Source organism: Mus musculus, chromosome 11, assembly GCF_000001635.26.
Source record: "Mus musculus strain C57BL/6J chromosome 11, GRCm38.p6 C57BL/6J".
In the NCBI taxonomy this organism is placed as follows: Eukaryota; Metazoa; Chordata; class Mammalia; order Rodentia; family Muridae; genus Mus; species Mus musculus.
The window spans coordinates 53,322,161-53,464,612 of record NC_000077.6 but is presented as its reverse complement, the minus strand read 5'-3'; the positions used below and the strand labels follow the sequence as shown (position 1 = coordinate 53,464,612).

At 43.0% G+C, this 142,452-nt stretch overlaps 6 protein-coding genes, 1 long non-coding RNA gene, 2 other non-coding genes and 1 pseudogene across 18 annotated transcripts in view; 3 read left to right on the top strand and 7 right to left on the bottom strand.

Moving 5' to 3' along the window:
- Positions 1 to 7,520, bottom strand: part of Shroom1 (shroom family member 1) — a 10,674-nt gene extending 3,154 nt beyond the window's left edge. For 2 of the 3 annotated variants that reach the window (NM_027917.3, NM_001290789.1), the window contains exons 1-3: positions 7,272 to 7,408; positions 420 to 1,390; positions 283 to 338 (exon numbers count right to left, since the gene is read on the bottom strand). In NM_027917.3, the coding sequence (NP_082193.2) occupies positions 283 to 338; positions 420 to 1,358 (995 nt within the window). In that variant the 5' untranslated portion in view covers positions 1,359 to 1,390; positions 7,272 to 7,408. Of the gene's footprint in view, positions 1 to 282; positions 339 to 419; positions 1,391 to 7,271 lie in introns of all 3 variants that reach the window. The other variant, XM_006534259.4, reaches the window with a different exon arrangement.
- Positions 7,521 to 9,823: 2,303 nt separating this feature from the next.
- Gm30585 lies at positions 9,824 to 12,248 on the top strand. Its single transcript, XR_879843.1, has 2 exons — positions 9,824 to 10,526; positions 11,906 to 12,248. It is a non-coding gene; the product is annotated as a predicted gene, 30585 (long non-coding RNA).
- A 14,460-nt stretch (positions 12,249 to 26,708) lies between these two features.
- Positions 26,709 to 33,839, bottom strand: Gdf9 (growth differentiation factor 9). 4 transcript variants are annotated; one of them, XM_006532220.4, is made up of 4 exons: positions 33,561 to 33,837; positions 31,564 to 31,675; positions 30,811 to 31,006; positions 26,710 to 27,997 (listed from the first exon to the last, which is right to left on the bottom strand). In XM_006532220.4, the coding sequence occupies exons 3-4, from the start codon at positions 30,941 to 30,943 to the stop codon at positions 27,069 to 27,071; spliced, it is 1,062 nt and encodes a 353-aa protein (XP_006532283.1). In that variant the 5' UTR covers positions 30,944 to 31,006; positions 31,564 to 31,675; positions 33,561 to 33,837; the 3' UTR covers positions 26,710 to 27,068. The 4 variants fall into 4 exon arrangements, with proteins under 4 accessions (XP_030101430.1, XP_006532283.1, XP_006532284.1 ...); XM_030245570.1 differs by having other exon boundaries at positions 26,709 to 27,997; positions 30,811 to 31,675; positions 33,561 to 33,839; XM_006532221.4 differs by lacking the exons at positions 30,811 to 31,006; positions 31,564 to 31,675.
- Uqcrq (ubiquinol-cytochrome c reductase, complex III subunit VII) lies at positions 33,782 to 36,691 on the top strand. Of its 2 annotated transcripts, NM_001326614.1 has the most exons (3): positions 33,782 to 33,825; positions 33,911 to 34,077; positions 35,463 to 36,691. In NM_001326614.1, exons 2-3 carry the CDS (start codon positions 33,924 to 33,926, stop codon positions 35,555 to 35,557), a joined length of 249 nt encoding a protein of 82 aa, NP_001313543.1. In that variant the 5' UTR covers positions 33,782 to 33,825; positions 33,911 to 33,923; the 3' UTR covers positions 35,558 to 36,691. The 2 variants fall into 2 exon arrangements, with proteins under 2 accessions (NP_001313543.1, NP_079628.1); NM_025352.3 differs by having other exon boundaries at positions 33,782 to 34,077.
- A 4,785-nt stretch (positions 36,692 to 41,476) lies between these two features.
- On the top strand, positions 41,477 to 42,432 carry Leap2 (liver-expressed antimicrobial peptide 2). The gene is made up of 3 exons (NM_153069.3): positions 41,477 to 41,567; positions 41,727 to 41,863; positions 42,164 to 42,432. The coding sequence occupies exons 1-3, from the start codon at positions 41,511 to 41,513 to the stop codon at positions 42,198 to 42,200; spliced, it is 231 nt and encodes a 76-aa protein (NP_694709.1). The 5' UTR covers positions 41,477 to 41,510; the 3' UTR covers positions 42,201 to 42,432.
- Positions 42,433 to 42,782: 350 nt separating this feature from the next.
- On the bottom strand, positions 42,783 to 113,973 carry Aff4 (AF4/FMR2 family, member 4). 4 transcript variants are annotated; one of them, XM_011249331.3, is made up of 22 exons: positions 113,484 to 113,912; positions 96,447 to 96,538; positions 95,827 to 95,953; positions 91,556 to 92,335; positions 88,980 to 89,024; positions 83,941 to 84,027; positions 74,822 to 74,858; positions 71,797 to 71,842; positions 68,020 to 68,074; positions 66,744 to 66,781; positions 66,214 to 66,376; positions 64,107 to 65,024; positions 62,047 to 62,135; positions 60,011 to 60,257; positions 57,938 to 58,032; positions 56,670 to 56,733; positions 56,420 to 56,556; positions 56,143 to 56,214; positions 55,252 to 55,345; positions 53,654 to 53,697; positions 52,557 to 52,777; positions 43,377 to 49,225 (listed from the first exon to the last, which is right to left on the bottom strand). In XM_011249331.3, the coding sequence occupies exons 3-22, from the start codon at positions 95,947 to 95,949 to the stop codon at positions 49,098 to 49,100; spliced, it is 3,483 nt and encodes a 1,160-aa protein (XP_011247633.1). In that variant the 5' UTR covers positions 95,950 to 95,953; positions 96,447 to 96,538; positions 113,484 to 113,912; the 3' UTR covers positions 43,377 to 49,097. The 4 variants fall into 4 exon arrangements, with proteins under 4 accessions (NP_291043.1, NP_001350260.1, XP_011247633.1 ...); NM_033565.2 differs by lacking the exon at positions 96,447 to 96,538 and having other exon boundaries at positions 42,783 to 49,225; positions 113,484 to 113,846; XM_030246443.1 differs by lacking the exon at positions 83,941 to 84,027 and having other exon boundaries at positions 113,484 to 113,973.
- On the bottom strand, positions 55,346 to 55,416 carry Mir6920 (microRNA 6920). The gene has a single exon (NR_105885.1). It is a non-coding gene; the product is annotated as a microRNA 6920 (primary transcript).
- Positions 74,105 to 74,211, bottom strand: Gm25930. Its single transcript, XR_003949875.1, has one exon. It is a non-coding gene; the product is annotated as a U6 spliceosomal RNA (small nuclear RNA).
- Gm32048 lies at positions 97,164 to 99,381 on the bottom strand (annotated as a pseudogene).
- A 17,338-nt stretch (positions 113,974 to 131,311) lies between the features above and the next one.
- Zcchc10 (zinc finger, CCHC domain containing 10) lies at positions 131,312 to 139,924 on the bottom strand. The gene is made up of 4 exons (NM_026479.4): positions 139,872 to 139,924; positions 137,186 to 137,344; positions 133,882 to 133,926; positions 131,312 to 132,311 (listed from the first exon to the last, which is right to left on the bottom strand). Exons 1-4 carry the CDS (start codon positions 139,910 to 139,912, stop codon positions 132,020 to 132,022), a joined length of 537 nt encoding a protein of 178 aa, NP_080755.2. The 5' UTR covers positions 139,913 to 139,924; the 3' UTR covers positions 131,312 to 132,019.
- Between the last annotated feature and the right edge of the window lie 2,528 nt (positions 139,925 to 142,452).

The window sequence follows — 142,452 nt, the reverse complement described above, 5'->3', positions numbered from 1 at the left end:
GCTCAGAGGTTTAGAGTACTGACTGCTCTTCCAGAGGTCCTGAGTTCAAATCCCAGCAACCACATAGTGGCTCACAACCATCTGTAATGGGATCCAAGTGCCCTCTTCTGGTGAGTCTGAAGATAGCTATAGTGTATGCATACACATAAAATAAATAAATAAATCTTCAAAAGAAAAAAAATTGTTCTCAACAATAGGAAAAGTAATGGATATGGGACCTGTGATTCCTTTTTAAATCAAGACCCGTGAAAGTTGACTCCAAGAGTGTCCCTTATCTCTCACCTGGAAAGCTTGGTGTGAAGCAGTGGTCTGCGGATGTCTGCTCTTTGAGGAACAGCCTAGAACAGGGAAACAGTGGTCTGAAACAGTCTCCCAGATGCCGCCCTCCCCCACCAGTCGACGTCCTTTATCTTCCATACCTGGACAGTGGCCACAGTCCTTTCTGAACCCTTGCAGGGACCCATGACCTCGCCTGAAACACTCTGACTCCGACCCGCAGGTCTATGGGCATTGCCAAGATCCGCTGGCCCGGAATTCAGCTCCGTTGAGCTTAGGGACTGAGTCTCCAGCAGCCCTTTGGACTTTGCGTGCATCCCACGCTGCAACTCCTGCGTGGAATAATCTTTTCTCAAGTCCTCACCAGTGGGCCCACCGCTCCAACCTACGCGATGTAATTTGCCTGGCTCAGAGAAGCAGCACTGCCGCTGCTGGCTGGAGAGACGCCCCCGGCCAGCAGCAGCTAGCGCTGGGACAGCGGTGCGCGCCGGCTCCTCTTCTCCCAGCTCCTGGCTGCTGGAGGCGGAGCGCACGTGCGCCGTGGGAAGTCGCGTGGGGACTGCGGGACGCAGGCGGCCCGGCAGGCTCATGCGAAACTCCTTTCGCTGGAAGGACGTCTCCCGCAGCACTCGTCGCTGTGCACCCTGCAACCGCTGGCGGTAGGCGTCCCGCGAGGCTGGCGGGCTGGGCGGCTCTGCGGTGTGAGCTGTAGCTTCAGCCTCCGCGGCCAGCGCGTACAGCAGTGGGGTGTCTTGTCTGTTTAGTGGTCCCGGGCTTCCCTGGACCTCTGGGGACCGTGGGTCACTGTGCCCAGCGACTGCCTGCACAGGTCGCTGAGTCGTTGAAAGGACAGCGTCCTTCGAGGTAGGAGATTGGCTGCCCCAAACCACTCGCACGTAGTCCCAGTCTAGGTAAGGGAGGCGCTCGGTGCCAGGGGACGGAGTGCGCGTCTCAGGATCACCAGACGCCGTGGAGAAAGAGCTGTAGGCAGAGTCGGCGCGCGTGGACAACCGTCGCAAGTCCAGGCTTTCAGTGGCTGAGGCCTGGGAGGTGCGGTCTCTCCCAGTACCCAGGGCCTCCATGCTTATACAGTTGGAAATTGGAGTTGGCAGACCTGGTGGTGGGGGCCGAAAAGAACAAAAAAACAAAAAAATCAAAACATAGATGGGTTGGTGAGTGAAGAGTTCAGGTAAGGGCTAGGACAACCTGCTGGCTCCTTTGCCGAGGAGAACTGGGGGCTTACACGTGCCCTCCCCGGTCACAGGGTTCCTAGCTCTGGCATCTTCTTTCTCATCAGAATGGTAGAGAAACTCTTGAGGTTGACACGGTCTGGGCAATAGGATGCGCGCAAGTCTGGGCGTTAGTTAGGAACCTTAGTTCTGACGTAGTAGATCCACTCCCTTGCCAGGGCTTCCCTAGTGGTACCTCTGCTCGGACACTCCTGCCGTGCTGAGACCAGGCACATGCTCAAACTCCAGTCCCACCCAGGCTGCTTCCTGGCCATTCTGTTAGCGTCTATGTTTGATCTTTTCCTGATAAACAATGATCAAGAACATTGAGATCACAGAGGAGCCCAGAAAAGGAATGCCAGAGGCAAGGCAGGAGCAGCGACAGCTTCTCAATTTGTCCACCCCCATTCTGTGCCCTTTATGGTCCAGGTGTGTAGCATAAATACTCATCTTAGTCCTCAACCCCCTAGGTGCCTTTTTTTTTTTTTTCAGATGAGAACCCCGCGGTTCTGAGGAGGAAGTGACCCGGCCCAGAGACACACACAGGTCGTAAGTGGCAGAGCCCTGCCTAGAATCGAGGCATGTCTCCAAGTTCACTGCAGCCAAAATTAATTTCCTAGAGGCAAACCCTGGCCAAAGCCCTTGCCATGGTCCCTCTTTCTCCAAGAAAACCCACAGTCAAAGTGTGAAATAAGTCAACTTCAAGTGCCATAAATTCCATAATAATACATTGGGTGGGCCCGCAACTATGTCTTCTGTCTAGGGAGCTTCATCAGACACCCACCTCTCTCATGCTACACCCACAGGACTCAGCTTGGAGGTCATGGGGTTCTTTGGGGGGGGGGGTCACTCATCACCCCTACTCTGCCATTGTTTTTTATTTCCTCCTCCCATTCCCACCCCCTGAGTGTCCTGGGGACAGGCCCTGCCTTTATATGTCACTCAGTGCCTGGCACCAGCCCTGGCATGTAGTCAATGTTAAATAAATAGTTGGTGACTGGCAAGGGGACAGACGGAGGCATGGGGAGTTGGTAGAGGGGTGGCCTTGGTAGAAAAGAGGAGGTTTACTGTCTTCCCCGCCCCCTTCTCCCCTCCCTATTAGTCTTTTCTGGGGAAAGCAACAGAATGGCTGAGGAGGCCCTGGCCACCACGGGTTTAACCAGGTTACTCATGCGTTATCAGGAAGAAACAGAGCCTGCAGGCAAGCAGGACTGGCTGGAAATTGATCTCTCCCCAGTGCCAGGAGGCAGAGCAAGGGGGAAGGCCTGTGTGGCTGCGCTGGGATTGGCTGAGAGCAGCTCTGAGGTTTGAGGATCTGTGACTCCCAGTGACCTATGTTGGAAGGTTGTCTTCCTTGACCTGCTTGGTTAGGGTGCAGAGAATAGGGTGGCACACACTGGGGGTGTGGTCCCAAAGCAGGCTCATTTGAGCTTCCCAGACACTTTGGAATACAGGTGGGCAAATCTCTCTGGGATGCAGTAGTCAACACATTGCTGGGAGTGGGGCCAGGAGCATAAAGCCTTCCTAAAGTGGAGAGGCAAGTGAGCCTCCACTAGACCTAGGGCCAGACTCTTGATGTGACCACACTGGGTGACTGACTCTTCATGTACAACAAGGCCAGCCCTGTTGGTTAGTCTTTACACTCAGGGCTGGTGATCTTTTCACAAAGGCCACAGGAGGGTAAGAAGCTACCAACTGAGTGACAGCCTCTAAGAAAATAGGCAACTCCTCTAAAAGGCCTACCCTGGCTGCTTAGACACCAGTGCGCTCGCTTTCTCTCTCTTCCTACGTTTTCTTTTCTTTAGAAACTTTTTTTTTTTTTGGCTAGGCAGTAGCGGCACACACCTTTACTTCCAGCACGTGGGAAGCAGAGGCAGGCGGATCTTTCTAAATTAGAGCCCAGCCTGGTCTACAGAGCAAGTTCCAGGACAGCCAGAGCTACACAGAGAAGTCCTGTTTCAAAAAAACAATAAAAATAAACAAATAAATAGGTTATCGGATGTGTGTGGTATATGCACAGGTGTGTACATTGGAAGCCAGAGGTGGATGTCTAATATCTTCCTCTGCCTCTTTTCACTTTTTTTTTTTTTTTTTTTTTGAGAAAGGGTCTCTCAATTATGTAGCCTTGACTGTCCTGGAACTTTTTAAGTAAACCAGGATGGGCTTGAACACTCAGAGATCCACTTTCCTCTACCTCCCAAGTGCCAGGATTAAAGACATACACCACCAAGCTTGGTTTACCCTACTTTTTTGTAACAGGCTCTTTGTTTTGCTTTGTCTTTTTTTCTTTCTCTAAACAGGGTTTCTCTGTGTTGCCCTGGCTGTCCTAGAACTCACTCTGTAGGCCAGGCTGGCCTCGTTAAAGGTGTGTGCCACCACTGCCTGGCTGAGACAGGCTCTTTTACTGAACATCATTTAGCTAGGCTAACTGGCCAATGAGTTTCAAGAATTCCCCTGTCTCTTCTCCTCCCCCCTACCCAGCAACAGCACCCTACTCTTCACTTGGGTGCAGGGGAGTCAAGGTTAGGTCTGCATGTTCATACAGCAGGTGACTTACTAACTCAGCCAGCTCTCCAACTCCTCTCTTCCTAATCTTTGTAAACCCAGATCATGGGCTGGCATATGTCATTCGTGCCTGGCCACGTTGGCATGCCAGAAAAGTAGAGGTGATGAAGTACAAAGATATGTCCTCAAAGGAGGCTTTGAGGCTGGAGACATGACTCAGTGGGTAAAATGGCTGCCAAGACTCAACGTGAGTCTGATCCTGGAGACCATAGGAGAGGAAGAACCAATCCAACATGTTCACTGGCTCTGAGTCATGAGTGTCTTCTCTCTCTCTCTCTCTCTCTCTCTCTCTCTCTCTCTCTCTCTCTCTCTCTTTTCTACACCCACAAATAAATAAGAAAAATATTAAAAAAAATAAATCATGAAAATCTATATTAGTGAGTTTCTGTGTCCAGCATGACCAAGGCATGAATGACCAGATAAAATCTGCTTAAGATGGCTGGAGAGATGTGCCAAGAGCACTTGCTATGATAGATATGATGGTACACACTTTTAATCCCAGCACTTGGAGAACAGGGGCAGGAGGAGTTCTATGAATTTGAGGTCAGCCTGGTCCACATAGCAAGTTCCAGCCAAGGCCTGTCTCAAAAATCAAACAAGCAAACAAACAGAATCCGAACTTGCTGCTTTTGCATGGGACCCAAATCTGGCTCCCCAGCATCCACATCTGTCAATCCCCATCTGACAAATATCTGTAACTTGAGTTCCAGGGGATCCCATGCCTTCTTCTGTCTTCCAAGGGCACTTGACATGCGCGTGGTACACACATACATGAAGGCAAAACACACCCATACACATAAAAATTTTTTTAAAAAACATAAAAATAAACCTTAAAAGCAAAAACAGCTTAAGAGACAGAAAGGTGACTCACTGGGCAGGGCTGTCCACTGCACAGGCCCGACAACTTGAGTATGATCTCCAGGATCCATATACGAAGTCAGATTCAGGGGCTGGACCTACGATGGCCCAGCAGTTAAGAGCACTGACTACTCTTACCATGCACCTAACTTTGGTTCCCAGCATCCACACAGCTCATAACCAACTGCGTGCGACTCTAGTTCCAAATGATCCAACACCCTCCGAAGGCTATTGTATGTGATTGACATAAAATAGAATACATGCTTTTCAAAAGTCAGATGCTGTCGTCACATCAGTAATCTCAGCCTACCTACAGTGAGATGGGAGGTAGAAACAAGAGAGTCAGCTGGAAGCTTGAGGACCAGATACCTCAAATATACTTCCTAGCAGCGGAAACAAGAGAGACCTTGACGCATTGTGAATATGCTTGGCCCAGGGAGTGGCTATCAGAAGAGTAGGCATGGCCCTGCTGGAGTAGGTGTGGCCCTGCTGGTGTAGGTGTGGCCTTGTTGGAGTGGGCGTGTCACTGTGGGTGTGGGCAATAAGACCCTCAGCCTAGCTGCCTGGGAGTCAGTATTCTGCTAGCAGCCTTCAAGTGAAGATGTAGAACTCTCAGCTCCTCCTTCACCATGCCTGCCTGGATGCTGCCATGTTCCTGCCTTGGTGATAATGGACAGAACCTCTGAACCTGTAACCCAGCCCCAATTAAATGTTGTCCTTATAAGAGTTGCCTTGGTCACGGTGTCTGTTCACAGCAGTAAAACCCTAACTAAGACATTCACCATGTGGAAGGTGACAATGGACTCCTGAAAGTTCCCCTCTGATGTCCATAACACGCTGTGACACTCATGCTTATACTAACACACACACACATTAAAGTCATTAATGAAAACGCCAATTTATAATGAGCCATTAAACACGTACATATATCTGTTTTCTTATTGCCCCTAACTTATCTAAGGGGTGCTATTACATGGGGTCTCTGTCCATGCAGGATTCCCATATTGTGCCCTTTGTAGGGCTTGCTGTGCCACCAGGGCCTTGGAGCCTCAGGACAAACAACACAGAATTTTGACATTTGTCCCCGGAGCGGGGATTGCAGTAGAGTCTGCTAGAAAAATAGGCTGGGATCCTGGCTGTGGAGGAAGGTACTTGTTACCTGACAAAGGAATAAGGGGGCTCGGGGCTCAGAACTAGGGCTCTTGAGGGTGGAAACACCAGACCTGAAGGATGAAGCTGGCACTGGGGGCTGAATCTCGAGTGAAGGTGGACCCAGGCAAGCAACCAGACGTGGGACTTCAGGCAAGGTTTGTTGGGAAATTTGATAAAGACAATTTTCAGTGGGCAAAACCAGACCAAGGCAACACATGTAAGTCCAGGTCAGGGAACAGGAGAGGCACTGGAGAAAAGTCAAGCTCCGAGCTAATCGGGAATGAAACAGTCCTCTCAAGGGCCACCTCCCATCTGTCTTCCTGTGAGGACCTGTGCAGGCCTTTCCTTGCCTCCAGCCTTCCCTCAGTACCTGGAGGGCTGTTAACTGCACTCCCTGACTCTCCTTAGAGTCAGAGGTTCAGGGTTCAATGCTCAGATCTTAAATCCTAGCATTCCAGGCTAGGTCTGATGGGTGAGCTTTCAGGCAAACTCCTTGGTTCTCTTTTCTAGTCTCCAAAGCTATGGGTGACATTGCACCCCTGTGAGACATCTATTTTACAACATAGTAGCTGGTTATACAGTCTCTGCTGGTCTTGGGCAGACTCTGTGAGACGCAGGTTCCAGGAGGTGTAGAAAAAGCAGAGGGTGAATGACACCTAGGTAAAGATGGTCACTGCCATGGGTACAGCACATACCCCAGGGCAAAAGCTAAGCCCTGGGGACCACAAGGGGCAGCAGAACCACACAAAGAGGTGAGGAAAGAGGCGCTTGGAACACTAGGAGAGCGGGTGGCCTCTGATCAGTGCATTTCTAGGCCTTTTCAGTGGGGTTCACGGTCCGGGAAGATCGGGGGATTGGGAGGGACCCGGATTCTCCAGCAATCGAAGCTCAAGAACAGAGGGTCCTGAGACGGACGCCACTGTGTACATTGCGTCCCTGCAACAGCTGGGCCACCTGGACAGCTCTGTCCCCTGCCAGGCCTGGCCGAGAGTAAAGGTGCGCAGGGGCCCGATTCCACTGGCGCGGCCGGTCTGGACTCCGGGTCGGAAGGTCCAGACAGAATGACGGTCAGTCAGGCTGCTTCGCGGCCACCGCTGTCGCCGCCCCGACCCTCCCGTCCTTGTCTCCCTTTTGGGAAGCAGATCTGTGGACCACGCGCTGTGTGTCCCCTCACCCGGTCCCGCTGCGTACCTGTGGCTCCAGCCCGAGACGCACTTCAGGGCGCCGGCGATCCCTCAGTGACATCCGAGCCCTGGGCTCCAGCTCCCGACGCCACCTCCAGTCTCCGGCCGCAGCAGGGGAGGCGCCACCTCCGGCCGAGGAGGGGCCGGAGTCTGGAGTGGCGGCAGGGCTGCGGGAGCCGCGCCCCTTCCTCTTGCGATTCTGTACGTGGCCCTAGTCCCCGGCCCTGGACCTCTAACCACCGCAGAGAACTCGAGCCGGAGGGCGATCGAAATCCTCCAAGCACTGCCGGATCCGCAGGCAAGACTTATGGACCAGCAGGCTCCTCAGTGCGGAGGTCAAACCCTCCCGGAGGCAACAAAGGCTCACCTTCCTTTCTTCTTCTTCTTTTAACCTTTAAAAAAATTACATTTATTTATTTACTTAATAATTTGGGAAGTAAGTAATGGGGGAAGCTCCCTTGTGGAGAAGTCGGTACTTTTCTTCCACCCTGTGGAGTACTAGATTCCAACTGTGAAGATCTGGTTTGGTGACATGAACATTTATCCACTGGACCATCTCTCCCGGCCGGTTCTCTTAAACTCCACGATGAAAACAGATGTGCCTGGAGTTCCTGCCTCATGCTCTCTCTCCCTCTGAGTGTGCTTTAGATGGCTGGCTACCTGATCAACTCTGCTCTTCAGACCCACATTTCCAAAACCATGCCACCTACTGGACTCTTTCCACAGGCTCTCCTCTCCTGTCTTTGTCTCCTCGCTTCCCATAGCTCCCTCCACCAGACCCACACCGAACGGAGCCCTGAACTTATGTGCTCGAATCTGCTACTAGGAGTGGGGTCTTCACCTTTTGGTAAAGACTTTGAACTCCTAAACTCCCGTCTGTACATCCTGAGTGCTGGAGTCTTTTTTTCAGCTCAGATGACCGGTGCCACCTGGTCCTCATTCTCTGTGTGTGTGGTGTATGCATGTGTACCTCTCGAGATTGGGTCTTTTCTTTTCTTTTTCTTTTTTTTTTTTTTTTCCGTTTTTGATTTTTCAAGACAGGGTTTCTCTGTATAGCCCTGGCTATCCTGGAACTTACTTTGTAGACCAGGCTGGCCTCAAACTCAGAAATCCGCCTGTCTCTGCCTCCCAAGTGTTGGGATCAAAGGTGTGCGCCAACACTGCCCAGATACTATTGGGTATTTTATTCTATCATTTCTACACCTTATTTTTTGAAACAAGGTCTCACACAGAAGTCATCAATTTGGCTAGACTAGCTGGCCAGCCAACTCCATGAGTCTGCCTACACACACACACACACACACACACACACACACACACACACACACACACACACCACATGTCCCCTGCACTGGGTAACAATGTAAGCTGTGGCACCTAGCTTTTCCCTTAGCTACTGCAGACCCAAGCTCAGCTCCTCATGTTTGAGTGGCAAGCACTTTGCCCACTGCCCCACTGCCCATTCGTCTCATGGTCAGCAAGCTCTGTGACTCCAACTCTGTAAAAGTCTGTCCATTTGAGGACTCTGGAGAACTTGCCCAAGTCTCAGAAAGCACAGAGCCACAGAAGAGGAGAGACATCTAGATTCTCATTTTTATGTAAGTCTCCTTACATAGCCTAGGCTGGCCTGAATCTAGAGTTTCAGACAGCTGCCACATGGAAGCTGGGAACCAAACCTAGATCCTCTATTGGGATAGCAAGTGTTCCTAACCATTCAGTTGTCTCTCCAGTCTACCATATACAAATGAAAGAGACAGAGACAGAGACAGAGACAGAGACAGAGTCAGAGACAGAGACAGAGACAGAGACAGGCAGAGGGAGGGGGTTGGTGAGAGGGAGAGAGAAACTAGTTGCAAAAGCAACGGTTTGAGAAAAGTCACTCAGTATCCCAGATGGAATCATTTGCCCATTCTGTGGACTGTGTTTATGTTTTGTGTGTGTCCGATCTGATGACAGTCCTGGTTGTGTCCTGATCCTCACTGGTACAGAATGTTCCGTGTGTGCCTTGTGCAGTGGTTTGTGAGGCCTCCTGTGAATGTCAGTTCAGCTCCTGGCAGCACCAACATCTAACTGGCATTGGTAGGCCAGCTTCTAGGTCTTGGGGTCGGCTTCTCCTTTTCACAGAAGAAAAGTGGAACGGGGTGGGGTGGGAGGTGTCTCAGGAGTCAGGCTCCTTGGCTGTCTCCTCTATCCCTAGAAGACCTCGGAAAATAGAGACCTCAGGCTCTCTAGGCCCAGGACCTGGCAGCCCAGACTCCCGGATGGAGTTTTGTCTGTCAGTGCCTATGAATGGGTACTCACAGGCTTTGGGAAGAAGGACAACAGAGAGCACAGTGGCAGGTGGAGTCAGAACACTTTCCTCCCCCTGAGACAAGGTTTCTCTGTGTAGCCTTGGCTGTCCTGAAACTTACTTTGTAGACCAGGCTGGCCCCAAACTCACAAAGATCTACCTGCCTCTACCTCGGAGTGTTGAGATTAAAGGTATGTACCACCCCTGCCCAGCAACAGAATATTCTTTTATATTATTAAACTTTTTATTTGTCTTATGTGTAGGAATGTTTTGTGTGTGTGTGTACACCATGACATGCACTGTGTGCCCTCAGAGATCAGAAGAGGGTGTTGGATTCCCCTAGGACTGGAGCTACCATGTTGGTGATGGGAGTCCTACTTAGGTCCTCTGCAAAAGCAACATGTAGTCTAAACCAGCGACTCCAGCAGAGCAGTCTTTGCAGGTGGCCTGCATGAAATCTTGCCTCAAAAAACAAACAACAAAAAAAGCAATTCAGAAATCGTTTAACCAAACCATGTGGTCTGTATGTGCTTTTTAGTTTGTAATTGTGTGTATATGCGTGTGTCTGGTGTGCCCCAAGATGGCATCAGATCTGGAGCTATAGTTTCAAGCAGGTATGAAATGGCAGATGTGGGTGCTGGAAACTGAACTGGGGTCCTCTGGAACAGCAGTACACAATCTTAACTTCTGAGCCATCTCTCCAGTCAAACGTCCATGTTTGAAATTCCAACAAAACGTGAATCATTGCTTATATGCAAATATCTGCTTAAACTGTAGATACCCCTTCAGGGCAAATTTTTAACTTTCTGTTTCATTTGAGACACAGACTCAGGACGAGGCTGGCCTTGATTTCACAGTTCTCATGCTTCAGCTTCCTAAGTGCTGTGAGGGCATCTGACTGTGACAGCTGTCACTCCACTGATTGATTACCAGAGTTGACTCAAGCTGACCTAGCTGGCCAGGTATGACCAGGTAGGAGTTCCTATTCTCCATATATGTCCCTTTCCCACACAGATGGGGACTAGTATTTGACCAAGGATATGAGCAGCTGCACTCACCTGCTAGAGCCTCCAGACAAACTTCCGAGTGCTGAGCCACCACACCCAGCTGTTTACCATACATACACACACATGCATGCATACATACATACACACAAACACAAATATATAGCTTTTGGTTGGTTTCTTTTTCTTTTCTTTTTTTTTTTAAGATTTTATTTATTTTGTGTATATGAGTACACTCTAACTGTCTTCAGATACCCCAGAAGAGGGCATCACATCTCATTATAGATGGTTGAGCCAACATGTGGTTGCTGGGATATGAACACGGGACCTTTGAAAGAGCAGTCAGTGCTCTTAACCACTGAGCCATCTCTCCAGCCCCAGTTGGTTGGTTTTCAAGACATGGTTTTTTTGTGTAGCCCTGGATGTCTTAGAACTTACTATGTAGACCAGGCTGGCCTTGAATTAACAGAGCTTTGCAAGTGCTGGGATCAAAGGTACATGGCACCACACCTGGCTCTGCTCTTTATAAATTATTATCTATTTTAAAATGCATGTGTGTGTGTGTGTGTGTGTGTGTGTGTGTGTGTGTGTGTGTGTGTATGTGTGTGTAGGTCAATCTTGGATGTTGTTCCTCAGTAGCCATTTATTTTACTTTCTGAGATAAGGCCTCTGAGTCCTGGGGCTCAGTGGTCAGGCCAGGCTGGTTAGCTAACAAACCCCAGGAACCTGCTGATCCCTGCATCTCCACGGCTGGGATTGCCCGTGTGAGCCACCCTGGCAAGGTTCCTATGTGGATGCTGTGGATCAAGCCCAGGTCTTCATGCTTGCACGGCAAACACTTTACCCAATAAGCCATCTGTTTGCTTTCGAATCACACACTCAATTTACTAAACTCGTCCAAAGATATGGCTCTGGCCACAAGAAGGAAGCAAAGGGAGACTGGAACTTGTCATCCAGAAGTTCACCAGTCATTCATAGAACATTTGAGGCCAGCCTAGGATACATGAGACACTGCTTCAAGACAAGAAACAAAGCCAGACGGTGGTGGCACCTTTAATCCTAGCACCCAGGAGGCAGAGGCAGGGGGATCTCTGTGAGTTCAAGCTCACCCTGGTCTACAGAGTGAGTTCTAGGCCTCTCAGTTTATCTGATGTGAGACCTTGTCTCGATGCCACTCCCTCCCCCCAAAAGGAAAGAAACTAGGTCAAATCTGAATTGGTCTGCAGCTGTATCCCGGGATCTCAGCCTCCCAGCCTCGATGGTCAAACTGTTCATTTGCGGTTAGACTTTACAGAGATGAAGTCATGTCCTCAAAGCCCCTCTGTTAAAAGCACTCTTCTGTTCCAGCCAAAGCTCCCAGTCCTGTACCTGCTGAGGACTCAGCTGATCTGGAGTCTAAAGGGAGCAACAGTCCAGTTCTGGAGCTCTGGCTCAAGGCTGCGCGTGAGAACTGCATGCTGGACTTGGCATAGAACTGGGTGACAGCATGCCCTGTGCGCGTGGCGTGAACTGTGACTGTTGGCTCTGGAAACAGAATAAAGGCTCCTGGGTTCACCAAGAAAACCTTTCGGCTTCTAACCGAGAGTCTGTGGCTAGTCAGACTTCGCTGTGAAACATAGGTGTGAAGACATTGATTTCCAAACATCCTGGTCCATGTGGATTTTTTTTTTTAATAAGGTCGCTAACATTAGTTGGCCTTGAACTTTTTTATTGTGTGTTTGTGTTTGTGTGTGTGTGTTTGATTTTTGCATTTTAAAGACAGGATTTCTTTATGTAGCCTTGGCTGTTCTGGAACTTGCTCTATAGACCAGGCTGGCCTTGGAACTCAGGGAGATCCTCCTGCCTCTGCCTCTTGAGTGCTGGGATTAAAGTCATGAGCCAACACCACCTGGCTGGCCATACATCCTTTCTTCATAGCCAAGGATAACTTTGAACTTCTGATCCTTCTGCCTCTACCTCCCAAGTGCCAGAACTATGGGAGTAAGACAACATGCCCAGTTTACATTATGTTGGAAATAAAATCTAGGGCTTCATGCATACTAGTAAGAACTCTACAACAGACCTGCATCCCAGGGACGATTTTTAAGATTCTGCTATTCCAGGTGGTTGTGAACACACACACACACACACACACACACACACACACACACACACACATCAGAAAGAGAAAGAGTGGACTTCAAGAAAAGCAAATAAAATAAAATAAAATAAAACAAAATAAAATAAAAACAAGCACACACTTTTAATCACAGAGATTGGGAGGCAGAGGCAGGCAGATCCCTGTAAGTTTGAGGCCAGCCTGGTCTACACAGTATGTTCCAGGACAATCAGGGCTATAGAGAGAGACTCAGTCTCAAAAGTCTGAAAAAAACAAAAAACAAAACAAAACAAAAGATAAAACAAGGTCACAAGTCACTGTTGACTCTCCTGGCAGATCACCTAGCAAGACAAAGGGGGAATGTGTCTATGAACCAGGAAACACTGAAGGAATTCTGGTGCAAAGAGCAACTGACTCCAGCTTCCCAGACACAGCAGTGGGGGAGCCCCTGAAAAGTTCATTGCTCGGCTTGGATTTCCCATGATAGAGTAGGGCAAACAGGTGTTTTGTCTACAACTCAGTGTCCCAGGGCCAGGAAAGCCAGAGCCACAGGAAAGTGCACGTAAACTGGATGCCAGTAGCTGTTTGACCCAGAGCTCCCAGCATTCCTGAGCACCACTTCCTCATTCATAAAACAGAGAGCCCACTCCATACCTGCCGGGCAAAGATGGACTGGGATATGGGCCCAGGTCTCCAGCTCTACATTTATAGAAACATCAGTTAATGCTGTGTTATTTTTACTCCCTACACAGACTGACATCAGACCCAGTGCAGTGTCCTGTCCAAGTGTCTGTTTACACAAGAGGGTCATCTGTGAACATTGTTCATATTTTTGGAGCTCCTCACCCAGCTTTGTCCCCACCATAGTTCCCAGTGGGGCTGAGCACCTCATTTTTTAGGGGGGGTTGTACATTGTATAAGTATTGGAGAGAAAGAGCCTCTCCTCCCACACTGAGAGCTAGGTCTAGCCAATATGATGCTCCTGCCAGAATCAGGACCTCTTGGGTGCCATGGAGATCCAGGGACAGGTAAGACACTCTCCTGAGTGGGTCTCCTGCTGTTGTTGCTCAGTTGTCCTCGGTCATTGGCGGTCTTCATGGTCTTGCTCTCCAGTCTTCTGGTTAATTCTGTGAGCCACCAGAACCAGATCTCCTGGAAACATCTTCCTTGTGGAGACGAGGCTGGCAGAGCTGGCTGCTTCCGACTGTGACAGTTCTTCTGTGAAGTTAAGATAACCTCTCATCATGCTGGGATGCCTGTGTCGGGAAGAGGAGCGAGAGCCAAGCAAGACGCGATGTGGAGAGCTACAAGTTCTCTAGGGGAAATCAGCACCACGCATGGGGGGGGGGGGGGATCTGCCACGGGTTCTCCGGGGTTCAAGGAGGTTTCCCTGCCCTTTGATGTGGCAGCAAACCCTCTAACAAGTCTTACACAACCTCAAACGGAGCAACTCGGGAAACAGGATAAAGCAGGAGGCCAGGAGGGCAAGTTCCTGGTTCAAAGTCATAAACACATGCTATAAAACTGGAAACAAGATTTCCCTTGATAAACACAAAATCAAAGGTAAGAAAATGTGGACAGTGCTTGCTTTTTCCTATCCATCACTGCACCGTGGAGGGTTACTTAGACTCTGCTTTTTCTTCTTACACAAACATGAGCCAAGAGAATAGGCGAGGTGGGTCAGGTAGTGTCACCCGGAGTGACAAGCTTCCGTCCCAGAGCTGCCTGGCATGGCTGTGAGCCAAACTTCCTTCTTCCTTCCCTCTTCCACTGGCAAACGATGCTGGTAATGACCAATCCTGATGCTGAGTTGCATGACCCCAGCCAAGCTTCGCCTCCTCTTTGCTGTCTGCTTCACCTGACACTTCTATGGTTTAACTGTTTACTGCTCCCTTCAGGTCTGGGTATTTGAACACTCGCTCCAGTGTAGGGAACGTTGGGGAACTTAGGAGTGGAGTCAGCTCTCTGGAGGAAGTGTGTCACCAGGAGGACACCTCAGGAGGTTTTATACCCCACTCTTGACTTTCTGTTCTCTCTCTGATTCCTGGCTGGGAATGAATTGAGACCCACCACTTCCTGCTCCTGCCATCAGGCCTTCTGGCCAGCACAGGATGTACCTCTGTGAACTTTATGGAGAGCAAAGTCTTCCTCTCTGACCTTGCTTTCGGCAGGCATTTTTAACACAGCAATAAGAAAGAAGCCACACCAGGGACCAGGGGGGCATTCAGGTCTCTATCCTGTTAGAAAGCACTCTGAAGGACAACAGACATTCCTGGTAGTACCAGGCTTAGAAACGGTACCAGTGCTTGTCGAGTGAGTGTCTGAGGAACATACCCCCATAAAAAGAGCATCATTCTCTGAGTTCACAGTCGGTAACAACATCGCTTTGACCTCGAAGATGCTAAGATTAGTGTATGGGCACCCCCTAGCATGTATCACAGGAAATATGGCGGGATTGGGGTTGGGGGAGTGTGGAAGACCATGCAGACAGAGTTTCAGGCACCAAGGAGAAGTGAATGAATTGAATAATTGAACTATTTAACCAGCAAGCAGCTCTCAAGGGCCATGCGTGATAGTGAATGGGAGAGGCAGAAGTCATAGGTCACAACAGAAAACGTCAGCAACAGCATTGCTAGCAAGCTCTCTGCCCTGGCAGCAGCTGCTCTGAAGAGACCAGTGGCTCTCCTCATCCCTCAAGGGGGAACATACTTTTGAGGGAAAAAATTATAAATATATTTATATATAATAAATTTATTATTATTATTATTATTATTACTGAGCCTGGCTTGGAGGAACTCAACATGTAGACCAGAATAGCTCTGAAGTTAGAGATTCATCAGCTGCTACCTCCCAAGTACTGGGATTGAAGGTGCACAACCATCATGCCTAGCTGGGAGCACATTTTTTATTATTTTATCATTATTATTTTTTTGAGACAGGGTCTCATTATATAGGTCTGGTTGTCCTAGAATTCACTATGTAGACCAGGCTGTCTTAAACTGACAAGAGAGCCGCCCATGTCTGCTTCTCGTGTGCTGGGATTAAAGGTGTGCTCCAGCACACTCTGCTAAGACATTTTTTTTAAAAAAATTATTGTATGTGTCTGAGTGTTTTGCCTGCATGAATGTTTGTGCCACCTGTATGTGCCTGGAGCTCATGAAGGCCAGAAAAGGACATCAAATCCCTAGAACTCTGAGGTACCCCATGGGTGCATGGCACTGAGCCCAGGTCCTCTGGGAAAGCAGCCAGTGCTCTGAATTGCTGAGCCATCCTTCCAGCCCTTGGAACAAACTTTCAACACAACATTTGACAATGGATTGGCTATTTACCTCAGGTCTCCACAATTGGTTTTTCACTTGGAGTTTTGTTTGTTTGGATTCTTTTTCTTGGAACATACATATATGGTGTGCATGTGTGAGTGTGCACATACATGTGCACATACATGTGGGGGCAGAGCCCAGAGGTCCTCAAGCATTCTCCACAGTACTTTTTAAAGGTGCATTGACTTCATCATATGTGCATGGGTCCTTTGCCTACATGAACGTATGAGCACTATATGCACGGCTAGGGCCTACCAGAGTCAGAAGAGAGAACTGGATCCCCGGGCACTGGAGTTTCAGGTTCCCGAGAGCACCACGTGTGTGGTGGGAACCAAACCCGAAAGCTCTGGAAGAGCAGCATGGGCTCTAAGCACGGAGCCATCTCCAGAGTTCACTTTCCGTTTCAAAACAGAATGAACCTGGAGCTACTGATTTGCACTGCTGAGCTGGCTAGCAAATCAGAGAGATCCTCCTGTCTCCACCTCTCCAGCACTAGGATTATAAACTCTCAGGTCACTTTACAGGCCAAGCTATCTCCCAGTCCACTGTTAGGTTTTATTTTATTTTATTTATTTATTTATTTTGGTTTTTTCGTTTCTCTGTGTAACCCTGGCTGTTCTGGAACTCACTCTGTAGACCAGGCTGGCCTCAAACTCAGAAATCCGCCTGCTTCTGCCTCCCAAGTGCTGGGATTAAAGGCGTGCGCCACCACCACCTGGCTCCAGGTTTTATTTTTTTAAATACTTTATTTATTTTTATTTTATGTACATTAGTGTCTCGTCTGCATGTATGTCTGTGTAAGGATGTTGGATCTCCTGGGGACATGTGTTACAGACAGTAGTGAACTGCCACGTGGCGGTTGGGAATTGAATGTGGGTTCTGTGGAAGAACAGCAGGTGCTCTTAACCACTGAGCCATCTCTCCAGCCCTGACCGTTGTTTTTTTGAGACAGGGTTTCACTATGTAGTACTGATTGGCCTGGTTCCATATTTCTTCAATAAAGAAAGTTACTACTCAGGGCTGGAGAGATGGCTCAGAGGTTAAGAACACTGACTGCTCTTCCAGAGGTTCTGAGTTCAATTCCCAGCAACCACATGGTGGCTCACAACCATCTGTAATGGGATCTGGTGCCCTCTTCAGGTAGCTACAGTGTATATATATAATAAAAAAAGGAAAGCTAGTACTTAAGAGGAAGTGAGTGTACTGGGATAAAGCAAAGGTATACATTTTAGAAGGCGCTGTCAGCTCTACCATGGGGCCAGCAGGGTGGAATTTAGAGTGAAGTCATATGAAAAGGGGCGTGGTGGCACACGCCTTTGAGCCCAGCACTCGGGAGGCAGAGGCAGGCGGATTTCTGAGTTCGAGGCCAGCCTGGTCTACAGAGTGAATTCCAGGACATCCAGGGGCTACACAGAGAACCACTGTCTTGAACCCCCCCCCAAAAGAAAAAGAAAAAGAAAAAGGGATAGTGTGTAGTTTAGTGAAATATAACAGAGCTATAAATGTGTATTTAAATTAATAGGCACATTTGGAAAAGTGCAGAGTCTAGTAGTGCAATCTCATGCCTTTAATCCCAGCACTTGAGAGTCAGAGGCAGGCAGATCTCTATGAATTCAAGGCCTACAGAGTGAGTTCCAGGTCAGCCAGGGATTCATAAGGAAAATCTGTCTTAACGCCCGCCCCCCCCCCCAAAAAAAAAAAACAGTAAAGAGCTGGAGATGTAGTTCAATGTTTGTCTATTGTATACAAGATCTTGGGTTTAGTTCATAGCAACAACACACTCGTAAAAGAGGTAAAGTTAATTTTATTATAACAGGATCTAGAGCTATATCTCAGTTGGTAGAGTGTCGGATTAGCGTGTCCTGTGTCCGATCCCCAGCATCACATAAAACTGGACATGATGGTGCATGCTAATAACCCAGCACTTAAGAGACAGAGGCAGGAGCATCTCAAGTTCAAGGCCATCCTCAGCTTTGTAGAGAGTTTGAGGCCATATATGAAATGTATCAACACGGTGTTAGCTTATTCTCACTGTTGCGATCAAATCCATGACAGAGTGCTGGAGAGACGCTCAACAGTTGGAAACAGCGCTTACTCTCCCAGAGAACCCAGACCCATTTCCTAGCATCCACACCTGTCAGCTCACTCACTGCCTGTAATCCCGCTCCATCCCTTCCCACTCTCTCTCCCTGCTTCTGTCCGGGAAGGCCTGCACTTTGACTTTGTAAACCAGCGCAAGGTTGCACAAACTGCCAGCACTGCCATGGGCTGTGTTTGCTCTGTGTTCATGGCCTCTTGACCCAGCACCTGTGAAATACTCATAACGGCGGAAGCGAGGCTGAATACTCACTCGCGTGCACGTAGTATACATACAGGCAAGTGTCTCACCCAGACGTACGTGTAAACAAGAATAAATGATAGTTTTAAATGGACAGGACAAGGAGTTAAAAAGGGAAAAGGAAAAAATAACTGTAAGACAAGGTCTTAATAAGTCAGCCAGGCAAGACATCCTCCTGACTCTGTCCTTGGGATTTAGAGGCCTGAGTGCTCCGAGTACTTTACATGTAAAAGTTCATTTAATCCCCATGACACGGATATTAGCACCATCCCATCTAAGGGAAGGTAAAAGAATTCCAGAGAGGTTAATTCATTTGTTTCAAGTTCCAGCCAGGATGCCCAAAACTGGTGTGTTTAGCTCGACTCCTCCCTGGGACGCGTCCTCCTGCTGAGCTCATCCTGAGACAGAGAGCAAGCCTCACTCTGCTGGAATCCTTTTTTTGCTGATAACGTGGAGTCACGGGCGCTTCAGGCCCAGGAAATGCTCAACGTGCATTCCGTCAAACTGTAAGACACCGTCATCTTTGCCTCATCCAGCCCTTGACACATATTTCCCAGGCACAGGTCAAGGGCAGGGACACAGTGTAAACTCACGGTGCTGATGGGTCATGCAGTCCTGCACAGACTTTGCTGGAGTGTGCGGTCCGGAGGAACCTGGGCAGCATCCTCCCCTCTGACCCACCAGCTGTTAAACCTGCTTCTCGTTTTTGTTTATCTCCCTTTTCCACTTTTCATTTGTGTGTGCTTGTGTTCTTGCGTGTGTGCATGTGTGTGTGGGGGAGGGGGTTGGTTGGTTTTTGCATGTGTGTGGACACATGTGCCGAAGTGTATGAGATCTGGTGCATGTGCAGGCCTTAGGTTGACGTTAAGATCCACTCTCAGTCTCTCTTCACCTTATTCATTAAGGCAGGGTCCGTCCATCAAAACCAGAGCTTAAGTATCTGGCTAGTCTTACTAGCCAGCCAGCTTGCTCTGGGCCTGGTCTCTCTGCCTTCTAAGGCTAGCATGTTATAGCTGAGCTCCTGCTCACTCGGGATTTCATGTAGATTTCTGGGCATCCAAGCTCTGGACTTCAACCTTGTAGGGCAAGTACTTTGACTACAGAGCCATCTCTACAGCCTATTTTATTTTATTTTATTTTATTTTATTTTATTAAGGCAGAGTGTCTTTATTCAGCCCTGGATGTCCAGGTATTCACTATGTAAACCAGACTGGCCTTGAACTCACAGAGATCCACCAGCCACTGCCTCCCTAGTGCTGGAATTAACGCTGTGTGCCTCCACACCAGCAGGAGGACAACTTTTGGGAGTGAGCTCCCTTCTTCCTTTCTGTGCTTTCTAGGAACCCAATGCAGGCAAACACTTTTACCCACTGAGCCATCTTGCTGACCCATAAATATAGTTTTCCCTGTTCTCACAGCATCTGTAAGAACATCATCTCATAGGTACTATTCACACTTTCAAGTCGGTTTTGCTTTTTTTTTTTCCCCATGGGGAGGGGTTTGGTTTTTTTCCCCCAAGATATGGTTTCTCAGTGTGGCTCTGGTTGTCTTGGAACTGGCTCTGTAGACCAGGGTAACCTCAAATTCAGAGATCCACCTGTCTCTGCCTCCCAAGTGCTGGGATTAAAGGCAAGCACTATCATATCTAGCTCAAGTTTTTATTTTTAAATTTTTAATTTTAATGGTTGAAAATCATATATATATTTGTGGGTTAGTATTTTATTGTTTTTACGTTTATGTATTTGTGTGTGTTTGTGTGCCATGGCACATACGTGGCTGTCATAGGGACCCGAGTGTGTCACTTCTGTCCTACTGCATGGGTTCTAGAGATTGAACTTAAGTTTTTGGGTTTGGTGGCAGGCTCTTTGACCCACTGAGCTACTTTGTCAGTCCTGCTAGGTGGTGTTTTAACACATGAATGAACTGAATTGTGTCCAAATCAGGTTAAACTTACATCATCTTTTTATTTTTATTTTTTATTTTATTTTTATTTTTTACATATTTATTTATTTTCATTTTTTACATATTTATTTATCTTATGTATGTGAGTACACTGTAGTTGGACAGATGGTTGTGAGCCTTCCTGTGGTTGTTGGGAACTGAATTTTAGGACCCCTGCTTGCTCCTGTCAGCCCCGCACGCTCAGTCCCTGCTCGATCTGGCCCAAAGATGTATTTATTAGTATACATAAGGACACTGTAGCTGACTTCAGATGCACCAGAAGAGGGCACCAGATCTCATTACGGGTGGTTGTGAGCCACCATGTGGTTGCTCAGGACCTTTGGAAGAGCAGTCAGTGCTCTAAACCACTGAACCGTCTCTCCAGCCCTAGGCTACCCATCTTTTTGAAGGGCCTATCACTGGTCAGGGACTCACCAAGGAGGCTGCCAGAGTCCACGGGTCTCCCAAATGAATACCACTGTACTTGACATTTTTAAAAAAAGTATGAGTTCTGAAGATTAGACTCATGGTTTCTTTTTCTCTTTCTCTTCTTTTTCCTTTCTTTTTCTCTCTTTCTCTCTCTCTCTCTCTTTCTTTCTCTCTCTTTTCCTTTCTTTCTTCCTTTCTCTCTCTCTCTTTCTTTCTCTCTTCCTTCCTTCCTTCCTTTCTTTGTTCTGGAACTCACTCTTTAGACCAGGCTGGCCTGGAACTCATACATATCTTCCTGTCTCTTCCTGAGAGTGCTGGGATTAAAGCTTGTGCCACCATTGCCCAGTTATTGCATCTCATTTGAATTGAATGTTAAATTCAGTTTTACCTGTCTGGAGACATGGCTCAGTCGTTAATGGTGCACACTACTTCAGGAAACCCAATAGCCTCTTCTGGTCTCTCTTGGCACCTGCACCCATGTGCACATGCCCACACATGGGCACACACATACACATAAAAATAAGATAGATTTTAAAATGCATTAACATCACTGAGCCAGCGAGAAGGCTTAGGGGTTAAAGGTGCTCATTACCATAACTGATGGCTTGCGTTCAGTCCACAGAGGCCCCATGGTGGAAGGCGAGAACAGACTCCAGGAAGTCCAGCAAATTTCCTCTAAGGCCTACATGTGCACACATGTGGAGGAGGCGTATCTCTCTTCCACAAATAAATGTTAAGATTACTAAAAAAACAAACAAACCTGAATACCATGAATAGGGGGGAACCACAGGCCACACCGGGTTCAGTGCTACCTGTGGTCTTGAGCATCTACTGTGGACTCGGGACACACGTCCCAGGGCTGAGGGACAGGATCGAACCCTCAGCTGTGGAGGCTGGCCCCCAGGTGAAGAGACCGAGCTTGACTCTTCCACTCTGGTGAATGGTGAGGCAGCTATTGTCCTTGACTTCTTTCCCCTTAGCAACAATAACAACAACAACAAAACCGAAAACCAAAACCAGTTCCTGGGTAAAGCAGAATGTCTTGTTATCAGCTCCATTCAGCCAGTTTATATACCTAAGACACAGCTGAAGGATTGATGCCTTCTAAAACAATATATAATGCTGAGTTTAAAACACAGATTATGGCCAGGCAGTGGTGGTGCACGCCTGTAATCCCAGCACTTGGGAGGCAGAGGCAGGCAGATTTCTGAGTTCGAGGCCAGCCTGGTCTACAGAGTGAGTTCCAGGACAGCCAGGGCTACACAGAGAAACCCTGTCTCAAAAAACAAACAAACAAACAAACAACCCACCACTAACAACAAAAAAACCCAAAACAAACAAACACAGATTATGTATCTGAAATCCTAGCATTTGGAAGGTGGAGGCAAGGGGATTAGAATTATAGGTCATTTTTGGCTATACAGTGACTTCCAGGGCAAGCCTGGGCTACATGAATCCCTGTCTCAAAAAACCCAACTAAATAAAAATATATTAATTTCACTTTGTCACTGCATATATGGCTTTGCCTACAAAGTTAAAATGAAAGTTGCCTACTGAAACATTTTCAGAAGCTAAGCTGCTTTTCCAAGCTGGTTCCCCACTTGGGTTTGTGTAACTAAATACTCTCTCCTTCCCCCCCCCCCCCCCAACAAAGAACAGCTCTGCTTTCCCTACAGGCTGTCTGCACCGAGCCCTAACCGAAGAGAGGCTGCTGGCCTTCCAGCCGACACAAAACCTCCACGCAGAGATAAGAGCAGGAAACCGAAGGCCACAGCAGCTCAGTTCCTGAGCTTTGTTGCTCTGCCTTCCGAGGCCCTCGGCACAGTGTGGCGGCCGCCTATCTCATCTGGACTAAATACCAACGCTCAAGGCGTCTATTTAAGGCAGTTGAGGCTTCCTCCTTGAATTTCAGATTTAAATCTCCACTGTCTGCTCTCATCTGCTTTCTAAAGTCGTGGCTTTTAGAAGAGTAACTGAAGTAGGTTTAGTATAGAGAGGGGAGGTAGGGGGCTGCTGTGCTCTCCCGGAATGCATGAGAGACTTCAAAGTTTAAAGTTAGGAGCTGTAACAGCCCCCAAAGAATCATGCTGCCCTAGGATGTGAACAAAGCTACATTTACAAACGGATTCTAACCCTGTTGTTTTGAGGCAGGGTCTTCATGAGGCAGGGTACTCATATACATAAAATAAATAAATCTTTAGTGATGATGATGATGAAGCTGGTTGGACAACGGTGGACATGTAGTTAATATTGGTGACCCGTAAACACGCACAGTCCTGTGTATTGTATCACAAAAACAGTGAGTGAAGAGGATGTCGAGACAGCTTAGAAGGTCAAGGCAGTACCACTGAACCTGACAACCCCTCTTTTGAACTCTAGGACCCACAAAGTGGAAGGAGAGAATCAATTCTTGAACGTTACCGTTTGACCTTCACACACACTGCGGCATGTACGTGCCCACATGTACATATTTGCACACAATATAGTAAATGTAACTTTTTGAAATGGAATCTCATATCTCTGGCTGAGCTGGAACTCACTGGGTAACAAGGCTAGCCTCAAACACAGAGATTGGTGACTAGGTGCTGGATTGGTGACTAGGGAATTAAGAGCACTAGTTGGTTCAGTTCCTAGCTCTTTTTTTTTTTAAGATTTATGTATATGAGTACACTGTAGCTGTACAGATGGTTGTGAGCCTTCATGTGGTTGTTGGGAATTGAATTTTAGGACCTCTGCACACTCACTCAGTCCCTACTTGCTCTGTAGCTGTCTTCAGATGCCCCAGAAGAGGGCGTCAGATCTCATTAGATGGTTGTGAGCCACCATGTGGTTATGGGATTTGAACTCAAGCCCTTCCAAAGAGCAGTCAGTGCTCTTACCCACTGAGCCGTCTTGCCAGCCCAGTTCCTCGCTTTCAAGTGGTGTTACCGTTAGCCTAGGAAATCCAACACTCTTTTCTCTCTCCGCTCTCTTGCTCAAGTACCCACCCATGTGATACACAGACATACACACAGGCAAAACACCCTTAGAAGTAAAAATAAATCAATTAAAATGCACCTTAAAGTGAAAAGACAGCCCATAGTGTGTGTGTGTGTGTGGGTGGGTGGGTGAGTGTAACCTATACTTTGAATATATAAAGAATTCAACTCACGGGCTGGAGAGATGACTCAGCGGTTAGGAGCACTGACTGCTCTTCCAGAGGTCCTGAGTTCAATTCCCAGCAACCACATGGTGGCTCACAACCATCTGTAATGGGATCTGACGCCCTCTTCAGGTGTGTCTGAAGAAAGACTTCAGCTCATAAGACACAAATGATCCAATTAGAAAGCAGGTAAAGGACCTGAGCAGACATTTCTTTTTAAGAGTTTATTTTTAACCAGAGGTGTCTGTTGGATTCATTGGATTTACAGGCTGTGGACCACCCAACATGGTTGCTGGGAATTGAGCCCAGGTCCTCTAAAAGAGCAGCAAGAGCTCTCAGCTGCTGAGTAGCCTCAGTCCCAGAGAAGATATACAAAGGGCTGATGATGGCACACAGAGACACCCCAACATCGTCTTTAGGAGGGTGCTAACCCAAACCGCACTGAGGCACTGTTTCACATGCTCCAGGATGGCTGAGATTTTTTTTAAAAAACCCTTAAAGTAAGAGGATGCAGGGACAGAGGACCTTCCTGCACTGTGGAGGCTGCTTGGGGGAAAGAGTGCAGTACATCCCCAGATGGCTGAAGAGACGCTGTACAGCGGCGTAGCTGCTTAATCCTAGCACTGGGAATCCGAAGCAGGAAGATTATGAGTTTGAGGCCAGAGTGGTTTACTTGAGGTTTGGTGGTGCACACCTTTAATCCCAGCGCTGAGGAGGCAGAGGCAGGGGTATCTCCGAGTTTGAGGCCGGCCTGAGCTAAATGATGAGACTCAAGAACAAAAGGCAAGAGATGGAAGACATAAGCCAGCACTTCTCCTAGAGAGAGATCCAAGAGAAGTGAAGCAGACTACATTTGATTATTCACTGTGGCAAAAGTTGGGCTGGAACAATGGCCAGGGGTTAAGGACACTGGCTGCTCCTCCAAAGGGCTTTTGGTCTGGGCACTTGCATGGTGGATCATAATCTTCTGGGACTCCAGGTTGATGGAGCCCATGGCCCTCAGTGGGAACCAGGCACTCACATGGTGCATAGACATGCATTCAGACAAAGCACTTGCACACAGAAAATAAAACATAGTTAAAAGAAAAAAAACCTGGGGCTGGAGAGAAAACCCAGAGATTCAGAGCACTTGTGGCTGTTGCAGAGGTTCTCAGCTTCCACCTGGTGGCTCATAACAAAATACGTCTTGTTCTATGAGATTCAACGGCTTCTGAACTCACAATCACCAGGCATGCACGCAGTGCATAGACACGCATGCAGGCAAAGCACTCAGATACAGAAATAAAATGTAATTTTTGTTTAGGAAACCGGTACTTCGAAGTCTCTTTCCTAATGAAAACCCCACAAAAGCCCCTGGGTTCGAATCAGAGCAGTCACTGCCGGCTTCCCTTAGAGCAGGGCTGCACCTACCGGGAAGGAAGTGCTGCACAGACTGGGGAACGTGGCAAAGCGCAAGCCATCAGAGGCAAAAATAAACCAGGAATAACCCAAAAGGTGCTTAGTTTCTATCATCTGTATCAGTTTTAAAGAGATACAGATGAAAGCACTTTACAATTATCACTCCAGGCCGGGTGAAAGGCTCAGAGGGCAAAGCCCTTGCTGTGCAAAGTGGTAGAACCAATTTGAAGCTCCAGGTCCCATGTGAAGTCAGAAAGGAAAAACCGAGTGTAAAGATTGCCCTCTGGGACTGGAGAGATGGCTCAGTGGTTAAGAGCACTGACTGCTCTTCCAAAGGTCCTGAGTTCAAATCCCAGCAACCACATGGTGGCTCACAACCATCCGTAATGGGATCCGATGCCCTCTTCTGGTACACCTGAGGACAGCTACAGTGTACTTAGATATAATAAACAAACAAACAAAAAAAGATTGCCCTCTGACCTCCACATGTATACTGTGGCAGGTGTGCACCCTACACACACACGCACAAACACACAATACATTATTAAAAAAATCTTTACTACACATGCTCTCAACACTGGAGAGATGGAGGCAGAAAGATCAAGAGTTTAAGGCAATCTAGGACTACATAGGGAATTTGAGGCTAGCCTAAACTACATGAGATGCTACCTCAAATAACCAAAAAACAAGCAAAAAAAAAAAAACCCAAAACAAAACAAAAACCCTACTCAAAGTAAAACCAAAGCTTAGGGCAATAAAAGTATACGTTATACCTATGTATAAAATTCTGAAAGAACAAAACTAAGTATTTTTTAAAAATTGAACATTGAGGTCTAGAGAAATGGCTTAGGGGTTAAGAGCACTGGCTGCTCTTTCAGAGGACTGGGGTTCAATTCCCAGTATCCATGTGGCAGCTCACAAGTGCCTGTAACTCCAGTTCCAGGGGCCGACACCCTCACACAGACACACTATTCAGGCAAAACACTAATACACGTTTTAAAAAAAAAACTGAACATTGAAGCCAGGTGTGGTAGAGCATACCTTTGATCTTAGCACTTGGGAGGCAGAGGCAGGCAGATTTCTGTGAGTTTGAAACCAGCCTGGTCTACAGAGCAAGTTCCAGGACATCCAGGGCTACATTGGGAGACCCTCTCTCAAAATTTAACAAAAAACTCTGAACATAGGTTTTCATGGAAAAACCAGCAAGCCAATTTCCCTTAAATGGGTGGGACACAGGTTATACTATTTTATGTGATTCAACTGATTGCTGCGAGCTGGTTATGGGCAGAATGAACACTGGGGTCACCCAAGGCCCACTTAGTGGGCACTGTGCATCCACCCTAACTATAGTCCCACTGGCTCTCTCCCCAGCATTCAGCAACCAAGTTGACCTCCCTCTGGCTAAAGGCAAGCCAAGGCTGGCTATCAAGATGCCCCGTCCTCAGCCCATCCTATAGAAGTGGTCTTTCAATAGAACACACACAATTTATGCCATCAACAGTTTATTCTTCCGTCACATAAAACCACAGCACTCTGACATGTTCACAGCTACATTCTACTCGAGACTTATGCTAACAAATCTGTCCACTGAAAACTACACTCGTGGGGAGAAAGAGCTCTCCAAATGAGTTACATTTCACTTGGTTTATGGCAACGACCAGTGAGTGTGCCCTTTACACCTACGGACACTGCACTCGATGTGCTCATCCACACACACACTTCCCCCGCTCACACAGTGTGCACTGAGCAGCACGGAGAGACTGGTCACAGGAAGCTCTCTGCCCAGGCACTCTAAGGCCCACAGCATTGCTCTGCCAGGCAGGCTTGTTGAAGTGGCCCCCATGCTAACGACAGGTGCACCTCGTAGCTATCATGTCTTCGTACTCTTTGTAAGCGATGGAGCCGTCGGGTTCAATGGTCAACACACTCAGGGGGCTGTACTTGCCCGGCACACACGAAGGCCTTGGCACTGAAGGGTCCAGCTTCTCATAGATTATATTCTGGACCATGGTGTGCACAGGAGAGCCGTACCGATGCCTGACCGCCCTAGGACAGTCCCCTTTACAGTACCTAGGGTTGTACCTGTGCGGGGCCACGATCCAGTTGTCCCATTTGAGCTGACTAAAACTCAGTCTGAAGTCATGGAGTTCACACTCGTTTTGGGGGAAAAGAAACTGTTTGAAGTATTCGCTGAGGTTGAAGGATGCTGTAAGAAGTGGCCCCTTCGCTTCGGAGCGGATGGCTTTCTGCCCTCGACGGCGCCGGGGAGATCTTTCCACCTCAATAGCTTCCTCTTTCACGGGACGGGCAGCCACACCGGCCTGGCCGGGATGCTGTAAAGGCCTCCAGGTGGACTGAAGAGACTGCCAAGAGTGGTAGGCCTGGGTGCTTGTGTCGTTGAGATACAAGATGAGGGAAGGAGGCACTGAGAGAGGCATGCTAAACACTCCGTCCTCTGGCACCTGGTCTTTTGTGCATGTAAAATTGACAGACAGGTGAATGCTCCTCTCGCTGGAGGTCACTAGGGGCTGAAGGAGGGAGGTCACATCAATCTCAATCCATCTGTGTTTCTTCAGGGTGAATGAGTACGGTGCTCTTGGGGGTGCCCTGCCAGAAGACATGGCCTCCTTTACCACAAGGTCACACATACAGGTCACAGTGGAGGAGGAAGAGGCAGAGTTGTTCAGAGTGTATAGCAAGACCGATTTGAGCAAGTGTTCCATGGCAGTCACCCGGTCCAGGTTAAACAGCAGGTCCACCATCGGCAGCGGTCCTGAAAGAGAAGAGAGCAAACAGTAAGTCCCGCTTGCAAACCAACTAGAGAAAGCAGGAAGTGAGACCGAGGAATTAGTACTTGGCCTAGGCAGTTTCCTTTCTCCTCTACTTAAGCCTCAAAAACAAAGGGAAGGAGGAAGCTAATGGAGGATATTTAGAGGCTCTGGGGTATAACTCAGTGGCAGAGCACTGGCCTGTATGCACAAGGGCCTAGAGTCATGCTTTGGGTTGGGCAGGGAGGTCTTGTTTTTGTAATCTCATCACTTTGGAGGCTAAGGTAGACAGAGGCCACCAGCCTCCACTACATAATGAGACTGCCTCAAACACACTGGCGCATGCACACAGCTGGGCCTAGTAACCCAAGCCCAGAAAGCCAGTTCTTGGGAGGAAAAGGCCAGCTTTGGCTATACAGCAAGTTTGAGGTCAGCCTGAGTTGGTTACATGAGATCCACCCATTGACTTCAAATATCACCCCCCCCCCCAACCTACACAGGGTGGGTCAAGTCTTGGAAGGTAGAGGCAAGAGGACCAGGAGTTCAACGGCCCCTTTGGCTATGGATTGAGAGAATGGGCTGTGGGTAGAGCTCAGTGAGTAAGGACAATTGCATCTAAGCTTGAGGACTTGAGTTTGAACCCTAGGGTCCCCACGGTGGAAGACAAGAACCAATTTCTGAAAACTTTTCTCTGACCTCTCCACACATGGCCCTCATCCCCAATTCACACATGCAAATACATTTCATATATTTAAAAAAAAAAAAAAAAAAGGGAGAACAGGTTTGCTGGGGAAGTGAAGCCAGAGACAATTATTAGACCATCCGGTTTCAGACCCAGCAGCTTGCTCCAAACACAGACAGCTGAGGAGAGGCTCTTCCTGTGGCGGCATCCTTACAGACAAAGCCAGGAGACCACAGAAAGCAACACTCCTGCCGGCCGGGCGGGCGTGGTGGCACACGCCTTTAGTCCCAGCATGTGGGAGGCAGAGGCAGGTGGATTTCTGAGTTTGAGGCCAGCCTGGTCTACGGAGTGAGTTCCAGGACAGCCAGGACTACACAGAGAAATCCTGTCTTGAAAGAAACAAAAAAACAAAACAAAACAAAAAAAGCAACAAGCCAACTGAGAACATTTGTCTGCAGTGGTAATCACACGCTCTGAGATTGGGGACACATGGAGGCTATAAGGCCGCTGCAGTAAAGTGGGCTGGGGGCGGGGTAGAGTGGCTTTGAACAGCCACAACTGCCCTAGACAGTTACAATGGCTTGTATGAACTGGTGGCCAGCATATATGTGTGTCTCTGTTGGGGAGTTGGGGGGAGGCTGTTAATGGACACACTCTCTCAATGGAGCACAAATAGAGGTGGAAAGACAGCTTGTAGGAGCTGGCTCTTGTCAGACTTGGTGGAAGAAGCCTTCATTCACCGAGTTATCTCCAAAGCCCTGAGTGTTTTGTTTTCTTGTTTTGATTTTTTTAAACACAACTCTTCTTTCTTACTAAAAAGGTCCCCCATTGTTGGCAAACGCTTGGAGGTCTGGGATTTTGTTTGCTCATTTGTTATGGAGACAGAGACGGGGTCTTACTGTGTAGCCCTTGCTATCCTGGAACTCTAAACCCAGCTGGCCCTGAACTCAAAGAGCAAAGCCTGCTCCTGCCTCCTGAGGGTTAGAATTAAAGTCATGTGTCACTGCAACCCCACGTGAGTTTTGTTTTGTCTTGTTGGTACTGGAGGTCAAACTCCAGGCACCTGGTATATAAAACATAAATGGTACCACATCTCAGCCATATAGTTTTGGGTTTTTGCCTTTAAAAAAAAAAAAAAAAAAAAAGAGGGCTGGTGAGATGGCTCAGTGGGTTAGAGCACCCGACTGCTCTTCCGAAGGTCCAGAGTTCAAATCCCAGCAACCACATGGTGACTCACAACCATCCGTAACGAGATCTGACACCCTCTTCTGGTGTGTCTGAAGACAGCTACAGTGTACTTACATATAATAAATAAATAAATAAATAAAAAGAAAGAAAGAAAGATGTACTGTGCAGGTGGAGACAAACTTTCTTCTTCCAGGAAAGCAAACGAGGGGAAATGTTCCGGATCACACCCAATACTAAATCAAAAGCAGGCTTTAGGCACCATGCTAGGCCAACAACTTGGTAGAATAAAAGAGATGCTAACTGCCTCCAGAACTTTCTTTGGCCTTTCAGGACATTAGTCTCTTCTAGCCTTAACATATTGAGATGGCGTGGTGCTGTGTGCCTGGAATCCCAGCACTAGAGTGACTGAGCAGGAGAGTCACTGCAAGTTTGAGACAGTCTCAAAAAATAAAAAAAAATTTAAAAAAGGAAACTCGAACAAGATAAAATCTATTAGTTTCTTAACTAAAGATGCTGTAGGAAACAAATAAAACAGTGTTATCAATGCTATTGGCCAGGGATGTAGTAGCAGAGGGCGTAGCTAGCATATGTGAACCCCTTGCCCTCAATTTAATCCTTAGTACCACCACACCAAAACAAAAAAACAAAAAAAAAAAACTTTAAACTTTTTAAAAAGTGCTAACTTTAAAAGAAAAAGTTTGTTTCAGTTGGACACTGAGAATCATGCAAAATAGAATTCACAGGATGGTGAAAACCTGTGTGATTCCAGTACTTAAGGAGCCGAGGCAGAAGGATGCAGAGTTCTGAGTACAGACTGGGTAACAGGGGTAGATCCTGCCTCAAAACAAACCAAGGGACCCAAATCAAAGTGTGGCTCCTTCTGGTAACAGAATCGGTAAAGCCTCTGTCTTTTCTCCCAGCCCAGTTGAGCAACCTCCTCTTACCCACCTGTCACCTGGTTGCTGGGTGCCTGCTCTTGCTGGGCACAGGGACTGAAGAGCCGGACGGTATTGTAGAGGTGACTTCTGCTGGGTTTGGGAACCCCCTCTTTGGTAGCATACGTCTTATAGAGCTTTTTCATGTAGTAGAGTGCTCTGGAGTCAGGCTGCAGCTTAGGGGTCTCACCTCGCCTATCAGATAGAACCTTAAAGAGGGGGGGCAAGAGGCCAGACCTGTCAGTCCCATCTACAGGCAGCAGCAAGGACCAGGGGTCTGCCTCAGACTCCACATTTTCACTGGCTCCACTCTGGGATTCTTCAGTAGAAGCCTGAGAGCTAAGGCTACTAAGAAAACACAGCCAGGCAAAGCAGCAAACCCCCAACAGGAAGTTGCTGGGAAGTGCCATGACTTGGGAGAACTAAGAAGGAACGCATCTCCTCGTGCCAGTCTTCTTTCTAAAGGTCGGGGAGGCCCTGGCGTGGTCCTTAAATAAAATCTAGGTGTGGAAGACTGACTTCACTTCTGTAATCAGACCTCAAGCATGCCTAGCTGTACATTGTTTCTTATCAGCTCTACAGCAGTCAGCTGACAACACGGTTTTATCCAATTTGTTCTCATTAGATACAGATTTATCTACTTATTTGGCTTTCTTTCCCTGTTTCTCCTGGACATTTATTTCAAACCCACCAAGTATCGTCACCCTAGTGGACTACTTATATAGGTGAGAGCCCAACAGAAACCCAAGGAATTATAAAACAAAACCTCTTAGGGCTGGAGATGTGACTGCAGAAGTATTAGGTTTATTTTTTCCTCTTGATTCATCGTCTATCTCCACAGCTCCCACGTCCAGGTGGTTAGAATAACTGATGGCTTACTGCACAGTGAATCAGAGAAACAAAGTCACAATGGGTTCTGAAATTCCAGTGATGTTAGGCTGTTCAGCCTGTCCAGGTGGCTTAGTAGAGGGGTTGTAAAGTTGGCCCAAGACAACAGCTACTTGCAATGTGCTTTGAAAAAGGACATCAGGGCCCAGGTGTAGAGGTTCACGCCTTTAATCCCAGCATTCAGGAGACACAGGCAGGTGGATCTCTGTGGATTCAAGCCAGCCTGGTCTATATAGAGAGTTCTAGGACAGTCAGAGCTACATAATTTTGAGAGACCCCATCTCAAAATAAAAAGAGGACATCACCTTTAACTTTGAGCAATTAAAACATACAATGTCTTGGGGCCAGAAAGATGATGGATGACCTGGCAGTTAAGGGCACTGGTTGCTCTTCTTAGAACAACCATTTATAGCTCCACTTCCAGGGGAGCCAATGCCTTTCTCGGGCATCCTTAGGAATACAAAACACCCATTATAAAATGAAAATAAACAATTAAAAAAAAGCCACAATATCTAGCTGGAATGGCAAGATAGCAACTTGCCGCCAAGCCTAACGACCAAAAGTCATCCAGTCCTAAAGGCCTAACTTCAACCCCTGTGATCCACAGAGAAAAAGGGAGAAGAGACTTCTACAGCTCGTCTTCTGACCTACACCCCTAGCACTTACATACCAAATACATATTTTAAAATGTAGTGACAGTACAATATCCTGATGCCCTTGTTTTGGTCTACAATTCACTTGACTATACTTTGGTTGAAAAATCTTGAGACATCAGCAAATGCAATTAAATAGACATCGTATTTATTCTTTAACCAACCACCCAGATGGCAGAAATCAGGACAGTGTTTTAGTCCTTGATTAAAGTATTTGTGTCCCGGCCTTGGAGGTGAGATCAAGCTAGATAATGTTTAAGGAAAATGGGGGCAGGGTGGAGGTGGGGGGGAGAATGTGCAGGTGCACCATGAAAGGCTATCTAGCACCCCTTGGAAGGAGACTATCTCTTGGGAGAAAGTCAAAACACACTAATGACACAGGATAAAAAAAAAATCAGTTTGCCCAGCACCAGATAGATAAGGCTGAAGTACTCTTGCAAAACTGAAGCTCACCGCCAAACTGCCCCAGTTTGATTGCCAGATTATTTACAGCCAGTTAACCCATTTACAGCCACTGAGAGGAGGAGAAAGGGCGGTGAGTCCCACAGGATAATATTAGCTAGGAGAATGAATGCACTTTAGAGAAAACATAACAGTTCCTTAGAGAGTGGGGTCTGGGTTTGATGACACACTCAGCCCAAACCCACCACTTTCTCCTTGGCTCCCATCACCACTATGTGCGTCTGACAACTGCCACACTCGTTCGTGGCTGAACTGGGAGAAACGTTTATGTCACATCTTGGACAAGTCTACAGCCTGCCAGTGGCTTGCTAGGCAGTGTGTACCAAAGCTCTAGATCCGTGTCCTTAATTTTGTACTGTGGTCAGTGAAGGCCCTTTTGGTTATGAGGACCACATATACCTGGTGGAGAGTAAGGGACAGCAGAAGAACGAGGAGAACAAGTCTTTTTGTTTTTTCTTTTTAATTTTTGAGCAGCTGCCGGCTGTTATGCAAAGGCCTGGTACTGAGCGGAAAGGACCGCCTCTTGGAACACCCAGGTGCTCCTAAGCCACGCCCATCACCCTAATCCGCGCCCCATGCACCTATAGGCCCCGCCCCGTGCACCTCTCGACGGGGGACCTTACGGACGTATCCACCTAAGATCCCCAGGGTGGCTAATAAGCCCCGCCCACTTGCTTGGCACCCCTCCCACCAAGCCACCATTCCTCTTCAAGCCCCGCCCCTTGGCAACATCAACCTCTCCCGTGCGTTCACTACTTACCGTAAGCCCACAAGCACCTCTATAAGCCCCACCCACGTGTCGCTAGAAGCGCCTCTAAGCTCCGCCCAGCCCTCTTGGTACTGGTCCTTTCCGGCTACACGAAGGTCAGGCCACGCCCACTCAGGTCAACTGACAATTTTTTTTTTGAGTCTCCCCCTTGAGATCGAAAGAAAATGGTAGTTCCCGGAAATGACTTCACGTTCTCTAGGCTCGGCTTCCGCTCCTCCCGGAAGTGACGGGCGAAAGCCGGCTCAGAGCTCTGGAGGTAGAGGTGACCGATCCTGGGGGTCGGTGTTAGGCCGTGGGAGGTTTTTCGCGAGACTGAGCCACGCGTCTATCTTCTGTCCCAGGGCCGCCGTCACCATGGGCCGCGAGTTTGGGAACCTGGCGCGGATACGGCACGTGATCTCCTACAGCTTGTCGCCCTTTGAGCAGCGCGCCTTCCCAAGCTATTTCAGCAAAGGCATCCCCAACGTGCTGCGCCGCACTCGCGAGCGCATCCTGCGCGTGGCGCCGCGTGAGTGCGGGGCGGGCGGGGTACAGCCGCGCACCTCTCCTTCCGACGCCCTCGCGGGGCAGACGTGGAGGAGTTCTTATCATATCGAAATGACTGGCCTAAGGTCACTTGGGTGACTCCAACGGCTCCCTCTGAGGTCATCGCTGGCCACTATCTGTGATGAAAGGCTGATGCAATCAGTGTCTTGTGTTAGATGTGCGGCCGATTTTGCTGTCGGTTTCATGGCATTGTGAATATCCGTGAAGGTGCACTTAAATTTGATGGAGAGGTTGAGGCCCGATCTTGCTGTAGAAGCCAGGCTGGCCTTAAACTTGAGATTTTACTGCCCTCTCCTCGGGACTGTTGGCTGGAATTGTAGGCATGCGCCAGCACAACAGTACTTTTTAAAATGGTGAAGATTATGTTAGGTAAATTCCGTGATTTTTTTTTTTTTAATTTGGTGTTAACTAGGAAAGCGAAGGCCACATCTTCCTGGGCTGATATCTTTGTTTTGGTTGCTTATAAAATGGTTGTGTACTATAACCATTTTGAACCTCTTATTAAAAGTAGTTTCTGGTCATAATGGTGTCTACATTTAATCCCCAGCAATCCTGAGACAGAAGCAGGTGGATCTATGTAGTTTTGAGGGAGTTCTAGACCAGCAAGGGCCTTATACTGTGAGCTTGTCTTAATACAGCAACAGAAACTTAGGGCTGGGGATGGTTCAACATCTTTCCTGCTCTTTCAGAAGATCCAGATTCCATTCCTAGCACCCATATGGTGGCTTACAATCATCTGTGACTTAAGTCCTGAGGGATTTGCCATTCTCTTACTCCCTTAGTCACCTCGGTATGCCCTGAGCCACAGCACGCACGCATGCCTTTAATCCCAGTGCTTAGGAGGCAGAGGCAGGCAGATCCCTGAGTTCATGGACAGCCAGGCTTACACAGAGAAAGAAACCCTTTCTCCAAAACCAAACAAACAGTTGAAGCTAGGGACAGTAGAAGGACAGGCAGAATTGGTTGAAAGTCAGAAAGGAGGACATGGACTGACAGAGGTGGGTGGATCTCTTGTTTGAGGTCTGTCTGTCCACTCAAGGAGGCCATATCAAAAAAGGAAAAAAAAAAAAAAAAGCCAGAGAGCTGGGGCACTGGTGGTTGTGGTACAGGTGCCTGTTCATGTAAATGACCCAGTGTGGTTCCTCCCAGCACCCACATGGTGGCTCACAGCCATCTATATAACTCCAGTTCCAGGGCACCTAACATCTTCTTGCCCCCAGGGAGCTACATGCATATGTATGATCAGACATGCATGTAAACCCCTCCCCCCCCCACACACACAATAATAATAAAATAGAAACTTTTTAAAATGTCTGTACTCATGGCTTCCTCTCTTGATCCCTACAGCGTTTGTAGTGGTCTACCTGATCTACACATGGGGCAACCAGGAGTTTGAGCAGTCGAAAAGGAAGAATCCAGCCATGTATGAAAATGACAAGTAGACGGCCTGCACCTGGGTGACAGTCCCCTGCCTCTGAAAGACCCTTCTCTGGGAGAGGAATCCACACTGTAGTCTTGAAGACAATAAACTACTTATGGACTTCCCTTTGTGACTTTGTGTGCTTAGTTTGAGACAAGGTCTCACTGTGTGTCCCTGACTGGCCTGCGTCTCCTGAGAAATCTGCCTGCCTCTGCCTGCTATGTCATGGCGATCACCACCATGCCCAGCACAACGTTGTTTTGGCAATATGCAAGTTCATGACAATCCCTTTCTCAGCACAAGCCCTGCAGGGGCTGTGGTAGCTATGCATAGCGTGGAACCTGGAGTGCAGGGTCCCAACCCTCTGCTCCCATCACATCCTTAAGGTCTAGGGACAACACTGTAATCAGGGTGTCAGGTGGACTTGCTAGACACAGATGAACTTTTAACTCGGCAGCCTTTGAAGTAAGCATTCTAATCCCTTTGCTGATGAGGAATCAGAGTTTAAGTACTTTGCCCAGAATCATATGACTGAGTTGGTAGAGCCAGGTACCAGTGTGTGATCTTAAAAGCAAGCCATGCTGCCTTCCTTAGGTAGGGAAGGCCTTCCTTAGCCTAAGGGATTTCATCTTTGAAAGGAAAGCATGAGACATTCCCTTGACTGCTACAGCCAAGGTCAGGCAACCATGGTTGGTTATCTGTCATGTTGCCAATCCAACAGTGGCTTTTAGTCATATGTGGACCACAGAGGCTGAAAAGATCTATCACTTTGTGGAAAAGATATACCACCTGCTCTAGATATACACCTTTGGGTGTCTTTAGTTTCTCCTCACCTAGAGATGATAGGGTGGGTGTGGTTGGCAATCCTGAGCTGGCCCTGTCATTTGGTTAAGGACTGTAGCAATTTACAGTCCAGTCGGACTCTGAGACTTTTTTGCCTGATGATCGCTAGCTAGTACTAAAAGTTCTCAGAAGAGAGCAAATGACTTCCAACAATAGTTGCTTAGACTGTGAGGCAAATGGGAAATAGCTATGTCTGACAGTCATACACCCACACCCTTAGAACACTGGTTCTCAACCTCCCTAATTCAAGCCTTTAATACAGTTCTTCATGTGGTGGTGACCCCAACCATAAAATTATTTTGGTTGCTACTTCATAATTAATTTTGCTAGTGTTATAAGTTATAATGTAAATGTATTTTCCCGTAGTCTTTGGTGATCCTTGTGAGAGGGTTGTTTGATCCCCAAAGCGGTTGTGACCCACAGGATGAGAACCACTGCCTTAAATTGTCATTTCTGCAGCCTTAAGTGTCTTATCTGTAAAATGTATCAACAGAAAGTGCTGAGGTTGTCTGTATTGGAGATGGCGAAATGAGTGACCCCAAGAGCTGACACCATACCCAGTCCAGTTTCCCTGTTTGGCTCTGTCCAGATTTATTCTGAATGGTCTAAACAAATGAATCAGAGACTCTTAAGAATCTGAAATAGCTACTAGGCTTGGTGGTGTATGCCTTTAATCCCAGCACTTGGGAGGCAGAGACAGGTGGGCAGGTTTGAGGCCAACCTGGTCTACAAAGAGAATTCCAGGACAGCCAGGGCTACACAGAGAAACCCTGTCTCAAGCCAAAAGCAAACCAAAAAACCATTCAGAAATAATCTGCAAAACCCCAAGGAGGTGGAAGTATAGCTATATCCATCTTGTCTTTGGACACAACAGCTCAGAAAACTCTTTGCTGGGCAGTGGTAGCACATGCCTTTAATCCCAACACTTAGGAGGCAGAGGCAAGAGGATTTCTGAGTTCAAGGCCAGCCTGGTCTACAGGTCTACAGAGTGAGTTCCAGGACAGCCAGGGCTACACAGAAAAACTCTGTCTTGAAAAACCAAAAAAAAAAAAAAAAAAAAAAAAAAAAAAAAAAGAAAACTAACTTCTCTTAGCCCAGAGCAGATGAGTCTCTTGGGCTGACCCTTTAAAAAAATATATTACTGTATGTGTGTGCATGTGTCACAGTGTGCGTGTGGAGGTTGGAGGACAGCTTTGTGAGGTCACTTCTCTCCGTCAACCTTTATCTGAATTCCAGGGATCAGACTTGCAGTGCCATCCCTCTGAGCATTGTGAATCGGCTCTGATGTTCAGGGTCCTGCTCATGGCTGACAGTGTTAAGGCTATTTTCGGCCTGTTCCTCACAGACTCTTCCCCTCTGAGCTGTGTGAGTGTTCAGTGGAGCTGACTTTACGTGATGGAGGACCTGCAGGGAGCTGAGCTGTCTGTCAGTGTCCAGTGGAGCTGACTTTACGTGATGGAGGACCTGCAGGGGTCTGAGCTGTGTAACAGTGTCCAGTGGAGCTGACGTTTCATGACAGAGGACCTGCAGGGGTCTGAGCTGTGTGACAGTGTCTAGTGGCGCTTTGTGTGACAGAGGACCTGCAGGGGTCTGAGCTGTGTGACAGTGTCCAGTGGCGCTGACTTTGTGTGACAGAGTACCTCAACTCCTTTACCTGTTTTATTTATGTAAAGGCTACATTTTTTTAGAACTTCCTTATTATTTTAGACTATTGTTGTTTTGCATGCATGTATGTCTACATGAGGGTGTCAGAAGCCCTGGAGCTGGAGCTACAGTCAGCTGTGAGCTGCCATGTGGGTGCTGGGAGTTGAACCTGGGTCCTCTGCAAGAAGAGCCAGTGCTCTTAACTGCTGAGCCATCTTTCCAACCCAATATAAATCAACCTCCCCCCAACCCCCCCCCCCCTGCCAGCAAGCCCTAGGATTGCAGACATGCTGCCACTCCTGGCTTGTTACATGGGTGCTGGCATGGGTGTTGGTGATCTGAACTTAGGTCCTCCTGTTTATGTGGCAAGTACTTGACCAACTAAGCCATTTCCCTATCTCCTTGAGTCAAGCCTTTTAAGGAACGAAAGGCCGCTGCTATGGTCCCATGTCTCAGATACCCACAGCTCCCAGCCCTAAGATATGGCTCTTTCTTCGGCTGTGATGCAACCACTTGCTCCATTTAACTCTTGGCAAGGCCTATGCTCCTGTCCCCAGATGGCTCTCCGCTATGGGCTGCAATCTGGGAAAGAGAGCTCTCTCCATCCTGCCAGTACTGTAGTCAGGACATAGGTAGACCTACATAGTACAGGCCCAGACACCTGCCAGTTCCAGCCAGAAAGTAAATGCACTTTGACCCTTTGTTGAAACGTTACCTGGAAACATTTTTCCATTTCAAAGTCTTCCACCTTTTATAGGCACCTCTTGCTCAGGGATGACACTAAAGTGTCCCCCTACTGCTGAGACTTACTGATCTCCTCCCTGCCCGGAAGGCAGCTTCCCTTTCTCCTTTTTTCCAGCACTCTTCTCTGAACAGTCCCTGGGGTTGTATCTGGAGTGAGCAGGTCCTTACCAGCAAACCTGTTAGTAGTCTCTCTTCTTGTAACTTAATCATTTGAATCCCCAAATGTGTCCATGAAGCCTGAGGCCTACTCTTATGTCAGAGCAAAAGACTAAAGCAAAAGACAGGAAGGGCTAGCCTGTGGTCAGATGGTCAGATCCACTCTGCAGCATGCAGCTCCTGCCTCCCAGTCTAGAGCTCTTGTGTTATGGCTGAAATTAGCACAGCCGAGGCCTCTGAGGGAGGAGCTCGTAGCTCTTCATTTAGCAACATACTTGACAGGAGAGAGCAGATGGATTGTTTAACAATTTTGGGTAGTGTAGCTTCCACATTCCCTTTAAATGCAGGCTTTGTCGAGCTGTTGAATAACTTGCCCCTGACACCCCATTCCTTGGGCAGGAAGGCTGGCCTGCAGATGGTTTAATCTGAAGGCCTTGGGCAGTGTTGCACCCATGAGAATGAATGATCTTTGTGTGAAAAGGACACAGGGCTTCAGGCTCTTTCCCTTGACTGGGCTATGATGAATTTAAGGAACGACACCAAAGGCTATTTTGATTTTGCTCAGGGCAAAGGAAGAGACACATAGAGGAGTGGAAGAAGAACTCGTCTTTTGGATGAGTTGCATGTCTGAGCACTGGTGAAGGAGAGAGAAGCTGGCACTGAGCCCAGGGACCTGATTCTAGGACATCACATTGTTTACCTAATCACATCTGTGTTCTTACTCAATGCTCACTGGGTCACCACACAACCTTTCCCCAACTCTACACAAGTTCCCATTTAGTCTTCTAATTCTGAACTGGTAGGATTTACTGGTTATGTTTGGTAGGCAGGGTCTACTCAGTTTTTGTTTTTGTTTTTGTTTTTGTTTTTCTTTTTCTTTTCTTTTTTTTTAAAAAGACAGTGTTTCTCTATGTAGCCATCAGGGAACTCACTATGTAGACCAGGCTGTCCTTGAACCTGGAGATCCACCTGCCTCTGCCTCCCAAGGGCTGGGATTAAAGGTGCATTGCCACCACAACCTGGCTTTATTCAGTGACTCTTTATGCTGAGGAGTTCCCAGATCTTTGCCATTAAATCCCACCCCATCCCAGCTCTGACATTCACCACACTTCTCCCTTGGCAATTAGTGACATTAGCTTTGCTTAGATTGGTGACCAACTGCTACCTTCAGCACTTCGGCAGTTCCTCCATTTTTGCCTTGACAAAGAAACAAGATTTTTGTCCAAATGCTTAATCATGAAGATGAAAAGAGCCTTTGGAAAGATTATGTGAGATATCAGATCAGGAAGAGAGAAATCTATTTGTAATTTTTGTGTGTGTGTGGTTTCTTATGGTCATACGGAGATCTAAGCTCCTATGCACATCCTGATTTCAATCTCAGCTTTCCCTCTCAAAAATTTTAAAACTACCATGGCTGAGTATAGTGGTCCACTTCAAAGACTGCAGCAGGACTATAAAATTGGGCTAGCCTGGGCTATGTGGTAAGCTGTTACCAACATCAAAGGTCTTGCCATTTAGTACCCATAATCACTCACATTCAGTACACTTCAGTGTTAGCCTAGAAACCTACAGGGATTCTTGCCTACTGTTTGGGCTTCAGATTCTTGCCAGTGTTTGGGCTTCAGACTCAGTTTACCACCTGCTGCCCTGAGGCTGCTGAAAGTGCTCCACCAAAGCCCGAACTACATGATTCATTTGGTGTTGTCAGTACCTAAGCTGTAATGACACCAAGTTAAGAGTTTCTGCAGCCAGGCGTGGTAGCGCATGCCTTTAATCCCAGCACACTTGGGAGATAGAGACAGACGGATTTCTGAGTTCGAGACCAGCCTGGTCTACAGAGTGAGTTCCAGGACAGCCAGGGCTACACAGAGAAACCCTGTCTCGAAAACCAAAAAAAAAAAAGTTTCTGCTACCTCCTCCCTCGTGTGTCTTTAAAAACGAAGACCTAAGGATAGGTACAGTTTGAGCTCCTTATAGCCAGGTCTCTACTAAGATGGCAGTGTAGACTGATGGGGGAACTAGAGCACCATAGACAGTCTGTTTACATCTCCTCCCTAATTGCCTGTACACAACAGGTCAGTGGGTTTTGCCTAGAAAAGCTCAGAGGTCAACATTACTCCTGAAGACTTTATTAGAATCCGATTTTGATTATAACCATCTCACTGAGCTATTTTAAGAATTTTTCCTTCACTCTGGGAATTGAACCAGGGGATCACACACGTCCCCACTGTTACATTCCCAGCCTGCTGAGTTATCTTAAAAGTATGGCAAGGTTCCTAGTCTCCCTCATGGATTCACATGGCTTTCAGAGGCAAGGTAGGACAATGCTGATTTCTGATAAGATGGGTGTAAGGGTCCAGACCAGCAACACCATCAAAGTCCACGAGCAGTAAGCACAGTGTGCCTGGAGTGTAGTCCTTGAGTACATTCTCTGGGTACACATTAACTGATTACATCGATCCTGATTACAAACAAACTTTGCCCCATCTCAGCTGGCAACCATGAGAAAGGCAGATAGGTGTCGGTCTATAAAAGGAAACGGGAACTGCCCCCTGGCTTTCAGACTCCAACATCATTCTTTTGCCAAGATGCTACAGCTAAAACTCTTTGCAGTGCTCCTGACTTGCCTGCTGCTGCTGGGTCAGGTAAGGAAGGAAACAGTAGTGGCGTGGAATTCCAAGTCAGACTCAGTCCTTAGAAATGCAGTTCGATCTCCTGCAACCTGCAAAGGGCCCTTCTTCTGAGGCTGTGCAGCAGAGGGTGGGTGCTTCCTCAGCTAAAGTGAGTATGCCTTTGCTCTACAGGTCAATAGTTCCCCAGTACCAGAAGTGAGTTCAGCAAAGAGATCCCGGAGAATGACCCCATTTTGGAGAGGGGTTTCCCTCAGGCCCATTGGTGCCTCGTGCCGGGATGACTCTGAGTGTATCACAAGACTATGCAGGTATTTGATGATCCCAGGTACAGGGTGGACCAGAGAGCACTGGGAAAGCTGGGAGAGATGAGATCAGAAAACAGAGACCCAAGGGTAAAGCTGAAATTAGTGGTGTGGGGTGGGGGTGGGGGTGGGGGGAATATATGAAGCTGTGAACTCCATGGAGGGGATTCCGTGACAGTCAAGAACCATTCAGATTCCTAACACTGAACGACAGATGAAACAAGGAATAATGGAGGCAGCAGAGGTGTCCCAGGGCTCCTTAGGTCTACATCCAATCTTAATCACTTCTTTTCTTCCCCCCACTAGAAAAAGACGCTGTTCCCTAAGTGTGGCCCAGGAGTGATGTCCATACTGGGGAAGAGTCACCTCCAACAGTGATCTGTTCTGGGGAATATTGTTAACGACATTTTGGTTGGAGATAGATAAGTGAAGTAGTCTTTGTTTTTAATATTTAAAGACGGATACTTGCTTTAAACTGGTCTCCATTTCTTATTAGAATGTTGTTGATTTGTACATAGACATAACTTTGTCAGAGTTTATTTTTCTATAAATACTATTAAATGTCTCAAATCTAAGTTCTGGCAGTCTGGAATTGACACTTCACTGAGTCACTTCATCCATTATAGGGAGTAGTAGTGGCTCCCTAACCAGTGGTGCTGCTCCACCTGGGAGTGTGGTGAGCACCCACTCCTCAAAGAATCTCATGACAGAGGCAATGCAGAAGCTAACAATAGTGAGTCTTGGCAGAGCAGAAGTCGTGGCTCTTTACAAAGAACTCTTTAGGCTGGTGTGTACCATCTGAAGATGTGTAAGTTTGTCTATAACTTTATGAACATGAAATAGAACCCCCCATGCCCCAAAGCCAGGCATGGTAGCACATGCCTTTAATCCCAGTACCAGGGAGGTGGAGGCAGAGGCAGAGGCAGGCCAATCTCTGTAAGTTCAAGGACAACCAGGTATATACAGTGAGTTCCAGACTAGCCAGGGCTACATAATGAAACCCTGTCTCAGAAAAACAAGAATAAAAAGAACCAATACATAAATAGTAAAAATAAATAATAGTGTACATTCTTTTTTTTTTCTTTAATAGTGTATGTCTTAAGAGCATCAAGAAAAGATTAAAGATGTCTGTTGGTGCAGGATAACTGAGACTCACGGACACGGACCCATGGCCATGCACCCAAAATTTTTTTTAAAAATTTACTTTATGTGCTTTGTCTGTATTCATGTCTGTGTAAGGGTGTTAGAACCCGGGCAACTGTAGTCACAGACAGCTGTGAGCCACCATATGGTTGCTGAGACTTGAACCTGGGTCATCTGGAAGTGCAGGCAGTGGCCCTTAACTTCTAAGTCATCTATTCAGTCCAGAATCCAAAATTTCTGTAACCAAAAACTGAGATCTGTGCTGGCGGGGCCAGACCTTTGCAGAGTCAGACTGAACCCTAAGACACAAAGAGCAACTACACAAGAGATCACAGCAGCAGCTGAAGAAGCGAGAGCACAGTGCATGCAAACGTAGTACAGAAAAGCTAGCTGATATTTATTAAACTTAGTTTCTCCAGCTATGGTTTGGCATTATACAAAGCATTGTAATGACACAGTAGAGTTAAAAAGAGTTTTACAAATTGAAATGTGATACCCTTGTCTCCAAATATTTTAATTGCCATAAATTTGTTTAAAAATACACATTAAACGCATGTTTGACACTCTAAACTTTCTATAATCTCAATACCACAAAATACATATAATATACTATACAGATGTGGAAAATCTAGTTAGTATATAATACTTTGCTCACCATTAACAGCTTATTATGTGAAATGCACATACTGACTTAGAAATCCTAGCTCTTGAGCCCCAAAGTACCTCTGAAATTTAACGTATTGCAACAAATAAAAATCACAGTATATAATTGAAATTTTGGTTGAAAGTGTCAGATGCCTAGATATTTTGGATAAAAGAAACCTAAGACAAAGATTGGATCATGTACAAGATAAAGGCCTCTCTCTCCATCAGCAACAGCGCCCTTCAGGGGAGTCATCAGGCCTGTAATTTATCAACCATGTTACTTCCCTCCAAAACCCTCCCCAAATATCAAACCATTATTTACCAAATGATTTTAATTTCAAATAAAAAGATCTTCAATAAATATATAAGCATTTCCATCCTCCATATATAAAATTTCTCAGAATCATTCAAAACGGAGGTTAGGTAGAAATTTCCCTAACTGTGCTTACCAACCTAGTGTCTGGCCCTCAAGTGGGGCCTTTGCAGGCCCTGCCAATTGAGCCAGGGCTGTTGGCTAGCCCCACCTCTACCCTCACCCATGTACTGTTGAATGCTCATGTCAGTGATGTGCCAGGTGTGAGCATAAAGGGGACACCTCTGGATCAGCAACAAGCTCAACTATATGGACACCATGGCACTGGTGTGAAAGGCAGCACTTCCAAGTCGACATCTTCTAGAGAGGTACAGAACAGGCAGAAAACCCCAGTGGCTAAAAGCTGAGAAGAAACCTAACACAGAAGCAGCACAGTCAAAACCAAGTATCATTAGGACTTCTGGGTGGGAGCTTGTCCACGCTCATCTGAGAGCTTTCTCCACGTTTAAAGATGATGATTCCTGCTGAGCTGATCAATGGCAGCAAGGAGAGAGGCACAGGCAGACATTCCTGAAAATCAACTTCTTAAATATTAGCAATTTAAGCTGCTGAAACCTCTGACTAGTTGAGACTTTACCCGAACACCTTGTTCTAAATACCATTTACAAGAGAAGTGTAGCTTCTTTTCTATTCCCTGGCTCTGGGAACAGTAAGTTCTTTTTAGTTAACCATGGGGTTCATGTAATTAACACGAGTTCTGCAGAATGGCATCCTCTTACTACACTTTGCTTTCTCCCAGGGTCTCTCTGTGTAGAGCATGCTGGTCTCAAACTGACAGTCCAAGTGCTAGAATTAAAGCATGCACTACCACACTGGTTCACCAATGGGTCTCAGCATCTCAGGTTCTCTATCTAGCAAAGGATGGCCTTTGCCTCAGGGTATGCACCCGCACTCCTGGCCTTCTCTAACCTTAAACATGTGTTCCTCCTCCCTGGCTTGGTTTTAGGGTCTGAAAAGTCGCAGCTGAATGCCTCCACTGGAAGGTATGGGAAAGGTACATTTACAAATGTGACCGCTGGCCTAGTCAGTGCGTCTTCCCAGACCTTCTCAGTATTTTTCCTACTGATTTTACTCATAGCAACACTAGGTGTACAATATTACTGGAAAAGAAGTCTGCCTCTCTAATTGAAATGTGAAGCTGGATGGGATTTGTATTCCACATCCTAGAGGAATGAGTTATAGGAGTCCGGATTTGAACTAGGTGCTCTGGCTTTCCAAGTCACTAAGGTATAGTCTAAACACCATTCCACCCACCTAAAACAGTCATCCTCAGTAGATGTCCTTGGGACCCAGACACCTTACAGACTCCTATAAATCAAAATATACAATGAAGCCATTTTGTTCAATTAGCTATTGGAAAATTAAAATCTTTCCCACCCTGTAAGAGCCCTATTATACTACAGAAGGGCTCAAATATATTTCAAAAGTTAATTTACTACAAATCATAGTAATTAAGCTTTAACAATCTAAAGGAATACACATTGCATCCTTGAATGTTAATATTCAAGGTGCCAAGAACAAAGTGTCTTAGATCAATTTAATAAATAATGTGGAAATAGTTGCACTAAGCTAAAATACTAAACACACACATTTTTGACAAACTAATTCCATGTTTTCATACATACATACGTACATATATATAAAGTGTGTATGTGTACATAATTTTAAGATCCAAAGTCGCATACCCTCATACCTAGAAGAGTGTACAGCATCCCCCTTCTCAATTGAGCTAGGCATCACCCCACGGAGCTATTCCTGGTTGCACTAGAAGCTCCTCTGAGCACCAGCTCCAGGCAGTGCTTGTATTCCTGACAAGAGCCTCTGTAGGCCCTGGCTACACAATGCAAGCTCACTCGATAACCGTCAACGTACCAAAGTTTCAGCTGTTAAATACAAATGATGCTTTCTAATCTAGCTGATTAAACCATTAATGAAAAGAAACGAAGAACAATTTTAAAACAAAACAATAACAGCTACTCTAAAGCCACAAGTGTGTCATTCAAAGTGCAGCCCAGGTGCCTGTAAATCCCTAGTGCAAGAGCTTCCCAGAAAAAACAGCAACTGTGGACGCATGCACACATTACTCTGAATTGCTTTGACAGTGGAGAATTAAATCAGTAGTGGTCAACCTTCTCCCTTCAGCAGCTCTGTGACTTTATTTGAAGCACTTACAGATAATAAAGTGACTTCATAACTTCTTGCCCAGAAAAAGGTGTCACTGAGCAAGGAAAGGGCTGGGTGTTCTCCAGCCAGAATGGGACATGGGCTAGGCTGTGTAATCTTGAATGCATGGAGGGGAGTGCTCCCACAGCCCAGCCTCTCCCAGGCAGGACTACTGTGACAGCTGCATCACTGTGATCCTGTGATCACCTGTCCAGAGTCCAATGGTGCATGCTGCTGCCTCCTGCCATAGAAATGTGATCTTAAGAGCAGTGAACTGAGCATTAACAATAGTTGCTATTTCTATTACTAACTATAGAGTGAATACAAGTTTCAGACTAAGTTTGTAGCCACTTGTCAAATCAGCTTTAAATGGCTAAAAAACACTGAGGGCACCTACCGAGAGGGAGGGATGGTCACTTGTAAAGGAGTCCAAGGTATGTGCTGGACATGACTGAGACAAAACATCTGAGAAGAGACACAGAGTGTATTCTCACACACTATGACATCAAAAATGCAATCGCTTAGGATCAGATTTTGATCCATTGCCCATTTCTATGTGGTGAGGAAAATCCTCCACAATGAAAGGTTCAACCATTTCATTCTCCAAGAACTGACAGTTTTAAAGGGAAAACATCTTAAAGCAGCACCATGAACACGTAGGAAACTCTGCTTTAGCATGACGTCAGAGGCGCACTAGAATGCGCTGCACACAGCCCAGAGCTGGAAAGCAGAGCCCCGAACTGCAGCAGCGGGGCTGAAAGCACAGGGAGAGGGTGCTTGCTCTACTTCTAAGGCCTCCCTGAAATGGAGAAGCCAGAGTGAGAGAGAAGAGGCAAGGACAGGACACACAGCTGTTAGACCATGGAGGTTACTAGCACAAGAGAGGAACCGATGGCCTCTGAAGAAGCATTCCGTAAATACACTACGATTAAAGTAGGAAGGTACAGAGGCAATTTCTCCAAGGGAAAAATGTTCAATTCAGCATAAGCTATAGGTATCAACCCTCAACACTATGTAAAAATAATGAGACACAAAGCAGTTAAGCTCTGTAGATATGAGACTGCAGGACAAAGTTCACTATCTTCAGAAACAGGTGGTGAAGGAGTCAGAGAGGATTTGCGACACTGCTGCGTGAAGGTTGCTATCCCCTCTTCCTCCTTTCCATTCAAGTCTCAACAATCATCTGCTAACAGGGGATTTTTCTCCCTAATTGGATGGATTTTTGGAATGAGAAGGAAAAGCCATTTTTTGAAGCAGCATTATACCCAATTGATTACACTAAATCAGGTACCAAAGTACTAGCTTTTCTGAAGGAGTCTTAATGTGACTCTAAAAGAAGATTTAAAATCAAAGAGGATTTGAAATTATTATTGTAGAGGACCAACCATGCATGGCTAATCTGGTCCCAGCATAAAACTTTATCTGTAAACAATCCATAGAGTTATCATTTAAAGTTAAGATTTAAGGCACACCAGACATGACGGGGTCACTAAAAAGAAGTATAGAGGAAGAGAGACATCCTCGCCCTTCACTGCTATGCGCACCTTGCGGGAACAGTAGTTTGATAAGGAACTGTTACAGAGCTGGCTTCCTAAGCCCTGTCTCTATCATCTCCCCCTTTCCAAGAAAGCTCACAATGAGCCAAGTTTGGTACTTTCCTAGTATACATTTTCTTTCTTTAATGTGACAAGGGATTGTGTAGCTCAGGCTAGCCCCAAACTCACTGTCTAGCTTTCTGTAGCTTGAGGATGATTCTGACCTCCTGACCCTCCTGATATCCCTCCCCAGTGTTGGGATTACAGATATACAAAACCATGCTCAGCTGCTACTGTGAGTTTTCTGATCCTGTCAAAAGCATACATCATTGATGAGGATCTTTGGAAAGAGAAATTAATTTTCTCCACATTAGACATTGGGACACCTCCTTTCAAGCTCCAGTTCCTGAACTGTCAGATCTGAGCATCACAATCTCTCCACCATAGGGGAAATCCACAGACTTTAACCTTCAAACATTAGCAATGAATACAGGCTGCAGCCTTCAGAAACTGGATCACTGTTTTTAGGAGTAATTTACTCTGTTTCAATCAAGTGTCAAATGAGTAAAACAAAAAAGAATATAAGGTTTTAACAAACTCATAGTTTAAGATTGTCCTTTATGAAGCCATTCAGTGCTTCCCCAGCAAATCTATCTGCTTTTTTGTAATGCATTAGATGCAATGTAGTCACCTTGTGATTGCTAGTGTTACTAACACACATTCACAGTTTTGAAATAATGCATACTAAACCAGACCCACTCCATTTCTGCACCCATGCAGAATGCCGTCTTCTCATGTTTAAATGACTTTTCACATGTGGAAGAGCATCCTTAATACCAAGCATAAATCCTACAATAATAAAACTGTAGTAAGACTTGAAAGAACATAGGTGAGTAGCTGTAGAGAGAACAAGTCCTGTCTTGGACAAGCCAACTCTTATCTTAGAAGACATTAAGTAACACAGCTCCCAAAATATATAAATAAAATGCCTACATTAAGTTTATGCTAAATATTAACAGAATAAATTTATAGGCAGAAATACTAAGCTTTAAACAAGCTCCAATCTGGGAACTTGAAAAAAAATGAAAATAAATAGAATTTTACTTGATTATTTATGAATTGCAACTGGAATTCCAATTACTAAAACCATCTTGCTGATGTACTGAAGGTTTAGAAGCATTTAAATACTTGTCACATTGGGACTCTTCAAAGGGTCAATTGATATGATAGCTTTGGGTTATAGAAACAACAACATAAACCAAAGAGGAGAAAACCATTCCTCATTCTTAGTGTCGACTAGGTGGTGTGTTATGGCAGTTTTCCTTTGTGATGTGACACAGTGTTGTGGAAAAAAATCAGAGGCAACGAGAGTATGTTCAGTTCAAGATATCAGCTTGGCATCCTGCCGAAGCCAATGCAGTCCCTGCCGGGTGTAACGAGCCAGATCTGTCATGATGCTTGCATTAAAGATGAGAGGGCCCATCACTTTGTCCAGTTCAGCAAAGAATTCTAGAAAATTAAAAACATTCATTAAGTATCACACATTCTTCACTGATTTACTGTAAAATAGCAGTCTCCCACACTAAAGGCCGCTACAAAGTCTCAGGTTCAGGAAGTAATACATTTTAAACAGAATGCATGATAATGAATTCCAGGTGAATACCACTGATGAAAATGGTCAACTGCTACTACACATTAAAAATAGAGTCACAATGGCACATGTGCAGCACCCCACTGGATTACTCAAAAGCACTCTCTCTCTACATGTTATTTCTGTGTAAGAACTAGTAAGGCTAGAGAGAAGGCTAAGGGGTTAAGAGCACTGGCTGCTCTTCCAGGGGACCTGGGTTCAATTCCCAGCACCCACATGGCAGCTCACAGTTGAATGGAACTAACTCCAGTACCAGGGGATATAACACCCTCAGACAAGACATGCAGGCAAAAACACCAATGCACATAAAACAGAATAAATAAATCATTAAAAAAGTAGAAAACAGAAAATAGTGTTCGTGTGTTCCCACACTAGCCCCAGTGTAACTCCATGAAAGTCTGTAACAAACCATTCTGCTACTATCTAATTACTATCAGATTCCCTGAACCACCAACAAATCCCTTCTGTTCAGCCAGATGTTTAAAATCTGAAAGGACAGAAACAAAAAGACTCTTCCTCAGTGAGCAACGGAGGCTCTACATCAGAATGGCATAAATGGGAAGAGTGAACGATGTCCTAGGATTTGACTCCAATGTAGTTTTGGGAGCAGACAGGGATGCAGTACTTGGATATTTCTCTGAAAAGAAAGCTTTTAGCCATGCAGAGAAAAAGGACTGTTAAAGACTACCTAATAATCAAGTAAGGCAAGAAATGATGAGACACTTAAGGTTAAACGTCTGTACAGATTCCAACTAATAAATGTGAAAGGAATGCCAGACACAATATTGGTGCTGATTTTTCTTTGCTCACTCCATTTCCATTATTTGCTCACTCTCCTGAATAGGAATTCACATAGCTCAGGCTGCCCTGAACTCCCAATGATAACCTCAAACTCTTCATCCTTACAGCTTCTGCTCCCAATTCCTGGAATTACAGGCGGATGAAGTGCAAGTTTCTGGTTGTGTCATGTGATGCAGATTCACAGGATGTTTGGAGAGAACATAAGTAAGATTCAACAGACAATGATGGGGGAGCTTGCATACATAGATAGCTGTGTAACTCTTTGTTGGTCTCTCATCTTTGCTGATCTTCACTCTAACTAGAGAGACATGGCAGAGAACTCCTGGTATTCCAGTGGGTCCGGGTCACTCCAGCTGACTCGTGCTGATTTGGCAAAGACCTGGTGGTTTCTGCTGGATCGTGCCAACACTGCTGTTTGGTGACACTTTTGAACTGGACTGTTGGTATCCTGACACTACTGAACTGACAACGGAGATTGGAATTGCCCCAAAGAATCACTTCCAAACAGGTTCCCATCCCCTTGTTCTATTTACCATCTTTTCTCCCCTACCTTTAGACAGTGGGCTAGAAGAGGGATCAAAATGTTTGAGAACCCTACTAAAGAAGGTTTTGAAAAATCTAAGCCTACAGGCAGGCACCACTGTGCCTGGAACATAATGAATTTTTTCTTTCCTAATAATGGACCCAGGCAGTAGTCATCATGGATGTCAAAAGTGTGAGTTAAAGTTTAAAAGGAAATGTTATATCATGCTTATCAAAGTGACACCACATAATAACCTATTGATTTAAAAAAAAATTTTTTTTAAAGACAGGGTCTTGCATCAGACTGGTTTCCAACTTGCAATGCTTCTGAGACGATAGGCCTACTTCACCTTGCTCAGTCTGATGATTATTTATCTATGTATTTATTTACTTACTTACATACTTATTTATTTGGGTTTTTTGAGATAGGGTTTCTCAATGTAATGGCCTTGGCTATCCTGGAACTTGCTCTTAGACCAGGATGGCCCTGAACTCAGAGACCCACCTGCCTTTGGCCTCCCAAGTTCTGGGACTAAAGGCATGTACTACCACCAACTGGCTTAGGTCTGATAAATCTTAATATCAATATTGGGTATTAATTTCAAACCTGTGGTGGTTTGAAAAACAATGGGTCCTATAAGCCTATAATGAGTGAGTTAGGAGGTGTGGCCTTGTTGGAGGAAGTTGTTCCTATGGCCAGGCTTGGAGGTCTCAGAAGGTCAAGTCAGGCCTAGTGGCATCACTGCTTCTTTCTGTTGCCTACAGAGCCAGATGTAGCACTCTCAGCGACTTCTCCAACACCATGTCTGCTTGTGTGCCACCATGCTTCCTGTCATGATAAATTGCTGAACCTCTGAACTGTAAGCCAGCCCCAATCAAGTGGTTTCATTAGTAAGAGTTGCAGCAGTCATGGTGTCTGTTCACAGCAACAGAATCCTAACACAATACCTTAGGTAACTAGGTATATTTTAATAAGATGAACCACCTAGAGTATTATATCTAATACTAAACTTGAATCTAATCAATAGAAAGGAACTAAGAAAGATAAAATAACAAGTGTAATGGCAGCATGAGGAAGAAATGGTCATATGCAGAATGATATCGTCTATGATTCAGTTTCTTCAAACATCAATGGCATGGCCAAATAAGGGGGAGAGCTACTTACAAAATGCAGCATTTAGACCTTGCTTGAATACTATATAAAACAAATCCAACTCATCTATTTTCTTAATGGTTCTCTCTCTCTTACATTTATCTGTCTGTGGATGTGTCACAGTGTACTTGTGTTGAGTCAGAGGAAAACTGTGGAGTTTCTTCTCACCTTCCACCAAGTAGGTCCTGAGGCTTGAACTCAGGCTTTGTGGTAAGCATCTTTACCTACTGAGTCATCTTGCAGATCCAACTGCTATATTGTTTAAGGTGTATTTGAGACTACAGCAGAAAGTTGATCATAGACAAGGTACTACCCCGTGAGCTACTTCCAATATGCCAGAATAGAGAGGTATCTGTCTTATACCAAGAACTACTTCTAGTTTAGTTTGTGTCAGCATTACCACAAAAGCCGTTTGTCTATGTCCCTTCCCCCACATCAGTTCATCTGTTCCCCATCCTTCACGTTAGGGGGTCAAACCAGGGTCTTATGCATGCTGTGAAAGTAATCTAACAGGGAGGCATGCACAGCCCAAGGGAATTTTAACCACATCTAGTCATAGTTAGTATGCAGCTAAGCAAAGAATGTTATTAGCAAATTGATTATGATTGTCTTTAAACCACAAAATAAAGTAAGTGGTCTCCACATACTTAACTAAATTACAAATGTTTCTTTTAACTATTCTATTATCAAAGTTTATCCAGTGCCCAACAAACCTTTTTGTTCTTTGGAAAGCTGTTCAGCTTGGTCCCAAATTTCTGTGGCATAGAGGAAGTTAGATGTAACCTGGACATAGCTTGCTGCCATCTGGTGGATTTTCTGTGGAATGGTCACTGAAGAACCACTTGCTGAAGCACTACTTCCCCCAGAAGAGTAACTTCCAGAATTGCCTGGTGACAGTTTTGGAGAAACAGGGGAGGGCATCCCAACAGCTTTGCTACACACAAAGAGAAACAGGATACTTATTCACACACACATAGTGAATACTATGAAATTAGCATACTGTAGAATGGAAGTCACCTGGGCTCCTGTCTCAAAAGAACAAATTAAAAAGGACACAGCTCAGTGAGAGAGCACTTGTTACCATGCAAAAGGCTCTGGGTTTTACATCAGCCCTGGGTATGTAGACAAGGGAAAATAAGATGGACTGTCAACTCACATTAAAACAAAGACTCCATAGATGAACTGAGAAAATGAAAAAGTAAATCTAAGTTTGCAGGATGTTTGTTCCCCTTTCGGGTGTAGGCAAGAAGGGGTTAATGTGGAATGGAAGATATATCAAAACCAAGCCACTGTATTCTAGCAATGAAAGGTCTGAGTGAAGTTTAAACCATTGTAACAAACCTAAGTGACATGAAAATCAACCTGAGAAGACTCAAGGTACTGTTAAAAACTTAACTGGGGGGCTAGTGAGATGGCTCAGGGGTAAGGGTGCTTGCCACCAAGCCTGACAACATAAGAACATTTATGAACTTATATGGGAGGAGAGAGAAAGAAAACCAAACCAAAAGCCAACTCAGATGTCTGAGCTGTTGACATATCTCATTTCTAACCTCTCTTAAAATTCTTTATATTTAAAATTATTAAATTGGAAAGAATAATTTAAAAAGAAAGTACTTTTCTAGAGGCAAAACGTAGTAGGAAAGCGCTCCAAAGGCCCTGGATTCAATTCCAAACATCAAAAAAATAAAGTTTAAAACACCTTACTAGAGATTGTAATACTTTAAAATTAGCAACCATTCTGCTGTCCATTTCTACTCTGATCCACAAATAAGCTAATCAAAAATATATCAGAGAACAAAACTGTACCTACCTCCCCAAGCCGGGTGAAGGTGCTTGAGAATTACTGTAAGAATTCTGCATGGGAAAAAAAAAATATTTAACAGCAATATATATAACTTTTAAGGCATTCAGTATCTTCCAAAGTGTTTGGGCTAGGGTTGATCTTGAGAACTTTATTGAAAAAACTGGCTCCATAGGGAGTTTGAGGTCAGCTTAGACTAGATGAGACACTATCACAGAAAAGTAACATGACGGTAGAGATGGCTCAGTGGTTAAGAGCAACTGTTGCTCTTCCAGAGGTTCTGCCTTTAGATCCCAGCACCCAAGCTGGGCAGCTCACTCTACTCCAAGAGATCTGGATCTTCCTCTGGCCTCTGAGAACACGAACACGAACACACACACACACACACACACACACACACACACACACACACACAGAGAGAGAGAGAGAGAGAGAGAGAGAGAGATCTTTATATGTTTTAGTATTTTTTTTATGTACAGGTATTTTGCCTACATGTATATCTGTGTATCACATGCATTCCTGATGCCATCAGAGGCCAGAGGATGTCAGATCCTGTGGAACACACAGAGTTGTAAGTGGCCATGTGAAAACTGGGAATTGAATCTGGGTCTTTTGGAACAGCAGTCAGTGCTCTTAAGCACTAAGCCATTTCGGCAGGCCAATAAATCTTTAAAAACAACAGCAAAGGATGTATGAATGTACAACAGAAAGAAATTACTAAGTGAAAAGCTAGATTGTTCTAGAAGACTTCAAAGACGAGTAGCTGGGCTTGGTGCACATCCTTAATCCCAGCACTTGGAAGACAGAGGCAGGTGGGTCTCTGAGCTCGAGGCTAGCCCAGTCTACAAAGAGAGTTCAGGATAGCCAGGGCTTTTACACAGAGAACCCTGTCTTGAAAAACTGAGGGGGTGGGAGTAGGGTGGGGAAGGAAAAGGGGGGAAAAAACCCAATGAATAACAGAGATAAATGAAAGGAGGAGGAAGAAAAAAAAAGACACATGGGAACAAGTCATATTATATACAAAACCAGACAGAAAAGAAAATACCCATAACCCATGTAGGTTGTATAAAGAGAGGTTTAGACAAGAAATAAGAAACACTTCAGGACCTTATAGGCCAGACCTTGAGCTTATAGGCAACAATGAGTTATGGAGGAGTTTAAAGTCCTAACTACAACAGAATTTGAGGAGAATTATATGGTACTAGCTTGAAATAAAAAGGAAGGTATGTAGGGCACTGCAATAATCCTGTCTCCTGTCTGGGGTATACTTCAGTGGTTGGCACTTGCTTAGAATGCCCTGAGTTCCATCACTAGTAGTGTAAGGGACAAAACAAAACAAGGTAACAGTTTGAAGACAGGTGGTATGAAAAATACAAAGACTATTTTCTAGGACAGATATGGCTACCATTTACGGCTATAAAAATGTAATCCAATATCCGTACTTGAAGGCTTTCCCAAGAAAGTACAAACACATCTGAGAACTTCTAAGCAGTAGTTTGTTCCTCTCTTGGCATGTTGTGCCTAAATATGAGAGTATCTCTGGGACAGGGAGGGAAAGGTTTCCACATTTTGTCTCATAAGCAATGGACTGTGTTATACATACTGACCTTCAGGTGCTCAGTTAGCGTCTTGGAGTACTTGAGAGCGTTCTCCTTCTTCAGTTTGAACAGCCTCAGGTACAATAATGACTGGCATCTCAGGCTAGGCAATGGAAAAGGGCAGTGTATATAGACATGGCGCCATCTACAAGCAGTCTTTCCATTGTGTAGGAATATAGGGCTGGCTTCATTTGAGCAACCATGGCCCAGGGTCAATGTTACCTCTCAAACAAAACCAAGAGGTCAGCTTAATATAGAACACACCATAGGGAAAGAAAAGTAGCTAAGAAACTCTTAATATCCCATTATTACTGACATTCAAAATTAAGACTATACCAACATACTATAATTCAAATATCTTTTAAAAGTTAAAAACTAAAAGTTGGAAACTGAACATTGAGTGAGATGGAATACAGCAACATTCACCCAGCTCACACAGTTCAGTCCACACAATTGTTATTCCTGCTCACAACCCCAGCAAAGGCCACTTTGCTTCCTGCCATGATGATAATGAACTGTACCTCTATAAGTGTAAGCCAGCCCCAACTAAATGTCTTCCTTTATACAAGTTGTCTTGGTCATGGTGTCTCTTCACAGCAATGGAAACCCTAACTAAGACAAGGGGCATGTATAAAAAGAGCTTTAAAAACTGGTCACTTAATTCAATGGAGGGGTCCAGCATTGGTCCTACTCCAGCACATTCATCAAGAGGGCACTGGATTAGAGACAGGAGCTAAAACCTTTCAGTAGGGGTTTGAGCTATTTCCTGTTTGACTGTTAAGGTTTGTGAAGAGGTTGTGGAAGACTGATTCATGGGTAATACTCATAAAAGCACACACAGCACAATTCATCAAGAAACTGCCTGTTTCCCAAGCAAAGGCTAGAAGACAAAACACTTACCAAAGTACTGTGAGTCTCTTGTCTGCAGCTGTAGCATCTGGTGCCAAATAATTCTTTAGTTTCATAGTGTACCTATGAGTTGAGATAAAAAAAGAACAGAATATTTCACCTTGATCTTAGAACTTATATTATAAAAATATCAGAATCAACCCTAAATAAAACACCCACTAAAATCGTCCCTAAGAAAAATGGAACACTAAGTATCTTCTCAGTTTACCATATCAGTATGTCAATAACTAAGTAACAGTAATAACTGATAAAGATAGTCCCCACTTACTTAATGAGCTCCACCGTGTCTGAGTACATAGGGAATGGGGACTTGGATTCCTGAGCGTTCTTCTCTAATGCATTCCCACACTCAATGAAAGACACTACAGCATCAAGGTAGTACACGGCTTTCTCAAACCTGTCAGACTAAAGGAAAACAGTGCTGATTAATGACCCACTGCAAATACACACAACAGAAGGGTACACATGTCAAAACCTGAATATAAGTTTAATGAAGCACATCAGGAATATTTACATACCAAAGCATCTGCATTGTGTTTGAGTTTTTTTGCTTCTTGTAAATAATGGTCTGCTGAATAATTTCTGCAAAAAACAATTTTTTAAATAAATTTTATTTATTTATTTATTTATTTATTTATTTATTATTTATTTATTTTGGTTTTTTTGAGACAGGGTTTCTCTGTATTGCCCTGGCTATCCTGGAACTCACTTTGTAGACCAGGCTGGCCTCGAATTCAGAAATCCACCTACCTCTGCCTCCCGAGTGCTGGGATTAAAGGCGTGCGCCACCAAGCCCAGCTTTTATTTTTATAAATAAAAATGGTCAAAATTTCCTAAGAAAATTACAAAGTTGTTTTAGTGTCTAGTATCTTACAACTTTCACATTCTCAGGAGGTGAATGAGTTTTAAATATTTTACAACAATAATAAATTATTGCCAGGAGTGGTGGCTCACGCCTTTAATTCCAGCACTCGGGAGGCAGAGGCAGGTGGATTTCTGAGTTCGAGGCAAGCCTGGTCTACAAAGTGAGCTCCAGGACAGCCAGAGCTATAAAGAGAAATCCTGTCTTGAAAAACAAACAAACAAACAAAAACAAAAAACAAAAAAACAAAACAATAATAAATTATTAATAAACATTTCAACTTCCCAACAAATGTGTATAGATTAAGAACATAAATTATGGGCTACTATGGCAAATCTTCTACTCAAGTACACAGATCACGTTCCCTAGTGTTAAACATTAGCTTAATCAAGTTTTTTGTTTTGTTTTGTTTTAAAAACCATGAATAAATGTTATGCAGATAGAAGAAGTACCTTCTGACAGAAGGCAAGAAAGAGAAAGTGACATTGCTTCTCTGAGACCACTATTCTCAGCAGTAGTACTCACAGCAGGATTAGCTCTAGGAAGAACATCTTTCCTGTCACTCTGGAGAGTCACTGGTTGTTAAAAGAGTAGCAAGATTAAAGATGCCTTTCATGTTAAAAATCTGAATATTCTGTAGGTCAGATACAAGTATTAATCATATAGGATCTGACATACTTAAGTGAGTTTATTATACACTGACTAGAATTTCTAAAATGCACGGAAGTGTATTTACTCTTTAAAGCTGGTATGGTGGCACATGCCTTTAATCCAGACACTGGGAGGCTAAAGCAAGTCAACCTCTAAGAGTTTGAGGCCAGCCTGGTCTACACAGTGGCTCCAGGCCACTCAAGACTACATAGAAAATCATGTCTCAAAAAAACAAAACAAAACAAAAAACAAAACCCACAAAGTTTATCTTACCTGTCATCAAAGGCAAGCTTTGTTCTCCGAGGCTTCGAAGACTCAGAAGTTGGTGTAGACGGAGGACAATTAGAGGAGCTATTTGGAGCCTTCTCCTGATCAAAAGGATAGATATAACTAAGTTGAAAACTGTCAGAAGATTAAAAATGAAGCTAATTGCACTTCTTCAGCCACTGCTAAAGCAGAAGCAAAATTCCACAATCTTCAAATTTCTTTGTTTTGGATTTTATACTACTTCTACTCAACAGAAGATTGAGTTCATTTTAAATAACCAAAAAGAACCAAAAGGGTTCATTTTATATAACCAAAATATGTATTTTTATACTTATTAAGAGTCTATTGCGTGCAAGGCACTTAGGGTAGGTACTTGTTAAAACATAAGGAAGATACGAACTGAAGATACGAACTGAGTGTCAAAATGACAGTACTGATTGGGGAGATGGCTGAGTGGGTAAGCACACGTGCTTTGAAGCAAGAGAACCTGAGTTCAAATCCCCAGTATCTGCATAAGAGCTGGACATGGCTGCATGTTCTGACAACACTAGGGTTGTGAGGATCAAACACTCAGGGAGCAGCAGTGCTGAAATTGTGAGCTTCAGGTTCAAAGAAAGACTCTATCTCAATAAGACAAACAGCTGGAGAGGGCTCAGCAATTAAGAGCACTGGTTGCTATTGCACAGTACCTGGGTTTGGTCCCAAGCACCCATATCATGTCTCATGACCACCTGTAACTCTAGTTCAAGGGATCAAATACCCTTTTTTGACCCCTGGCACCAGGCACACAAGTGGTACATATCACACATACACACATGCAAAACACTCACACATACAAAACAAAAAATTTAAAAACTAAAAAAAACGAGACAAAGTTCAATAGAAAACAATACCAAAGGCCCTCCTTAGCCTCTGCATACACGCATGGCCATACAAGTGGGGGTGGTGCTGCATCATAAGTGCCTGCACGCGTGCACTCACACATGCACACACACACACACACACACACCTCGCACACACAGAGAAGTAAAGGGCTGTACCACAGTACCACTCAGGAAAATAGATGCTGGGTGTGGTGGCACATGCCCTTAATTTCAACACTCAAAAGGAGGGTTTTTTTGGGTTTTTTGGTTTTTTTTTTTTTTTGGTTTTTTGAGATAGGGTTTCTCTGTGTAGCCCTGGCTGTCCTGGAACTCACTCTGTAGACCAGGTTGGCCTTGAACTCAGAAATCCGCCTTCCTCTGCCTCCTGAGTGCTGGGATTAAAGGCATGCGCCACCACTGCGCAGCTTGAGATCCTGTCTTAAAAAAACAAAAAAACAAAAGCAAAAAACAAAAAAACAATTGCCAGGCAGTGGTGGTTCACACCTTAAATCCCAGCACTCAGGAGACAGAGAGAGGTGGATCTCTGTGAATTCAAGGCTGGACTGATCTACAGAGCAGGTTCCAGGCCAGCCAAGACTACACAGAGAAACTCTGTCTCAAAAAACAAACAAACAAACAATAAAACAGACCCTTGAAAAACATTCTTAGACCCAAATTTCAGTCTATAAACACCAAGACTATTCAACTGTATCATTACTATGTTAAGGGCAATTATTTGAAGCTGGGTTTTATAGCACACACTTTTAGTCCAAATACTCAAGAGGCAGAGACAAATGGATCTCTGTGAGTTCCAGGCCAGCCAAAGCTACATTGTAAGACTCTACCTCAAAATTAAGTAAGTAAGTAAGTAAATAAATAAATAAATAAAATTTAAAAAGCCAGATGTGATGGCACACTCTCCAGCCCCAGGTCTCCTATAGAGGAAAACCGCCCAGCTAACCCAGGGTGCACGGTACAGCAACAGTAGGGAGATCCTGCCCCAACAAGATGAAAGGTAAGAACTAACTCCTGAAAGTTGTCCTTTCAGACAGACAGACAAACAGACAGACAGACAGACAAGGTTAATCAGTCTCTCCCTCATATATTCAGTTTAAACACTGCACAGGCCTACAATCTTAGTGAGCTGTTTACAAACAGCAGTGTCTGTCGGGAAGACACAAGGGTGACTTTCCAAGGCTCCAGCCCCAGCACATACCTTGGCCTCCTTGGAGCTGCTGGGACCCTTGCCTTCAGTCTTCTTCTGCTTCGCTGTGGAGGAGGAGCTGCTCTTGCTGCTGCTGCCACTGTTCTCTTTGCTGCTGGTCCCACTGGACTTTAAGGACGACGACTGACTGACAGTCCTCTTCCGAGAACCATGCTCTGTTTTTGAATCTTTTGAAAGAATGGGCCCAGCAGGTGAAGGTAGCAAGTCCTTTTCTTTTGTACTACTCTGCTTAGATGACCTGCCAAGAAAAAAAAAAATCCCAGGTGCTCTTATTTCTGCACAGAGTGATACAGGAGTGAAGGATTTTTCCATCTCTTTCACCTACTTTAAGGACAAATTTGCAAAGATATTCTCCATATGCTGATTACAAAAGAAAAGACTGTAAATCCCATCAAGTAGGCATCTGTTGCTTTCTCTGCCTTCCCCATTTATCTGCTTTCTCTTTTCCACAATCATGCCCAGTGCCTAGAACAATCTGCCACAAAATAAATGCTTAATAAAATATTGGTTGAGCCAGGCAGTGGTGGCGCATGCCTTTAATCCCAGCACTTGGGAGGCAGAGGCAGGTGGATTTCTGAGTTCAAGGCCAGCCTGGTCTACAAAGTGAGTTCCAGGACAGCCAGGGCTACACAGAGAAACCCTGTCTCGAAAAAAAAAAAAAAATTGGTTGAATCAGTTGAATAAATAGATAAATTGTGAAAAGAGTAATGCTTACAAGTTGCTTACAAGTTACTAGTCTCTTTCAAGTTGCAGATAAGCTACCCAGAAACTCTTATCTCATATTCTGTGCTGGCTAGTTTTATAACAACTTGACACAGACTAGAATCATTTGAGAGATGGGAACCTCAAGTGAAAAAATGCTCCCATAAGATTGGGCTGCAGGAAAGCCTGCAGAGCATTTTCTTAGTTAGTGGTTGATACTGGAGAGGACCTAGCCCATTGTGGATGGTTCCATCCCTGGGCTGGTGGCCCTGGGTTTTATTAAGATATCAGTCTGGAAGTTTGGAGCTAATATGAAAGGATGAACTATCCAAAGTTTGGAGCTAATATGAAAGGATGAACTATCCAGAGACTACCCCACCAGGGGATCCATCCCATAGTCAGCCACCAAACCCAGACAAGACACTATTGCATATGTCAGCAAGATTTTGCTGAAAGGACCCTGGTATAGCTGTCTTGTATGAGGTTATGTCAGTGCCTGGCAAATACAGAAGTGGATGCTCACAGTCATCTATAAGATGGAACACAGGGTCCCCAATGGAGAAACTAGAGAAAGCACCCAAGGAGCTGAAGGGGTCTGCAACCCTATAGGTGGAACAACAATATTAACTAATCAGTAGCCCCAGAGCTTGTGTCTCTAGCTGCATATGTAGCAGAAGATGGCCTAGTCAGCCATCACTGGGAAGAGAGGCCTCTTGGTCTTGCAAACTATATACCCCAGTACAGGGGAATGCCAGAGCCAAAAAGTGGGAGTAGGTAGGTAGGGGAGCAGGGCAGGGGGGAGGGTATAGGGAACTTTCAGGATAGCATTTGAAATGTAAATGATGAAAATATCTAATAAAAAAAAGTTTGACAGAAAAAAAAATAAAGAAATCAGTCTGAGCAAGCCATGAGGAGCCAGCCAATAGGCAGCACTCCTCTGTGGCCTTTGCATCAACTTCTACCTCCAGGTTCCTGCCTTGTTTGAGTCCCTATCCTGGCTTCCTTCAATGATGAACAGTTGAAGTGATATGGAAGAATAAGTCAAATAAACCCTTTCCTCCCCAAGTTGCTTTTGGTCCTGGTGCTGCATCACAGCAATAATAACCCTAACTAGGAGATATTCTTATCTCACAAACAAACAAACAAAAAGTAATAGCTTCCCATCTCTATTAGCTAAATGCACAGCTCTTACTACTATCTACCTGTGCATACAGGTGTATGACATTCAATCAACTAAAAAGAATATTCTGAAGCAATCGAAAAGTACCAAACAGCCAATGATAAACATAGCCAATATGGACATGCAACATGACTTGGGAACATACTCTCTGCTGCTGGATGGCTTGTGGCCTGATGAGTTCTTGTCCTCTGTTTTGGGTTTTTTGCTCTCACTGGCTCGGGTATCATCATCATTCTGGACAAAAACAGAAACAGAAGGTCTTAAGCATAACAAGGGTGTCCTACGTTAGATCCACAGTGTGAAATGATGTGGCCGTGAGCACTGTAATAGTTTTGTGTAGACATGTATTTCTATTTCTTTCTTGGATATATACCTGGGACTATAATTGGTGGATCCTAAGGCAACTGTATAGTCAGCTTTTTTGAGAAACTGCCAAACTATAATCCAAAGCAACTGCATCTCACAGTTCTGCTAGCACTGCATAGAAGTTCCACCTCTGTAGTTTCATCAGCACTTGAACAAACTGCTACTTGCTAACAGGTAAGCCTCATTATCTCTGAAAAACTTCTTAGCTGAATTACAAGTGGCAAACCTATCTACTGTTGATGTTACTTCCATAGGTGAAGCTAAGTTTTCCTATTGCTTCAAGTAATAAGCAATAAGAATACAAACATATTCTACTTCTAATGTAACAGAAGAGTCCATTTGCCATTAAATGATGATTAAAATCAGATAAATGAAAACATGAGAAAAAGTCACCTACAGACTCCTAATCTTACCAGTGACTAAGTCCAGGAATTGCCCCTGATACTTTACCAAAATTATAATTCTAGGGGAGGGCTGGAAAGATATATTAATGATTAAAAGCCACTGGCTGCTCTTGTAGAGAGAACATCTAGGAGTTCTAAGCACCCACATGGTAGCTCACAACCATCTGTAACTCAAATTCCAGGGCATCCAATACATTTTTTTGATCTCTTGGCACAAGATGGTGCACACACATATATGCAGACCCTGTTTAAAGCTGATCTTATATACACATATGCCAGCTCTGTATAAAGCTGATCTTATACCAAGCTGTGTCTTTATCTTGGAACTATTTAAGATGAGAGCAGGCTATGAACCCACAAACTTTTCCTCCATGTTGGAACTGCACCCAGTGTTTCACACATGCTCAGCAAGAGCTCTCCTATTAAGCTACACACTTAGCCCTGGGGAACTTTTCTCAGTTCTGACCTGTGTTAATGGAAAAAAGCTAGGCACAAGGTAAATATTGGATGAGTGAAATTCTTATGGATATATCTGTCACAAAATTAGTCAGTCAGTTGGTCTCACATTAGGACAGTAATAAAAAGTATGACTTGACCTGAAGCTAAGACAAAAAAAGATGTATGGTTGACATTCAAACTCTACTTTTAACCTGGCCACTATACACTCTGCTCAGAGATCCTATTTAAGAAGAAACTATCCAGCTTTATTTAAGGAGACAGAACACAGAGAAACTGTTCCATATGTAGTCTCATTAAGGCCTTGTGCTCAGTCACTATTTTCCCTTACAGCTCATAATCCAAAAACTCTATTTCCATGGCATTTCAGATGCTGGTATCTAAACATGAACAACAAAAGGGGCTGGCAAGAAGTCTCAGTGGGTAAAGACTGGCAACTTGAGCTCAGTCCCTGGGATCCACATGGCAGAAGGAAAGATCAACTCCCCCAAGTTGTTCTCTGGTTTCCAGTTATGCACTATAGTGTACACATGTGCACACACACACAAATCAATAAAATATAATTCAAAATCAACAGTGACTATGTAAAGTCAAAATAGCAAGTATTTGGGGATAAGATGGCTCTGTAGTTAAGGACACTTGCTATTCTTCAAGCAGGACCAAAGTTAAGTACTAGTAACAATGTCAGACAGCTCACAACTGGCTGGAACTGGCTCCAGGGAATTTGATATCCTCCCCTGGCCTCCATAGGAGCATACAAAAGCCTGAGTGCATACACAGACACAGATACACACAGACACAGACAGGTAAACAGACAACAGGCAGAGAGACAGACAGACATACAGAACATATACTCATAGACATATAAATAAAATTATTTTAAAAATAGCTAATATTTTAATATTAAGATGCTTAAGGATATGGAAGGTAGAAAAAAATATTTCTATAAAAGTAAGAAAGCCACCAGCCTGTTACAGACCTTGTGTTTCCTCTTGCCTTTGTTGGAAGCCTTTTCTGAGGCTTGCTTCTGCACCTCTCTCGAGTGTTTCTCTGGAACATTTTTCTTTTCCCCCTTGGGTGGCTCTGTTTCTTTGTAAGGCTTCCCGGGTATTCGAGTCAGAAGATTGAGGTCAATCTTCACAATGAGTGGATACCTGTCATCAGGCTCACTGAGTGGGGAAAGGAGCTCCTTCTCTTCCATAGGAGAGAACATTCGTTGCCGAAAAAAGCTATCTTCTTCCTCCACTGAGGAGGGTTTGACAGGAGTCCTGTTGCTTTCAGGGTACTTAGGAGTCTGTGAGGAGGGAGGCAGGCTCTCGCTGCCGTCCGAGTCTGAGGACGAGGTGTCAGTCTCTATGATCTCCCGAGACTTCTGGGACGGTTTACTGGCTGACTTGTACTTCTTCTTCTCTGCCGTAGGTCGAGGAGAAGATTTTGATTCCTTTTTGATGTTGGGTTTCCTCGAGCCCTTGGTGGCTGCTTTGTGCCTGCTGGAGGGCATGCTGGCAGCCATGTCCACAGGGGTCTCACTTTCTATCTTCAGGCCTCCACGAGGCTCTTCAGCAGCTGACTTCTCAGGTTTTTTGGGTTGTTTTTTGCCGACAGTTCTCCTCTGAGTGGTACTGTCGCTCTGTGCAGGAGACTTCTGCCTCCCACGGCCACTTTCTGATCCCTTTTGGATGGTTTTAGAGTCTCGTCCTGGGGTGGCAGAGCTCGTTTCTTTTGTCCCCCCTGGATCTGTGTAGTTACTGGCAGTGCCCTGCTCCCGGCCTTCTTTCTTGTAGGCTTGAGAAGATGGGATGTTGCTGTCTACAGAGGAAGCTGGGGATACTTTATGTGGGTTCACTTTATTCAACCAATTATCAAGTTGCCACTTGTTTGTTGGTGGTGGTTCAGGCTGAAAAGAAAAACAGATAAAATATATAGATATAGAGTTTTCTCAATAGTGAAGCTTTCCCCCTCTTTATAGAGTCAAGCAAGAGAAAAAAGAAAAAAATGCTTAAGATGACAAGCATATGTCATGTTTATGCCAGGATCAAAACACAGACAAAATATTATTAGCTCTAGTCACTTGGCTTCCTGAGTGCTGGAGTATACAGGTAGAACCAACAAGAAGAGCTTATTACAAATGGCCTTTAAGGCCGGGCAGTGGTGGCGCACACCTTTAATCCCAGCACTGGGGAGGCAGAGGCAGGCGGATTTCTGAGTTCGAGGCCAGCCTGGTCTACAGAGTGAGTTCCAAGACAGCCAGGGCTACACAAAGAAACCCTGTCTTTAAAAAAAAAAAAAAAAAAAATTCCAGTTAGGAGTTCAACTTGAAAGGCACTACTGCAAATTATTTAAAGCTAGAAAGTAAACATATGATGTAGGTGTTAGGAGAGATTTTCAGTTGCACTGTATCAATCTACAATACAATTACACAACGGAAGACTCACTTTAGTCACAGTGACAATATAATATAAATCTTCTAATAAGAGGCAAATCCTAATTTTTTTTCCATTTTTTATTAGGTATTTAGCTCATTTACATTTCCAATGCTATACCAAAAGTCCCCCATACCCACCCACCCCCCACTCCCCTACCCACCCACTCCCCCTTTTTGGCCCTGGCGTTCCCCTGTACTGGGGCATATAAAGTTTGCAAGTCCAATGGGCCTCTCTTTCCAGTGATGGCCGACTAGGCCATCTTTTGATACATATGCAGCTAGAGTCAAGAGCTCCGGGGTACTGGTTAGTTCATAATGTTGTTCCACCTATAGGGTTGCAGATCCCTTTAGCTCCTTGGCTACTTTCTCTAGCTCCTCCATTGGGAGCCCTGTGATCCATCCATTAGCTGACTGTGAGCATCCACTTCTGTGTTTGCTAGGCCCCGGCATAGTCTCACAAGAGACAGCTACTTCTGGGTCCTTTCAATAAAATCTTGCTAGTGTATGCAATGGGCAAATCCTAATTTTAAAAAAGAGTTTTTCAAATAATAAGTAAACCCAATCTAGGTTTTCTATAAGACATGTGGTTCGTGTCTCTTTGATGACATCCACGGCTGAAGCGGCTGTCAGGAGAGCTTGAGTGGCAGCAGCCCCCTCTCACCTCAGGAGATGCGCTCTGCGACGGCTCATTAGCCTCACTGTCACTGGAGCTGCTCTCACTCTCCGAGTCAGACCCAGAGCTGCTCTCAGATCCACTGTGGCTGCTCGAGTCATCCCTGGAGTTGTCTGCTCCCTCACTGTTATGGTGTGAAGGTTCAGAGTTACTGAAGGAGATAAAACAGAAATGGCAAATGTTTCCTTTATGATGGCAACAAGACCCCACGCAAATCTGACAACCAACTTTATTAATGATGTGAGATAAGAAACCCAAAACTTCCTTACAAATGAAGTACACATCCCCCAAAAGTCTCTGGTGTACCATTCTGATAATAATACTCACTTTTAGCATATTTTAAAATTCACCCAGTTTGAATAAATAATCAATTTTTGTTAATTTCCAGAATGATACAATCACCATCACAACTGACATTATTTATAAGGCTGCTAATGATACCACCACAATGTTAAATCAGACTAACCTCAGCCATCAAACCAACAACAACAAAACCACAAAATAAAAGGATTCCCCACCTTCCTGGTGTACTCCTTGGCATTGTCTTATCACAATCCTAAAAATAAAGCATAAGAAATTATGAATGAATAATACTCTATTTACATAATACAAATGTCTGAACTAAAAAAAACAAAAAACAAAACAAAACAAAAAAAAAACAAAGGTTGGTTCCTTTAGCATATAAATTAATAGTTACTTAATACAGTGATTAAAAACAAAAACAAAAACAAAAAAAAAACAGTACAGTATACCACAGCACTCAGAAAGCAGAGGCAGCAGGATTATGAATCTGAGGCTACCTGGGCCTTAGTGAAACTGCCCCAAAACAAAACCAATAACCAAAACACCACAAACAATAACAAGCCAGGACCCTGTTTTCACTTAAAGAAGCAGAGTTTGCCTAGTTCAATGCTCAGTACCACTACTAACAAGAGGAAAAAAAATAATTTCTAAGATAATTCTTTAAAAAAAAATTAAGGTAGGAAAAATGGCTTATCAGTTAAGAGCAGAGGCTGCTCTAACAGAGAATACCCACATAGTGCTCACAACCATCTGTAATTCCAGTTCCAGGGGGCCATGCATATAAAAAAAATGTTTGTTTTTAAAAAAAAGAAAAAAAGAAAAAGGAAGGAAGGAAGGAAGGGAAGGAGGGAGAGAGGGAGGGAGGAAGGGAGGGAGGGAGGGAGGGAGGGAGGGAGGGAGGGAGGGAGGGAGGGGCTGGAGAGTCGGTTCAGTAGTTAAGAACACTGACTATTCTTCCAGAGGTCCTGAGTTCAATTCCCACAACCACATGGTGGCTCACAACCATCTGTACTGGGATCCCATGCCCTCTTCTGGTGTGTCTGAAGACAGCTACAATGTATTCACATACAATAAATAAATAACTTCGTAAATATTTCTTGTAAGTAATTCCTGCTTCAAAAATACATTTTGATCCTCAATAAGTGTTAGTGAAACATCAATTTAAGAGAAACAGCAACAGCAAGCAGCAGCTCAAAGACATTACAGAAGGTAACAATCATCCAGTGTCAGAAAGCTTATAAACAGAAAAGGTTCCAGGCAGTGGTGGTGCATGCCTTTAATCCCAGCACTTGGGAGACAGAGGCAGGCGGGTTTCTGAGTTCAAGGCCAGCCTGGTCTACAGAGTGAGTTCCAAGACAGTCAGGGCTTCACAGAGAGGAACCCTGTCTCGGAAAAAAACCACACACCCTCCCCTCCAAAAAAAAAAAAAAAAAAGAAAGAAAAGGTACTGACCAAGACACAATGGAACTGTAACGTGAAGGACTGGCATACCTGTTCCCCATCACTGTCTTCACTGCTGCTTAGTTTTAAGTCATCTTTTAACATACTAGAGGGAAAATACAGAAAGTAGCATTAATTAGTCACACCAGGCCAGAATACTAAATATGTATCAATAATTCTAGGAATAATCATTGTGTTAGCCAAAAATTTAATTGAAACACACATACACATACTCTTTAAGTTTGGAATTGTTCACATTATACCAATACATTTTAAAGGAAATCAGCCATTTTTGTAAGCCTTAAACTTTCCATGCATTAAAAAAAAATTTTTAGGTCAGCCTAGTGTACAGAACAGAACTAGTTCTAGGACAGCCAAGCCTTACACAGGAAAAGCCTGTCTCGGGAGGAAATTTATTTATTTATTTATTTATTTATTTATTTATTTATTTATTTATTAAGACAGGGTTTCTCTGTGTAGCCCTGGAAAAGCCTGTCTCGGGAGGAAATTTATTTATTTATTTATTTATTTATTTATTTATTTATTTATTTATTTATTAAGACAGGGTTTCTCTGTGTAGCCCTGGAAAAGCCTGTCTCGGGAGGAAATTTATTTATTTATTTATTTATTTATTTAGACAGGGTTTCTCTGTGTAGCCCTGGCTATTCTGTAACTCTTTATACCAGGCTGTCCTCAAACTTGGAGATCTGCCTGCCTCTGCCGCCTAAATGCATGTGCATGTGTAAAAGGCATGTGCCATGACTGCCTAGCCTAAAAATTTTTTTTTTTTTTTTTTTGGTTTTTCGAGACAGGGTTTCTCTGTGTAGCTCTGGCTGTCCTGGAACTCACTCTGTAGACCAGGCTGGCCTTGAACTCAGAAACCCACCTGCCTCTGCCTCCCAAGTGCTGGGATTAAAGGCGTGCACCACCACGCCCAGCAAAAAAAATTTTTTTTTGAAAAAAGTATTTTTATTTGTTATATGCATATGAATACACCACCATTGCTCTCTTCAGACACACACCAGAAGAGGGCACCAGACCCCATTACAGATGGTTGTGAGCCACCATGTGGTTGCTGGGAATTAACTTAGGACCTCTAGAAGAGCAGTCGATGTTCTTAACTGAGCTATCTCTCTAGCCCAAAAAAATACTTTTAAAGAAAACAGAATTTAGTGTTCTGTAAAGATAGCAGTGGGCATGTTAGGAACAGAAGAACTGCTGGCTCCACAAGTAAAACATTTGATTTTGTTTTCTAGTTAAACTCATATACATTCCTGTTACAAAATTGTACACATATATGTTAATAGAGCTTTGGTCTACTAGATAAGACTCCTAAAGAGAAGCAAGATAAAGTCAAAGCATCAAGCAATTTCTTCTTTGTTTCCAATAATCCACAAAGAGAGAGACCTGGGTAACTTCTAGCTGTTGGATAACTTTGAAAACCACAACACAATTTCCAGAGTCAAAGTTCTGGTTTATAATTGCCTGGCTAAGGATACAAGTAGACACCAGCAGGAGAGTTTGGGGTAAGAAAGGACCATGTACAAATTTTCAAACTTCAACTTCTAAGTCTCCCTTTAACAAAATTCAAATTGAATTTAAAGTATATAAATAGAGTAAGCTGACAATTTCTGCAATTTGTTTTCAAAGTAATGTCAAAGAGTGAAGTTTTTTCTAAGTCTAAAATCAGTAAACTTAAAATCAGAGTAACACAAAACAGTGTGGTTTTACATGAGTAACTCTTTAACAAGATGTCTGGGAGAGCTGTACTAGACAGTGCTTCCGTTCTCGTCAGCAGGCGCTCGGTTACCTTTCTTTTGAAAGGGTTTTGAGTCCCCCCCCGCATTGGAAGAAGTCTTCTGTCACTGCAGTAACTACCTGCACTCTCCCCTCAAAGACTAATCTGCATTTCTAAATCTGGCTATCAATTCAAAACATACACAAAAATTACCTGGAAATAAAGCAACCAGATGACTATAGAATATGAGAAGTGTTTTAAAATCAGTTCAGTAAATGAACATTTTAGAAAGTTTCCTTTTGTACAAGGGCTTAAGTGTATCTCTATAACTGATTTTCTTTTTTTTTTCTTTTTTTCTTTTTTTCTTTTTGGTTTTTTCGAAACAGGGTTTCTCTGTGTAGCCCTGGAACTCACTTTGTAGACCAGGCTGGCCTCCAACTCAGAAATCCGCCTGACTCTGGCTCCCGAGTGCTGGGATTAAAGGCGTGCGCCACCACGCCCGGCATAACTGATTTTCAGTAAGGAAAATGTACTTACTCTGAATTCTCTCAGCCCTTATGATTTAATAATGGCGGCTCAATGAACCTGTTTACATATGTGAGTATGTCAAAGCCTTTACCACACTGTTCCAGGTCCAGCATATGTTCTAGTTTCCTCAGCAACTGAAGTGGTATGTCCATGGTATACTTGGTATATACAGAAGACATGTATTATTAGTTTTTGCACACAGATATGATAAAAGGAATATATGAGTTTCTCAGAAGTAGTGTATTTCTTTCTCAGTCCTCCTTTTGTTACATGAAGAGGCTATTAGACTGGGGTTAACTCTGTGGTCTGTGGCTATGGCACAGGAAGCCACACAGTGGCTACTCCTTTGGCACTTGCTCTAACCACTGTGTTAACCTGTGATCTTAGGAGGTCATGTGCTCACTCTCCAGATGTAATTTATTAACATCTAACAGCCTACCCCAACTATGAAACGTTTCTGATTCTACCTACAAAATATAATAAAAATAGGAAATCTTAAAGATAGTATAAACAATGTTGTTTAGTGTACAGCACTCAGTAACTAAATGGAAGGATTACTAAGAAGAATACTATGTTTAACACGGTTTCTTTATTAAATGTAAACTGTGAACTCAAAAGGGTGGGTGAACCTAGGCCACTAATGTTTTTTCTTTTCCTTTTGTTTTTTGAGAGGCTTGTTGTTTTGGAAAAAGAGTATTACTATACATAGCCCAGATTGGTCCAACTTGCTTTGTATGTAGCTCTGGCTGGCTTTAAACTAATAGTAATCCTCCTGACTCAGCCTTCTGAGTGCTAGGATTAAAGACATTTATTTCCATAGCCAGTATTCTACTGCTGTTTTGTAAAGAAAATATTAGCAGACTGGAGATATTGTTCAGTAGTATGATACTTGCCTAACATGTACAAGATCCTGTGTTCAATCTCTATCACCATCAAAAAGGAGAGAAAACTGAGGAATAACAACAGGTGCCTATATATAATCTGAACACTTGGGAGGCAGAAGCAAGAGGATCAAGCTCAACTCATCTTTGACTACAAGTGGTGAGTTTGAGGACAGCCCAGACTACATGAGACTCAGTCACAGTTTCAAAAGAAAAAAACAATAAAATTAGTGTTTTTAGTCTATACAGCTTTTATATTATATGATAGAAGTGAGTATTTAGGACAGAGGCTATATGGTCTTTAAAATCTATAATCTCTAGCTCTTTATAGGCAAAGTTAGCTTATGTCTATCTTGAAACATTAGTGTTTCTGCATGGAAATGTATGTAGCTCAACAGTGAAATATGAGTTCAGCATGCACAAGGCCTCTGGTTTCACAATGAAACCAGAGTCCAAAGAGATGGCTCAGAGGGTAAGGGGTCTTGCCACTATACCCACCAACCTGAACTGACTCCCACAAGTTGTCCTATGACTTCCACATACCGCTCCACACACACACACATACAAAATTCATGGTAATTTAAATATTAAAAAACAAAAGAGTAATATTTCTAGCATAAATATCCAGCTATTACAGATACCTCCTAGGAAAAGAAGACATCCATTAAGCAATAAACTTACGATTTTGACTGGTGTCCATTTGATGTTTTAGCAGTACTGTATCTTTCTGAAACAAAAAAAATATAGAAGTGGGCAACTGAGTTGTTTATTTACATTATAAAATATCTATACAAAATGTCAATCTTCAAATATATATAATACATTGCACAAGATGGACAAAAGACACAGGCATCCTCAAGCAATGATCTTCCACAGCCATTTTAGAAGGCAATATGCTCACATTACCCTATCAATACTGTAACTATGCTGCTATTGATCTAGTTCAATGAAAGGAATCTACCCAGATTACTGGAGAAATACATATAGACATGATATTAATAATAATATGACTTTATGCATATTTTCTGGAGACAGGGTCTTACTACACAGTCTAGGCTGGCCCAAATTCACAATGCAGAGTTTGAACTGGCCCTGAACTTGCAATCTTTCTGGCTCGGCTGCCCCAGAGTCAGGGTTACAAGTATGTGTCACCACATCCAGCATTATAATTGCACAGCTTTGTCACCGGGCGTGGTGGCACACGCCTTTAATCCCAGCACTTGGGAGGCAGAGGCAGGCGGATTTCTGAGTTTGAAACCAGCCTGGTCTACAAAGTGAGCTCCAGGACAGCCAGAGCTATACAGAGAAACCCTGTCTCGAAAAACCAAAAAAAAAAAAAAAAAAAAAAAATGCACAGCTTTAACAACAAAAGCTAGGAAATAAAATATATGTCCACTAGTAAAAGACTAATTAACTGTAATTATTTCATGTAACATGGTTTAATATTATAAAAGAGTGAGCCAGGCAGTGGTGACATATGCCTTTAATCCTAGCACTTGGGAGGCAGAGGCAGGTGGATTTCTGAGTTCGAGGCCAGCCTGGTCTACAGAGTGAGTTCCACGACAGCCAGGGCTATACAGAGAAACCCTGTCTCGAAAAACAAAAAAACAAAAAACAAACAAAGAGTAAACTAGAATTACATATTGATAAACACTTAGAGTAGATCCAGTGAAAAGTACCAAGTTTTAACAAATGAGAAGAAATGTATGATCCCATTTGCCATAATTAAACACTGGGGAAGTAAATGAGGGTGGGGACAAAGTAAGGAGGAGGCAATCTTGAGAGAAAATGAAAAGATTAGGGTTTCTAGCCAGCTATTTTGGGGCATGTAAGCATCTCAAAACTGGGTGTGGTGATGCACTCCTATAACTCTAGAGGACAGAGACAGAGACAGGAGGATCTCTGAGTACCAAGCCAGTTTGGGCTACATATTGAGAGCCTGCTTCAAAAACCACTGTCAGAACCAGGTAGTAGTGGTGAATGCCTTTAATCTCAGCATGAAGGAAGCAGGGGCAGGCAGATCTCTCTGAGTTCAAGACCAGCCTGGTCTATAGCATAAGTTCCAGGACAGTCAGGGCTACACAGAGAAATCCAATCTCAAAAACAAAAACCAACCAAACCTCACTGTCATGTTCCTTTTATTTATCTGTAGCTACAGCTATAAGGTAGAACTAAATAGCCATACAGATGTAAGGTTTGACTGCTGTAAGTTGTCTTGTGACCTCCACATGCGTACTATAGCTTTCCTATGCCTCCTATAAACATGGTAAATAAGTAAACATAGATAAATTCTTGTTTCGTCTCTTGCATTAAGAACACACACACGCCGGTTAACACTCAGACATCTGCAATGGCTGACCTCACCAGTGTTAACCTACACTTCTTAGTGCACATATTCTCTACAGCCATCTTCCCCAAGAGACTGAGAAGTGAAGAGTGGAGGTAACAAGGAGGCTGCAGAGAACCCCAGGCTTTCTCTTTATCCAGAACAGAAGACTCAGGAAGAATAAGTAAGAGCCGGACAGTGGTGGTGCATGCCTTTAATCCCAGCACTCGGGAGGCAGAGGCAGGCGGATTTCTGAGTTCGAGGTCAGCCTGGTCTACAAAGTGAGTTCCAGGACAGCCAGAGCTATACAGAGAAACCCTGTCTCAAAAACAAACAAACAAACAAACAAACAAACAAACAAAGTAAGGAATACATAGAAACCCTAGCTAACACGACCATTCCTACCTACAGTTTTATCACCACAAAACCAATACCATAAACAAAGTGGGAAGGCAGAAGAATGGTTCTTACTTCATTTGGTACCCACCAAATTGATTTTATGAAATTCTGTTAGTTCAAATAAATAAATTTATTTTGTTCTTGAGACAGGGTCTTTCTACACAGCCCTGGCTAGCCTGGAGATAATTGCCTGCCTCTGGCTCCTAAGTACAAGGAGGGATTAAAGGTAAGCACTACTATGCCCAGCTTATTTTCTTTTTTTTTTTTAATATGGAACGCTTCATGAATTTGTGTGTCATTCTTGCGCAGGGGCCATGCTAATCTTCTCTGTATCTTTCCAATTGTAGTATATGTGCTGCCGAAGCAAGCACTTATTTTCATTTTTAATGACAGTTTTTAAGTTTTCTTAAGACTGAGCTTAAGGGCTGGAGAGATGGCTCAGAGGTTAAGAGCACTGACTGTTCTTCCAGAGGTCCTGAGTTCAATTCCCAGCAACCACATGGTGACTCACAACCATCTATAATGGGATTTGATGCCCTCTTCTGGTGTATCTGAAGACAGCAACAGTGTATTCACAATCAATCAATCAGTATTTAAAAAAAAAAAAAAAAAGGACTGAGCTCAGATTGTTTGTTATTTACCAGATCATAAAATCAGGGTAAAACACATATAAAAATTATTAGGAAGCACTATAAGGTATGGCTATATGAATAAAATACCCGATAAATAGGTTGATTTGAAAATCAACAAGAGGGCTGGTGAGATGGCTCAGTGGGTAAGAGCACCCGACTGCTCCTCCGAAGGTCAGGAGTTCAAATCCCAGCAACCACATGGTGGCTCACAACCATCCGTAACAAGATCTGACTCCCTCTTCTGGAGTGTCTGAAGACAGCTACAGTGTACTTACATATAATAAATAAATAAATCTTTAAAAAAAAAAAAAAAAAAAAAAAGAAAATCAACAAGAAAAGAAATACTTACTTTGTTCTCCAGGGCCAAAGTTAGACTGTTGCGACTCCTAAGAGAAAGGAACATGAAGTTATACAAAGTGATGGTATAAGAGAAAGATCTATTCCTGAGGAAAGCTCCAAGTGATAAAAATGCTTCAACATATACGAAAGAGAAAATACTGGAGGAATGTGATGATCCCATCTACATAGACTATCAGAGCTTCGGAAATAGTACAAGGCCACCCAAAAGTCTCCATTTCTTTTCAGCAGCATCCATGATACTCATAATCTAATACAGAGATCTAGCAAGTTCATATAATTTGAAGATTTTTTGGTCTTGGGGGTAGAAAGATGTTCCAGTGTTAAGCTCCTCTTCTTTAGGATTGAGTTCAGTACTTGGGTGGCATCCATGTTGGACAGGTCACAACCCACTGTAATTTCAGCTTCAAAAGATAAGACATCCTCTCATAGCCCTCTTGGGTACCTGAGTCTTCTGGCATAGACCACGCACACACACATACTTACAAAACTATATCTTTAATTCTTGTTCTTGAGAAAGTGCTTGGACTACAAATGTGAATAAGTAGGAGACAGCATTTGCTTACTATACTCAAGGTCCTGGGTTCAATCCCAGATTAAAGACTTAATTTAAAAAAAAAAAAGAGAGAGCTAGAGAATTTAACTCAGTTGATACAGTACTTGTCTAGCATGCATGAACCCTGGGTTCAATACCCAAAGCCCTATAATCTAAATGTTGTGGTTTATAACTATAATGCCAGTACTTGGTAGGTGGAGGCTGAAAAACTTGGAACTGAAGTTTACTCTGAGCCACATTGTGAATTCAAGGATAGCCTGTGCTACCTACTAGCCTGTCTCAAAAAACAAAACAAAACAAAACAAAAAACCCTAAATAACATAACTGTGTCATCTATAATACATTAAAAATATACTACATCTCTACAAAGAAAACACAGCTCCCACATGGGTGTCCCATGCCATGCCTCTCTATTCCCTTCCTATCCCTTCCTACTTTCTGTCCCTGGTTTCCTATAATCCAATAGCATTGTAAAGAACTTACATACTTCTTTTTATTATTTATTTGCTTTTCAGATAGGGTCTCAATATGAAGTTTGGGGTGGTCTGAAACTCTATATAGACCAGGATACCCTCAAATTCAGAGATTATCCTGCTTTTTTTTTTTTTTTTTTTGGTTTTTTGAGACAGGGTTTCTCTGTGTAGCCCTGGCTGCCCTGGAACTCATTTTGTAGACCAGGCTGGCCTCGAACTCAGAAATCAGCCTGCCTCTGCCTCCCAAATGCTGGGATTAAAGGTGTACGCCACCACCGCCCGGAGAGTGCATACTTAAAAAAAAAAAAAAAAAAAGCCCTATGATAGTACAGAACCTGGTACTAGAGAAGCTTTAGTAAAACAGAAACATAACTTCATATACAAAATGTACGCTGTAAGATATAATGCCAAACTTATAGACAGATCCATTTAAAAAGCCTACTTAAATATATTCTTTCAGCCAGGCAGTGATGGCGCATGCCTTTAATCCCAGCACTTGGAAGGCAGAGGCAGGCAGATTTCTGAGTTCAAGGCCAGCCTGATCTACAGAGTGAGTTCCAGGACAGCCAGGGCTACACAGAGAAACTCTGTTTCAAAAAACAAAACAAAACAAAACAAAACAAAAAGCAAACAAATTCTTCTTTTTAATGACAGAATTTTCTGGGAAAGAGCAACCAAAATAATAAGAAAACTAAATATATATTTGCTGTTAAAAAGAAGTCAACTAATTTTCAAAAAGGATGCCAGGATCATTCAATGAAGAAATAACCTTTTCAACAAATTGTGTCAAGATAACCAAAGAGACACAGCCAAAAGAATAAAGTTAGTGTAAAGGCTAAAGAAAATAGTGTCAAATCTTAATGACTTTGCATTTAGCATAGAATTCTTGTCTTGGTCATGGTGGCTATTCACAGCAGGAAAACCCTAACTCAGACAGAAGATCATACCAGAAGTGGGGTGCTGCTGTGATAGGCCTGACCATGCTTTTATTTGGAAGAATAAAGATTGTAGGACTTGCCGGGCGTGGTGGCGCACGCCTTTAATTCCAGCACTCGGGAGGCAGAGGCAGGCGGATTTCTGAGTTCGAGGCCAGCCTGGTCTACAAAGTGAGTTCCAGGACAGCCAGGGCTACACAGAGAAACCCTGTCTTGAAAAACCAAAAAAAAAAAAAAAAAAAAAAAAAGATTGTAGGACTTTGGATTTGGACAGCAGTGGAATGCTTTAAATTGAACTTAATGGGCTATCCTAGTAGGAATATGGAAGACTTTGTTGCTAAGAATGATTTAGACTTGGCCCAAGAGGTTTTCGTGAAGAAGAATTTCAGTATGTGGCCTCGAGACTCTTTTTGTGGCACTTTTATGAAGAATGTGGCTGCTTTTTTCCCTTGTCTGAAGATCTACATGAAGCTAAGGTAAAGAGATTTATATTAATTGCATTGACAAAGGAAGTCTCAAAAAAGCTCAGCAGAGATTTTTTTCTCTGGTTGAGTTTTGTGAAGAGTGTTTTGAACAAGCATAGCAAGCTTAGAAAGGAAAAATATAAACTGTATCTTTTGAGTATTAAAGGGGCACCAGGAAATGAAATGAAGCTAAATCCTGTGTTTAAGGATATTAAATTGAATTAAGGGAATGGTGATCTTGGGACAAGATCCCACCCAGCTAAATTCAGGTCCTGGCATAGTAGTACAAGCCTTTAATCTCAGGAGGCAAAGGCAAGCAGATTTCTAAGTTCATGGGGAGCCTGGTACAAACCAAGTTCCAAGTAGAGAAAAACCTAAATCCAGGCATGGTAGACCAGAGTTTAGGAGATAGACATGTAGATCTCTAAGTTCAAAGTTAGTCTACAGAGCAAGTTCCAAGATAACTAAGCTTAGGCAGAGAATAAATTCATCAAAAACAGAAAGCTGATGATAATATAATAGAACAAAGGGGGCATGTTGCAACCCTATGAAGCAGCAGAACTCAGCAGCTTAATGCATTTGGCTCTGGTTTTATAGTCAAGTGGAAGAGACTACTGGGACAATTGATGCTAGTTAGCTGGAGCTAAGAAATTAGCAGAAGAGACCAATATCACTGATGTGAAATCTGGGAAGTGTTTTCTGAGAACACAAAGAATGTATGTTCCAGAGATAGCCAAGGTTGTACCTCATGCTGCAGCTGTACTTGGTAATGTGTAAGAATCACCCAGGTGGTACTGGTTTTAAAGGCATGAAGAGTCAGAAAGAACAGTTAAGGAGTAGCAATATGAGAGGCCATGGAAGGCCATTGGTGAAGGTGCAGCCTCAGTTGTAGTTGACGACCCAGGATTGCAGGGGTCATGTAAAGAAGTTGAGGCTTGGCACCATAAGAGAGCCTAGTAGAGACGATTGGTGAAGCCTAGTTGTGGTGGAAAACCCCAGAGTATACAAGATGCCCATACCATAGGATGGTCACCAAGAACAGCAGCAGCAATGGAGTGGAGTCAACCAGAGCCTAGAATACTACAGAGGGCAGAGCTGGAGATGCGACCCAAGCCCTTTTGAGGAGCCCAGAAGATCATGTGTAGAGTCCATATATTGGAACAGGAAGCTGAAGTTGAAGTTGCCTTGGAGACTCAAAGATGTTAAAAGTGCCAGAACCATGGGATACTTGCCTAGGAAGGCTGCTAGCAGGGAGTGGAACTAGACCAGAAGAAAGAACTTTATTACAGTCATCAAAGATGAAAAAGGAGTGGAGATGTGAAAACCACTTTGACATCAGAACATGAAGATGCAGAGTTGGAAGTTTGCCCAGCTGATATCCTGTCTTGCTTTGGGGGATTGCAGTTAAGTGATAGGATCAATCTCAGAAGAGACTTTGAATTTTAGACTTATAACACTGTTGAGACTGCTATAGACTATGGGGACTTTTGCAGTTAAACTAAATATACTTTTATTATGCTATCGATAGGTATGGCCCCCATAGACTCATGTGTTTGAGCAAATTTATAGGAGCCAGGGAGTGGCACTATTAGGAGGTGTGGCCTTTTTGGAATAGGTGTGTCACTGTGGGTATGGGCTTTAATACCCTCATCCTAGTTGCCTGGAAGTCAGTCAGCCTTTAGATTAAGATGTAGAACTCTCAGCTCCTCCTGCACCATGCCTGCCCAGACGCTGCCATGCGCCCACCTTGATGATAATGGACTGAACCTCTAAACCTGTAAGCCAATCCCAATTAAATTTTGTCCTTTATAAGAGTTGCCTTGGTCATAGTGTCTGTTCACAGCAGTAAAACCCTAACTAAGACAGTTGCCATGATAAAACATTGACCAAAAGCAACCAGGAAAGAAAGTTAATACTTTTATGTTTATAAGTGTTTTGCCTGCATGTATATTTATAGACCATTTGAATGCCTAGGAGCCATGGAGGCCAGAAAAGGATGTAAGATCCCCCAGATCTGGAATTATTATAGGAAGCTGTTATCTAGTCCTCTGGGATAATAAGCCAGTGCTCTTAAACGAGTCATCTCTCCAACCCTTTCCTTTGTATTTAAATATCTCTTTTAGTTATAGAGAGAAACAGTATCTAAACCATCTAAGCCAGTGTTTTGCCTACAGCACCCAGAAAACTGCCCAGAGGCTATTGCCAAAAAGCAAGTTTCTATGGCCTCTAGACTAAAACGAGAAAACCTAACATTTTATCCCAACTGCACTCAAGTATCCTGCCTCTTTCATGTGACAAAGGATGCTAGTTGTGCTCAGATTCAAAGGCTACTGTCTAATTCTGACCAAATCTTATTTTTTAAAAATGTAAAACTTGGGCTGGTGAGATGGCTCAGTGGGTAAGAGCACCCGACTGCTCTTCCGAAGGTCCGGAGTTCAAATCCCAGCAACCACATGGTGGCTCACAACCATCTGTAACAAGATCTGATGCCCTCTTCTGGAGTGTCTGAAGACAGCTACAGTGTACTTACATATAATAAATAAATCTTAAAAAAAAAAAAAAAATGTAAAACTTTCCAAGGTTGCCATCTCCTTTCCATGTATCAGTTGATTTCTCTTTTTTAACACATCATGCTCATCATATAAATATGACAATATTTTATCTTGTAAAATCACTCTCTATGTAACATGTCGCTTCTACCATATTTGTCTAGTATTATTTATAGAAATGTGCTTCAAAAAGCAATCATCTTTTATATATCCACCATCTCCCAGTAGCTCTGTAATCATTTTGCTATAGCTCTCTATTAAAAAGGTTTATGGATAGGTGTGGTATCATCTCTAATCCTAGCACTTGGGACGCAGATGCAGGTGTATTTCTTACATAGTAAGAAGACCCTGTCTAAAACGCAAGCAAACAAACTAAAAACTTTTTGAAAAAGGTTGTCATCAACAAGAATGGCTGTCAAATTTAATGCTTGGAATAGAACTTGACTATGTTAAACAAATAAAAACAGAAATTTAGAAGTGTGAACCATATCTGAGATCATATTACATTAACTGAGACCAAGAGCATATAAGATACTGCAGAACCTTACAGTATAGCAATAAAACAATATAAAATGGGGCAACAAAAGAAAAGACTGCATTATGTAATACCAGTCCTTGAAGCAGGAAGAAGGAAGAAAACAGAAAAGAATATGAGCGCTGCAAATAACTGCAAAGGTTTTACTAACTTGGTAGAAACTATAAATCAAATTCCAAGCTCAATAAATGTCAAGTACAAGAAAAGAATAACATACATATAGATTATTCAAGCCAAAACATCTATAAGTTAAGAGTTCTATAACAGGGGGTGGGGAGGGAGGCATGGTAATACTTGAATCCCAGAGGTAGCAGAAGCAGGAGGACATTGTGGTCCAGGTCAGCCTGGGCTCTGTAGTGAGGCCCTATTTAAACAAACAAAACAGCCAAGCACCCTCTACTGGTGTCTGAAGACAGCTACAGTGTACTTACAAATAAATAATAAATAAATCTTAAAAAAAAAAAAAGGATGATTTGTGAGCCAGGCAGTGGTGGCGCACACTTTTAATCCCAGTGCTTGGGAGGCAGAAGCAAGCAGATCTCTGAGTTCAAAGCCAGATTACATAGTAAGATCCACGACAGGCAGGGCTAAAAAAAGGACAACCTTTGGGAGTCAGTTTTCTTCTTCCACCATATAGGTCCCAGGAATCAAACTCAGGTTATCAAACTTGGTAGCAAACACCTTAACCTAATAAGCCATTTCACTGGCCTCAGTCCTTGTTTTCATAGTCTCATGTTATTAATCACATTGGTGACTTTTTTTTTTTTTCTGTTTTGTTTTTATGTTTTTCTAGACAGGATTTCTCTGTGTAGCTCTCCCTGACTGTCCTGGAACTCAGTCTAGAGACTAGGCTGGCCTGAAACTCACAGGAATCTACCTGTCTCTGTATCCCAAGTGCTGAAATTAAAGTCATGTGCTGCCACAACCTGGCATTGGTGATTTTTTTTTTCTGTGTCAAAATCTCTGACCAAAGCAACTTAAGAAAAATTACATACCTATATATGATGGATAGAGTTATCTAACCTTATATGATGTTTATAGTTAACTGACCTTATATGACATATACAGTTACCTAACCTTATGTGATGGATACAGTCAAAATGCCAATAAAATAAAGATGCACAAAATTACCTTCAAGATATATGTATAAGGTCTATACAAAACATTAATCAATGTTATGTTCATACTTCAGTTCAAGAAGCCCATATCCTATATGGAAGTCTTTCAAAATTTTTAAAGCACCTTTAAAATTTAAAGTCTGAAACACTTCTGACTCCAAACATATGGAATTATGTAACCCATAGAGGAATGCCCAATAAACACAAGAAAAAAGATAGTTCAATATGACCAGTCTTAAAGGAAGTATAAATTAAGATAAGAATAACATACCTCTAATACACCTGCTAAAATGAGTAAAAACAAATAGATCAACAATTCTAAGCTGGAGGCACAGACAGAACAAGTGGACTGACTACCACACACTGTTGAGTGGTAGGAAGGGGTAAAGCAAGAGTGTTACAATTACTCTAAAGAACAGTGCTTAGTATCTTCCAAGTGTAATATATATTTACCACACAATTCAGCAATTCTTTTCACCATCACTAGCATTTACCCGGGAGAAAAAAAAAATAAGTCTACAATATATACAATAATATTTATAGATATTTAACAGCCTAAAAGTGGAAATAACTTACATAATCATCAACAACTAAATAAAGAAATTTTGGCATTTTCATTAAAAGCTTCCTAGGAGAAAAAAAAAACTTACTGATATACTCAAGAACAGAAAAGACAGCTTGTTTTCATGGGCCTGAGTTCTGTCTCCATTGTGCGCGAGTGCACGCGTGCACACACACACACACACACACACACAAACACACACACACACACACACATACACACACACACACACACACACACACACACACACACACACACACACAGGAGGATGGCTGTGATGACAACAGATCACTGAGGCTTGCTGCCTACTAGCCTCTCAGAAAAAGAGTGAGTTTGAGATTCAGAGAAAGCCTACATCCGGGAGTAATTCAGAAAGCCATAGAGGAAGAAGACATTAGCTGTCTCTCTCTACTCTCTACACACATGAATGGGTGTGTGTATCTACCCATAAATGTATATACACACAAACATACATTTAAAAAAAGAGTTCAAGATCATCATAAGCTATACAGAGTTCATAGACAGTCTGGACTACATGAAATTCTGTGTCAAAAAGTAAACAACAGCTGGGCAGTGGTGGCACACACCCCAGCACTTGGGAGGCAGAGGCAGTTATATCTGAATTTAAGACCAGTCAGGTCTACAGAGCAAGTTCCAGGAGAGCTGAGCCTACACAGAGAAACTCAATGGGAGGGGGGTTGGGGGTGGGAGAAGGACAATAGAGAAAGACACTGATGTAGACCCCAGTTTCCACACCCAAAAGCACAGGATGTGCACCCTTCTCATACACACATATACACATGCTCAAAACTAGTTTTTGCCCCTTTTTTTGAAAAAAAAAAAAAAAAAAAAAGAGGGCTTGTGAGATGGCTCAATGGAAAAGGTGCTTGTGGCCAAGCCTGACGATCTAAGTTCCATCCCTGACACCAGATGGTGGAAGAAACCAGTTCATAGCACGTACCACACGTCTCACTCACACGCACACACACACTAAAAAATGTTTATAGTACTGAAAATTGATGGTAACTTACACACTAAAGAGAAATGGCTAAGTAAAGTCAGATCATTTATACTTTAGATGAATTCAAAAGGTATTAAATCCTTCTAAGGAAACACCATGGCAAGGGCTCCAAGAGCACTGCTCACAGACCACTGCTACAGAACAGTTTATCTGAATAGGAATAACATATTGATATGGAGTGAGCACATACATGCATGCAAATGGTATGAAAAGGTTTTCAAAGACACATGACATTGGATGACCTCGAAAACAAGAATGGGAAGAGTTGGTATTAAGAGTCCTGAACAAACTTTTACATAAGAATGTATTTTTGCCTGGTTGTTTTGGGGAAGGGGGATTTTGAATTCTGAAAATGTAGCCAGGTTGGCTTTAAACTCCTGATTCTCATGTCTTTGCTTCCATTGTTCTAGGGATCACAAGTGTGAGTTTCCAAACCCAGCGTTTTATATTGTATTTTTTTATATTGTTTACATATTAAATTCATGTTTTAAAAAATTAATCAGCAAAGTTTAGATGGGCTGAAAATGGTTGTGTGACGGCTCTTTCTCATAAGATGGAACTATGTTTGTGGCTAGGTTCTGAGGCTCCTCAGAAAACAACCTGAGCCACCTTCAGTCTAGAATACTATGAATTTGTAATAACAACAATGCCTTTTTTCTAACTTTCTCCCCATAGTGTCTTCCAATTTTTCTTAAGTAACTCTCAGTCAAAGATGCTCTCAATTCTATAATTATTTTAAAATATCTTCATAGAAATCATTACTACTTAAAATTACTCCTTTATTTGTTTGTTTATCGTGTTTCCCAGCAGGGAATGGCAAGACAATTTTGAACTCATGTAATTGTAGTTAAGTCATTTAGAGTTTTTTTTACATCAAAGACACATCTTATTTACTTACCTTAGTTGGAAAAGGGAATTTGGAAGGTTCTGTTTTGCATGGTGTATGAATAGCCGTTAGAGGGGGAGGCCATGAATGCGTCATCTCCTGAAATGTAATTATTACAGTTTGTTTTCAACCAGGACAAGGTTACAAATCTATATGCTAAAAACCAGATTTTACTTACAAATACTGGTTTTATGATCAATTTTCCAAAACTATGCATACTGAGCCAGTGGATATTAATAAAGCACAAATGTACACAAGTGGTACGGCTGGCAATGGGACAGGAAATAACAAATCCTCTCTGACTTTAAGGGGTCTATGGGTAGAATGATAAAAATCTGTGGACAGTTGTAGAAATCAGCCTGTAATGAAATACAAGGTCTGAGAGGTTTGTTTGTTTTTTGAAACAGGGTCTTATTCTGTAGTCTTATTCTCCCTCAGCTTGCTATGTACACCAAAGAAGCCTTGAGTTTGTGCTGATCCTCTTGCCCTGCCTCCTCAGTACTAGATCAGAGGCATGAGCCACCATGCCTAACAAACCCGGATTATGTAATGCTACTCAAAACAAATCTTACTGTGGAATGGAAGATGATGACAATAAGAAAAGCAGCTAACATTAATCTTTACTATTACTAGATCAGAAACTATGATAAATGTTTTGTTTGTCAATCATTTCTTCAAATCTTGAAGTAGCTTAGTAAATAATGGATAGAGAATTTCCTTATAGGAAGTCTGACCTCAGAGTTCACATGCTGATCAAAAATTTTGGTCATGTGAAGACATAAAATAGAGATTTCAAAAGTATATTAGGAAGAAACCAGGTAAGAAAGACCTTGGGTCTAGTGTTATTCAATGCCTTCTACCCATTTAATCATGTTATAAACAGCTGAGCATGGTGGCATGTGCCTCTAATCTTAATTCTTAAGAGGAAGAATTCAAGACAGCCTGCACTAATGGCACCCAGTCTAAGAGGAGGAAAAAGGCTCAAATAAGTTTAGATAACAATGTGTATATCAGAGGATCAAAGTGGATATCAGAGGTATCAATTAGAATAAGGGTGTATTTTATTTCCATCATTTTCTTCAAACTTAGTCAATTAGGTAAATAAAAGGTGACTTGTGATACTTAGAAATTTATACTGTGGTATAACCACATTTATATAAAGATACATTAAGAGATTCCAAGGACTCATAGGTTTAAAAAAAAATGTTAAAAACTTTGATATCCAACAATACAGTATTGATTAAACAAATTAGCAGGCATACATAAAATGGAACACCAGACAGACATTAAAATGAGAAATTCAACTATGATATGAAATGATATCCATAGCATATTAGTGTCAAACACAAATCACAATCTACAACCTAGTAAATATTTATATATGAAAAGTCAAGCGTCTGAAAAGATGTGCAACAGTGGCTACCTTTGAGCAACAGAATGACAGAAGGGGGAAGAAACAATGTCTACTACCACCTCTTATAAGCAGCCTTTTACATGGGCAGAGAAGGAGGGAGGCCCAAAGCCCCATCCCATGCTGAGGAGCCACTGATAACAGAGCTAGTTGCTGGGAGAGGGTCAGTTTCCTTTAAGGGTGTGGCCCTTGGTAGGTCAGCCAAATCCCAGTGGTTGGCCACATATCTAAGAGTGTATGAGCAGCACAAACTGGACTTGCTGGGAAAAAGAAACAAGACCTAACTAAAGCTGAGTGGGTAGGAAAGGGGGAGTTCAGAAGTGAGCATGATCAAAAAACATTATACAAAATATACAAAGAAATAATAAAAAGGCAGAAAACCAAAAACCAACAACAACAATAACAACAATAAAGCACAAGCCACTTGCATATAATTGCTCTCTATTCTTTTAAAATTCCTGTATTAATTCCTATACCAAACTCTAGAAGGTCAGCTTAAATAGTACAACTAAGGGGGCTGGTGAGATGGCTCAGTGGGTAAGAGCACCCGACTGCTCTTCTGAAGGTCCAGAGTTCAAATCCCAGCAACCACATGGTGGCTCACAACCATCCCTAACAAGATCTGACGCCCTCTTCTGGTGTGTCTGAAGACAGCTACAGTGTACTTACATATAAATAAATAAATCTTTAAAAAAAAAAAAAAAAAAAATTAAAAAAATAGTACAACTAATATCACTGCCACACTGCTAATACTTGACACATAATAGATGAATAACTAACAAGGGAATTTTTTCAATAAACACATATTCTTTTTAGATAGATTTCTTCCTTATGTTCTTAACAGAGTTGCTAGAAACAGTGTGATTGCAAATTGAATGGAAACAAAACCTATGAAAGGAACATGGAACCTTCTGCACCACAGGTTTCTAGTATTGGCATTTCACAAATCAAATATCAAAATATGTGCAACTGCTAATTGTTTCAACAGTCAAGTTGGTTGGGCACTAAAACTCTCAAGGCCATGTGTCAAGGTCATACATAAAAATGTAGGCTAAATATTTATTAAGAACAAAGAGATGAAGAAAGTCTTCCAGGTACCATATACTACTAAACCTTCAGGGGGAATCATGTATGTTCCCTTAGAATACACACACACACACACACACACACACACACACACACACACCACCCTAACAACTAGCCAAACAAACAAACAAACAAAAATAACAAAACACATACACATTAGCATTTCTTATGCACAAGACTGTGTGTGTGTGTGTGTGTGTGTGTGTGTGTGTGTGTATGTGTGTGTCTCTTAAAAAAGTGAATGCTTGGGACTGAAGAGATGGCTCAGAGGTTAAGTGCACTGGCTGTTCTTCCAAAGTACCTAGGTAAAATTCTCAGCACTTATGTGGCAACTAACAACTGTAACTCCAACTGCAGTAGACCTGACAGCTCCTTCTGACCTATTTGGGCAACACACACACACAGTGCACAAACATATATGCAGGCAAGACATCAATTAAATAAATAAGTTTGAGGGGGAGAAGGGAGTTAAAGGAGAAAATGGTAGCCTGACACAGGAAGAAGTAAAATTTCCCTGGGATTTGATAGAAGACAACTAAGTAGGTACTATTATACAGAGAAAGGAGAGTAGTGCAGTGTTCCAAGGAATTTTACTTTAAGGAAGTGATAAAATCTACGGTGAAATTGCAAGCCTCTACTACCAGTGCAAGGTGAGGCAAGAGGACAGAAGTTCAAAGCCAGCACCCACTATAAGAAAGACTATTTTTTAAAAAGAAAAGGTATGGCTTAGGAAAACTAGTTTGGCAAAGTGGTCAGTCAGCAAAAGGAGAACTGAGGACTGGCTATGATGTCTGAGACATTACATTCTCCCTCTGAATAGTGGTCTTAGCCAGCTCAATCTCAGGAGAGAGATGAGCCACTGATAACCTCTAGCAAAAAAGTCAAGCTATGAAGGCCAGGGACTGAGGGAAGACTTGAGGCAATATAAAAAGACAGTTGGGAGATTTTAAAGGTAGAAACAAAAATAATTAAGATTGTTGTAATGTTTGTTATTATTAGTACTAGTACTAGTCCTACTACTACTTTGTGAGCTGGGCAGTGGTGGCACACACCTTTAATCCCAGCATGCAGGAGGCAGAGGCAGGTGGGTCTCTGTGAGTTCAAGGCCAGCCTGATCTACAGAGCAAGTTCCAGGACAGCCAGGGCTACACAGAAACCTTGTCTTCAAGTACTACAAAACAAAACAAAAAAACAAGAAAACTATGTGTGTGGGCATGTAGCTATGGCATACACTTGATGTCAGAGAATGCCATGTGGAGGTAAGAGTGGGCCATTTTCCCACTGTGGACTCTGGAGGGTTGAATGCAGATTATCAGGCTGGTGTGGAAAAATACCTTTTCTTGATGAGCCATCTTACTGGCCCAAGTGAGGATTTTTAAAACTACTGAAGTTTCAGTTGGAAGAAATGGGGGAAAAAAAAAGGTTTTCAAAGAAATTTAAAGTCTAAGCCTACTTTAACAGACAGAATATGTGGAAGACATTAGAGATAGTGAGGATCCTACATTTAAAGGTATGGACAAGCATACTAAAAGGAAAGACCTAAGACACATAAACCAAAGTCTTTAGGAGACCAAGGAGGAGAGAAGGACTGAATAGCAAGTCATCCGATAAAGCTAAGGATGATAGACAAGGGGAAGGAAGAAGAGTGTAAATAGAAAAAGAAACCACAGTCATACCAAAGGAAGTGGGAAAGGCAGACAGGAAACCAAACAATGAAGCACAGTGACAAGGAAGGAACAGTTTCCCAAAGGAAAAACTCAAACAGCAGAGACAAGAAAGAAAATAAGAACATGACTTCTTATATGCATTATACCCCAGGCAGAGGACAAAAGGAGGACATGAGAAAAACAGGTTGAGCAAAATGGTAAAGGGAGATTATAGCAGCTAAAGAAAGACGTGGGAGATTCAATGGTGAGAACAGATCATAGGAAACAGGCCAAGACAGGCAGTCTGGGGGGAAATGCCATAAAACCCAAGTACAGACAATAATTCAGCAGCTTCTAAGAAGCAGTACAAGTTATGTGGATGTTTTTCTCTTAGGAGCAAAAAAGCAGTCAGTCACTCCCTAACTTTTCTTTCCGTCTTTCCAGCAGCGGAATTTACTTTTTTGGTTATCATAAATTTTTTGAGCATGTCTAGTAACAACTCCAGAGCGACACTCAGAGGATGCTTTACTGTAGCATCTGACCAGAATGCACAGGTCAGTTACAAACCAAATGCTGTCACCAATGACTTGGTAACTACTGAGATTTTTTTTTTTTTTTGGCCTTTAAATTACTAGATGATCAGTCTAAAGAAATGTAGTTGTAATTTGTTTCTTCCTCTTTTCAAGAGTAAAACTAGGATTTATTTATTTACACACAGTCAACAAATCATGTGACTAGAACCTCAGAAGAGTCAGTTATTATGATGGACATGACATAATCAAGTTACACATATAAGCAATCTGTGTTACAAAGGAATTAGGAACATGAAACAGAGTTGGTAATATAGGCATCATAATTAAATTATTATCATTATTAAACATTATCAAAATAATTAAAAAGAAACTTACTTTAAGTATTTCATCTACACAGCTTACATCACCAGAAACCGATGCCTTAAGCAGAGAAAAAGAAACAGACATTAGATTTGAAATAATTTGTCATTAGATTTTTAGTATTTACTAAACGTATTAAAAGCAGTATTAGAAATTACATAAAATTTAAGGAACTATTATGATCTCATTATTTTAAGTCAGAACACTAGTTAGAATTTTTGAAATAGCTTTCCTATATAAAACTTTTTAAAATTTTTATTTTATTTTATGTATGTAACAGTTTTGGCTGAATTTGTGTGTGTGTGTGTGTGTGTCTGTGTGTCTGTGTGTGTGTGTGTGTGTGCCTAGTCCTGAAGAGGCCAGAGGAGGGTACCGAATTCCCCAGAACTGGAGTTGTAGGCAGCTGTGAACCACTGTGCTTATGCTAGGAATAGAAGATGGGCCCTCTCCCTCTAGAAGGGCAGCGAGTGCTCTGAACCACTGAGCCTCTGTCTAGGCCCTAGGTTTATTCACTTTTATTTTATGTGTAGAGTGCTTTGTATGTGTGTAGGTCTGTGCACTGTATGTGTACCTGGTGCCTGTGGTCCAGAAGAGGGAGTATGATCCCCTGAAACTAGATAGAGTTAGAGACAGCTGTGAGCCACCAGTGGTGCTGAGAAGTGAAGTCAGATCCTCTACAACAACAGCCACTGGTCTTGGCCCTTGAACCATCTCTCCAACTCCTACAATTTTTTTTCAATGTAATTTTGTTTTAGGTAATCAGACTTCCTTAAATTTTCTAAAGTTATTCATATACAAAATATGACATAAGAGACATAGTTCCTCACAAACTTAGTAAAATTAACTTTTGAAAGATTAGTGATATGGGCTACAATACTTACCTAGCATCTCATAAACTGTAGAAGGCAGACTGATAACTTTTTTTTTGGTTTTCTGAGACAGGGTTTTTCTGTAGCCCTGGCTGTCCTGGAACTTACTTTGTAGACCAGGCTGGCCTCAAACTCAGAAATCCACCTGCCTCTGCCTCCCAAGTGCTGGGATTAAAGGCGTGTGCCACCACACCCAGCTCAGACTGATAATTTTAAGGCATAAATAAAAATCAAAAAACTAAACTCAAATTTAGTCCCAAAAATTCATATGTTTGAAGAAAGAACAAATTACTACTTCTCTATGGCTGGAAAGTAACACTTGTCCTCTGTAAGAGTAGAAAATGTCCTTAACCAGTAAGCAATCTCTTCGGGCCCCAAAATTCCTTTTATTTAATTTTATTATTGTATATGTGTGTGGTGTATGTGTGTATCTGTAAGGGTGGGCCATGTGGGACAGAGGCTCAGAGAACAACTCTTAAATGCTGGTTGTCTCCTTCCACTAAGGAATCCAGGCACCGAATTTACACTTATGCACTAAGCTATCTTGCCGACTCAAGAGTCCTAAATGTTAGCAAACATTTTTTATAACTTTGAGTCCTTCTTCTGCCATTCTGACCTCTGAGCTATGCCTTTGGTCTTTTCAACTTTTTTATTGTATAAACTACATTAAAAGATAAACTTTGAAGTGCTGGGGAAATGCCTTAGTGGTTAAGAGAACTGCCTATTCTTCCAGAGGACCCAGGCTTGACTCCAAGCAGTCACATGGCAGCTTACAACATCTATAACTCCTGAGGATCTGAGGCCCTTTTCTGTCCTCTATGGACACTAGGATACACAAAGGTGAATCGATATACATGCAGGGGAGACATTCATACACATAAAATAATAAAATAAAATAAATCTTGCTTATATGACAATGTTTTACTGAAACCTGTTATTCTGACAATTTGGTATATGTTAATAAAGAAGAACAATTTCAGCTTAGTTCTCTGGTCATTCTGAATGTCAACTTTTATACACAGTTACAGTGGCTGTCTCAGCTTTTTAGCGCTAAGCCAGGGAAAGCAACAACAGAACTACAAAGTATTATCATTTCTGTAGATTCAAAAGTTCCAACATTTGTCACCGTAAACTATGAACTGCATTTATCTGTAATGCTATAATAACAAAGGTAATTTTCTTTTTAAGTTTTTACTTAAACAAGCTATACTATCCCATAGAACCAAAAGGAGGAAACGGGAGCTATTGATAAATCTTACTTTTAGCCTATAATTTGACTTTTCATTTTAATACTTGAAAAACTATGAATGGGGCTGGAAAGATGGCTCAGCGGGTAAGAGCACTGACTGCTCTTCCAGAGATCCTGAGTTCAATTCTCAGCAACCACATGGTGGCTCACATCCATCTGAAATGGGATCTGATGACCTCTTCTGGTGTGTCTGAAGAGAGTATAACAGTGTACATTAAATAAATAAACAAATAAATAAATAAATCTTAAAAAAAAAAAGAAACTGAATATTTTCTTTATTATACAAGAAGGAAAGTGCACAGCAATATGGATTCATGGTCAATTCCCAAGTTGTTATTTAAACCTTTTCTTCTTAAGCTTTTAAAATTTTTATACTTCTTACTATTAAAGCAAAAAGACAGGTGCAACTCACTGAAATTTCTATGAATTACTTTTTTTCAGACACAATGCTGAACACTAAGTGTGAGACTTACATCCAAAGGTCGGGAAGGAATTTTCAGCTTGGTGAGATGTGCTTTGCTGCTGGGCTTCAGCTCAGTCATGCTATTACCATGAGACTGGCTGCTGTAGTGCTCAGAGGACAGCTTTGGTTCCACAGACTCCTGTCCATCCATGGGCCGTACATAGGCAGTGGGTTTCTGTAACATTGAACTAGATTTTGACATCAAAGAAGGTGGGAAAGACTGACTTGAATGTTGCCCACTTGAAAAAGGTCCGCGGGAAGGAGAATCCCAGTTGGCATCAGGGTCCCGAGGTGATTTGGAGCGCTGATGTTCCTTGCTATGGTGATCATTCCCATGAGACCTGGAATGACTAGAACTTAATGAAGAAACAGCCTGGGGTTTTCCAGGGCTTGAGGATCGAGATTTGGAGTGCTCTGAGCCGTGCTGGCCTTTTTTCCTGCTACTGCTGTAGGAGTCACGGTCATGCCTCTGGCCACTGCTGCTGGCGCCACTCCCTCCTGCACCACTCCGTTGGCTGCTGTGTCCACTCTGCAGGGCAGAGGAGCGTTTCTGAGACTGAGAGGTGCTGGGGGCGGGGCCTACAGGAGTCCATTTGCTACTCTGATGAGATCCTCCATGTCTCTGCTCAAAAAAATTTGGGTTTGCTTTCTCGTCTGTGGTCGTTGGTACTGCAGGCTTGGGAATTGCAACAAGCTTTGGTATCGATCTGTCTCCTATGTAATCCTTCATTTCATCGTAGTTTCCAAGCATGCTCTGAATCCGACTTGATAACTTATCTTCTTTGCTAGTCTACAAACAAAAAACAAAAAGGAAAGGAAAAAGTAAAATATAAAATTAGTATAATGTGAAACAAAATATCTTCCAAACTCACTTTATAATCTTCAGACAGAAGAGGTATTTTTAAAGATAAGTCTTACTTTTTATATTAAAGTTAACATCCACAAGTAATCACTAAATATACATACACACACACACCAACAAAAAACTAGAACCGTTTACACGCTGGGTGAGCACTATCTCTCACACACTGGGTGAATACTCTACCACATATACTCTCAGTCCACATATACATTTCTCATAGTAAAAAAAATTATTAATTAAAAGTATATGAAAATTAAAAAACCCACAAAAATGTATATGAAGATAACATTCTAAAATATAAAAGAAAGTCTAAGGATTGCATTAAAACAAAACCAAGACTAAATAACCAGGGCTGGGGATGAAGCCCAGATGCTAGAGTGCTTAAATGGCATGCATGTAGCCCTGGATTGGGTTCAACCCCCATCAACAAATAAATTGACTTGGTAACCTATTCTCTGCACTAGGAAGGATCACAAATTCAAGGTCATGCCTGGCCACATAGTGAGTTTTAGGCCTGGAAAATGGGTGATGTTATCTTAAAAAAGGAAATCAAAACAAAAAACCCTAACTGAACTACCACTATTTATTAGATTGTTTGAAAATCTGTAGAGCTGAAAGAATCAAGATACATATACAGCTATTTGCTGAAAACATCAACATTAAAAAAACAAGTCCAAAGCCGGGCATGGTGGCGCATGCCTTTAATCCCAGCACTCGGGAGGCAGAGGCAGGCGAATTTCTGAGTTCGAGACCAGCCTGGTCTACAAAGTGAGCTCCAGGACAGCCAGGGCTATACAGAGAAACCTTGTCTCGGAAAAAAACAAAAAAAACAAAAAACAAAAAGTCCAAAGCCGGGCGTGGTGGCACACGCCTTTAATCCCAGCAACTTGGGAGACAGAGGCAGACAGATTTCTGAGTTCGAGGCCAGCCTGGTCTACAAAGTGAGTTCCAGGATAGCCAGGGCTATACAGAGAAACCCTGTCTCGAAAAAACAAACAACCAAACAACCAAAAAAAAAACCCAAACAACCAAAAAAAAAAACAAAACCAAGCCCAATTTATTATTTTTATAAAATTATGAAGTGAATAGTAGTGTGATTCACAGCTCTTGATTTGTTTCAAATACGTGTTTTAGCTGGGTGGTGGTGGTGCACACTGTTAGTTGTGGTGATCTGAAGATAGGGGCAAAAGAATATTTGAGATCAAGGCCAGCCTGGTCTATAGATTGAGTTCTAGTCCAAGGCTACATAGAGAAATCCTGTCTCAAAAAAAAAAAAAAAAAAAAAACCAAACCAAACCAACAAAAAACTTTTTATCTCTGATTTAATCCATAATAGCAAATTACTATAGGCTTTGTGTTATACTCAAATAAATGATGTCAATATGACATTTTAAAATTGGAATATCCTTTAAAGCTGTAGATATATGGCTTTATATAGTATATAAAGGTTTTTATATATACCAAACATGTAGGAGTAAAAAGGGTATGTTATACTGTAGATATTTCTTTTTTTTATTTTAGGTATGAATATATTTCCTGAATTTATATGCATCATGTATGTACAGAAATCAGAAAAGGGGGGGTCATAAGAGGAAATCAGATCCCTTGAAATTAACATTACTGAAGGTTGTTAGCTGTCATGTGGATATTAGGAATTGAACCTATGTTTTCTACAAGAGCAATAACTGTTCTTAACCCCTGAGACATCTCTCCAGCCTGTCAATATTTCATCAGAAAAATAAAATCAGCCAGGCAGTAGTGGCGCATGTCTTTAATCTCAACACTTGGGAGGCAGAGACAGGAGGACTTCTGAGTTTAAGGCCAACCTGGTTTACAGAGTGAGTTCCAGGACAGCCAGGGCTACACAGAGAAACCCTGTCTTGAAAAAACAAAAAAGAAAGGAAGGAAGAGTTCAAAGCCAGCCTGGTCTATAGAGTAAGTTCCAGAATAGCCAGGGCTACATAGAAATATACAATCTTGAAAAAAACAGACAGACAGACAGACAGACAGATGAACAGACAGGAAGGAAAGGAGAGAAAGAGAAAGGGGAGAAATCGAAATACTCTCTTATTATAAACCAGCAATGGCCATTACTTTCATAATGTATAAAGTACTAAAGCTATCATGCATAAGACTTTAAAGTTTTAACAACTGTTGAAATGAAACCCAAAGGCAAATGAAATGCTAGAAAGATGTCACCACTAAAGCTACATCAGAGACATGGGAATTATTACTACTTAGTGTTCCTTTTTTAGTAATTTCAAATTAAGGGCAATGATAGGAATTAAAAATAGCAATCGGGGGCTGGTGAGATGGCTCAGTGGGTAAGAGCACCCGACTGCTCTTCCGAAGGTCCGAAGTTCAAATCCCAGCAACCACATGGTGGCTCACAACCATCCGTAACGAGATCTGACGCCCTCTTCTGGAGTGTCTGAAGACAGCTACAGTGTACTTACATATAATAAATAAATAAATCTTTAAAAAAAAAAATAGCAATCGGGGACTAGCTAGATGGCTCAGCAGTTAGGAACACAGACTGCCCTTCCAGAGGTCCAGAGCTCAATTCCCAGCAACCACAAGGTGGGTCACAGCCAACTAGAATGGGATTGGATGGCCTCTTCTGGTGTCTGAAGACAGCTACACTGTACTCATATGCATAAAATAAATAAATAATTTTAAGAAAAAATAGCTACTGGGTCTGAAGAGATGGCTCAGTGATTAAGGGTACTTGGCTCTTTATTGAACACCTCTAACGACATGCTTCAATGCAACTGATAATGATTAAATAAATATATTAGAAGAAATATCAGAGAATTTAATCTATGATAACCCAGATGAACATATATAAGAAACATCCCAACATACTAACAGTCAATGGTACCTACTAAATAAGCACAGGCAAGAAACAGGGAAACACAGCATCTGTGACTGTCGATATGGTAGATGGATGGTATAACCAAAGGATACAGAATACATAGTCAACAGTAGATACTGTAGGTTCACTAACCAAAAAAAAAAAAAAAATTCTTTTGAGACAGTGTTGCTCTGTGTAGTCTGCCTTGCCTTGACCTCAGAGATCCAGCCTGTATCCACCTCACAGAATGCTTCAATTAAAGGCATGCACTGGGCTAAAGAGATGGCTCAATGGTTAAGAGCATGTACTGCTCTTCCAGAAGACCTGAGTTCGGTTCCCAGCACCCATGTAGGATGGCTCAAAGCTGCTTGTAACTCCAGATTCAGGGCACCTGATATTGCCTTCTGTCCTCTGAAGAGACCTGAGAATATGCCTGGAAGAGTCACACTCACACCAAAACAAACAAACAAACAAACAAACAAAAAACAAAAAAACACATAAGAACCCTAGAAGCACAAACGTCATATAAGTAGGGTAAAAAAATATTCAAAGGAAGATAACTTACGACTTTGTATGGCTCAGCAAAGAGAGGAGAACTAGGTGGGAAGGCGTCTTCACCCTGCTGAATTTCCTGATTCCGCCTTTCCCTTTCTTTCATGCGCAGCACATTCCGGTCTTCACGGTTCATGTTGCTATGAGGAGAAGCACAATTTTTACATCACAAAAATAAAAATTGAACATTCTGTACTGACTGTCAATTTAACACTCCAAATGGACATTTCAATTTCTGTCAACTTCTAGGTAGTTAACAGGTGTTAGTTAGTGCTGAAATGGGATTCTGGCACTAGGCATTATCATCTTCCACAGTCACCCAGAAAGAAAACATTAGCTACAATATGAGAAACCTGCTTCTCAAAACAACCTCATTTTTTTTTCCAGTGCTAGGAACAGAACCCAGGCAAGCATCTTCAATTCCTCTACACAAATCATGACAATTTTTCAAATACTCTGCTATCTGAAAGTGAGTCAAAACCTGCACATTCAGAGGGAAAGGATTTTCTTAAACCCACCTGTCAGTCCTTCCTCTTCACGGCGCTAACTGGCCATACCTTTGGTGGCACATAACCCACTCCCATCTACCACCCACACCCCTATGTCCAGCTTTTTTCTCTACTTTGCATCTACCTTATCTTGATTTCTTTTTGTCCCAAACACAGCTTCTTTGATGTCCATCCTTATGGCAGTTTGACCTCAGCTTTGCTGTTGTTCTAGATTCCCTAGAAAACGACATTTCTACTCTAAATATATTAATATTTCAATTAATGCCTTAATAAATGGCAAACCAAGGCTTTCAGTGAATCTAAAATTAGCATGTGTTGGTAAGTATAACTAAAAGTGTATTAAAAAGAAAACTTATTTGTGGTCAAAGGAAAAAATAGGACTGTCATTTCTGCAATCATGATAATACTATATTGTCACTAGAATAAACAGAGAGGAATATATATTTATTTATGAACAGCAGAGACCTTTGTCTTAACAGACAATAATGAAAGAGATTACAAAATGCTAAGTGAGTGACACCAGGACCTCTGCTGTTCCTGTCCCTCAAGTTGAAATAGGGATTAAACCTCTATCTTGATTTTGTTTTAAAAGAGGAAAAAAGAGAGGCACAAAGAAACAGATCAACCAAAGGGGAAAATCAGTATATATCTGTGGAAACTATTTTAAACCAAATAAGAAAACAGAAGTCAAGTCTGGCAAACTTTTTTAATCCCAACACTTGGGGGACAGAGACAAGTGGATCTCTGAGTTGAAGGCCAGCCTGGTCTACTGAATAGCCAAGGCTACACAGAGAAGCCCTGTCTCAAAAAACAAAAACAAAAACAAAAAACAACCACCACCGCCCACAATAACAAAACAACAAAGAAGAGGTGGAGAGAGGGAGAGGATGAGAGAGAGGAAAAAGAAAACAGAAGTTAATCAGACCAGGAAAACATTTCTCACTTATTTACGATGATCAGTAAAACTAGTATATTCTTGGGACTGAATAGAAGGCTCTATGATTACGAGCACCACTGTTTTTACAGAGGTCCAAGGTTCAGTTCCCAGAATCCACACAGTATTTCACAAATGTCCTTAACTTCATTCAGCTCAGGGAATCTGACACCCTCTTTTGGCTTCATCAGACACCAAACATGCACAGAGTATACATACATACACACAACATTTCTCAACAATAATGCATGGAGAGAGAGAGATTTCAAATTGTGTTCAAGTTGTTTCTTTTTATTTTCTTCAGACTAGATGTGAGATTTCTTACAGAACATAATTTGGTAGAGTACAGGAGAGCACTGTGGAAGCCCTAGGGAGTACAGGGGCTGCCACTTGTCTAGGGGACCTCAACTGGGGATATATCTGACTCCACATGCATCAGGAATGAGCCACTTCTCAGTGACCATGTCTTCAAATTCATTGCATTAAACTTAGTAAAGCCTACTTCTTTGAGATGTGGATCTTCTGGTGATATGGGGTCCTGAACTTGGTTTTACTCAGAGCCTCAATCACAGATTCCTCGTTCTGCAGCTTGGTGCATGCAGAAGGACCTGGCCAATGTGAACCCTGGCCACTGTGCTCTGGGGGCTTCCCAAAGGCACATAATTGTCGGGAGCCTGTCAGCCCAGCACAGGATAACATCATTTGGGTGGTATAAAAAGGTTGGAGTCTCACTCAAATATTAAAGTCATCTTTGCAATAACTTTTTATCATGTATTTGTTGGCACAAATATGGGCAACCTCCAGGGCTTCAGAAGAGAATTGCTCTAATCATCTGACACCCTGTAGCTACAAAGTAGAAATACATCAACTTTTGCCTTCTTCTGTCCCAGGTTAAAGATGCAGATCTTAGCATCAGGAGCCCCCTCACCAGAAGGGAAACTCTGGGCCTGTTCTTACAATACCAGTTAACACTGGGCAGGGCAGCTGTCCATGATGACAATGGGATCTTCAGTGGCTCCCTGGAGGAAAAGAAACAAGTTGTTTCTTTTTAAATACAAGATTTTTTACATTCTGGGGTGTGTATGTGTGTACTCCTACTGGGTAAATTCCAGAGATTAACCTTAAAAGTATCAGGTTTGGGAATAAGTGCTTTTACCCACTAAGCCACTCCCCTGGCCCTCAGGTTGTTTCTTATATTTGTGTATAATATTCTAGTGTAGCTAATATATAACCTACTGAAGTACACAAAAATACTGTTATAGAGGATAAATACTGTTGTCAGAGGATAAAAAACAGAAAATATCCTTTAGCATATTTTGACAAATTAATGTTACTGCATTAACAATCAAGTTTCAGTTAGGACTCTTGAATTAAGGCCCTGCCCCAATACAAAGTTATCTAGAATCTAAAGGGCAGATTAGAGCTGGAGAGATTGGCTCAGCAGTTAAAAGCACTGACTGCTCTTCGGGGGTCCTGAGTTCAAATCCCAGAAACCATATGGTGGCTTAAACCACCCGTGGTGAAATCTGATGCCCTCTTCTGGTGCATCTGAGGACAGCTACAGTGTACTTATTTATAACATACAAGCAGGATCCTATGAAGCAGATGAGGGTATTTGATCCCCTGGACTAGAATTAAAGACTGTTGTGAAGCTGCCATGTGGGTACTGGGAATTGAACCTGGGTCCTCTGGAAGAGCAGACTGTGCTCCTAAACCCTGAGCACTCTAACCACCAAAATAAGCTTTTTTAATTGAAAATAATCCAAGAAGCATATGGTAAAAATAAAAATCTAAATATGCATTCCCAATTAATCAGAAATAATCTACTTTTTATAAATGTCATTAATTTTATATTTTTTAAAATAAATTTTAAGTTAAAAATTGTAAATAGTTTAAAATTATGTTGGGCCAGTCATGGCAATGCAAGCCTTTAATCTTAGCACTTGGAAAGAAAGCTGAGGCAGGTGGATGTCTGTGAGTTCAGCTGGCATGGCAAACATAATTTCCGGACAGCTGGGGCTATATAGAAAGACCCTGTCTCTAAGCAAACAAACAAACAAACAAGTAAAGTATTGCTTTAACACAGCCCTTTCAAGTGAAGAATCTGCTATGTCTCCACCTCCATTACTACCTTCTAACAATTATCCTACTAAAAAAGTGGGCCATTCAACTACCAGATTATTGATGGTTTAAACTCCAAATGTCAAAATGGGAATTGAGCTGATATTTTAATTATTTTCAAACAACTGCTACTTGACTTTAACTTTACCAAAACATACTATGTTAAAGCACAAAGCCTCATGGACCCAAAACCCCTCATGGCCTCATTTGCAGGATTTCTCTACCCATGAGAACTTGTGAAGAGATCACTTCCTGCCAGGTAAGGAAACAAAGAGTGCACACCTGGAGATGGAAGCCAAACTAACAAAACATCAGGTCCCGAGACACTGTGTTAGACAGAAGGGCTCTGGCCCAAGAGTCAGCGCTAAGAGCTGTACAGCTTTTAGTCTCTATTGTCTTCTCAGTGCTGGACAATTAATAAGTGCTTCAGTAATGCTAAGCAAAAACAAACAAACAAAATCCACGACTGAGCTTACCATTCCTCTCTAAACTTCAGATGTAAAATACAGTAAAAATTATTAAAACAAAGATAATGATTCTATAGCACTTTGCTGTTTTGTGTGCTGTACTTGTATGGATACATGCATGTGTACCTATGGAAGTCAGAGGTCAACTCTGGGTGACTTTCTTTTTTTTTCTTTTTTGTTTTTTGTTTTTTGGTTTTTCGAGGGAGGGTTTTTCTGTGTAGCCCTGGCTGTCCTGGAACTCACTTTGTAGACCAGGCTGGCCTCGAACGCAGAAATCCGCCTGCCTCTGCCTCCCAAGTGCTGGGATTAAAGGCGTGTGCCACCACCACCCAGCATTCTGGGTGACTTTCTCAATCACTTTTTACAGTTTTTTTTTTTTTTTTTTTTGAGCCAGGATATCTCACTTAACAGAGGAGCTATACATATCTGCCTGTCCTCTTCCTACCCGAGTCCTGGGAGACTTTCCCACTGAGTTATCTCCTTAGCATGTCATTTCTATTTTCTTAATTAAAATTAACTTTCTGGGCTGGTGAGATGGTTCAGTGGGTAAGAGCACCCGACTGCTCTTCCGAAGGTCCGGAGTTCAAATCCCAGCAACCACATGGTGGCTCACAACCATCACAACGAGATCTGACTCCCTCTTCTGGAGTGTCTGAAGACAGCTACAGTGTACTTGCATATAATCAATAAATAAATCTTTAACAAAAAAACAAAACAAAACAAAACAAAACTTTCTTTTTCTTTTCCTTCTTTTTTAAGTTGAGGTGTCATGTAGCCCAGGCTGTTTTCAAAATGGCTCAGGATAACCATGACCTCCTGATCCTCTTGCTTCCACTTCTCAACTGCTGGGAAAACAGATTTGTAGTAGCACACCCAGCTCTTAGTCAAATGTCTATGTGTTACCTCAACTTTCTATTAACCTGTCTCATAAATCATTCCCAACCAGGTTCAAGGCTTCCTCAAAGTTGCAGTCTTTCTCCTCTCTATTTCAAAAAGTATCCCATTGAGTCCTGTGATTTCCCCTGGTCCTAACTTATTCCACAAGTAACTTTCTCTTATGAGACAAAGATCAAGAAACAGAATATTAAAATTAAAAGACAGGGGTCAGGTGTGTGGTGCACACCTTTAATCTCAGCGTTCAGAAGGCAAAGACAGGTGGATCTCTAAGTTCAATGTTAGCCTGGTCTATAGAGCCAGTTTCATGACAGTTAGGGCTACATGGAGAAACCCTGCCTTGAAAAAAAACAACAAAATTTGAAGTAATACCCTATCTCCTATCAGTTCTCAAAATGTCATCATCTGAGCCTATTCTCTTCGTTCCTCCTGATTATGAAAAACTACAAAGAAATAGTTCTTCTTATCAAAAACTATCTCCTGCAACTTGCTATTTTCTGGATCTCCAATAGTTCCTGCCATCTCTGAAACAACTTCACCTTCTTCCCCTCTATTGAATCCTTTTAATCCTATCCATCAGCATTTAAATATATTTTTCTTCTTTATGATGGTACATATCTTTAATCTGAGCACTGGAGAGGCAGAAGCAGGCAGATGTCAGTGAGTTCAACGCCAACCTGGTTTATACAGAGAACTCCAGACTACATTGAAAGATCTAGTCTCAAAAGGACAAAAAAGTAAAAACAAAACAAAACAAAAGTTGTCTCATTTGGGACTTTTATGTAGTTACTTGGGAGGTAGAAACAAGAAGATGAAGTTCTTAGCCAGTTAGGGCTAATATATAGTGAGACCCTGTCTCAAAAGTAAGTTATTCTGCTCTAAAATTCTCATTATTCAACTTTACCTATTTTACTTATTGTATAAACCCTTTAAACTGTATGAGTCTTGGGCTGGTGAGATGGCTCTTCTGAAGGTCCTGAGTTCAAATCCCAGCAACCACATAGTGGCTCACAACCACCAGTAAGGAGATCTGATACCCTCTCCTGGTGTGTCTGAAGTCAGCTACAATGTTAATAAATAAATCTTTGGGCCTGAGCAAGCAGGGACTGAGTGAGCAGCCGACCAGAATGAGTAGAGGTTCTAAATATTCAATTCCCAACAACCGCATGAAGGCTCATACCATCTGTAGAGCTACAGTGTACGCACATACATAAAATAAATAAATAAACCTTTAAAAAAATTTTATGAGTCTGGCTGGGCAGTGGTAGCAACACCTTTAATCCCACCACTCAAGAGGCAAAGACAAGTGGATTTCTGAGTTCGCGGCCAGACTGGTCTACAGAGCGAGTTCCAGAGTGACACAGAATAACCCTGTCTTGAAAAATAAAACAAAACAAAATGTATGAGCCGGCGTGGTGGCGTACGTCTTTAATCCCAGCACTCGGGAGGCAGAGGCAGGCAGATTTCTGAGTTCGAGGCCAGCCTGGTCTACAAAGTGAGTTCCAGGACAGCCAGGGCTACACAGAGAAACCCTGTCTCAGAAAACCAAAAAAAAAAGTATGACTATGAAAATAACCTACATACGTTCAGAGCCACATCTGTACTCAAGACTGTTCTCTATACCAAGATGGAAGTCCTTTATCCTCCCAGTTTCCAATACATCCACCATAAACACCACACACCCATTTCCTCTAAGAACCTTCGAAGACTTCTGTGTCACTAACGTCACTTAATTCTCAAAGCACTTCTTTGTATCTCTTTGACACTTAGCACTTTGCTCCAGTAGAGTTAGTGTATTATTTACTATTACTTCATCTCCTTAGTAGGAACCCATTCCCATATCACAGGACCTGGAGAACAACTAACGACGTGGCTAGTATTTTAATTTCTACTTCCTTCCCTCAATGCTTAACTTAGTGACTAGCATACAGAAATTCAAAACAAATTGTGATTTTTATAAAAGTCACAACTGAAGGGTTACTGCCTCAAAAAGACAGACTATATCAGGAGTACTCACTAAGGCTGGGCTCAGAGCACCATGTCACTCTTATTCTCTACTTCGACATCTGAGAAAAGTAAGAGGTAAGGCTTTTCCTAAAATAATTATTATTCAATAAGAGCATTGACAATAACAATTTGCAAATTTTGTTTTTAAGGCAACTGTTCTGAAAGCTTATATCTAGTAAAAAACCACATCTGTACACAAAAAAATGACATGCACTGTCAGTTGTGCTGTCACACGTGAGCAATCCCAGCACTCAAGAAGCAAGGCAGGACAATCAACAGGACAATCAACAAAAGTTCAAAGTTGGCAGAGACTATGTTTAGAGAGAAAAAAAAAAGAAAAAAAAGGAAACAATCAATTTTTACTTTTCCTTAATGCCCTATGCTTACTAGACATGGTAACGAATGTCTTTAGTCCCTACCTGGCCTATATAATGAGTTCCAGAACAGTCAGGGTTATGGAGAGAGACCCTGTCTCAAACAAATGAGAGAAAAAAAAGGGGGGGAGGGGAATAATCGTGTAAAATTCACCAAATACAAATAAATGCTGCCTCTCTAGGATACCTGAACTTATAAACACATATGTATGGATGCATACACACATACATAGACAGATAAATGTGGATTGTTTGAGATAGGGTCTCATATAATCCAAACTAGCTTCAAACTAGATTTGTTGTTTAAGATGACCTTAAATTTCTGATCCTCCTGTCTTCACTTCTCAAACTGTGGGAGAACTGGGATTACAGACAGAACTTGGGAGTGCTGAGCACTTCACCACCTAAGCTACATCCCCAGCCTGGAAGTATAAAGCAGTGTTAACCCTGTACTTAATTCAACAACTACTTAGTACATATACTAGGCCATATACTAGACAAGACTAAAAAAAAAAGCACTGACTGCTCTTCCAAAGGTCCTGAGTTCAATTCCCAGTAACCACATGATGGCTCACAACCATCTGTAATAGGATCTGATACTCTCTTCTGGTGTGTCTGAAGACAGCCACAGTGTGCTTACATACATAAAATAAATCTTTTTTAAAAAAAAGAAATGAAATGAAATGAAAGGTCCTTTCATCTTTGAAATGAAAGCTAGCATCTTTGGTTGTAGCTAGCCTGATTAAAGGCAGGATAAAAGAAGAGGGCTATGTGAGTTGTAGGCAAAGACCCTGTGCAACAAATATGAAGAACAGGGAGGAAAGACATACCCTGGAAATGAATGTGGACCAAGTGTAGTTAGAAAATAGGTTTGAGGAGCCGAGATGCAAAACAAAAGACATACGAATGAGAACATTCAGGGCCTGTACTGACCAGTAAGTTTGCCTCTCAAATCTTACAGCAAAGGATACTATCTCAGTAAAAATGAAATATCCCAGAGTCTAAGTGCTGACTTCAAAATGATTAAAGATAGTATACATATTGAAATAGCCATAAATTCATCATTATAGCTTATATAACAAAACCTCAAACCCAAGTTTAAAATAAGAGTATAACAAATGACTTTTGCAAAAACTAGAGCAACATTTAAGTATGAAAATATGTAGCATTAGGACTTATTTTATATTTTTAAAATATTACATACTATATATTATATTTAAATACATAATATTCATATATCATATATACACATACACACGCGTGCATGCACACACACACACACACACACACACACACACACACACACACACGGAGAGTAATCTATCACTGAGCTATATCCCCAGCCTTGGGTTCCATATTTTTTTTTTTTTTTTTTTTTTTGGTTTTTTGAGACAGGGTTTCTCTGTATAGCCCTGGCTGTCCTGGAACTCACTATGTAAACTAGGCTGGCCTCAACTCAGAGATCTTCCTGCCTCTGCCTCCCAAATACTGGGATTAAAGGCATGAGCCAAAACTGCTAGGCAAAAATAAACTTTTAAAAACAGAAAGTAATGCTAAGAAATGAAAACTTAATTTAATATTGAAAAGAGGTTGAGGGAGGGTATAGGGAACTTTTGGGATAGCATTTGAAATGTATATAAAGAAAATATCTAATAAAAAATAAATAAATATTAAAAAAAATACAAAAAAAAAAAAAAGAAAAGAAAAGAGGTTAAATTCAAGTGTGTTAAAAAAGTAGAATCTTGGATTCCTGTCAGATGTGATAAGTAAGACAGAAGAGGGACAAGTTATAGGAAAAAATTAGGACAGTGGTGGCATTCCCCAAAGCAAAGAAAAGAGGAGAATTTGGAGGTGAAGGCATAAAGAGATGAAATAGCTATATATTCATAGTGATCTGACCACTTCTAGCCTTATCTCAACTTCTGTATTTCTGGACTGCACCCAATTCACAGAGCTATACTAAAACAGACATGTGAACTATGACCTTACCCTAAGAATACAGCAGACAGCTAAGACAATGCTCAGCCTCTACCTGTTTTATATGGTATATGGTATAGTAATACCTGTTATGCTATATAATTATAAATTTTATATACATTATTCAATATAAAATGTTATATTCAACTGGGTGTTGTGGAGCACACCTTTAATTCCAGGCGGATTTCTGAGTTCGAGGCCAGCCTGGTCTACAAAGTGAGTTCCAGGACAGCCAGGGCTATACAGAGAAACCCTATCTCGAAAAAAAAAAATTATATTCAATATTACATATTATGTAAGATACCTACTACATTTACCTACTACATTATGTGATGCATATTATGTGCGCAAATAGTGCATGTGTATATATGTGTGTGTATATCCTATAAACAAAACCCCCAACAGCCACCACAGTAAACTAGAGACCTTGTAATTTACATCAGAGCCATTCCCATATATCCATTACAACCTATTTGATCTGCTAAGGCAAGAATCACCAAACCTTTTTAAGGACAGATAGTACATTAGGCTTGGCAGTTCATAGAGTCAGTTACTCAACTCTGTCCTCAGAGCAGCAAAATTCAGCCACAGACAATACATAAACACATGAGTTGACTAAGTTCCAATACAATCTTATTTATGGACACTGAAATTTGAGCCCCCTATAATATTCTCTTCCCAAATAACATTCTTTTGACTCTGCTACTATTTAAAAATACAAAACAAAATAAAAATATAAAAGCCATTCTTACTTCAAAGGCTGCACAAAAACGGGCAGCAGGTTACGTTGGGTCTACTGGCCATAGTTCACTGACCCTTGTCAGCTAACTACTAAAACAACACAGAACTGTACTCACCGAACCTTTCCAAATATCCCTCCAGTGTTAATTTTAATATAAGACAGAGCAAAAACAAACAAACAAAAAACAAGGAAAACCTTTCAGTTGACAAAACATAAAATCTTTACTTGACTAACCAAAGAAGTCACTCTATTCGCCAGGCGTGGTGGCTGCACGCCTTTAATCCCAGCACTCGGGAGGCAGAGGCAGGCGGATTTCTGAGTTCAAGGCCAACCTGGTCTACAGAGTGAGTTCCAGGACAGCCAGGGCTACACAGAGAAACCCTGTCTCAAAAAACAAAAAACAACAACAACAAAAAAGAAGTCACTCTATTTCTCAGTTTGCAATTAAATCAATACAGTTGCTGCTTAGATCACATGGCTTTCTTACCATGTATCCAGTAACATCAAGATCAGTGTAAGCTTGAGAATAATACCTAACACCTTCCCTAAAAGAGATATTTCAGAAATGTGGACTTAGCTCAGTAGAAGAGGACCTACCTACCATACATAAATCCTGAGTGCAGTTTCAATACTGTAAAACCAAACCCAATCCAACCTAGCAAGCTGTTCCCCCTCCACTGCTTATCAGCTATGTCAGAAATAATCACACTTAGTCTTTAGCTCACAGTTTTCAGACCTGTAAATGAGAGGCTATTGGGGACTGAGGAGATGGTTACCTGTTCTCCAGAGGACCAGAGTTTGGGTCTTAGCACCTATGTTGGGCAGCTCAAATTGCCTCTAACTCCAGTTCCAGGGGACAGACACAACACACAAATCATTAAAAAAATAATAATTAAAATAAACTCTTAAGAGGATATTAATATCAGTATCTAAGAGAACAGTAACCTTTAAATGTGTTTGTTAAGGTAAATTTGCTAAATAACCTACAAAAGAATGAAGTGGTTTGCTGATGCATGTAGTTAGAATATGTTAAAGATGTATTCTATATCGGAAAAAGGATGGTATATGTGTATTAGACAGACAAGAAATAAATGGTATAGATGCCTTTTACTCCATTTCTTTCATTTAATGTAGCTGTACGTTAATACAAGACAGACCACTAAAGCAGACAGTGTGAGAATGGATTTGGGACTAAGAGCCAGGCCTACTCTCACTAGGATAACAGGAAACCTAACATTTTAAATTCAGATGATAAATTCAGGTTGCAGCAATAGAGAACTGAAGATATCTCAAATGATAAAGAACTACTCCTGAACCCATCTTAAACCCCTTGGATGCAACCATTCTTGACTTCTTGATAAGATAATATGGTTTAGATCTAGGCAGTCCCCAAAGGCTCTTGTGCTAAAAGCCTAATCCCCAGTCTGTATCACTGGGGATGGCAGAGGCTTTAGAAGGCAGGGCCTAGTGAAAGCAAACTGGGTCATTAGGGATATCTTTGTGGGTCTCGCTCCCTTCCTTCATTTCTTTCCCTTCCTTTCTCTTCCTCACGGCTGCCATAAGGTGAATTGGTTTCTGACACTCTGACCCTCTACTATGATATAATTCCTCACCACAGTCCCAAAAATAACAGTCAAAAAATACGCACTGAAACTTCTGGATCCCTGAAGCAAAATAAATCTTCCTTTTCTTTTTCTCTCTCTCTCTCTCTCTCTCTCTCTCTCTCTCTCTCTCTTTCTTTCTTTCTCTCTCTCTTTCTCTCTTTCTTTCTCTCTCTTTTCTGTTCTGTTCTGTTCTCTTCTTTTCTTTTCTTTTTTTCCTGAGACAAAGTCATACCATATAGCCTTAGCTGGCCTGTAACTCATGTAGACCAGGCAGGCCTCAAACTCACAGAGATCCATTTGTCACTGCCTCCAGAATTGCTAGGATTAAAGCTGTTACAACATGGGCTGGAGAGATGGCTCAGCGGTTAAGAGCACTGACTGTTCTTCCAGAGGTCCTGAGTTCAATTCCCAGCACCCACATGGTGGCTCACAACCATCTGTACTGGGATCTGATGCCCTCTTCTGGTGTGTGACTGAAGACAGCTACAGTGTACCCACATACATAAAATAAATAAATAAACAAATAAATCTTTAAAACAAACAGGTTGCACACTTCCAACATACAATGACACAGAATAAACATTAAAAAAAAAAGTTACAACATGCCCCAAAACATTTTCTATTTTAAGTTGTTTAACTCAGACATTTTGTCACAGCAATGGAAAGTAAGCAACAACTAAAGAATTTTTTTTTTTAAAAAGTGATCAAATCAGAAGAATAAATAGAGAAGTCCAAGATTATACCAGGGCTGGAGAAAAAAACTCAGCGGTTAAGAGCACTGGCTGGGGCTGGAGAGATGGCTCAGTGGTTAAGAGCACTGACTGCTCTTTCAGAGGTTTTGAGTTCAATTACCTGCAACCACATGGTGGCTCACAACCATCTGTAATGGGATCGGATGCCTTCTTCTGGTGTGTCTGAAGACAGTTACAGTGAACTCACATACATTAAAAATAATAATAAAAATAAATCTTTTAAAAAAAAAGCACTGGCTATTCTTCCAAAGGACCCAAGTTCAAATCCCAACACTTATATGGCAGTTTACAATTGTTTATAATTCCAGTTTTAGGGGATCTGACACCCTCACACAGACATACATGGAATCAGAACACCAGTGTTAAAATAAATTTAAAAAAAAAAAATTCCAGAGCTACCAAAATCAAAGAGTTAATCAGAGAATGAAGAGTCTGCAAAGGAGTAGGCATAGTGGTGCATATCTTTATATCAGAAGGCAGAGGCAGGCAGATTTCCAAGTTTGAGGCCAGCCTGATCTACATAAAGATTTAGAACAGCCAGGGATACATAGAGAGATCCTGTCTCTAAATAAATAATTTTCTTTAAAAAAAGGAGAGTGACTGCTAAGAACAACAGCAGTCTCAGAAGTTAAGGAAGAAAACAACAGTATAGAGGAAATAAGATAATAGCAAGTATGGTAAGAAGTAAGGGAGGAAGCAATGACCACATAGTTTGGCCACACAGGATTACAGGACTTGATAATCAACTGGCAGATGAATGAGAAACCAGGTTGAAGGTTCAGGAGTGGAGAAGTGCACAACACTACCTCTTCTGCCCATTAAAAGTACGGAGACATAGGTAGAAAGATCACAGTTCAAAGTCATCCTCAGCTACAAAATGAGTTCAAGTCAGCCTGGGTTATACAAGAGACCTGGTCTCAAAAAGCCAACAGAAAAAACACTTCTAATGTGAGCTAAATCTAGCTTACTCATATAATTATAACATATAGAAAATACAAGGACCAGAAGTACTATATAAAACCAAAGAGATACATACATTCAGCACAACCCAGGCTGTGGAATTTCAAAAGCCTGGCTTGGTAGTGAATATCTTTAATCCCAGCACTAGAGAGGTAGGCAGATCTCCATGAGTTCTAGGACAGCCCTGTCTAAATAAAACAAAAACAAAACAAAACAACAAAAATGTAAAAAGAAAAAAAATCTACGAATCTTAAACCATGGTGGTTCACAGTAATCCCACCATTTAAGAGATGGATGCAAGAGGACCAGAAATTCAAGGTCAGTCCAATCAGTCCTTCCACATCTTGCTAAACCATGAGTTACCAAAAACAAGGGCCACCCTCCCAAACTGAAGAAATTTATAGACAAGAAGTTATCATTGAAGCTAATGCTGGCAGACATGCTCAAGAAATACTACTGGGCCCTTCCATGAATCTTGTGAGTGAGTGTGTGGAGATGACAATTAGTAGACAACAGGATAACATCAAAATGGTGGCCATACAAGGAGACAGCAACATCATGTCAGACACCTTGTGTCTAAGTGTCTAAACAATGGCTGTTTAGCAGAGGAGTCCAAAAGGGCCCCAAGAAACTCCCCAAAGGGCCCATCAGGCTGTGGTGTAGAACTGGCTCATGGACATTTTCATATGAAACTTTTTGCTAAATATATTTTTGTGATACTCAGAGGGGAGAAAAGGCAAAAAAAAATACATGCATACATACATATATATATTCATATATATATATATTGAGAGAGAGAGAGAGAAATTCAAGGCCAGCACCAGCTACACATTCAGTTTGAGGACAGACTGGGCTATATAAACCCTGTCTAAAAAATTTTTTTTAATTTAAAAATAAGATTAAAAGCTAATTCCAACATCTAAATAAAACTAAATTGAACCAGAACTAAATTGACTTGGCTCTCCTTCTCTCTGTGTGTCAGTATCACTAAAATTCTCAAGGTGTGGTCATGTCTATAGTCCTAGAACTCAAGAAAGAGGCTGAGACAGGAAGAGAGCTGAAAGTTTGAAGCCAAAATGACACAGAAGACTTGTATCAAACAAAACAAACAAAATAAAAACTGCCAGTGAAAATGAACATCAAGCTAAATGGATCAGGTGGTAAGGCAAGAGTTAATTAGAGGGATATTTTCAAGGCCAGCCTGGTCTACAGAGGAGTTCCAGGACAGCCAGGGCTACATAGAGAAACCCTGTCTCAAAAAACCAAAAAAGGGGGAAAAAAAAAAAAAAAAAAAGGATATTTATTATTGTTATCCCATGTACTAGATAGTGTCACTCCAAATGTAACAAGATGGCTAATAAGAGTAACAAAGTAACAAAGAAGTGTATCTACTCAGATTTGAACCTTTAACTACAATGTATTCACAGTAACAACTAGCAAACACTCTCCCAGAAATGAATTCATTGTTTCAATTTTTCAGAGGAACTAAAAAAAGTAAAAATATGAGGACTACAGAAAGCTGCAAAATCTTATTTATAACATGTAGCAAAGATTTTTATCTAGAATGTTTGTGGAATCTAGACATGCTTGTAATTTGGGAGGCCAAATTAAAAGCTGGGTATAGTAGTACAAACCTTTAATCTCAGCACTTGAAAGGTAGAGACAGGTGGATCTCTATGAGTTCAATGCCAACCTGGTCTACATACAGCAAGTTTCAATCCAGTTGTGGATACAAAATGAGATCCTGTCTCAAAAACAAACAAAACGGGCTGGTGAGATGGCTCAGTGGGTAAGAGCACCCGACTGTTCTTCCGAAGGTCCAGAGTTCAAATCCCAGCAACCACATGGTGGCTCACAGCCATCTGTAACAAGATCTGACGCCCTCTTCTGGAGTGTCTGAAGACAGCTACAGTGTACTTACATATAATAAATAAATAAATCTTAAAAAAAAAAAACATATCTTTAAAAAAAAAAAAAAACAAACAAACAAAACAAAAACCTTTGATTTTTATGAAAGGCACTACAAAAAAGGGGGAAGTTTCCATACATTTTGAACTCCATTTTAGGCCAATAAGTAGTCAAGAAGAAGAAATACCTGTTAAACACCTGTTTTCTTTGTTCTTTTCAGGTACACATAAAACCATGACTTCTACCTTACTACCTCAAAAATAAATAGATTAATAAATAAATAAATAAGTAGAGCCATAGCTTTTAGCAGTCTTCATCTTCCATAGCACTTTCTGAAGCTAATCCCCATTTCCCTCCTTTCAGATACTGATCACTTACTTGTTCATCTAACTTTAGGTTACCTGTAAACTCTTAGATCGGATAGATAAACTATTCCAACCTCAAAATGCTATCAAATTCAATCTAACTACATAAATACTGGAGAGGATAGAGAGTTAGAATAAACTCACTCTGAAGACACTACAGTAGATCTTTAAGAAAATCACAACATGCAAGTGGAATCATTGTTCCAAAAGGGATGCAGTAACCTGAAGACAGAAGAGACCACATGAATCTGAATGTAAAACTATGACATACAGAACATTAACTAAAATAAAAACATTCTCTTTATAGGAATTAATCACACAACTTCACCAAGCACTGTATGTCACCTTACACCCCCAAACTGTGCAGCTTGATCCAAATCACACACCTCTAAGCCCACCCCACCCCAACCAAACAGTAGAGATTTGGCTTTTGGCTATTCTCAAGACTCCCTACCTTGTCTCCACCTGAAGCAAAATTTTACTTAAAATGTGCCTACTGTTCCTACAGAGCCAACAAAAATCAGCCTGCAGATAGCCACAAACTGAATGACAACTGCTGGTATTCATTTAAAAAGAAAAGAAAACAGACTGCGTCTAGGTTTTCAGGAAGTTCATCATGAAAGGCAACTTTTTGAAAATAACTTTTTAAAAAACAACTTTTTGAGACTTTTTGTTTGGAGACTGAGGGCTGCGAAAGTTAGTGACAATAAGGAACATAAACCTGAAGAAGTTGAAGAAGCCAGCTTTGTTAAAAACCAAGTGGCCACTTGCCAACACTTCTTTACGCATATGTGACCAAAGACGACAGAGTCTAGGCTTCCTCTTGGTCCACATCAGCTTCTCATCAAATCTCGAATTAAAAAGAATCTCATAAACATTTCAATACTGATAAGTTAAAAGGACCATCCAAACAAAAGAGTTTATAAAGCTTCGGAGAATCAACATGGAAACAAAGCTTTAAGCTTTGAACCTCCCCCCACCACCACCTCGGCTCCACAAAAAGCACACATTTTAAATGTCACACAAACAGCCTATTCACGGGCACCTAGGGCTTAGATTCCGGCACTGGAAAGGAGGCTAGCTTCAGTTTAAAACCTCAGCGGGGAAGAAAAACCAGAATTCTGACTTGCAACTGACGAAACTCGGAGAACCCTGAATCGAACTCTTGGTTCGAACTTCACTCACAACCATTTTCAGATCAGGGCTCTCGACTCCCCATAAAGGTGTCATCTGTGAATGAAAAGCCTAATAAGGAGACCCCACAAACACCCTGGGCTCCTGTACCCCATGATCCGTTCTCAGAGAGTGGGAAGCAACAGCAAAGTGGAAGGAACAAAGCACTGACGTCAATTACGAGATTAACCCTGCGCACAGGCAGCTGGGGAGGCCTAAACATCAATACCCAAAGCCCGGCCATGGCGATCGCCAGGTACCAGGCCGGTTCCGAGCGGGAAGGAGGGTTTCTCCTATTCCAACCCAGGTTCCCATTTTTCCACTCAAACCCCATCGACCATCAAGGACGGAAATTAACACCCCCCCAGCCTCCCCCCCTTTTTTTTTTCTTTCGGTGGAGGGGAGGTGGGAGAGTGGGGGTGGGGGGAGGTGCGCAGGATCGCGAGAAGGAAGGCGAGAACTAGTTGAGAAATGATAGCCAGAATCTGGGCCTATTTTCTCTTTAACTAGGAATGACTTGAGTCAGACGAAGGAAAAATTTTTCAAAGGATAAATCCGCCGACCGAATCAAAGGGAGGAATGGAGGAAGGGACAACGGGGGGGGGGGGGGAGGAAAAAAAGAAGAAACGGCCAGATGATGGGCGTCTGGAATGTCGGATGGGAACGGCTTGGCCTTTAAAGAAAAAAAAAATGATTTTTCTTGTTTGAAATTGATTTCGGAGAGAAAGTGGGACGAGAAAACGTAGGGCGAAGCCGGATCCAGGGGCCCCCCGCCCCGCGGGTCTCCGCCAGCGTCAGCGGCCGGAGCCTCGCCTTCCCCGCGGCGCGGCCGCGCCTCAGACGTCAGTCAGTCAGTCAGGCAGGCAGTCAGGCGGCTTCTCACCTCCAGTCCCCGCTCCGCTAGGCCCGAACCATTTCCCGACCGCGGCTGCGGCGGCGGCGGCGCCCGGCCTGCACCTTCACCGGACGCGCATTCGGGCCCGCCCAGGAGGCGGCGACCGGCTGCCTGGGGCGAGGGGCAGCGGCCGATCCGGAGGCCACGGGGAGCCGAGGCGGCGCACCTCACACCGCGGACGCCAGGGTTCCGCCCCGCTCCATGACGGCCCGGCCGAGCCCCGGACGGGTGACTGAGGCGGGGGCGGGCTGACGGGGCCCTGGCACCAAGATCCCCGCCCCGTCCGCTGGGGGCGGCGGTGGCGGCGGCGGCGGCGACGACTCGACTCCCGCAGCCGGGACTGGGACTGACGCAGTGGCCGCGGCCCATGTGACCAGGGCCGGGCTGCTGCGAGCGTCACGTGACCAGGCCGCGCCCCTCCCGCAGGCAGCGCGGGGGCTGCGGCCCTGCTGCTGCTCTGGAGGCGGCGTCGGCGGGGCTGACGCGCGGGCTGACGTGCGGGGGCGCCTGGGCCCGGGGCTGGGGAGCGGGGATGCGAAGCGCGGGTCGCAGCAGGTTCCGCGGGGCCGCACCAGCGTCAGACCCGGGGACAGAACCCGGCCCGGGGCACACGCCCTCCTGCGCAGCCCGCTAGGGAGGCGCCGCGGGGCGGGGCGCAGCCCGGCCGACCGGTTTTGGGGTGCAGGTGAAGGCCCAGGCCCTGCCGCCCGTGTCCCGCAGCGCACCGCAGGAGTAGAGAGGGAAGGATGACGTGGAGGTCCGCAGCGACGTCGTCCACTGCTGCGTGTGACTTACTGTGGGAGGATAAGCCGGCCCTGCATCGTCTTAAAAAAATAAATAAATAAATAAATAAATAAGTAAATAAATAAATATCAGCCTCTGTGGGCTACTTAGTGGATTCAAGGCCAATCTGAGCTACTAAGAAAACCCTGTCAAAACAACACACGGCGACACACACACACACACACAAACACCATCGCTCTTAACATCCTGCTAGTCCAGACAAGCCATAATTTAATTGGAATCAGTAATTAGACAAAGTTTTAAGGTTTCCTAGAATCCAGTAATAGTAGCGCAAGAAAAGTGTCCTCTTCCTCTACATCTGAAAAACATACAATCCTGTCATTGGTGTCCCATGTCTCTTATCTGCTTTCTTTATTTGATGGTACCTCATGCAGATTCTCCACCTCTAACATCTTGAAACACTTCACTCGTTATTTGTAGTTTGTAATTTCACAGTTTGGAAATCCACTCAACTACACACGAGTTCTAAGCCATGTCTCAAAACCACTATCGAGGTATGGTCTGGCGCACACCTTTAATCCCACCACTCTGGAGGCAGAGGGAGGAAGATTTCTGTGAGGCTGATATACATATCCAACACTGGGCAGGTCAAGGATATATAGTGAGAGCCTGTCTCAAAAAGAAAAACACTAAATAAATCTTAAGTTTTACATAGGGTTTCCTCTGTGTAGCCCTGGTTGCCCTGGATCTCACTTTGTAAAACAGGCAGGCTTGGTGCTCAGAGATCTGCCTGCCTCTACCTCTGCTTCCTAAGTGCTGGGATTAAAGAAGTGTATCAGTGTGCCTGGCCATCTTTTCTACTTCCTTATGAAAAATACTGGTGGTGGTGAGATAGTTCAGTGGCTTAAAGGCACTTGCCCACAATCTTGGTGACCTAAATTCTATCCCTGTAGCACACATATATATCTTTCCTTAACAGGTACATTCACACATCACACTCACATATAGACAGCCACTTGAATGCTACAACAGGGGCCCAAACTGAGGATGGAGACACATGGATGTAATCTCAGCTACTCTGCAGCTTGGGGAAGGAGGATTGCAAATTCAGCAAATATTCCTAAACTGTATAGCAAGTTTGAAGCCAACTTAAGTAATTTAACAAAGTCCTGTTTCAAACTAAAAAAAAAGGGGGGGGGAGGCATGGGAAAGGGCTAGTTATTACTTTGGGGAGGCAGAGTTCTGTGTTCATCTGGCTGGCCTCCAATTTGGAGATCTGCCTGCCTCTGCCTCCCTAGTGCTGGGATTAAAGACGTGCACGACCACTGCCTTCCCATAGTTACTTTTCTTGTTGCTGTGATGAAGCAACTTGATGAGGGATGACTGGCTTGCTATTTGAGACAGTACAATCTTCTGTGTTGGCCAGGGACGATATGGTAGCTAGAGCCTAATGCAGTTGTTCACATCTGGGCAGATCAGGAGGGAGAGAGATAAAAGCTGGGACTCAGCTACTGTCTCATTTTCCTCGTTTTATTCACTCTGGTACCCAAGCCCATGAGATGGTGCCGGCTACATTCAGGATGGTTCTTGTTCCTCAGTTAATCATCTCTGGAAACACAAGGCAGAGACACACCCAAAATACCTCAAAAAATGCCCCAGGCATTTATTTCTTAATCTAATCAAGTTAACAATAAAAATTAACACAGCATGGTGTGATGGTACCCTCCTTTAGTCCCAACACTTGGGAGACAGCCTCAGGAGAGCCTAGAACTCACTACATAGCAGACTTGAATTTCTGGTTCTCCTGCCTTTGCATTCCTGTGCTGGGATTACAGATATGCACCCTTTTGCTTGACTTAACAGTTCTAACTTTGTTCAAAGATCTGAGACTTGGGTCAGTCTTCCTAGATGCTCCTGTAAAATGAAAAACAAGTTATGTTCTTCCATTAAACAATGGTGTGGAGAAAGCATTCACATTCCAGAAGTGGGGAACAGGAAAACAGCCAGAAAAGATCAGACCAAAGCAAAACCACATTGCAGCAGGGCTAATGTCCACTCTTGCAGCTCCATGTTCAGTATGCAGGGCTTGTAATGGCTCCTCTAAATTACCATAGGCTTGTGGAGTCTGGGAGGAGGCATAGTGGGAAAGCTGGGAGAAGAGTGCTTGCCTTTTATCAAAGTCATGTATTCCATCCCAACGTGGCAAAAACAAGTGTGACATTGCATGCCTATAATCTTAGCACTCAGATGTGGAAGCAAAGGGTCAGGAGTTTAAGGTCATCTTCAGGTGCAGAGTAAGTTCAAAGCCAATTTAGGACACTAGAGACACCTTAACCTCCTCCCCCAGAAAAGAGGTTTTCAAGATATCAGTTCAGTCAAGTTAGTGATTCATTAAAAACGGTTTTTGTTTGTTTGAAATAGTCGCGTATAGTCATGTGTAGTTTTTTTTTTTTTTTTTTAAAGATTTATTTATTTATTATATGTAAGTACACTGTAGCTGTCTTCAGACACTCCAGAAGAGGGCGTCAGATCTTGTTACAGATGGTTGTGAGCCACCATGTGGTTGCTGGGATTTGAACTCTGGACCTTCAGAAGAGCAGTCGGGTGCTCTTACCCACTGAGCCATCTCACCAGCCCTCATGTGTAGTCTTGAGTCCAGGTATTACCACACCTAACCTTTCGGTCTCTACCTCCTGACTGCTGAGATTGAATTCGCACCCCACTATGCCCAGCTTTAAGCGATTTGTCAATGGCATGTATAATGGCAACAGTTTCTAGAGATACATTTGTTTAAAATGTTTCTAAGGAACTTTGTTTCATTTAGTTAATCTGATCCTAGATTGGTTCCTGAGATGCCCCAGATATGGGTAGAGGCTGATGAGCTAAAACTATAGACTTGAGCTGCAGAAATGACTCAGCCAACCATTAATATCACTAGGTGCTCTTTTTAGAGGGTTCAGGTTTGGTTTCAAACACCCACATGGCCCCTCACTACTGTCACTCTAATTCCAGGGGATCTGACACCCTTTTCTAGCCTTGTTGGGGCACCAGTATGCATGTGGTGCACAGATACACATACATGCAGAACATTCATACACACATTCACAAATCTAAAAATACCGGCAATCTAGCCAGGCAGTGGTAGCACTTGCCTTTAATCCCAGCACTTAGGAGGCAGAGGCAGACAGATTTCTGATTTCGAGGCCAGCCTGGTCTACAGAGTAAGTTCCAGGACAGCCAGAGCTATACAGAGAAACCCTGTCTGGAAACCCTCCCCCCCCCCAAAAAAAAATGAAAAAAAAAAAGAAAAAAAAAACAGCAATCTAAGCAATTGCTTAGTCATGGATCTAAGCAATCTTTGTCATACTAGGTCACAGTTCAGATGTGTTTTAACCATCAAAAAAGTTTACCGTCTTGATTGTGAGATTTTCGGAAAGTTACAAGGTTACAACTTGGAAAGTAAGTTAAAGATTACATGAGGTTAGGCCTTAAGTATGATTGCTGTTGTCTTTTTTTTTTTTTTTTTTTTTTTTGGTTTTTTGAGATAGGGTTTCTCTGTATAGCCCCAGCTGTCCTGGAACTCACTCTGTAGACCAGGCTGGCCTCAATCTCAGAAATCTGCCTGCCTCTGCCTCCCAAGTGCTGGGATTAAAGGCATGCGCCACCACAACTGCCCAGCGATTGCTGTTGTCTTAACAGTCTTATTTGCCAAGACTGGCCAAGTACCTGCCAGCAGTAGGGAGGCAGAGGCAGGAAAGTCTTCCAAGTTTAAAGCCAGCCTGGTCTACACCATGAGTTCCAGGTCAGCCAAGAATACACAGTAAGATACGATTTCAAAAAAATCCAAACTAAAAAACATTCACTTAAAAAAAAAAAAAGAATCTTGTCCGGTCTTGATGGCTCAGCAGTAAAGAACACTGATTGCTCTTCTAGATGGTCCTGAGTTCAATTCCCAGAAACCACATGGTGGCTCACAACCATCTGTAATGGGATCCAATACCCTCTTCTGGTGTGTCTGAGGACAGTGACCATGTACTCACATACTTAAAAATAAACAAATAAATCTTTAAAAAAGAAGGAGGAGGAGGAAGAAGAGGAGAAGAAGAGGAAGAGAAGAAGAGAAGGAGAAGGAGAAAGGAGAAGGAGAAGGAAAGAAGAAGAAGAAGAAGAAGAAGAAGAAGAAGAAGAAGAAGAAAAAGATTGTCTCAACATAGTTGATCTCATTAGTTAATTTTGCTTAATTGTGACAAAATTCTCCACAGTCCCTGATGGGATAGGCCTAAGCAGCCTCAGGCGAACTAGCCTCTCTTTCTTCTCATTCCTCTGAGCCCTCCCTGTCTCTGGCCTGAGCAGCACACACACCCAGTGGGGTGGGTTTGTTTGCTCTCCCCCACTGCCTGGCCCCCTCTTATTTGCTGGCACTCTTCCATCTGTTTCTGATTTCTCAGAGGTGACGCAGACCTTATCTTCAGACATTTTCTCTCTTTCTCTCCATGTTATCTTTATCTAGACACCAGAGTTAGCAAAATTTTTCTAAAAAGACCTAAAAATTTTAGTACTTTTTTTCCCTATCATTACTTCTTTTCTTTGAGACTCAGTAGTGTCTCTTTCTTCTACATTTTTTTCTAAAAAACAAACAAAACAAATCAAAAACCACTTTTTTTTTTTTTTAACAAGACCCACCAACGTGAGACACGTTTACACAAAGACTGTGAAGAGGGCAGCTGAGGGTTATCAACAGGAACAAGCCTGGGTAATGACTTCCCTACTATCAGGGGCCTGTGTGAGGAGATTGCTTTAAACTATGTTCCATGTCCTGCTCCCTCCCCCAGCCGCCTCCCCACAACAAGATAGCAGGCTGTCACACATCTGATGAAACAGATTCAGAGAGGTCCTGCCAGAGCTCTATCAAGATGCAGGAGGAAGAGAGAGAGATGGCAGATAAGCATGTTCTGCAGGTTTCCAGTCCTAGATCAGGAGATAACTGAGGTAAATTCCGTCACCAAGGAACGGGTCTCTCCAACCTGCAGGTCACTCAGCCTACAGTTGGGACGAGTTTCAAAATGCCTGGTGAAGCTGTTTGAATCTAGTCTGTAATGAATATTTTCAATAAATCCAGGGCAACTTAAAAAAGCACATTTATGTGTTTTGTGTGAAGAGATAGAAGAAAAGCTTGCAGGTGCCAGTCCTCTCTACCATGTGGGTCCCAGGGATTGAACCCAGGTTGTCAGACTTGCTAACAAGTGCCACTAAGCCATCTTAGAGGCCCAAATTTATTTATTTCTTATAACTTCTTTATTTATTTACTTATTTTGTATGTGCACGTGAATTGTATAGCCTGCCCTATTTTTTTTTTATCTTTCTGAGACAGGGTTTCATCCTATAGCTCAGGAAGGTGTGAGATTTATTATGTACCCCATGCTTTCGTCAAACTTGTTGCAGTCCTCATAACTAAATCTGGCCAGTGGCGAAATTACAGTGTGTATCGCCATGCACTTCGGGCCTCCAATATTTTATGGGAGCTGGAGAGAGAGCTCAGGAGCACATGAGGCACAGTCGGAAGATGGAAATTCAGATCCCAGCACTCCTGGAAAAAGCCAAGTATGGTCCCTCCAAAGTCTGCCATCCTAGCACTGAGGCAGGAGGAGGTGAGAGGTTTTAGAGCGCACAGGCTGCCAGCCTAGTTAACAAACAGGAGCTCCAACACGAGAGAGATGGCTTAGCTGTTAAAGGCTTAGGCTCACAAGCAGAACAAGAACTCTGCTTCCACAAGAGGCTGATAACGATGCCAGCACCCTCTTTGACCACACAGGTGTGTGAACACATCACAAACACAGCACATAGGAAACTACTTTGAAATATTTTAAACTTTTAAAGCCAAATGGGGGGAAAAACCCAAAGATTTTATGCAGCTAATTATATATAGGGTGAATAGTTCCATAAAATCTGTATTGGTAAATACAAAATATGATAGCCGATTAAATTTGGTAATCCAGTATTACCACTGAGTAAAATGAAATTGTTTTATCAGGTGAAAACATGGCACTAATTATAATCCTAAGAAAATGTTTCCTATCAGTGAAAGTGATTTTAAGATCAGGGAGGTGGTTCATTTGTACCTATAATGCCAGTACTCAAGAGACAGAGACTGTGGAAATCCTGGGGTACTTACTGGGTAAATGATCAACCAGGGTCACCTGTCAAGATCCTGTCTCAAAATAAAAACTAACAAACAAAAGAACCGACAACAAAAAGGAAGGGCAACAAAATGGCTCAATGGGTAAAGGAGCTTGCCAAGAAAGCAGGGCAAATTTAATCCCTAGATCCCATCATGTGAACACAGAGAGAACTAACTCCCCCACATTGACCTCTGACCTCTCTCATGTGCTGTTGCACATGTACCTACACACACACACACACACACACCACCACCACCACCAACAACAACAACATCAAAAGTGATTTCAGGGCTAGAGAGATGGCTCAGTGGATAAAGAACTTGTTACAAGTGTAAGAATTAGTTTTTGGATCCCAGAACACTCCTAGAGCAGGTGAGCATGGTGGCTTGGCTGATCAAGAGATTCCAGAGTAGACTGGCTGGAGTTAGTGAGCTCTGGATTTGGTGAGCAATTCTGTCTCTGTAAATAAAGTGGAGAAGGCATCGAAGGAAACTTGCAACATCAACTTCTCCCTCCACATGGACCTGCATATGTGTGTCTACATACACAGGAACATGCGTACACATACACACACACACACACACACACACACACACACACACACACACACGATTTCCCGGCAAGATTGTTCTTCTTCTTTTTTTTTTTAAGATTTATCTATTTATTATATGTAAGTACACTGTAGCTGTCTTCAGACACACCAGAAAGAAGAGGGCATCAGATCTCATTACGGATGGTTGTGAGCTACCATGTGGTTGCTGGGATTCGAACTCAGGACCTTGGGAAGAGCAGTCAGTGCTCTTAACGGCTGAGCCATCTCTCCAGTCGCCAAGATTGTTCTTTTAAGACAGACTCAAACTCCTGCTGTAGCTGGAGATGGATCTTGAACTTCTCCTCGATCTCCAGAGTGCTAGGGTTACAACTGAGTATCACACATTCCTATCTCCTCTTGACACAATGGGCTATAACCCAGGGCTTCCTGCATGCTAGGCTAGCATTCTACCAACTAAGCCTCAAGTAGAGCATTATAGTTTTTATAAGCATGTATTAATTAGACACTCTATCTAATTAATTATATCTAATGACATTTCACTCCTGGGTATATTCTGACCATATTCACCCATATCCCCTCTTTTGTGACCCTCCTCCTCTCACTAATTGCCTTTCTCCTCCCAACCAGTCCTCCCTCTTCCTTTCATGGCCCTTTCTGGGGGAGGAGTGGGGCTGCGAGGGTTTAATTTAGTATTGCTTACAGAAGCACGGGTGAGTGGCTATTCACAGGAGCGTAGACCACTTCTGCATTTCACGTTTGAAATAGGTTTTCATACAAAAAACAAACCACCAGATATCCACTATGAAGCCACTGGCATACAATACCAAGAATGTCTCTTGCTGGAAAGAAAAATGTCCAACACTTAGATTCTTCTTATCAGGACATAGTACGTGACAAAGTGATCAACTCCAAATACAACCTGGTGGGGAGATCAAGAGATGACTCAGTGGTTAGTAGTGATCTGGAAGCAGTTAAAGGTTCTTGTACATGAACAGCAGGCTAGACACAAAACAAACAGGAAACCTCTTAACTACCAAAGTAATGAGACATAAACCAGCCAGCCAATCACAGGCGTGAAATAATTGGCTAAAGGGCTCATCAGTACATATAACCACCTTTGACCTATTTCCATTTGATATATTTCCACTTAGAAATATCATTCCATTTTATAGTCTTCTTTGCAATCACATCATTATGTTCAGTACCAGGATCAAAAAGAAAAGGAGTAGGGGCTCAGTTAAAAGACACTGTCTGTCTGGGGGCTGGAGAGATGGCTCAGTGGTTAAGAGCACCGACTGCTCTTCCGAAGGTCCTGAGTTCAAATCCCAGCAACCACATGATGACTCACAACCATCCGTAGTGAGATCTGACACCCTCTTCGGGTGCATCTGACGACAGCTACGGTGTACTTACATATAATAAATATATAAATCTTTAAAAAAAAAAAAAGCACTGTCTGTCCTTCAAGAAGACACAGGTTGAGTTCTGAGCACTCACACCAGGTATCGCATTCTCAGCTGCAGCAGCTCGAGCCCTGGGGCAGAAAGCTAGAGTTCTACATGAAAGGTATCTGCATGTATATAGCTCTACACACCTGTGCATAATTAAGAATAATAAAAAGAAAAATCTTGGACTGGAGAGATGGCTCAGCAGTTAAGATCACCACCTGCACTTCCAGAGGTCCTGAGTTCAATTCCCACAACCACATGGTGGCTCACAACCATCTGTAATGGGCATCCGCCAGCACTCAGAAGAGGCAAGCAGATTTCCGAGTGTAATGGGCATCCGATGCCATCTTCTGCTTGTCTGAAGACAGTGACAGTGTACCCACATATATGCAATAAATATGGCCTGAACAGGGCCAGAGCAAGCAGGGCTGGCAAAAATAAATAAATAAATAACAATCTTATGTAGCTAAATGGATTTTTTCCTGGCTCTGTGAGAGGTCTTACATAGTCCAAATTGGCCTCGAATTCCTGATTCCCTAGTCACCACCTCCTTTATGCCTAAAACAGGCTATGTGCGCCATAGTGTAGGCTCTGAAAACATGCCTGTAGTGACTGTGTGGCATGGACATAATCTTGTGACTGTGACAAGAAGCTTAGACAACAGAGGAATATTTTGATTCATAGACGGAAGTCCTTAAAAAAAAGTTTCGTATCTTCAGCAAAAGCTAATTTCCACAGTTATCTAGGATCAAGTAACAGTGGTGAGGTAGTTCTCCTAAGAATTTCAGATCTCGCATTATTTATTATAGCCAAAGAGCAGCAGTTTCAAAACAAATATATTAACTTCTCTGCCAGGACACTTTTAGATTTGGCCTGCCGTTAATAAGAATATCATGCTCGACATGTATTTTCTGGCTGCTGCAATCTAGTATGATTTAATGATTAACTCTGCGTCAGTAAATGGCTGTCTTTATTTGACTACCAAGTGAGTCATTCAGAAACTTACTGTGAGTAGGGCGTGGTGGCACACGCCTTTAGTCCCAGCACTCGGGAGGCAGAGGCAGGCAGATTTCCGAGTTCGAGGCCAGCCTGGTCTACAAAGTGAGTTCCAGGACAGCCAGGGCTATACAGAGAACCCCTATCTCGAAAAAAAAAAAAAAAAAAAAAAACAACAAAACAAAACAAAACAAAAACCCAGAAACTTACTGTGGTGTACACCCATCATTCCAGGACTTGGTAGGCTGAGGTAGGAAGATGGAGAGTTTGAAGGCAACCTGGACTACATAAGAAGTTAGGGTAGCCTGGGCTATGTAATGAGACCCTGTCTCAAAAAAAAAAAAAAAAAAAGGAGGAGGATAGAAAGAAAGCAGCCTTCTTTTTTACTTTCTGTAAAGAAATTCAGTTATGATGGGATATCCTATGAGAATTCTCAAGCTCTTATGATTCAGTCACATTTCATTCTGTAATAGCCTATTGGTTGCATAAGTCAGCCATATTTGGTATGGGAGAGGATGGAAAGTGCTGGGGGCAGGGATCACCAAAGGCCAGTTTATAGGCTATCTACCACAGCATTCTAGGAAGGAAGGGGAATCAACTTGTAAACACTGCTGTTGTTTTGAGACGGTCTCACTTGGACCCTTGAGCCCCTGATCCTCTTTGTCTCTATCACTCAATGCTATACTCTATTTATGAGATGCTAGGGATCAAAACCAGGTCCTTGTGAGTACCAGGCAATCATTCTAGCCACAAAGTCACATCCATAGTCTCATTTGTCATTTTTTTTTCTTTTTTCCTCCCAGACAGGGTTCCTTTCCGTAGCTGTGACTGTCCTGGAACTCACTCTGTAGACCAGGCTGGCCTCAAACTCAGAGATTTGCCTGCCTCTGCCTCTCAGCACTCAGATTAAAGGTGCCAGGATCTATTTCCCATCTCTTGAAAAGGAAAATGGGGTGAGGAGGACTGGAAAAATGGCTCAGTGGTTAAGAGCACTGGCTGCTCTTCCAAAGGACCTGGGTTCAATTCCCAGCACCTACAAAGAGGCCCACAAACCATCTGTGAATCTAGTTCTAGGAGGGTGTGATACTTTGGCCTGGCCTCCAGAGCTACCAGGCGCATCAATAGTGTATAGATATTCATGCAAGCCAAACACCCATACCCATAAATACCTAAAAGATAATTAGAATACAAAAATAAAAGTAAAATTTTGTTATAAGGATTTAATGTCAACATTTAATGCCAGTTCTCACAGGCTCACAGCCTAAATGCTTCACTCCTTTAACTAAGAATCTAAATAACGCTAAGGCAAATATGTATGCTGATGATTTTGTCCTAATCTGTTTGTTTATTCTGCCTACAGTTGTCTTACTGAGTTCCTTTTATATGCAAGGTAACAGTCCCAGCCCCAGAGGCAGGAGTGAGCCAAGTTAAAGCCTTATCTTCATAAAATGGAATCGCCATATTAATGGAGAAAACACACTTGTGAAACCAAACACACACACACACACACACACAGTCACATAACAAATGGTCAAGGATAAATAAGAGAAAATCAAAGCAAAGAATTGATTCAAAGGAGGGGCAAATTTGGGTAAGTTGGCAGAGTGAACCCTTCCACAGACAAATTTTGAATGGAAATCCTGAATGTAGCTTTTCAATAACCATGAACTTCAAATATAAAAACAGTAGGCCTTTAAAATATTATTATTGCATAACAAATTACTCAAAGTGTAGTGGCTTAAAATAACAGTATTTACCCAGTGGTAGTGGGACACACTTGAGAAGCAGAGGTAGGTAAGTCTCCAAGTTGGAAGCCAGCCTGGTCTACAGAGTGAGTTCTAGGACAGCCAGGGCTACACAGAGAAACCCTGTCTCAAAAATAAATAAATAAACAACTAAACAAAACAGTGTTGTTCATCATGTCACAATTTCTGTGGGTCAGGCATTCAGGTTTGGTTTGTGGGTCTTAGATTCCAGTTATTATAAGGCTTCACTGGGAATGGAAGGCATGGCAAATGATTTCTGATATTTCTGACCAGTCAGTGCTGGTTACTGGGTCAGAGGGCTCAGTACATCCTTAGGAGACAACTCCACATGGTTGCCTTAAGACATCCTCCTCTCAAGAGACTAGTTTATCCTAGATTGTTTGAAGAGACCTTTGTTCCAGTCTGTCCACATAGATTAGCCCTGATTCAATTATGAGAAGGGATTACACAAGATAATGTATGCCTGGAAAAGAGTCACCTTGGCAGCATTTTCTCTCATATCTATAGAATAATTTCAGTTACACAGGGCTAGGGAACCTATTTATGAACAACAGTCAAACTTTTACATTGCTTCAGTAGCTAGTTAAATGTAAAGTCACATAGTCATTGACGCTTTGTTCTAAAAGAAAAAAAAATGTTTTTTAATTTTAAATTGTGGTGTGTGTGTGAGTGTGTGCGTGCGCGCGCGCACGCTCACATGCATGCTCAAGTGTATTCATGCACATGCAAGCATGTGAGCACATACATCTGCAAAGGTAGGTCACAACTACTTGAATGTTGAGTACCTGTAGAATACAAAGTTAAAGAAAATCTTGCCAGGCGGTGGTGGCACACGCCTTTAATCCCAGCACTCGGGAGGCAAAGGCAGGCGGATTTCTGAGTTCGAGGCCAGCCTGGTCTACAGAGTGAGTGAAGGAAATGTTAGATTATATGGCATGGTGGTTATTGACTTCCATATGCGTGGGTCCAGCAAAGAGGTTGATTTAAAGACAAATTATTTCCTTATCTACCTGTATCTGCTTATCCTGTGTACATTATTACTCCCAGGCCAAAGTTTGTTTCCTCTTAGTATATATATATATTTGTTTACCTTTAATTCCAAAACCACACTTAATAAATGGAGCTCTCTAGGGGGCTGGTGTGATGGCTCAGTGGGTAAGAGTACCCGACTGCTCTTCCAAAGGTCCAGTGTTCAAGTCCCAGCAACCACATGGTGGCTCACAACCATCCGTAACGAGATCTGACGCCCTCTTCTGGTGTGTCTGAAGACAGCTACAGTGTACTTACATATAATAAATAAATAAATCTAATAAATAAATAAATAAATGGAGCTCTTGGTGGCTAAGGTTTTAAACTGTAGATTGAGTTTAATCTAGGTCCCTGCCCATTAGCTTTTTAGTGAATCTCAGGAGACTGTCTTTCGAGGAACTTTTCCGGGGCCAGGCACAACGGTGTGCATATGGGAGCCCCAGCTACTTGGGAGAGAGAGGAATGAGAAGCATTTGATAGGATCAGTTCACCATCACAGCAGGTAATCTGAGAGTCACTCAGCTGATAGGGTAGATGTATCCACCGGCCTCTTGTAGGAAAAACAATTTTCAGGCATGGTGCCGCATGCCTTTGGTCCCAGCTCTTGCTAAGCAGAGGTAGGCGGATCTGAGTTAGAGGCCAGTCTGTTTTACAAAGCGAGTTCCAGGACAGCTGGAACTGCACGGAGAAACTCAGTCTTGAGAAACCAAAACTGAAAAAAACCCCAATTATTTAGTACTGCCATCTAACAACCAGGAAAGCTGTTCACAGTATTAGTACCCCAGCTTCCTTTTAACATCTGTGGTATCTGCAATAATGTTATCTGTTATTCCTGTATTCCTCATATTGGTAATTTGTTTCATTTTTACTGAGCATTTTGGTTATGGTTCATCAGTTTTATTAAATTAATCTCATAAAACATTTTAAAATTTATTGACTTTTCCCACTTTTCCTTTCTTCTTCTTCTTCTTCTTCTTCTTCTTCTTCTTCTTCTTCTTCTTCTTCTTCTTCTTCTTCTTCTTCTCTCTCTCTCTCTCTCTCTCTCTCTCTCTCACTTTTTATTTTAGACAAAGTCCTATGTAGCCCAAGCTGGTCTCAGATTCACAGAGACCCACTTCCTGGGTGCTGGGATTAAAGGCTGAAGCCACCACCACCTGGCTGAGGCTGGTCTCGAGAGCCAAGAATAACCTTGAACTTCTGACCCTCCTCTTTCAGGGTGCTGGGATAACAGGTATGATAACAGGATAACAGTTGATGAATGTAATGGTAGAACTTGAACCCAGGGCCTCATGCATGCTAGACACACTGCCAAGTACATCCCTGCTGTGTGTGTACAGAGACCAGAGAGTCCCCTCCATCTCTCCAACTGTTCCTCTGAGGCAGGCTTTCTTCCTGAACCCAAGGCAGAGTCTTAGCTAGGCTGGAACCAGCAGGCCCTGGTGAGTTCCCTATACCTGCACCCTCCTCCAAGCCAGGTTTTTAGGCGGTTATAGTTTTTTTTTTTAATATTTTTTTATTACGTATTTTCCTCAATTACATTTCCAATGCTATCCCAAAAGTCCCCCATACCCTCCCCCCTAGGCGGTTATAGTCATAGGAACACAGGTTTGTAATGTAGGTGCCAGGACCAGAACCCCTAGTCCTCATGTCTGCTGAGAGCAGTCTTAACTGCTGAGCTATCTCTCCAGTTCCTCTATTTAACTGATTTTTAATATAATAAAGTTTTTTTTGAGACAGGATCTTGAATTTAGAGACCCACCTGCTTCTGCCTCCTGAGTGCTGGGGTTAAAGGTGTGCGCCACCACATTCAACCTCAATTTAATGTTTATTGTTTCCTTCCTTTTGCTTATTAAGGGATTAATTTTTATTTTCCTGATTTCTAAAGATACAAACTAAAGAAGTCATTTATTTTAGCCTTCCCCCTCTCCTCCCCTCCCCTAGAATTTAGACTCACAGCCAGATAGCTCACATCCCTCATCCTGACACCAGGGAGGGTGAGTCCATGTGTCAAAAAGAACAAAAGCCAAAAAAAAAAACCAAAAAAAAAAAAAAAAGATTCAGGGTTATACAGTTCACCTACTTTACTGACATCCCATGAATATGGAGGTAGTGAGTTTTCAAATTCATTAGTTAACATAACTTTCTAAGCTAGGTGTGGTGTTGAATGTTAATCCTGGCACTCAAAGGCTAGGTGAGCTACCTGGTGAGACCCTGTCTCAAAAAACCTGACCACTTTATTAAACAAATGACCTTGCTTATTCCTCATTCTATTGGTGGATTTGTCATTTTATTGGGTTCTCAAGCTTCTTCCTCCCTTCCCAATTAGTTTCTTCCATCCCCCAACACTAGGTAGGAGAGAAAGAAGGTCAGAGGGGAAAGGGGCGTAGATCTCTGTGGGCTGCTACTTCCTGATGATTAGGGCTGTCTGGTTCCTATGGGCCAGTTTTATCTCTGTTGTCAGGAGGCTAGTAAACCAGCAATGGAAAACACAAGGAACCAGCAGCAGGGGAGTCGGGGTGGGGATGGGAGCAGCAGTGGGGGTGGGGAGGGGATGGGAGCAGCAGTGGGGGTGGGGAGGGGATGGGAGCAGCAGTGGGGGGTGGGGAGGGAGCAAAAGAGGGGCAGCAGTGGGGACAGGGGAAGCAGGGCAGGAACCAGCAGTTGGAGCAGCACCCAGGGGAAAAGCGGCTGCCACAGGCCCACTCAGGTCTTCTCCAGAGTCCCCAGACTATCTGCAGCTGGTAAGTCACCCCCCACCCTCAGCCCCCAGAGTAGGAGACAATCATAGTTAATGGCTGTGGACAAACTGAAAGCATCCTTTTAGGATATTTAAACAAAAACATTCATAACTGAGATTTAAAAGAAACCAAAACTCTCACTATTTTGTCATATTCTGTATACATCTAATTTGATGATATATTGTGAATTCTTGGTCTTCTTGCCTCCATCTCCAGAGTGCTGGAATATCCCAGCCTTGTAGCAGAAGGGTGAGATGGTGCACATCTGTAATCTAGCACTCAGGAGGCAGAGGTAGAAGGATCTCTAGGAGATGGAGGTCAGCCTGGTCTATAGAGAGATCCTGTCTCAAAAAAACAAAACAAAAACAAGCATACACCACCAAGCCTGGTATATTACTGCTAAGAATCGAACCCAAACCTTCCTGCATGTTAGGCAATCACTACGCCCACTGAGCTACATCTTCTGTCCCCAAATCAAGATTGTTGAATAAAGGATACCTCTTTTCTAAAAAGCTTAAGGCCACAGAATAATGGGGTTAAACTTGACATTACTGTACATTATAGTTTACTTTTAAAAATATTGTACAGTATTTCCCGATCCTTGCTAGAGCGTCATCTTCTCCCTGGTTATTTATATTTATAAAGTCATATAGGATCAGTTACCCATATAAAGTGTCATACAGGAACTATTAAGAGGCAAGCCTGGGGATGTGGCTTAGTGGTAAAAGGCTTGCTAGCATTCAACAGGCCTCAGGTTCTAATCCTAACACTGGAAAAAAAATATATAAGACTTGATGTTTATGGATGCATATTTGTAATGTACATCTTCACGTGTGTGTGGGCCTGGTGTCAATGTCACATTCTGACAATTGCTCTGCTCTCCACCTCGTTTAGGGCAGTGTCTCAGAGTCTGGAGCTCACTGACTGACTAGGTTGGCTGGCCAATAATGAGCACCAGGGATTGGTCTACCTCAGTCCCTCCTGGTGCTAGACAAGGTGACCATACCTTGCTCTTCTGGTGCTGGGGACCAAACTCAGATCTTCAGCCTTGTGCAGCAAGCATTTTACTTGACTGAGCCATTGCTCTTGCCCTTAAAAAGCTATCTTTTAGCTGGGCATGGTGGCGCACGCCTGTAATCCCAGCACTTGGGAGGCAGAGGCAGTCGGATTTCTGAGTTTGAGGCCAGCCTGGTCTACAAAGTGAGTTCCAGGACAGCTAGAGAAACCCTGTCTCAAAAAAAAAAAAAAAAAAAAAACCACCAAAAATAATAAATAAATAAATAAATAAATAGCTATCTTTTAAGTATAATGTAACCAGTGGCTGGAGACACCTCATTTGCAGAGGATTGGAGTTCAGTTCCAAGCATCCACATTCATGGCTCACAACTTCCTGTAACTCCAGCTGTAGTTCCCACATCCTTGTTTGACCTCCATGGGCAAGGAGAGACACACACACACACCACACACACACACACCACACGAGTGCATGCATACATAAAAATAAGAATGCCAAGAGCTGTGGCAGGTGGAAGGTAAAGGTAGTAAGAAGAGTTCAAGGTCATCCCCAGCTACATAGGGGATTTGATGCCAGCCCAGGTTATGAAACACGAAACCCTGCATCAAGAACTTCCCAAGAGCCTCCCTGAGATGTGTGGTTCTTCAGCCAAGACTCCAAAGAAACTCATGGATGTTAAACTGGGAGGCATCCCAACCTCAAAGGTATGCAGTGGGGCACTGAAATTATGCCCAACAAGAGGATAGAGCACAGCTCGGTGGACTTGGCGCTGGCACCCATGTGTTCCCCAGCTTCTGTGTTCCCCAGGTTAGCAGAAGCTCTCACATTAGTGACGTGCGGGTCCCAGTAGGGCCAGGATAGAGGACTCTGCACTCTTGAATAACCAAATGCTCAGTTCTGTTCATGAAGAATTCAACCAAGGCTAAATCTTCATATCCTGACTGAGAACTGATGTCTAAAAAAAAGTAACTGGTAACTGGAAAAATACACATAAGAGAAGAACAAGAAACCAGGAGGAAAGGAAGGATAAAGCCCCAGAGCGTGGGGCTGGAGAGAAGCCTCGGCAGTTATGAGCACTTGCCGCTCTTGCCTAAGACCCAGGTTGCTTCCCAGCACCCACGTGGCAGTTTCTACCTACCTACCTACAGCTCCAGTTACTACAGGGGGGCCTATGCCCTCTCTGGTCTCTACATGCTATCACAGAAATGTGGCACATGAACTCACGTAGGCACGTGTACACACACACACACACACACACACACACACACACACACACACACACAAATAAATCTTAAAGAATAAAGAAAAAAAACAACAACAAAGAAAAAACTTGAAACTTACATCATTCCAATGTTCTGTATGGGGTTCTTTGATTTTATAGATTCAGAATAGAAAAATCAGAATTTTCTGATACAAACATAAAAATAGAGCACATTTATTAACAGTAGGAAAACCATTTATAATAACAATGCATTAAATCTCACATAATAAACACAGGCAAAAGAGAACAAGAAACTTCTTGATATTCTGATACAGTACAGTCAAAGACTGTCCCATACACACTGTAACATATACCCACATAAAGCATTCATTTCAAAGGCAGGAAAAAAATGACTTTTGCCTGTCAATGAAATAGATTTCCTGGTTTTCAATTTTGATTATGTACTACAGATAGACTTCAAATATTTAAAAAAAAAAGTTAAAAACAAAAGCTGAGCATGGTGGCACATATCTTTAGTCCCAACATTAGAAGATCTCTCTGAAATCAAGGCCAGTCTCCTCTACATATCAAATTCAAGGCCAGCTAGACCTACAAAATGAGACCCAGTCTTTACAAAAAGAAAAGCAACAGCAAAAACCCATATTCATTCCTAAAATAAACATCTTTATATATGTAACATCTTTTTTTTTTAAATATTCTATACAATAGTAAATACTTGGAAAGTTCTGGATTTTATTTAACACTTCTGGCCGTCTGGCTTGCTTGCTTGAGCAGGTTTTCAGTTCCCCTGGGAGTCACAGGTGCTTTGGGTCCACCGTCCCGGTGTACAGAGCTCTATTTCTTCTTCTTTTTCTTCTTCTGTGGCTCATCATCAGAGCTGCTCTCAGAACTGCTGCTGCTGCTGCTGCTGGACGAGCTGGAGTCCGAGTCCGAGGAGGAGGAGGAGGAAGAGGAGGAAGAGGAAGACGAACAGGCCGAGGAAGAGGAGGAGGAGGAGGAGCTAGAGAGGCTTTCATCTGAGTCACTGTCTTCTGAAGAGGATGAGGCGGATGTCTCACTCTCTGATGAAGACTCACTGGCCGAACTGTCACTGCTAGAGGTACTGGAACTCGTGACACTCTTAGACCTATGAAGTCACACAAAGTGCACACATGGGAAACTGACATTTTAATTCGGAGCTCAGAGATGCTCAGGCTGAGCCTCTACAGCCAGCCAGCCCTAGGTCTGATGTTTGGGGATTGCCTAACTCTGAAACCCTTTACAAGCTCTGTCATTTCAGCAACTCTCATAAGCTCATAAGGTGTACCTCCCATACTACGTCATACTGAGCATGCTGGCACAAGCCCGGGATCCTAGGAGATAGAGGCATGATCCTAGGAGATAGAGGCATGAAGGTCAGAAGGTCAAGATCACCCTCAGCAACACAGAAAGGTCAAGGCTAGTCTGTCTGTCTGTCTGTCTGTCACACACACACACACACACACACACACACACACACACACACACACTCTGTGGCTGTAACCCTAGCACTTAAGAAGCTGAAGTATGAGGATCACCGTGAGTTTGAGACCTGCCTGGGCTACAAAGTGAGATCTAGTCTCCAGAAAATAAAACAAGAGCTAAAGAAAGGGAAGGCTCAGCATTTAGGGGCCTTACTGTTCTGTCTGTCAGAGGCCTGTCAAGGAATTCGGATCCCAGCACCCATATCTGGCAGCTCAAAAATACCAGTAATTTCAGCTCCAAGGGATCCAATGTCCACTTCTGTCATCTAGAGGCATCCCTATACACACATACACATAAAATACATGTAAAAACAAAACAAAAGCAAAACCAAACAATGAAAGAACCCAAATAAGCCAGGCAGATCTCTGAGACTGAAGCCCGGCCGGTCTACACAGCCAGTTCCAGGCCAGCCAGGGCAACCGTGCCTTGACTAAAAAACCATTTAATTTTCATTTAAGTCTTTATGTGGTATGTGTGCACACACAAGTACATGTCAATATGCATACATGTATGTTTGTGTACGAAGAGCAGCAGTCATCAGGTGTTCTCCTCAGTCGCTCTACACTTTGGAACGTGGAGCACACTGACTCAGCTGGGCTGGGTGCTCAGTGAGTCACTGGGTCCACCCATCTTTACCTCCCCAGCACTGTGGCTGCACAAACCCCTGCCGCTGCTGCTCCCAGCTATTTGCTTAGGTGCATGGCAAGCACTTTACTAACTGGGCCATTTTTCCAGTCCTCTTTAGCAAAGTCTTGTAGGGACAAGGATTTTAGAATGTTATAGAAAAGGAAAAACGGAGCCAATAAATTCCACATAAGAGGAAAATATTTGAAAACACAATGAAAATCAAAATTTGCAAACAGGGATTGGAGAGATGGCTCAGTGGTTAAGAGCACTGACTGCTCTTCCAGAGGTTCAATTCCCAGCAACCACATGGTGGCTCACAACCAACTGAAATGGGATCCGCTGCCCTCTTCTGGTGTGTCTGAAGACAGTGACAATGTCCTCACTTATATAAAACAAATAATTTTTTTTTTTTGAGACAGGGTTTCATTGTGTAGCCCTGGCTGTCCTGGAACTCACTCTGTAGACCAGGCTGGCTTCTACAAATAAATCTTAAAAAAAAAAAAAAATTGCAAACAAAGACTTCAGACCGGCCTTTCTCCCCCAGGTAGTGTCATTGAGTCACCTACCTCTTCTTCTTCTTGATCTTTTTCTCTATGTTGGTCTCTCCTATGCTAAGGGACAAAGGGAAACAAAAGCTCCGATTAATAAAGTGACCACACTCTGCGACACCTCTGCCAGCCTCAGACCTGCTCTGTTCTTCATCACATTTGCTCAAGGGCACAGGGTTTCCTGCTCTAATCAAGTCAAACATTTTCCTCCCGGGACAGGATGTACACAGTGCATGTGGCCGACTCTGTGATAAAACACACGTTATCTCTTGTACATCAAAGTCTGTTAGTAGTTAAGGTGATGGAACGCACAGACTTGTTTCTTTTTTTGTTTAGAACTTTAGTTACGCATTGAACAAGCAAGGCCAACAACAGCACAACAGCTGTAATCTGGCTTCCTAGAATTACACATGGCCATTTCACACTTTTTTGTTTTTTTTTTTTTTTTTTTTTGTTTTTTTGAGACAGGGTTTCTCTGTATAGCCCTGGCTGTCCTGGAACTCACTTTGTAGACCAGGCTGGCCTCGAACTCAGAAATCCGCCTGCCTCTGCCTCCCAAGTGCTGGGATTAAAGGCGTGCGCCACCACTGCCCGGCCCATTTCACACTTTTACAAAGAACAATTTAATTTCTGCACAGCTTCCAAAATTTTAGTTATTGTTTTAAAACAAAGACATGGAAACTCAACACTGCAAGACTGCTGTTCCCTGAGCCCACAGAGAGCAGGGGAGCGTGAGCAGCGTTTCCGCCATCAGCGCACACAGCCCAGCTTTCAGGCTACAGAATGCTCCTATCACTACAATACTCGGTGCAGGTTCAAGTCCAGGGCTGGTACATGCAGGGCAAGCACTCTATACCTCATACAATTTCACTTTTTTCTTTTTCAGATCAACTCTAAGTAGTGAAAGTTCTTCTTTGTCTTCTTTGAGACAAGGTCTCACGTAGCCTAGGCTAGGCCTGAAGATGCTGCTGAACGCTTGACCCCTCCGCTTCCCTTACACAGCGTCACGGATGGATCTCAGAACCTTGTGCATGCTAGGCAAGCACTCTGCAAACTGAGCTACATCTCAGCCCGACTTCTACCCTGTGCTTGTACCTCAAAGGTTTCCCAAATGAGTCTCTGCTCCCTGATGAGGAGAGTAGGCTCGATCCTGCCACAGACAGAGCCAGCACGGGCTTCACTCTAACCAATCTCCTCAGAGAATTCTCCTTCAAAGCTTGCGGAGCTGTGTCCATTTCCACTTTCTGAGGTATAACAGAAGGTGATTCTGTTAGCTGGGGGCAGGCACTGCCTTGTTTTGTGAGACCACATTACGGAAAAGCTTTCAGTGGTAGGGTCAAACATTAGACCATCCTCAGTGTCCAGACTCCAGCCCTGGCAGAACTGAATAATGAGTTAATTCCAGACAGGGTCTGACCACACAGCTCCGGGTAACGTTTAGTTATGTAGACCAGTTAGACCTTGAAATCATAGAAACCTACCTGCTTCTGCCTCCTGCATGCTGAGATTAAAGGTGTGAGCTACCATACTGGCTGAGTAGATATTTATCGTTAGAATCTGGCAAAGTTTAGTATTAACTCAGTTTCTAATTTTAATTTTTACATTCATTCTTGAGAAACATGATTTGTTCAAAGAGATGAAGTTTTGATACAGAATTTATCAAAGCCACACAATGTACTCACACACACTCACACACACACACACACACACACATACAGAGGAGGACGGGGGAGAACATGTGTGGTACTGGAGGGCTCATGCAGGCTAAACAGGGCCCTGACCACTTAGCTGCATTCTTAGCCTAAGGTGAGAATGCTTGTTCTCTGTCTTTCTACCTGCTGCTCTGCTTCTTATCTTCCTTTTACACTCCCATCCCCGTATGGCCCTTTCGACTTTCAAGTCTCATGAGCTCCATACCTGCCCTGTTTCTCTCTCTCTTAAAGCCCCCCCCCCCTTTCCCCACTGGTGATTCTATTTGCTTGCTATGGAGCAGCAATAAAGATGGCAGTTAAAGCTTCTCTGTGGTAGGATTAGGGCCATTTGGGTACATGCCCAGAATACTCTAACTGGGTCACATGGAGACTACTTAGGGTTTGCTCTGTTTTGTTTTTTACTTCTACAGCCCACACTGATGTCCACAGCAGCCACAGTGCCAATTTACACTCCCATCAATAATGAGTAAAGCTGCTCTTTACCACAGTCCTTGCCCTTTTGTCTTCCTGACGGGTGGCCACTCTGTACTGGGTGAGACGGAAGATAAACCTAGTTCTAACTTGCTTTTCCCCTGTGGCTAAGGATGTTGGACACCTTTAAAAAAATATTCCGCAGCCATTTGTAGTTTTTGTAACTATTAAATTTCTTAGTCCAAGTTTTAAAATATTTCCATGTATAGTGATTTTAGTTCTTTGCACACTGTAAATATCAGTTCTTAGCAGGCAGAGATCCTAGCCCAATTGGTAGGCTGGTTTGTTTTGTTTCTCACTCATTTAGTGATTTTACTATCCAAAAGATTTTTTAATTTTATAATGTCTTTTTTGTCAATTTGAGAAAGGGGTGTTTTTGAAGATAGGATGTCACTATAGAACACTGGCTGACCTCAAATTAAGAGACCCACCTGCCTCTGCCTTCCAAGTGCTATTAAAGATCGGACCACCATACCTGGCCCTATTTGTCAACTTTGGAGACAGAGTCTTCTATAGTCTGGGCTTGTTTTGACTTACTATATAGCCAAGGATGACCCTGATACCTGACACTCCTACTCCATAAATGCTAGCCCGGCTCACTGGCCATGTGAGGATTTCCCTGTCTTGTGAGAGTGGGACCAGTGCCTACGGGACATCATCTCTCACCGTTCTCAACAGGACCTTTGGGTGGGACTAAGGGCCTCTCCAGATTTTGAATTTATAAGGTGTAGGGGAGGAAGTCAAAAAAAGAAAACCAAGAAACAAGTTCTTACAGATTCCTTTTTGGAAAAAGCATGCATTAATTCAGTGATCTATTATTTTTTAAAATTTGTGTGTGTGTACATGCTCACATACATATAGGTACATATATGTGAGCATACAAAGAGGTTAATAATAGCTACCTTATTAGTAGAGGTTTGAGGTTTAAATATGCTAAGACTTATAAAGAGGACACATAGGGCCTGGACACAGAGTGGCCACTCATTAAAAACCAGCCGATAGCATTGTAAGCTGGATGCGGCGGTACACACCTGTAATCCCAGCACTCAGGAGACTGAGACAGGAAGACAGCAAACTTGAGGTCAGCTGATTCTGTAAATATTTTTATAAGTTCCCCTGGATATTACATGTAAACCTACCTTTGCAGCAATAATCTATTTTCTTTTTCTTTTAAAGCTTTCTTCAGCTCTGCCGTTCTCGAAGGTCTGTGTAGGTACTTTCTTTTCCCTTTGCATTCATAAGTCCAATGTCCAAATTCCAAGCATTTCTGACATCTTACATGTTGCTTATTGGCTTCACTACAAAGAAAATAACAGAATACAAGCCTTAAGTTTTGTCTTGGGACACTTTCTGACCTGGAAGAGCATTAAAGTATCACGTGATGTTGACTCTAGCAAGCACACAAACGGTGTTCAAAGCGTGCAACCTGGGGCGCAACAGGAACTGAGTCTTGCTCTTCTAAGCCCAGTCCGGTATTTCATGCTTATAGTCTTTCACTTTGCAGGCCAATGTGGGAGGATGGCTCTGAGTTTAAAGTTAGCCTGAGCTACAGAGCAAGAGACCCTGTCTCAACAAAGCAAAATAATAAAAACAAAAATTTTGGGCTGGTGAGATGGCTCAGTGGGTTAGAGCACCTGACTGCTCTTCCGAAGGTCCAGAGTTCAAATCCCAGCAACCACATGGTGGCTCACAACCATCCGTAACGAGATCTGACTCCCTCTTCTGGAGTGTCTGAAGACAGCTACAATGTACTTACATATAATAAAGAAATAAATCTTTAAAAAAAATTTTTTTAAGTTTTTCCATTCCAATAATCATGTATTCGGACCAACATTTTTAGCTCAGAAGACAAAGGATAATGAAGGTCCTTATTTGTTGTAATGCTAGATATCAAACTCAGAGCCTCCTTCACAAATGCTCTACTACTGAGCCAGACCCCCTAACCCATTAAAACACTTTTAAGGCTGGGAAAAGGGTGGGTGGATAAGGTGTTTGCTGTAAGCCCAAAGATCTGACCCCCAACGACTTGTCCTCTGACCTCTACTCCTATTCACACATAAATGAAAAAGCTTGTTCATTTGGTTGGTTGATTCTGCTTTTGATTTTTTTCCCTGGAACTCCATCTATAGACCATACTGGCCTCAAACTCATAGATCTACCTCTGCCTCCCAAGTGCTGGCATGTGCCACTGTGCCTGGCTATCATTCTTTTTAACTTACTAATAAAAAATGGTGGTGGTGAGACAGCTCAGTGGGTTAAAGACACTTGCCACACAATACTAGGATTAAAAGTGTGAGCCACCATACCCAGCTTGGCCTAGCCTTGAACTCACAGACCCACTTGCTTCTGCCTCCTGAGTGCTTAGATCAAAAGCACAATCCACCAACGTCAGGCCCAACACTCGGGTTTTAAACTCATAAACCACAGCTTAGGTCAAAAGCAAAGTGCGAAGCAATGCAGGTATTAGATGTATAAACTGTTTCCTTTCAGGTTCGTATTATGACTTTTGATAGGTCTGAGAAATACAACATGACATGCATGTCACACAGCCATGCAGAGTGGGTATGACATTACTGGAGGGTTTTAAGATGAAGTCTTATTATGTTGCCCAGGCTGGACTCAAATTCATGTTCAAGTAACTGGTCTCCGCCCCTTACATCGCTTACACCACTGAATGGGTAGTTATTGAGTTGGTTGGTTTTTTTTCTTTTCGGAGACAGGGTCTCCCTACACAGCTGAGGCTGGCCTGCAGTTTGCTCTTTAGATCAGGCTGGCTTTGACTCAGTGCTACTCCACCTGATTTTGCTTCTCCAGTGCTTGGATTAAAGGCATCTGCCACCAGGACTGATAGTTACTGAGATTCAAACTGGGCATGGTGGCACAAGCTTTTAATCCCAGCATACTGAAGGCAGTCAGATATCTTGAGTTCGAGGTCAGCCTGGTCTACAGAGTGAGTTCCAGGACAGCCAGGGCTACACAGACAAATCCTGTCTCTAAATCTGCCCAACCCACCCCCAAATTCTAACAGACTCATAGCAAATATACCATTTCCTATCTTTCCCCAAATCCTCTGCTGACTCAGTCCTTTCTATGGCTTTTAGTCTGTTTTCAAATGTCACCCCTCACAGATGAATTTCTAGAACTGACTTGAACTGGGCCTTTTGCCTTTCCTCACCACAGCCTCTTATCCCCTTTAAAGCTTAACTTTGTTTTGTTTTTAGAGAGACAGGGTTTCTCTGTGTAGCCTTGGCTGTCCTGGAACTCACTCTGTAGACCAGGCTGGCCCCGAATTCTGAAATCTGCTTACCTCTGCCTCCTGAATGCTTGGATGTACCATCACCATCCGGCTCCTACAAAGCTATTTAAACCACTAGCTGTACTTGTTTAGAGTATCAACAGGTTCCACAATAAAACTGTTAAGCTGCGTAGCTTGAATACATTTTTCTTCAGAGAAACTGTCTGTGAGTGATTGTACTAAAATAATTATTTACAGTGAGAGCTGCAGAAAGTGAAACGGTCGATGGGGAATTAATAGGCATTGCAGACAGGCTTGTTTCTAGAAAGGGCGATAGGAAGGAGGCAGGTACGCTGAAGAGGGAAAAGTTTGGGATCTTGAGAGGGAAGATGTGGGATCAAGCATCCAGGCTACCCTTGACATGTGGACCGGACAGAGGAACACAGACCACCCAACGACCAATTCTTGGATTCATTTCGAACTCTCTTCAAATCCCGCTCAGTTCAGCAGCCTGCGCCCGCTCACTAGCTAGCGGACAGGCGTCTGCACGCCCCCAGCCCTCCTGCACACCCCACAAGCATCTCACTTACGCTTTCCTTCGAGCTATGAGCCGATGCATGGGAGTCGCCATCTTGGAGCGGCTGGAGTCTGCCGCACGGGTTTTTGGGAAACTAGCACCGGTGGGCGGGTCCTTAGAAACCTCTGCGGTCCTGGGCGGGGCCAGACGGGCTCAATTCAGAAGAGGCTAATGGTGGCCACTAGCTGGTTTGTCTTTTCTAATGTGGGCTTGTGTGTTCAGTATGAATAGGGTCTTGAAGGGTGATCTCAAACCAGGGGTCTGTAATACATATGCAGTGGAATTTTGTAGTATTCAAAAAATCCTAAAAAAAAAAAATCCTGTAATCCAGGATTTTGGAGGCTGAGGCAAGAGGATTGCTATGTTTTTGAGGCCAACCTGGGAAAACTTATGGCCCTAGCTCAAAACCAAACCAAACAAAACCAAAAAGGCCAGGAAGTAATGGCCCACATCTTTAATTCCAACACTTGATGGGATTCACGGCCAGCCTCATCTACACAGGGAGTTTCAGGAAAACCAAGGCTGCACACACAAACTGTCTCAAAAAACAAAACACCAAAAACCCCAAGAAATTACAGGTGTCGTCATGATGACTGGATCATTCTGATTTTGTTGTTGTTTGGTTGGTTTTTTGTTTTGTTTTGGTTTTTTTTTTTTTGTTTTTGATTTTTCTTTCAAAGATCTGCGTAGAGGATTTTTTGGTCTTTTTTTGAGACAGGGTTTCTCTGTGTTGCCCTGGCTGTCCCGGAACTCACTCTGTAGACCAGGCTGGCCTCGAACTTGTAAATCTGCCTGCCTCTGCCTCCCAAGTGCTGGGATTAAAGGCATGCGCCACCACTGCCCGGCTGTGTAGAGGAATTTTAATCCAGCAACATGGCTGCTCTGGAAAGGAATCAATCATAAGTGATGGGAGTACAGACATGAGTTCCAGGCCAGCATGGTACAGAGAAAGTTTCAGGTAAAGAAATTTAGTTCCAGGTGTGGTGGCACATTCCTTTAATCCCAGCACTCAGGAGACACAGGCATGCAGATCTCTGAATTCTACTCAGTTTGGTTGAGTCTTAAGAGAGGAGGAGGGGTAAGGGGAGTGGAGAGGGAGACAGGACCAGACAGAAACACCATGTGTTTGCTTGGGATTGAACTCAGGACCTCTGGAAGAGTAGTCAGTGCTCTTAACCTCTGAGCCATCTCTCCAGGCCCCTCTTTTTTTTTTTTTTTTTTTTTAATTGTTAAAGATAACATCTTTAATTTTTCAGGCTGGCCAGAAACTTAGCTCAGGCTAGTCTAATTCCCAAGTTATGACACAAGTTTCTAAAATCAGGATTCAGGATGTAGAGAAAGGAGGACAAGGAGGTTAAGGCCAACCTGGGCTATATAGCAAATATGAGGCCAGCCTGGTCTCCAGAGTGAGTTCCAGGACAGCCAAGGCGACACAGAGAAACCCTGTCTTGAAAAAATTTTTTTTTATATCTACAAAACCAAATCACTCTTCATTAGTCCTCCTCCAGCCCATACCTGACTTATTGCGTTCAGGCATTTGTTTTCCCAGATAAAATCTTTTTAAAACTTCTAATTGATTCTTTGTGGATTTCACGTCATGCATCCCAGGCCTGCTCATCTCCCCATCCCCTCTTATCTGCCCGTCTTCCAACCTTCCCCCCTTCAGATGAATTTCCTGAGTGAAAGTTTGGGGCCTTGAGATGTAGCTCTGTGGTAGAGTTTTTACCCAGTATGTGTGTATTAGGTTCTCTAGAGTCACAGAACTCATGGGTAAGAGAATTTGATGACTTACAGTCTGTACTTCAACTCCCCAACATTGGTCCAAGGATCTAGCAGTAGTTCAGCCCCACGAGGCAAGAAGGTGAAGAAGATAGAATCTTCCTTCTTCCAGTGTTCTTATATAGTCTCCAGCAGAAGGTGTAGCCCAAATTAAAGGTGTGTGCCATCATGCCTGGATCTGGGACTTGCTTTGTCCCAGATGACCTTGAACTCAGAGATCTCCCTGACTTAATCTTCTGGGATTCATAGCCACTATGCCTCAAGATCTCCATGCCAAGTCAGAAACATGTATCTCCCAGCCTCCAGATTAGGATCATAGGTGAGCTTTCCAGTTCTGGATTGTAGTTCATTCCAGATATAGTCAAGTTGACAACCATGAATAGCCATTAATGAAAAGCTCAGCTCAGGAACTTTGGGAAGGTCATGAAACTCTGGCCCTCCGGAAGGGAGAGGTTAATTAACATTTCTCAGACCACAGGGCAGGAACAAACCTGCCAGTGGGGACATATTCTGCAGGACTGACCATTGCTCACCTTCAGACAAGCGAAGTCCTTGTCACCTCATTCCCTAAAGACCAATCAGTTTAAAGGGTGCACTGTTCCACCAATCACATTGTGCCTAGTTGCTGATGCTCTATTCTGCCCCTGGAAAACATATAAAAACTCACCTGAAAGGGTACTGGTGGTCGCAACCTCTCCTTTGGGTCTGGGACGACCCTAGTTCACTGAAACAATAAATTCCTCTTGCTTTTTGTATCGATCCTGGCTCCACATGGTTCACTCAGGGGGTCCCCAGTAAGCTAAGGCTCCCAGGAG

Bases quoted from the DNA above. Each gene is read 5' to 3' on its own strand.
- Gdf9 (XM_030245570.1), bottom strand. From the start codon at position 31,207: ATGGCACTTCCCAGCAACTTCCTGTTGGGGGTTTGCTGCTTTGCCTGG. The intron at 27,998-30,810 runs GTGGGTAAGAGG...CTTCTCTTTCAG, and splicing joins ACCCAGCAACCAGGTGACAG to GACCGCTGCCGATGGTGGAC.
- Uqcrq (NM_001326614.1), top strand. From the start codon at position 33,924: ATGGGCCGCGAGTTTGGGAACCTGGCGCGGATACGGCACGTGATCTCC. The intron at 34,078-35,462 runs GTGAGTGCGGGG...TGATCCCTACAG, and splicing joins CATCCTGCGCGTGGCGCCGC to CGTTTGTAGTGGTCTACCTG.
- Leap2 (NM_153069.3), top strand. From the start codon at position 41,511: ATGCTACAGCTAAAACTCTTTGCAGTGCTCCTGACTTGCCTGCTGCTG. The intron at 41,568-41,726 runs GTAAGGAAGGAA...TTTGCTCTACAG, and splicing joins GCCTGCTGCTGCTGGGTCAG to GTCAATAGTTCCCCAGTACC. The intron at 41,864-42,163 runs GTATTTGATGAT...TCCCCCCACTAG, and splicing joins TGTATCACAAGACTATGCAG to AAAAAGACGCTGTTCCCTAA.
- Aff4 (XM_011249331.3), bottom strand. From the start codon at position 95,949: ATGAACCGTGAAGACCGGAATGTGCTGCGCATGAAAGAAAGGGAAAGG. The intron at 89,025-91,555 runs GTAAGTCTCACA...TCTCTGCTTAAG, and splicing joins TTCCTTCCCGACCTTTGGAT to GCATCGGTTTCTGGTGATGT. The intron at 49,226-52,556 runs GTTTGTTGGGCA...TTAATTTTCTAG, and splicing joins GCTTTCCAAAGAACAAAAAG to AATTCTTTGCTGAACTGGAC.
- Zcchc10 (NM_026479.4), bottom strand. From the start codon at position 139,912: ATGGCGACTCCCATGCATCGGCTCATAGCTCGAAGGAAAGC. The intron at 137,345-139,871 runs GTAAGTGAGATG...TTTTCTTTGTAG, and splicing joins CTCATAGCTCGAAGGAAAGC to TGAAGCCAATAAGCAACATG. The intron at 133,927-137,185 runs GTAGGTTTACAT...TTTGTCCCTTAG, and splicing joins AATAGATTATTGCTGCAAAG to CATAGGAGAGACCAACATAG.